The 144,179-nt window shown below is 37.5% G+C and overlaps 5 protein-coding genes and 4 pseudogenes across 8 annotated transcripts; 4 read left to right on the forward strand and 5 right to left on the reverse strand.

Annotated features, from left to right (window-relative positions):
- Window positions 1–9,287: 9,287 nt before the first annotated feature.
- On the reverse strand, window positions 9,288–15,263 carry LOC149002748 (beta-glucosidase 18-like). The gene is made up of 12 exons (XM_089136770.1): window positions 15,026–15,263; window positions 14,499–14,565; window positions 14,335–14,393; window positions 14,044–14,119; window positions 13,869–13,943; window positions 13,652–13,739; window positions 13,310–13,562; window positions 11,759–11,874; window positions 11,378–11,627; window positions 11,189–11,291; window positions 10,943–11,051; window positions 9,288–9,671 (listed from the first exon to the last, which is right to left on the reverse strand). Exons 1-12 carry the CDS (start codon window positions 15,197–15,199, stop codon window positions 9,452–9,454), a joined length of 1,590 nt encoding a protein of 529 aa, XP_088992896.1. The 5' UTR covers window positions 15,200–15,263; the 3' UTR covers window positions 9,288–9,451.
- Window positions 15,264–19,282: 4,019 nt separating this feature from the next.
- On the reverse strand, window positions 19,283–20,991 carry LOC149002749 (protein terminal ear1-like; annotated as a pseudogene).
- Window positions 20,992–28,995: 8,004 nt separating this feature from the next.
- Window positions 28,996–30,391, forward strand: LOC149002750 (putative F-box protein At4g22030 pseudogene; annotated as a pseudogene).
- Window positions 30,392–34,415: 4,024 nt separating this feature from the next.
- LOC149002751 (oligomeric golgi complex subunit) lies at window positions 34,416–65,175 on the forward strand. Its single transcript, XM_089136337.1, has 11 exons — window positions 34,416–34,722; window positions 34,835–34,887; window positions 35,280–35,427; window positions 40,442–40,549; window positions 54,957–55,024; window positions 60,459–60,582; window positions 60,674–60,820; window positions 60,902–61,165; window positions 61,263–61,547; window positions 63,895–64,047; window positions 64,403–65,175. Exons 1-11 carry the CDS (start codon window positions 34,501–34,503, stop codon window positions 64,910–64,912), a joined length of 2,082 nt encoding a protein of 693 aa, XP_088992463.1. The 5' UTR covers window positions 34,416–34,500; the 3' UTR covers window positions 64,913–65,175.
- Window positions 65,176–68,263: 3,088 nt separating this feature from the next.
- On the forward strand, window positions 68,264–73,994 carry LOC149002752 (uncharacterized). The gene is made up of 2 exons (XM_089137676.1): window positions 68,264–68,788; window positions 72,997–73,994. The coding sequence occupies exons 1-2, from the start codon at window positions 68,506–68,508 to the stop codon at window positions 73,365–73,367; spliced, it is 654 nt and encodes a 217-aa protein (XP_088993802.1). The 5' UTR covers window positions 68,264–68,505; the 3' UTR covers window positions 73,368–73,994.
- Window positions 73,995–78,413: 4,419 nt separating this feature from the next.
- LOC149002753 (mitogen-activated protein kinase kinase kinase 18 pseudogene) lies at window positions 78,414–79,787 on the reverse strand (annotated as a pseudogene).
- An 8,076-nt stretch (window positions 79,788–87,863) lies between these two features.
- Window positions 87,864–94,536, reverse strand: LOC149002754 (phytepsin-like). Its single transcript, XM_089136789.1, has 14 exons — window positions 94,395–94,536; window positions 93,637–94,014; window positions 93,476–93,536; window positions 92,969–93,063; window positions 92,761–92,873; window positions 92,320–92,488; window positions 92,190–92,229; window positions 91,735–91,799; window positions 90,733–90,846; window positions 90,508–90,572; window positions 90,029–90,185; window positions 89,814–89,933; window positions 88,546–88,634; window positions 87,864–88,331 (listed from the first exon to the last, which is right to left on the reverse strand). Exons 2-14 carry the CDS (start codon window positions 94,006–94,008, stop codon window positions 88,247–88,249), a joined length of 1,545 nt encoding a protein of 514 aa, XP_088992915.1. The 5' UTR covers window positions 94,009–94,014; window positions 94,395–94,536; the 3' UTR covers window positions 87,864–88,246.
- A 12,922-nt stretch (window positions 94,537–107,458) lies between these two features.
- Window positions 107,459–133,498, forward strand: LOC149002755 (uncharacterized). Of its 4 annotated transcripts, none has more exons than XM_089138964.1 (7): window positions 107,459–107,743; window positions 108,242–108,316; window positions 112,450–112,722; window positions 112,851–112,989; window positions 113,233–113,318; window positions 113,437–113,579; window positions 132,922–133,498. In XM_089138964.1, exons 2-6 carry the CDS (start codon window positions 108,263–108,265, stop codon window positions 113,563–113,565), a joined length of 681 nt encoding a protein of 226 aa, XP_088995090.1. In that variant the 5' UTR covers window positions 107,459–107,743; window positions 108,242–108,262; the 3' UTR covers window positions 113,566–113,579; window positions 132,922–133,498. The 4 variants fall into 4 exon arrangements, with proteins under 4 accessions (XP_088995090.1, XP_088995092.1, XP_088995093.1 ...); XM_089138966.1 differs by having other exon boundaries at window positions 112,456–112,722; XM_089138965.1 differs by lacking the exon at window positions 107,459–107,743 and adding an exon at window positions 108,064–108,102.
- Window positions 133,499–138,116: 4,618 nt separating this feature from the next.
- Window positions 138,117–139,431, reverse strand: LOC149002756 (UPF0481 protein At3g47200-like; annotated as a pseudogene).
- Between the last annotated feature and the right edge of the window lie 4,748 nt (window positions 139,432–144,179).

The raw sequence follows: 144,179 nt of genomic DNA on the forward strand, positions 1-144,179 counted from the left end.
GGACCAACCCAAGTCAAACACGTGACACCATTGGATCTTGACCTACCTCGGATCAAAATCTTAAGTTTCAATCCTATTTGGACTTAGAGCTGACCAAGACCATATGGCCAAACTTGCGCCCTTACCCATAAAATTACAAAATGGACATCCAAGGAGCCGTTTGATACCTCCACCAAGTATTTTTGCTTTAAGAAACATAAAATATAATTCTCAATGTTTCTAAAAGCAAAATCACTTTTATAGGTGTTTGATACTTGTTTCTCGAACTAAAAACAATATCAACACACGTTTTATCACAATAACCATAGATAGAGATTGTGAAAAGCATAGACCATTTTTCACAAAAACGGACTAGATTTTAAATACTATAGATTAAGGAATTTTCTCTTCAACTAATTACAATTCAAATAGGTAGAGATAATCACTGTGCCATTTTTTAGGCCTACTTTTGATGTCATCAATTAATCAGGATGTCGACCTATATACCCTTCAACATTGAGAAGGTGGAAACCCTAAAAGCATGACATAGGGGACTGGAACAAGGTTATCCTCTACCATTGAGGGCAGAAAAACCAGACTCATACATCACATAGATATTTCTTTTGAGACTAAAGGTACAAGGGTGCAACTTTTCCGTGGCAGTCTCACTAGTGGCTTCATACCTATGACCTTATCTTTGTCCAATGCCCTCACCATTGGTGGGACATTCATCATATTAGGAGGAATAAGGTTGTTAGCATGCACTTTCTTATTTAATGATTGCAGGAGTAACATCAAGCAACCATTGGATATATCCAATTAATTTCAGCATTTTTTTGGTTCCAGAGAGCACTGTATTTGATGATGCACATAAGCAATCAATCATGTTCGAGCCTAGGTCAAGGCCCATCTTGTATTAAACATGCTTGATCCATGAGCTCTCATCGATCTTAATCAATTTCCTACTAATCCACTTGAACTCAATGGATCTCACATGTATATATACTAAGAAACCTGGAATAGGTTTCGACCTATTTTACAAACCACACCTGTGATAACACTTGGTAATCAAATGAAGGCATTGAATACCTAAATTGCCTTTGTATGTCTCTCTATCTGTGGGTTTGTGTTCTAGTGCAACTTAAAGATTGTTTCTCTCTCTCTTTCTCTTGTTGCTCATAAACTTTATGACTCCAGTCCCTTTCAAATTTCTCCTTTCAGAATGGTCATTCTGCTATCAGGATTCTCTCTCTCTCTCTCTTTCTCTTGTTGCTCATAAACTTTATGACTCTAGTCCCTTTCAAATTTGTCCTTCCATAATGGTCACTCTGCTATCAGGATTGCTCTCTCTCTCTCTCTCTCTCTCTCTCTCTCTCTCTCTCTCTCTCTCTCTCTCTCTCTCTCTCTCTCTCTCTCTCTCTCTCTCTCTCTCTCTCTCTCTCTCTTGTTGCTCATAAACTTTATGGCTCCAGTCCCTTTCAAATTTGTTCCTTCCAGAATGGTCATTCTGCTATCAGGATTGCCATATAAGGAAGGTGAGCACAAGAAAAATAAAGAATTATAATCAATATATACTAATAGTCAAAGACATGCACAATATAAAACTAAGGATGTAGTCTAGGTCCAAATAGTTTTTGAGGAAAAGAAAAATGAACAAAACCCAAAAAGATTACTTGATCAATACTGCCTCTTGTTCTATTTATGTCATATTTATCATCTATCAACTCCGGCTATGCGTTGGCAAGATGGTGGATCTGAACATTGAGATCCACATCTTCAATATTATAAAGCTTGAAGACACAATGGTCACCCACTTCTAGTTTATTGTCATATGCAAAATCAACCCAACCCACAATAAACATTCTCTTATATTGACGAGCCTTGTATGTAACCTCCCACACATGACCATCTAAAAATTGATAGTTTCTTCTTCTGACATCCTGCATTCAGGTAGTTGTCAAAAAACATATTAGGAACCCACTGTATACATAAAAAGTAAAAGAAGATTTTCATAATCTGTAATTGAATTTTCAACAGACTGTTAAATGTGAGAACACATTGTAATAATTCACCAATATAAAAGGGCATTTCAAAAAAACTATTGAATCTAAGAACATATTCTAATAACTTACCAATATGAAAGAGCTTGAGACAGCATCTTCAATCATGTTTACCACAAAGCAAGCTTTTTTTAATCTAAAACAATTGCCTAACAACTTGTCTGAAGGCTATGCTACTTCAGCAATAGGGAAGATATGAACATTGAAATGCAAATTGGCAACATCAGATAGCTCGAAGACACAGAGGTCATCCACTTGTAGTCCATTCTCACAAGAAAATATAATCCAACCCCCACTTAATATTGCCTAATTTTCATACACAATGCAATTAACATCTCACTCTGTGCCATCTGAAATTGATAATTTAATCTTTTGACTTCCCCTTTTCATGGGCTATTGGACAAAATCTTTTAGTATACTCTGTTAAAAAAAATAATTAAAAAATTAAAAAAGAAGAAGAGAGAGAGAGAAGAAATTCATGACTAAATTTTCAAATAGTACAAAAGTTTCTTGTTTCAACTAAAATCATAACCCAAAAAATCTTTATGAATGTTTCTCAGAGCACATCCCAGTAACTTACCAATATATAAGGCCTCCCAACAGTCCTTTCATTCGTCGTTACCTCAAAGGAAGGTTATGCATAAATTGACTGACATAGCTCATTGCATATGCAATGTTAGGTCTGGTAACCTGTGAAATAATTTCATTAATGCTTTTACCTTCTTCGTATTACAATGCTTATAATCTTCCCTACCTAACTCACAATTTCCTCACCCTACCTATCAAAATTCACAATCCCAACCGATAATACACCTGATTCCCCTACACATAATCCTCCAAATTGATCGGCTTCCTCCTCTCACGGTGTATTCTTCCTGCAATTGGATCGGCATAGCTGGTGTGGTCCTTCCTTGTGGTCCCCAGTTGTGCTGTGTCAGATGCCACCTCATCCCTTTGTGTGGCTGGCTACCACATCAGTTGTGAAAAAGTCAACCGTAACACTCTAATCCCTAGTTTTGTGAATGTTCCTAGTGTTGTGCTTGTTACTCTGCTGAACGAAGGTTAGTGTAGATGATTGGAATTTGTTCATATTGTTTGCTGTTTTGCTTCACTTGTTACTCTGTTGTGAAGTTGATTGGAATCTATTCATGTGTGTTGCTCTATTTTTCTGAATAAAGGTTAGTGAAACTGATTAGATTATGTTTATATTGTTGCTTTTTTGGCTGAATAATAGTGTGTTTAAGCATTAAGAGTATGGAGTAAGGGTACTGCTGATCATTGTTAAACTAGATTTATATTGGAGCCAAAAGTGTGAAGTGAGGGTACTACTGATCATTGTTAAGCCAAAGTTATACAAGAGCTTAACAAATTGGATTCTGGGATCCAAATGTTTCAAGGTGAAGCATAGTTTCTTATTACATCTGATAATAATTTGGTGTTATTATAGGAGATACCAGAAGAATTCACAAGGAAATTTTGCCGATGAAATACCTAAATTACATGCAATTCTCAAGAATCCATTTGGTATAGAATGGCCAATAGGGGTTAAGAAAGTAGATAGTTCAGTTAGGTTCGAAAATGGTTTGCCAAAGTTCTTGGATTGTCACTCCATTTCAACTAGCAACCTTCTAGTTTCCAGAAGCGATGGGAATTTGACTTTCTCGGTGTTTATGTTTGACCAAACTGCATGTGAGATTGATTATCCAATTGACCATGGTAATTTATCATCAACAATCTGCTCGATTCTTGTAAAGAAAGAATCAGAGGAAGAAGGCCTTGTGGAAGTTGAATCATTGGATATTCACACACTTTTCCTTCTTCCATGCTAAAACTATCAAATAGACTTTCTCATTTAACTGTTGATTTGTCCATGGATGCAAAGGAACACCTCCACCATTCCTTCAACAAAAAGTCCTTCTTTCGAGGTAATGATGAATGAAAGGGTTTTTGGGAGGCCTTATATATTGATAAATTATTGGGATGTGCTCTAAGAAATGTTCATAAAGATTTTTTTGGGTTATGATTTTAGTTGAAACAAGAAACTTTTGCACTATTTGAAAATTTAGTCATGAATTTCGTTTTTTTTTTTTTTTTTTATTAATTTTTTAAACAGAGTATACCAAAAGATTTTGCTCAAGAGCACATGAAAAGAGGAAGTCAAAAGATTAAACTATTAATTTCAAATGGTACAGAGTGAGATGTTAATTGCATTGTGTATGAAAATTAGGCAATATTAAGTGGGGTTTGGATTATATTTTTATGTGAAAATAGACTACAAGTGGGTGACCTCTATGTTTTCGAGCAATCTGATGCTGCTAATCTGCATTTCAATGTTCATATCTTCCTTGTTGTTGAAGTATCAAAGCCTGCAAACAAGTTGTTAAGCAAGTGTTTTAGATAAAAAAATAATAAAAAAATAAAAAATAAAGCTTCCTTTGATCTCTTTCACATTGGTAAGTTATTAGAATATGTTCTCGGATTCAATAGTCTTTCTGAAATGCCCTCTTATAATGGTAAGTTATTACAATGTGTTCTCACATTTAATAGTCTGTTGAAAATTCAGTTATAGATTATGAAAAATCTTCTTTTATTTTTTATTTATACAGTGGGTTTCAAAATATATTTTCGACAACTACCTAAATGGAAGATGCCAGAAGATGAAACTATCAATTTCTAATGGCCAAGTGTGGGAGGTTACATACAAGACTCATCAAGATAAGAGAATGTTTATTGTGGGTTGGATTGATTTTTCCTATGACAATAAACTATAAGTGGGTGACCGGTGTGTCTTCAAGCTTTCTAATATTGAAAATGTGGATCTCAATGTTCAGATTCATCGTCTTGCCGACACATAGCCGGAGTTGATAGATGATAAATAGGACAGAAATAGAACAGAGGCAGTATTGATCAGGTAATCATTACGGGTTTTGTTCATTTTTATTTTCCTAAAAAACTATCTGGATCGAGACTACATCCTTAGTTTTATATTGTGCATGTCTTTGACTATCAATATATATTGATTGTAACTCTTTATTTTTCTTGTGCTCACCTTTCTTATATGGTAATCCTGAAAGTATTATAACCATTTTAGAAGGACAAACTTAAAAGGCACTAGAGTACTACGAATACCATTACAAGTATCTTCGATCAATCCGTCAAAGCATTTCCTTTCTCTTAGCACATATCATCTTCTTCCGACGAAGGTCCACTGAATCTTTCTCTGATACCATGTTAAATTTATCATAGATTAACGTGGTTCGACATTATTGTGAAGCATACATCCACGACAATAAAACCCCAATCAACTTGCTTATGGGGTGAGGTTTCACTATATTTAAATAGAAAAGAGTAAGTCAAAAGTTAAATTCTAATATGAGGTTTCACTATATTTAAATAAAAAAGAGTAAGTCAAAAGTTAAATTCTAATATGACTCCCCATCTCGGCTAGTCTCCTTATACAATTTGGCAAACCACGTGATCTAAACTGGGATCACTCTACAAATACATTCACGAGTATCTTCACTCAATTCGTCAAAGCCTTCTTTGTTCTCTTGGCACATCATCTCCTTCAAGCGAAAATCATCCAACCTTGTTCTGATACCATGTTAAAATTATCAAAAATATTCACCCACAAGAATCCAAGAATTAATGTGATTCTACGTTCATTATGAAACCTACATCTACATTAAAAAAACCCCAATTAACGCACTTCTGGGGTGAGATTTATTATCTTTAAATAGAAAATAGTAAGAATTCTACAAGAAGTTAAATTATAATATGACTCTCCCTTTGTTAATCCCCTTATATAGTTTGGCAGCACTCCTTATACAAATACCTTCACGAGAACCTTTGATCAATCCGTCGAAGCCTTCCCTATTCTCCTTGCACATATCCTCTCCTTCCGGTGAAGGTCCACCGACTTGCTCTGATACCAGGTTCCCTATTCTCCTTGCACATATCCTCTCCTTCCGATGAAGGTCCACCGACTTGCTCTGATACCATGTTAAATTTATCATAAATATTCACACACAAGAATCTAAGAATTAACGTAATTCGGTATTCATTGTGAAGCCTACGTCGACCACAAGAAAACCCCAATCAACTTATTCTGGGGTGAGGTTTCATTATCTTTAAATAGAAAATAGTAAGAGTTTCACATGGTTCCCCCGAATTTTTAAATTTTTTTATTATTTGTGTGATCGTGTAATCGAAAACCTCATGCCCTAATTACTTGTGGACCAAACATACAAGGGTATTTCAAGACAATAGAGAAGACAAGAACATGATAACGGAGTTCGGCATAGCCTACTCTTCGGGATTCAGGTATGAATCCAATCCACTATATAGTATGGGAGATTAGAGACCTAGAAGAAGAAAGAAAGGGATACGAAACACCTGATATAGTAATCTCTGATCTCCAAAAGACCATCGAGTGTTCGCCTCACTCTTGCGATCAGAAGCCCTCTATTATCTTCACCAAGAACCAACTAAAACCAGAGATACAGGTGACCGAAGACGACTGCCATGGAAGTTCCTTCAAGCAGCTTCAAGAACCGTAGCAGAGGAATAACCCAAAATGAAGAAAAAATGATTTGCATACTAGTGCGAGCCAACCCCAAAACCCTAATATAATTAGGTATGAACCATAAGAACCAAACCGGTTCGGTTCATAATTAAAACATGTACAAATTACCAGATTAACCCCAACAATTTGCTTAGATTTTTCATTTTTTATATTAATTTCCTTCATTTTTTCTAGCTTTTTTCTCTCCTCACATGTGAAATTTCACTATTTGCACCCCCCCCCAAATTTGAAAACAAATTTTAAAGGTAAAATAATGGGTATAAATGTCATCCCTATTTAAAAAATAAATCCTCAATCCCTATTTATTCTCCCCTCTCTTCTCTCTCACATCTTTTCTTTCTATTTATTCTCCTTCTATAAACGTGGGTTAAGGGAAATTTTTGAAAAAAATTTATTATTAAATATTCAAAATGCCATTTCTAATGGAAACTAACTCCTCAATTCCGATTAATTCAAATATTAAAAATGTCATTTTTCTTTTTTTTTTTTGGTAAACCAAAATGTCATTTCTAATGTAAATTAGCTCCTCAATCCCTATTTATTCTCTCATTCTCCTCTTTTCTTCCTTTCTTTCTTTTAATTTATTCTATAAGTGCGGATTAAGGAAAACTTGGGAAAAAAATCTTTTGCACAATTAAGTTCTCTTTCTTTATTATTTGATTTTATATTCTTTGTTTTTGTATTTCTTTTGTAATTTTTATTATTTGATTTTATATTGTAAATAAAATGTTATAATTGTAATGTAACTAATTACCATTGGTTTGCATCTTTTACTTAAATTTTATTTTATTTTTTTTGTTTGCAAATTTTTTAAGGTTAAAGTCACGTGTATTTTTTTTTTTTTAACTGATGCTTTAATTTACCTATATCTTGTTTAAAAAAATACCATTATTAATAATTTATCTACTTTTGTCAAATATATGTGGGCCCCACGAAATATATGTAGGCGTGCTTCCCCAATCTGAACTTTTATTATTCGGCCCCCCATTATTGAATCCTGGTTCCGCGCCTAGTTTCACAAGAAGTTAAATTCTAACATGACTCCCCCTCTCTGCTAGTCTCCTTATAGAGTTGGGAGACTACAAGTTACATTCATAACAATAAACATGGAGTGGGGGAGAGAGACTCTTCATTATCAAGACCAACATTGTTTAGTAAGACAACGGATTGAAGAATAGATAAAAATGAGAAACTCACTCATAGTCTCCCCCTCTCTGCTAGTCTCCTTATAGAGTTGGGAGACTACAAGTTACATTCATAACAATAAACATGGAGTGGGGGAGAGAGACTCTTCATTATCATGACCAACATTGTTTAGTAAGACAACGGATTGAAGAACAGATAAAAATGAGAAACTCACTCACAGTCTACTGGTATTGCCAAGATTTTCATCATAAAACAAAAATATGAAATCAATGTAAAACCGTGGAGAGGCAGAGAGACTCACAATAATGCTTCCTCTGCTACTCCGCCTAACTCGAAGATGCAGGAGTGGTTTCTTGAATTCTCCGGCATCGATCCATTTTCTTTTAGCGTCGATGAGGGATTGAAAAGGTGACGAAGATTGTCAGTAAGAAAACAATAAAGAAACAAACGGAGAGGAAAAGAAGCAGAGCTAAATAATGGTAAAAACGGAGAGCAAAAGAAGCGGAGTAAGTAGTGAAAGAAAGAAATCAGCATGAGCAACATATCTTCTCCTGCTACTCAGGCCACGGTGGATATCTCCCACCAGCTGACGAGACAATAGTGCGTGAGGTGGTAGAAGCTTCTAGAGTAAGAAATGTACATTTATTTTCTTTTTCTTTGTAGAAGATGCCAATAGCATAGATGATGACTACCTCTCAATTTAGTTACCAGTTTAGAGTCCCTCTTCAATTTAACCTGTTTTTCCTTTATAATTCCCTTCGGAACATAACAAAAATCTTTTTTTTAGTAGAGTTCCTCTATAATTCCCTTCCGAACATAATAAAAATCTTTTTTTTAGTAGAGTAGTTAGTTTGATGATTATCGATATTAATTGACACTTCTGATAAACACACGGGGCAACACATTTCTGATATTAGTTAATTCTCTTTCCATAATAATGTTCCTAATTACAAGATGGCCTAGCTGACATGTTTTACCATGTGTTAAATGATAGAAGCGAGTTTAGAGTCCAAACTCATTAGTGAATGGGTCCCACTTGCGAGCTCTGCTTAGGTATCAACGTAACCAAAATTTGGCACAACGTATTGGATTTTTGTCCAACCTTGTAGATGTGTGAGTCTGTGAGATGCATCCTCACATCACATTAAAAGGTTGATGTTAAATTTACAAAATTTACAAAAATTAAATAAATTTATTTATTTTATTTTAATCACAACTTTTTGATGTGATTTGTGAATATTGTCACACATTTACAAATACAAAAGGAAAAGGAATTTTATTAGACCATCCATGCCATGCAAAATGAACAAATAAACATGAATGTGTATGTTTGCAATGCAGTGATCAATATATAAATGAAGTGTGGGTCTATTGACAAGTCATATGATGTTTTCAATGTAATACACTATACTAATAGGTTGATCTACAAATTTGAAAAAATTTACATCAACTTTGTACAGTCAACCAAATAACTCAATGAAATTAATTTTACTTAACTTCATTTGCAACCACACGACTTAAAAGGATAAACGAATTCCTTTCACTTTCATAATTTACTAGTGCAAATTAGTAACCTTATATTTTTACTTAAAATGGTAGGTTTTCTATTTAAATGTACTCACTTTCATAATTTACTAGTGCAAATTAGTAACAAAATAATTTAAATAGCACATGCATGTGGCTATGAAGGTAGATACATCGGCTTCTTGAGACTTGCTTTCCGTTTTAATATTTTCCCTCCATCAAGAAATTGTTGGTACCACATTGCAGATAATTTTGGTGTTCTCTCTAATGTATTATAATCAACATAGTGAATCCCAAACCGCAAAGTATATCCATATAGCCATTCAAAGTTATCCAAAAGAGACCATATGAAATAACCTCTCACATCAGCGCCATGCCTACAAATACACACAAACACCCATATATAGATGGATCAGATCTTCCTCAAGCTATGGTGAATGTGAATCCATTTGTTGCAAGGCTTTAGATGAATGCAAGAGGGTATTTTAAGAAGCATACCAAAACCCTATAGGAGTTTGTGAATCCTAGAAGGATGCAATGAACCTCTACTGCATTATGAAGGGGTCAAAATTGGAGGAGCCGAATAATGGAAGTCCAAATTGGGGAAGCACCAATGTTTTTGTGCCACACATTATGTGGGCCCTTATAATACCCATTGGGGTCCCACCTATGAATTATTTTTTTATATTAAATAATAACCATTTATATTTTGTGGGGCCTACATATATTTGACAAAAATAGGTAAATTATTAATAATGATATTTTTTCTAACAATATATAGGTAAATTAAAACATAAGTTAAAAAAAAAAACACATGACTTCAACTCTAAAAAGTCAATTACAAATCAAAATTATTTTTTTTAAGTAAGAGATGCAAACCAATGGTAGTTAATTACTTTACTAACTATAGACATTTTATTTACAGTATAAAATTAAATAACAAAAATTGGAAAAGAAATAAAGCAACAAAGAGTATAAAATCAAATAAAGAATAACAAAAAATATGAGAAAAAAAAAAAGAAACAATAAATAAATTGAGAATGAGAAAGAGAGTCTAATTGCAGAGAAGATTTTTTCTTCTAAATTTTCTTTAACCCATGCTTATAAAAAGGGAAGAATATATAGGAAAAATAAACTGAAGAGAATAAATAGGAAGAAAATAGGAGAGAGAAGATATGAAATAATAAATATGGATTGAGAAGTTAGTTTCTAATTAAAAATGACATTGTGAATATTTAATAAGATATTTTTTTCAAAAGTTTCCTTTAACCCGTGTTTATAGAAAGAGAACAAATAAGAAGAAAAAATATGAGAGAGAAGAGAAGGGAGAATAAATAGAGATTAAGGAATTACTTTTTAACTAGGGATGACATTTATACCCATTATTTTACTTTTAAAACTTTGTTTTCAATATTGAGCAAGGGCCCAAATAGTGATATTTCACATGTGAGAAGAGAAAAAACTAGAAAATTAATATAAAAAATGAAAAAAAAATAAAAAATTAAGAAAATTATTAAAAAAAAAAAATTTAAATCGGGCCCAGCCCCTTAGTGGGTCCGCCCCTGTTTGGCTGGCAAAGTGACTCATCTCAAGGAAAATCAAGAAAAGGGTTGTAATGTGTATGGCACAGGTCTTCGTAAAATTATACCTCATTGCTGTATTAAGAGAAGCTAGGTAGCAACTCAAGTACTCTACCCTTGCTGTGTCATTGAGAAAATCTTTCATGGGAACATCTTCACTGCTCGCTTGTGAATATCCTGCATTTCATGTAATACTTCTACATCACCAAATACATATAGAAAAGAAGAAAGAAAGAAAGAAAGGAAGAAAGAAAGAAAGAAGTAAGAAAGAAAGAAGAAGAACAGAAAGAAGTATCAATGTATGAAGCTAATACCATTTTCTGTGATAAACATTGGAGTGTTGTTATATCTTTCTTTCAAGTACATAACGATCTTTTCCATGCCATAAGGAACAAAGTAGAAACCTGACGCTCCAGTCTGGAAGCAGGAAAAAGTAAACAGATTCATGTCAATATAATAACAATAATAAGATCAAAATTTTCACACTTTAATTATATCCTTACCAGGTTTCCAATAAGAATGCCATCTCTCACCCCTGTGGTTTGCACAAAGGAATCTCCTTGAGAAGCACTGAAGTTGCATTCGGAAAAGAAGCAGTCTTGTGCATAAAAGGTTGTATAATGGTTAATTCCAATGAAATCCAATTTGTTTTTTAATTTTTCCTTATCATCTTCTGAGAATATTGGCAACCTTGAACCCAATATTTGACGCATTTCAGGTGGATAATCACCATAGATGATCGGATCCAAGAACCTAATTAACACAGAAATGGTATCTATTTTAATGAGAGAGGAAAAAAGAAAATTACAGTAGCTTCAAATAACAATCTCAGCTCATCAGGATAGAAGTTCTGGATTAGAAACTAGAGTCTCAACCTTCCTTACCATGCATTTTCAAAAGCAAGAGCCCGTTGCACTGCTGAACGGTCTGCTGGAATATTTCTGAATGGTACATACCAAGAAGAGCTCATCACTATTCCAATCATACCACTTTGATTAACCTTGCAATTTTAAGGAAGAAACATTGCAGATCATTATTTTCTTAGTTTAATTTAGGGGAAAAGAAGTCTTTTGAGACTCAGTTTCTGAAGTGAGATTCTCCTTACCATGGGGATCTAAGTAAACCCTTTGATTAGCATGAGAATGTCTTAGGGCCTGTTTGGGTTACATGAATCCAGAGATTTCAAATCTCTAGATTCATGAATCTGAGAGTTATACCTGTTTGGTTGTAAAAATCTCTAGATTAATGAATTCTATAGATTCACCTTTTTATACTAAAAACGTGAATCTGTAGATTTATGGGTAAATGGTGAAATCCAGAGATTTCAAAAAAGCTATACATTTGTACATTCACAAAAATCACATCGATCAAATAGTTTTTTAGGGTGAATCCACAGATTTCATTCCACAACCAAACACTTAATTTTATAAATTATGACTCCATAGATTTGAAGTCTATAGATTTGAAATCTCTAGATATTTGAAATCTCCAAACTCATGTAACCAAATAGGCCCTTAGATCATGTATAATAAGAGGTTTCGGTTAATGATGACACATGGGCCAAGTCACCTGTGGTCTTTGGGGAAAGGGTTATCTCTTCCCTATAGATATTGTAAACCTATCCCAATATAATAAATTTGGAGCCCGAATTCACTACCATGAGGGTAGAGGTCTGTATACTCCGCACACTTTTTTATCACACATTAGGAAGGCAAGACCCATGGAAAGCCCACTTAGGGTCCCATTTCTGATTCATTTTATCAAATCTTAAATGTTGATCTTAGTCAATGCAGAGCTATTCTAGTGGTGAAACCAACACCTCTTAGTGAAGAGGTCGTGGATTCGACTCTTGTTGAGGCATATTAATATCCCAATCCCCAGGCTTATTAAAACCACTTTAAACCAAAAAAAAAAAAAAAAAAAAAAAAAAAGTTGATCTTAAAACCAGCCTGTTGTTTGGTCTTATTCTTCCCTCTGTGCCAAGAGAAATTGAAAGGATGAATCTTGAGATACCCAGTAACGGTTGGCTTTGAAGCCATTAGAGCTGCAAGCCTAAAATGCAAAATGGAGCAAGGTCTAGGAAATACAGGGCCTTGTGAGTAGTAGACCATAAAAGCCCAAGCCCTTGTAAATATTGGGGTTGAAAGGAATTCGAAGGGAATCAAACACATTGGTTGTGCATATCAAATACTTTTTTTTTTTTGCACGACTGTTGGAGGAGTGGGCTCCCCACGTCTTATACTCGTAATTAGTTTTCTTATAAACTAATATAAAACGGAGTAAACTCAATTTCAAAAGAAGAAACTTTACGAGATGGTTGGCTTTTTTATCCCTGCGTGAAATCATCTTACGATGTCCAGAACACCCTCCTAATATATAGTTGAGAGATGCGAGGTAAGCACAAACCTCTACCTTAAGGGGTCATAAACTTATACCTGATAACTTTTCCTATAGATGTTGACTGCAGTAGCATGAGATAATATTATATTGTGTGCTGCAAGGTATGGCTCAATAGCCGAGTCCCCAGATATGCAACCATCCACTGGGGATGAGCAGTGGTTGGGTGGATAAGTTCCAGTAATATAACCGGTATTGACCACAACATTTGGCTCATTGAACGTGGTCCAATATTTCACTCTATCTCCAAAAGCTTTGAAACACACTTCTGCGAAATACCCAAAATCTTGCCTGCAATAAAACAATTTTCCTGAGAATAATTCAAAACCTGCTTGTTCATGTCTTGATCAAGCTAGAAATCAATTATCAGGAAGACCTACTGTATTTGTGAGTTCAACCATGACCCATATCGATCTTCAAGTTCTTGAGGAATATCATAATGGTTCAGTGTAACAAATGGTTCTATTCCTGGTTCAATAATGCAAGATACGTAGAAGTTCATGTTAATCGAATTAACTAAGGAATAAAGATTTGGGGTAGAAAAAAACAAGGATTAGAAGTGTAGCTAGATACGATCAAATTTAAGAATTAATTAACCTCTCAGCAAGAGTGCATCTATCAGTTTGTTGTAAAAATCAATTCCGGCAGGATCAACTTCTCCAAATCTTCCCCCTGAGATTGAGATGTATATGATTTTCAAGTCTATATATAGCTTCATACAGAAGTCTTCCTTTAAAGACAAGAACAAAAAAGAACTACTGTAATAACTTACTGGGAAGGATTCTAGACCATGAAATGGAGAATCTATAAGAATTTACTCCCAAGGAAGTCATCAACTCCACATCTTCCTGTAAATAATTTATGGTCAAACCCAAGTGTGAGCTTCTTCTTTTTCACCTAACTTATCTGAGATGGGTAGGATAGAATGAAAAACTATTTCCAGTGACAATCTTCCTGTGAATAATTTTTGGTCAAAACGAAGTGAAAGCCTTTTTCTTCCCAAACTTATCTGAGATGGGTAGGGATAGAATGAAAATTTATTTCCAGAAAGTATCTTACTTACCATGTACCGGTAGTAGTGATCATCTGCAACATCTCCAGTGCTTCCATCCTTTATTTTCCCTTGAAAATGGAAAAGATTAACAGTTCTGTATCAGTTAATATCTTCTCTACTTTACCTTCTAGAGTAACTATCCAGTTATAAAATAATGAAAAGCAGAAAACCACCTTGCTGGTGAGTGAATACATCCCAGTTGCTAAGGCTTTTGTTACCTGCCAAGTAGGCACCCTCTATCTGGGAAACAAGAATGGAAATAAATGAGATCAAGAAAAGTCACTCTTATCACTGTTCCGGAAAAAGACAGCAACCATAGTTTTTGGTCGGTTTGTTCACTGGACAAGATATTTTAAATCACAAACAGTAAATACCCAGATGAAATTCCACTGTCACTGTTCCTGAAAATTGGCTGGATGTTGCAATCACCAGATTTGATTTGATTTGATCATCGTAAAGTTTGGAACACCATTTTGCTACCCAGTTGTAGGCTTACACCTATGTAGCTTTTGCAACCAGCTCTTCAGTTCTAAAGTCTTGAGTTTAACCTTTCTAGCAAGTGATACTAGAGACAGGATCTTCATTTGAAGTTTTTGAACTGACATCAATTCTTACCCAACAAAAAAAAAAAGAACACTCGAGAAATTAAGATGAACAAAATTAAAGTAAGAATTGAAGAAACCATGAATTTATTTATCACCTGATAAGAAGATGTCGCAGTTCCAAAAAGAAAAGAAGGAGGGAATTGGTCACGCTTTAATGCACAGCTAATAGCAAACGAGATCAGTTGAAGAAACCCAATGGACACAAGCAAGAACAGTATCTGCTTCATCTTTGCAATGCTTCTATATACATGTGTATGGAAAACTTTCATTACATAGATGCTTTATATAGATAGACAGAGAAAGTTGCTTATTTTCTAAGCGTCGCCCACCTGACACTCAAGATGGACCAAGAGGCATGGACGAAGAGAATCCAAATCCCTAAGAATTGTTTTGGGTAAGAAAATAAACATATTTAGTGTGAGATTTTTGTTTTGAAGTGGAAAATAATGGCGTAGCCGGAAGAATTGGTCGGGCCCACAAAAATATATAACAGTATTTGTGGGCCTATATAATAGCCCATTGGTTGTTGGGCCGTCAGCATCACAAAGATATTATATGCTGGGCCGCCCATAAAATGAGGAAACCCAACCGTCGAGATACTTTTATATCATTTTGTTACTAATCATATTTTTATAAATAGAATCTGGGAAGTAGGAAACGAAAACCTCTGCTTGACTGGTAGTTATTTTGGCAGTTGCGTTGTCGTTGCCGTTGTCGTTGCCGACAACATTAGAGAGATTATCAAACCGGCCGGTTGAACCGGTAATTGGCTAAGAGCGTGTAATTTTGATATTTGAAGGCGCTGTTTGTCTACAAAAATTAAAGAAGAGACGGCGTTGAATGAAGGTGTCTTTGTCCTTGACTACTTGTCCACGAATAAAGGATGACTTCGTTATTCCCATTTTCTCACCTAATTACCCAAACCTTAATATTTGAACTTTTAAGTTTGATTAACAAAACAATGAAAAGATTTTTTTTTGGTGGGGCCTATTAGTGAGATGTGGATCTATGTTAGGTTCCTGAGTGCGATAAATTATGTATGAGTTCAATGCAACAATACTGATTAAGAGGTATATGTTAAATTTGTTTAAGAAATAACCAAAACATCCATGCCCCCAACACCCCCTGCACGTCCACACCCAATCACCCTGCCAAAAATCACCGCTACTGCTACCCAACTCGTCGAAAATCACCCACTACCAACTCCATCTTGCCGGAAATCAACCACCTCAAAAATTAGAAGAAACAAAAAATGACTACCACTACCCCAAATCAGGCTCTGTTCATCGGTTTTTAAAACAATACCGTCGACTTTGAACTACTTAGCTTTCATGAACATAGAAAGGTTTTGAAAAGTGGGGTGTGGGATTGGAATAGGAACACCACTCTACCCATTTTATTTATTTATTTTTTTTTTGGTTACAAAACGGGGTCAAAAGACCCAAAAAAACAAAACCAAATCAAACAAAAGCACAACTCTTGAGAAAATCCTCTCTGAGGATATCTGTCAAGAAATTGCGGGGATCATTGAAAAAGACTAGACCCTCTCTTTCAATTAGCCGCCTCTTAGACAACCAATCAACAGCCATGTTATTTTGACGCCTCACATGACCAAATCTAACATGGTCTCGAGAAGCATATAGGCTTTGAATTTCAGCAACTAATCTTCCCATCGATCTTTGCTAGTTAACTTATGGGTCCAATAACCTTATGGCCTTCAGCGAGTCTAATCCTATTTGGAGAGACCATGCTCCCATATCCAACGCTACTTTTACCCCTTCTTTGATTGCCTCTACTACATGGTATAGAGGAATCTTGATAGCAAATCCTCCTCTGAACAGGCCTTCTTGATTGCGGATCTCCCCAGCTAATTGACGTAGCATTCCTTCACCTTCACAGCAGCATCCTTGTTACACTTAAACCATCCTCTTCTAGGGCATGGCCACCCATTTTATGGTAGCGGTTATGGTAGGGGAGCAAGTTTGGCCCAGACAACCCTAACCTTCCCTAAGCCCGCCCTGAGCCCGAATAGAACTAAGGATGATCTGTTTTCTTTTTAGTTTTCCTTTGCTGGAAGATAAAAATAAAATTTGTTTTTCTTTTGAAAAATGTTGTGTAAAAATAGATTTTTTGTAGAATAATTTACTTCATAACCGTTTAGGATGGTGATCTAATTTCTCAACAAAAATATCAGGATGCGATGAAAGAGTTACTTGGTTAACAATGACCAGTATCTCTTGGGGTGCGTTTGTTTACAAAGGTGGGGTGGGAAAAAAGAAGTGTAGAAAAAAAAACATGTAGGTCTCATGTGTAGTGGGGTGAGGGAGAAGGAAAGAAAAGAAAAGAGTTTTGTGAAAAAGTGACAGTGGTGGGTTCAACTTTTTACTTTTTTAAACTTTTCTATAAAATCTCATCAAATTTGTGGGATTTTAAAATGGTTTGGGGTGAGAAAGTTGGGTTGCCACATTACCAGACAAGTTTCGTTGATTCAAGAAAACTTGTCTCTCACTTTACCACCCTAAGCAATCAAACAATCTACAATTTTGGGATTCAAAGAAAAAGTAAAAAATCTACATTTTTTTCAAGAATTTTCTCACCCCTTTTGTCCCACCCCACCTTTATTCCAGCAAACAAACGCAGCCCAAGGCTGCAAATAGATAGTATGCCTTCGATAAAATTGTCTACTCCAAGAAAAAAACCGTTTCCCCATGTAAAAAACAACACAAGCAACTGGCTAGTATGAACTAGTTCCACTATAGAGATCCATGCATGATACAATATACCACTATCTACTTCCCCTTGGGTGCTGTAGATCTTACTACCTTGTTAGGTTTAGAATTGAACCCCATGGAGGTGTGTTTTTTTTTTTTTTTGGGGGGGGGGGGGGGGGGGGGGGATGATTAAATCTGTGCCCAACTATTCACTAGGAAATCCTTCCGCATTGTACCCCACCAAGCCGTCCAGCAAAATATTCTAGACAGCCATCAAATGTTGGTTGAGATTTCAATATTGACAGTTAATTTCTTGGCGGTTGAGATCGAAATCTCAGTTCTAATAATTTAAAATTTTACAAGACAATAGACCAAAGCTTTTTCAGGCCAAGCATAACAAGTTGTACCCTAATATTCATGCACTTGTTGACAATCTAGATTTTGGTGAACAAGAGAACCAACATATTAGGTTGAGATCTCTCTCTTTTTTTTTTTTTTTGGGATAAAATGAGACTTTATATTAATAGAAATAAATAGAATACAAACAATAATACAAGATTAGGTTCTAAAGAACCTACGACCCTGTCGCTCTTCTACAACATATTGAGAGAGCTGAGCAGGCAAAGAGAGAGGATCCAACAAAATTTCTTGGTCCGACGTTGCCAATCCGGCTAAAAAATCCGCGCACCTATTAGTCTCCCTAACACCATGCATAACACCATGCACCAAAATATACTCCTGAAACAAAGATCTCAAGTGAAGAATATCCTCAACAATGTGTAATATCCCCCAATGAGGGCGGTAAGTACCCAGTAAAGTCCTAATTGTCACTTCGGAGTCTGAATGCACCAAAACCTTATTATAACCGTATTGCTGCGCAAATTGCAATCCACACCGAATTGCAAGCATCTCAGCATGAAAAGCACGCACATTAGCACAGCCACCAGAACAAGCAAAAATAACATCACCTCTGCAATTTTGAGCTATAACACCATACTCTCCAATATGTCCCCGGAGAGAACCATCACAGTTGATTAGGATCCAACCCCATGGTGGTGGTAACCAATAATGAACAGTTGAGATCTTGAAATATAAGACCTGGATTGATTAATTTAAACCCCATTCACCACCAAAAGGCATAGATCCCGTGCTCTTGTGACAAAATGGTCCCACCTCAGTCTCCTGTTGAAAGTCAAACAGTACCAGCGATTCACTCTTCCCAAATATCATATCCATATGTACTTCAATTTTTTTCTATATCTTTTCCATTTTGCATTCGCAAAAAAAATAATAAATAAAATAAAAGAAAATATTTCCCTTTTCTGGGTTATAAAGTCAGAACTGGAGGGTTGAGAGAGTGACAGAAAAAAGAAGAGAAATAACTCAAATAGGGAGAAATGTTAATTTACCGAACATCACCATCAAACCTCAAGTCGTCCTGTCCTCATCACCACCTTCACTTCGAAACTTCTACCATCATTATCATTCCATCCCATTACAGCATTGAGAAGAGTTTGAACTCCAACCTTTGTTCGTCACCACGTCCTCCATTACCATCTTTTTCATCAGCTCTCACCATCTCATTCACGGCCTTGAAGGTGCAGTGACCTGCTTACCATCTCAAGGTGGTATAAATACCGCCTACGAGTACTCTTCCATCAAGCTAGCAAACGGTGCGTTCTTGAAGTTTTCCCTCGACTCTTCCAAACCCTAAAATACACCCCCATCAATTTATTTAATCACAACCAGATGACAAAGAAAGAATCGTGAGTTCGTGACAACATTACCTGTCGCCGAGCGTAAGCAATTTCACAAATTTTCTTGGAGTTGAAAACCTCCCATGGCTTCATGTGATAGGCTTTGTAGAATTTCAGAACTGCTTGGGGAGAAGTGAAGTTCACAAATCCAAATCTCATATTGCACTTGTTCCTATTGTGGATATAGAAAATTGAAAATTAACCTAGGTTTTACCATAACTATTAAGATTAAAATCAGTGCAAAAAAAACCAAAACAAAATCAGAGAAGACTTGTACCCGTAATCGATTGGTAGATAGACAAAGTCGTAAGAAGACAAAGGCTGCCCATTGCCTTCGGCAATCTGCTCGTTGCAGTGCTTACAGTGGTTGTCCAGCATGTCCAAGAGCAGCTTCTTACTGCACCAGAGAACCCAGAAAACTATGTAATGTTGTTATTGATAAACAATATAATATGGAAAATGACTAGCGAAGAAAAATAAAAGCACCTGTACTTGTTGGGTATATTCTTGATCATTACGGTGGTCCTAATATCTCTGATACTTGATTCTATTAATGCCTCTTCTTTTATCAGGAAAAGATCATAGTTGGAACTCTCAGGTCTACCTCTCCGAAATTTACTCGTGGACTGCATTGTAGTTGCTGAATGGTTATTGCAATGGCCATTACCATTCCCCTCTCTGCTACTGCTGCTACCAATTTCCCAACTAACGAACTTCCGTTCCTCACAAAAGGGTTGAGAGTTTAACCCACCCAACAACCTTGGAGGAAGTAATGGCGGAGTTCTTGGATGTATGAGTCTACTGTAAAGAAATTAGGAGAAGATGTCAAAGATGAGTGGCATTAACATTAGTTAAAATTAAGAAAAGATGTCAAAGACGAGTTAAAAGTACTTTCTATCATGGGTGACCGGGCGACTGAACTCAATTGCTACTTTGTTGCCATGAATTTCTTTGCCATTCATAACTGAAAGCGCATGGTCTGCATCTTTGATATCAAAGGACTCCACCAAGTGGGGGTTCCGCTTTGCTGTCTCTCTCACTTCCATATAACATGGCCGGTGAGAACTCCAGAAACTCGTGGAGGCAAAGGTGGGGCGACATTGTCAAACCCTAGCGACAAATTCATTCGATGATTTTGTAGAGCAATGTAGTATTGTCTCAACCTGCCTTGTTGCTGCATGTGTAGATGTTGTATCTCCACCAACGCCGCTCAGGCATATCTCAAATCGTAAAAGTGAACAGTGACGATTCCCTCTTGTAATCTCTCCATCTGTACTGATCTTACTTCTCCAAAAACTCCTAATTGATAACGAATCATAGTTTCAATTACTTGCTTGGCACCAAAGTCAGAAGCAAAGCTCTAGTAGGCATTGGTAAAGGTCGGAGAACCGTAGGCGGTGGTGAAGCTGGTGGCACCCACATTGGCCTATTGTAAGAAGACATTATTGGAATCTCAGGAATCCCAATAACTGTGGGTGGATAGAAACTAGAAGAAGGAGGAGGGTAGCCGTTGTATGTCGACTGTGGTAGAAGTTGGGTCGCCGGGTTGAATTCCGGTGCCCTAGGATCTAAATTTCCGAGGGTTTCTTCCATGGAGATAGAAGAACTAGAATTTCTCACAAATATATGCTTTCCAAGAAAGATTGCAATTTACAGGGAAAACTACTAAACCTCCCAATTTTCTTCAAAGCCGATTCTCACCTCCTCACAGCCTTTCCTATCTAGAATTCTGGGAACGTATTGGGTTGAAAACAATCGTTTTCGGGACTTCACACAAAAACCTAGAGAGGATTCTACGTCAACGACTGGTACATCAAATTGAAAGTTTACCCATATATATATAGAGGAAGAACTAAGTTCTGGATTTATAGTTGAACTCTATTTTCTATTTTTTATTTTTTTCGTTTTCTTCATAAGGTGAATTTCTAGTCGAACTCTACTTTGAAGGATATTTATTATTATTTTTTTTTGAGGAATTTTTTAAAAAAAATAATTTTCTGGTAAAAGAAAGAGTTTTACAATGCGAAGACTTCTCCTAATTGCTATGAAATTGTGAGGGATGGAAAAACCAACTAGCGTAGAGCAAAAAAACACACCTCGCTCTGGGAAGAAACAAGGATACAAGTGATGTGTTTGTAAAGCTTCAAGTACTTTGTAATTTGAAGAGGACCTGAGTGCTAGAAAATGGCCACTCATCCTCACACCCCACTTCGCCCCACTAACTCTCGTGCTACCCTTTCTTCTCTTTCTTTTTCTTTTTCTGAGTCAGAGTAGTAACCCCTCCTGGGGGGGAATAGTTGACGTGATCACCATCTCCTGTCGGCAATGAGCGAGGGATTTTGGATCGTTTTCAAACAAGGGACATCTGTATAGCCACGTTGCTTTTCCTGCTTCAGGTACGTTTCACCCCATCCCCAAATCATCTTTATGGTACCCACCTACTGCTCAACATCTGAGCAGCATCCCATTTACTCAAACTCATCATGTCATTTCTTTCTTTAATCCACATTAAAAGCCATACTGTAAAGTCGCCACCCAACCCAGTTTTCACCCAACTATCTACGAGTACTCTGTACCTTTTAATACTTTTTCTCTTTCGGGAATGTTTTTACTGATAAGTAAAGGCTGAAAGTTTCCACTTTCGTCTTTGCTGTGTCATTTTCTATACTATTCTCGTGTTTCTTTCTTCTTTTTGTCTACATCCTCGTCGGTTGAGACCTGCTACCTTCACTTTTTCCTTAAGCTAACATGCAAGGTCGTAGTTGTTCTTCCCCTCGAACTTCATCAAACAGACATCCACAGCTAGGCCCTACAACCCTTGTCTGGTACGGTGTAGGTAGCTACTCAAAATCTGGAGGGCAAGTGTCATCGTCTTCCTGGAGGCCTTCTCAAGGCCAAGCTAAACCTAGAAAGAGAGAACCATATGCTGATACTCCCATAGACAGAATTGTTTACGGTTATGCTCTGGGTTTCCCACCTCTTGCTGGTGCGGCACTTGGTGGAAGCATTTCGAAACTGTGGAGAGATTTAGGAGTGGTGGTTGTCATCCCGGCTAGAAGAGACTACTTTAAAATTATCTTTTCTTCATCTGAAGCACGTAGCAGGACCATCAACCTCTTGCCATGGTGGATTGGAGACCACCTGCTCCACCTATCCATTATCCCTTTTCCTGATAATCGGAAGAAAGCAAAACTCCCTCCAATTGCCGTCTGGACCCAACTTAGGGACATCAGGCCAAACTGCATGTATAGCAATCAGCTTTTTTGTGCGGCATCTAAGCTTGGAGGAGTGCTCGATGCTCAAATCAACTTCAACGAAATCAGGCTCCCACCCAACTCTGCTCGGCTGAAAATCCACTTGGATATAAACTCCCATGTCAGACTAACAGTGCCTATCAAAAATCTGAATGGAGATTCGTTTTCTCTCAAGGTTCTGTATGAGGTCCTCTTCATCCGCACAAATTGTGGGAAAATTTCTCATGAAGCTGACTTTCGCACCATTCATGAACCCAATCCCACACCCCTGAATCAAAATCAACTAGTTAATACCCCACCTGAAGCTTATCTCCAAGCACTTACCAACCCCATCAGAGGCTTCATGTCCAATCCCAAACCTTTCTATCCTGGTCCGTTGAACATTGGTCCTGAAGGAGGACCCACTTTGCCTTTGGAAGATGACTTCTTAAAATCGTTACTTAATAGTCCCTCAAAAAGTTTTGAATCCATCCAGTATGAGGTTCGAATAGGTAGCCATGTGGTAGATATCTCACAAGCTGTGGCCTCACTCAACCCACTAAACCCAACTCCTCATAACCCAAATCTTTCTAACCAAAGGAAAAAATCACAAACCAATCCTGTGCAACCCAACACCGACCTTCTGCAAACAAACCCATCTTCCAACAAATTTGACTCCCCGTTGCCGATAAATTCGCCCCGCTACGGTGTGCAAAGTCAAATGGAGAAAAGCTCAACCCAAGGAATGGCTGCTGCATTGGAACAACATGCAGCTACTAGTGCGGGAGTGCACTCGACCCATGATGTCGTTACCAAGACTCTGTTTGGTGAAACTAGTAAAGAAAACAAAATCTGTGATTCTGATCCTCTAGCTGAAATTGTGCTTGCTGAGGAAAAAGGAACCAACTCTCCCCCTTTGACTCCTCTTGTTGACGGTGGGGTGCCCACTTCTGCTGCATCTGAAAATAAAGGCATCGAGATCAATGAACATGAGGCTTCAGCACCCGTTTTGGTGTAGAAGAAAAATCTGGATAAAGGAAAGTCAGTTGTGGAAGCTGACGATTATCTGATGGAAATCAGCAAGAAGGATCAAGCACTGAAATTAATTTCAAGCGATCCAAGTTTGAGCAGGAACCAGGTTGGGGAGACCCAAAATGACTATGTGCCTCTGAGTTCTAATTTGGATCTTCTAAACCTCCTCAATGATCTTGGCATCATATCGTGTTGAAACCGGCTTAAAGGAAAAGCTCGGACACTCTGCAAGGACAGCAAGTCTTCAACATCCAAAATTATAAAAAAAAAAATAATAATAATAATAATAAATAAATAAATAATTTAAGCGTTTGGTTGTAGGATATAATTTTTCTCTGATAGTAGAATAATTTTCACATTTTAACCTCAAAAGATTGCTTAGCTGGCAAAAGACCAACCCCTCCAAGTAGAAGGTTAAGAGATTGAGTCCCCTCTAGGTCAGGGATGAAACCCCACCTTATTTTTAAATTGTATGTAACAATACACCTCGTGAGGATGTAGTCAAACACAAGTAAGCTAGCCCAGACAAACCTCAACCCACATAAATATAATTATAAAAAGGGATAATTACTGTTGCCCCCCTGTACTTTGATTTTATTACTAATAAAACCCTGTTCTTTACGAAATTACTGTTGCCCCCCTTCCTTATAACGGTGTTAAGTAGCCGTTAAGTTTGAATATGTAATGTCTACTTTGTCCTTCATTAAAATTAAGAAATCAAAAGACAATACTACCCCATTTATAAAAACCAAATTAAATGTCAATTTTACCCTAACTTCATTTATTTTGAATTAAAAAAATGTTGGTTTCCCACCTTCACTAAACTTATTTATTTTGAATTCAAATTCAAATTCGATTTGGTTTCCCACCTTCACTACAGGTGGATTACGCAAGAAGAAACGTTGAAATCAAATGAGGTTAAATCACTTCGTCATCCTTCGAACTTCAAAAGTATCATGAAATAATAACCAACGGAGGGGGTTTTTAAGAAATAAGGTACATTGAAAAAGGAAAGAAAATAAAAGACAAAGGTATTTAACTAGGGAAAAGAAAATACAGAAGAAGGTTAGTGAAGATTCTACCCACTTCAGGGTAGAGAAATTAATTTCAGAGACTAATTAAGTTTCAAATGGTAAGGGACGTTACACTTATTACAGAGCTTTATGAACTAAAATATCTTCAATAAAACTCACCTCTACCACCATTGTTGCAGTATATAACTAGTAAAGAATAAAGAACAGGGGAGGAGAGAAGATTGAGTTAGCTTATCGACATGAATGAGTTAAAACTTTGAGGTCTGATTTCCAACACAATCCTTCCCAAAACAAGATTCTCCTCTGTTTTTTTCTCCTAAAGTAATTCAGCATAAAATGTTAATATTTCATTTGCAGAAATCTTGGCTTCACTAAACTTAGATACTGCAGTAAATTTTCACGTCTGATGTTGCTTTGCTCCTCTTAGAGTTGTAGGTTGTTGCAATCCTGCAAGAGATGGAATTGCGAGAGAAGGAATTAACGAAGTAGGTGATATTTAGTTTCCAAATTTGAGTTGAATTCTATCTTCCCCCCTCTTCGGTTTCTATTTCAATTTTATTCAATCATTATTTCTTTATTTTGATGATTTTTTTTTAGAGTAAAACAGATTATGATTATTTTTTTCTCTACAATTAATTAAGGGTACTACTGTAACTTGACAAAAGGGTAAATAAGTAAAGAGATAAGTAAAAGGGTATTTTGGGATTTTTAAAAAATATAGAGATGCCACATCATCAGTAAACTAACGGAACTTAACAAGTAGGGGGCATTAGTAATTGTAGACAAAGTTAAAGGTTGAATTAGTAATTTTGAAAAATACAGGGGATACATTAGTAATAAAATCAAAGTACAGGGGGGCAATAGTAATTATCCCTTATAAAAAATATAAAAAAGTAAAAAAGTAAGTTTGTATTAGTTATAAAAAAAATAATTAACAACCCAGGAAATATCTTCAATAAAATAAGTTGATCTATAAATTTTAAAAATTTTACATAACGTCAATTTTTGAGCCAACCAAATGAGTTGGTAAAATTAATTTTACTTTACTCCATTTGCAACCAAACAACTTTAAAAAAATAATAATAATAATAATAATAAAAAAGAATTTCCATCATTTCACTTCACTTCCTTTCCCATTCTCCTTGCAACTGAATATACACACAACGATGAAATATAAGAACATCTGAAACAGCAAGCAGGGCATAGAGACCATATTAGAACACATAAGCAAGACAAATTCATCATCTTAATTATCCTATTTTAAAAGTATTGATTACTTCAAAATTCTACTACCCAAACAAAATTATTTGATAACACTCATTGTATGTAGACATGTTCGCTTGGTCTCACTCACAATCAAATAGCTTCTTCGAGAAAATGAAATTTTTTCCTTTTAGGTTTTAAAAGAAAATTCCTATTTTACTGAAACTTAAATTGAACGGGCCAAACAGATACACATGAGTGCGTGACAGTGTCCTCTGGTTGCCTGGTTTAGTTCTTAACCAGTTGTTATGATATGGAGAGTTTATGATCAGACCGGGTTCATACCTGGTCCGACCCTCGACCCCGGTCGAGACGGAGAAAACCGAATCGCTCCCGAGCGAACCGGATCCGGAAGATGGCTTGCTGAAGAAGAAAGCTTATTCGGCTGCAAGCGTGCCCTAATCTTACTTATGGATTAGGGTGATCACCCTGATGACAGCAAACTCAAACTGACGACTGCGGATAATCATCATCAAAGGGATAACTATCGCATAACCTAACGGTTATCTTAGGAGTCCTCTACTAGCCCAAACTAGTAGAAGTCTATCGCTCAACGGATCTCATTGATAAAATCCAACGACTACCCGAAGAAGGCTCGAGTGCATCCAACGAAGGAGATTCGAAGGTACACTCTATATAAACCTCACTACCATACAAGGTGAGGGACGGATCAATCGATCAAAAAGAATACTATCTGAGACTCAGGTTCAGATACATACTGATAGACCTAAACTATCAGCGTTCTGCTATCTAGATCACCTTTCCCGTTTCTTCATTCATTAGCTCTGTGCTTCTAGCAAAGCCGTTTGTGATTAAGTTCATCAACTGACTTAGCCTTCGGAGGTGGACTCCCGACCCCAGCGGTCGGGCCACATCTGACGCTTTCGTTTTGCAGGACATCACGTGGAGATCCAAGGGCTGAGCAGATTTTGGACGCATCATGTTATATTACCATTGATAACGTAGTCCGTAGAGTATAAGTTGGTACTGTATTCTTCATGTTCATCTTAACTTCGGCTTTATGTACATCTTGAGTTGATCTTTGCCTTGACTTTGACTTGAGCATCCAGTGTTAAGTTGGATTTGATCCATTTGCTCTTATCTTGAAATAGGCACACACAACTCAAAATAGACGTTACGACTTTGTGTTTGTTATCATCAAAGTTAATGGTGGCTGATGTAGCATTGATATAAAATGCCGACATGGCATTTCACCAACGGTAACCATTTGTTATATCAAGTTATACCAAGTTAGTTTCTTTTAATGATGGCTATATCCAAGGTATGTGGGAGGGTTGAATTTCTTTTTTCTTTTTTTTCCCCTCTTCACTCTTTGCCATTCTTCTTATAATACATGACTTTTAAGCGTACCCACAAGTGGTGTCAACTCAATACAGATTTCATTTGGTTGCAAGGGAAATACTAATATTTTGATGTAAAGTGAAACTTATTTCCTAGGATAAATAATTTTAGGTCTTTGATTGTTAGGATACTATTTTTATCGGGTAGTAGAATAATTTTCACATTTCAACCTCAAAAGGGTTGCTCAGTTGGTGAAAGATCAGCACCTTCAAGTAGGAGGTCAAAAGTTTGAATTCCCTCTGGGTCAGGGGTGAAGCCTCACTTTATATTTAAATTATATGTAACAATTACCTCCCTGAGGATGTAGTCGAAGTGTGAGTAAGCTAGCATGAGCGAACCTCAATCCCCCCAAAAAAATGAAAAAAATATTTACATTTCAAATGAAAATGTAGTTTTGATTTACTTATCAAAAACGCAAGTAAATTAGTAACCCAAGGAATCTCAATTCTCGATTCTCGACTCTACATCTTCAGTGAGAGCATTGGAAGCCAAAAGCAAACCAATTGGTGCCTCCACCTTTCACGTCGCAAACTTGAAATTACAAACGTCAAGAGACGAGACTATCCATGAATTCATGGGGAGTGAACAAATAGACATGAACATGTCTGTTTGTAATGCAATCAATAAATACATTAAGTGTGGTTCTCTTGACACGGCATGCAATGTTTTCAATGCAATACTACGTGTTAGGAGTCTTGTGTCATGGAATAAGATAATCATGGCGCTTACAATAAAATAGGTTGATCTATAAATTTTAAAAAATTTACATTGAGCCAACCAAATAACTTGGTTTGGTAGCCAAACAACGTGAAATGAAAAATAATTCCTATTACTTCACTTCCCTTTTCCATTCTCTTTTCCATTCTCTTTTCCATTCTCTTTGCAACTGAGCATACAATGACCAAATATGACCATAGCCAGGGTTGGTTGGTAAGACCAACACCTCTTGAACAGGTTATGGGTTTGATTATGCCTGATGATGTATTATATAATACCCCCATCTTCAATATATAGAAATTGTTTGTCCCAAAAATAAAATATATAAAAGAATCAACAAGCGTTAGGGAGGCATAAAGACCATACTAGAACACATAAGCATGATAAATTTATCATCTTATCCTATTGTAAAAGCAATACTTCAAAATAGTACTTAAAAAAGAAAAATAAAAAAAAAAAAAAAAAAACGAAGACGAAGAAGAAGAAAGAAAGACATGGCCACTTGGTCTCACTCATATTAAATAACTTCTTGTGTGTGAGAGAAAATGAAATGTTTTTCTATTAGGTTTAAAGAAAAATCCTATATTTAATCTTTATTTATTTATTTTTATTTTTTTGGGGTCCTGTAAATAGCATTGAATTGTTCAAAAGCTTGGAAATATAACGAAGGAGAACAGGCCAAACAGCCACACATGAATGCATGACGGAGTCATCTTATTCTTGTTGTGTGGTTCAGTTCTTAACCGGTCATTTTATTACCGTTGGAAACGTAGTCCGTAGAGTGCAAGTTGATAATTATCAAGGGTCTAAGCCAGGTCCTAGCCTTCATTCCCATCTCGTCAACACGTTCAAAGAGCTTAAACCAGGTCAATTCAATCTTCCATCCTCCTGTGCTTCCCTCTATAAATACTACGATAACAGGTATCTAATATCATCAATCACCCCAGAACCTGTGTTTTAGTGCCAAAGTATTTGAAACCCAAATCCAGAAACAACAAGAAGTAGCTAGCGAGAAAAATTAGATCATTCATTTCAGTTAACATGGCTGCAATTTGTCAAGCTTCTAGTTTCACATCTTCTTCTTCTTCTTCTTTTTCATGTCGTCGAAGCAGACGGATTGAAGCAACGCTTCAGACTCCTAAACTCCGGCCAAGTAAACTCACACTCCCAAGGTTCCCAAAAAGAGACTTGGTGGAGGAATTGAACTTGAGAAGTGGATACAACAGCGGAACCACCACCACAACCACTACAGAATCAAACCCAAGTCGCAACACAAATGATATTCAGCTAAATTCCAATTCCAAGGTGGTTGCAGAGCTTTACGCTATTATGGAAGCAGTTGCTGATAGAGTAGAGATGCACAACAACATCGGAGAGCAGAGGAATAACTGGAACCACCTCCTTCTTACGTCCATTAATGCCATCACCCTAACTGCCGCAACTATGGTTGGCTTGGCGGCCACCACCTATGGCATAGGAGCACCTCTTCTAGCTCTCAAGCTCTCTTCTACTCTCTTATATTCAGCAGCCACGGGGATGTTGGTGGTGATGAACAAGATCCAGCCTTCCCAACTAGCTGAAGAGCAGCGAAATGCTGCCAGACTGTTCAAGCAGCTCCAAAGGGAAATCCAAACAACACTTGCAATTGGGTCTCCCACTGCAAAGGATGTGAAAGATGCCATGGACAAGGTCTTGGCTCTTGATAGGGCCTACCCTCTTCCCCTGCTTGGAGCAATGCTTGAAAAGTTCCCTGAGAAAGTAGAGCCTGCAGTGTGGTGGCCACAACAACCGCATCAGAGTGGCTACAGGGAAAGGAAGGGAAGCAACGGATGGAATGCAAAACTGGAAAAGGAAATGAGACAAATAGTTGGTGTGCTGAAGGGAAAGGACACTGAGGAGTATTTGAGGCTGAGCAAGTTGGCGTTGAAAGTTAATAAGACCCTAGCCATTTCTGGGCCTCTACTTACAGGCATTGCTGCAGTGGGATCTGCTTTAGTAGGATCAGCGTCCCAGCATCATGGGTCATGGGCAGTGTTTTTGGGAGTCACTGCAGGAGCTCTTGCAGCCATAGCGAACACAATGGAGCATGGTGGGCAAGTAGGGATGGTGTTTGAGATGTACAGGAGTAATGCTGGTTTCTTTCGGCTGATGGAAGAGTCTATCATATCCACCTTGAAGGAAAAGGAAGTAGACAAGAGAGAGAATGGGGAGTTGTTTGAAATGAAGGTGGCTCTTCAACTGGGAAGGAGCTTGTCTGAGCTCAGGGATCTCGCGTCTTCTTCTTCTTCTTCTTCTTCTTCTTCTATAAGACATGAAGAATCCATTGAAGAATTTGCCAGCAAGCTTTTCTAGTTTAACGATAGATAATCAACCATCATCTCCATTAATCTTGTGAAATGCAGTCTTGTACAGACTTTGGGTAACATATATGTATATATAGAGAAGGCCTTGATTAACTCATTGTGAACTTGAGACAACCTAACAGAAAAATTATTTATTCTTACATACATGTCTCTCTTGCTTCTAAGTTCGCGACAAGTGAGCAGGAAAATCAATTAACAAAAACAGAATCTCTGATAAAGATGTTCTTCCTATTCGTATGCATGGCCTAAGACCTTCCTTGCCTCCTTGGTCCACAACTGTTGTCATCTCAGTGATTGAAGATGGAAAAATCACTAATTAATTTCAAACCGTTTATAGAATATTGTCTATATCTAAATACACAGCAGATTACAAGCACATAAAAATTCCATGAGACCTCCACAAACCATATTTTCATGCATTGATTTCCTCCGAACTCCATCATTATATGCTCAACCTGTATCATGAAGAAGAATAATCAACATGACTGGCCAATGTGTTAAAGAACCAAGGAATTCCAAAACAGCCTAGGTCTCTTTGACCATGTAGAAGAGTCTTCATCATTGTGTTTGTCCCTAACTATGTAGAAGAGTTTTGCGTTTGTCCCTTATTTCCTTATCCAGACATCCATTTTTTTCAACTCATTTGTTTTTTCATAGACTAAACAAAAAAAAATTATTACCTCCTTTTAAATCTGAAAACTAGAATAACAACATTGTTGATTGTCTGTTTTAATTTCCAAATGTAATCTTAATAAGGACATGAACTGATGCAGGGTTCAGATCTTCCATCCCGATGAATGGAGGATTGTGCATTTCTTATACTTTTCTATTATATATTTAAGAGGAGACCCATTTCTAACTATATAGTCAATTTTATTAATAATTATAAGAGAGTCTCATCTTATATGTATGATAATTAAAAAATATGCAAGGAGCATAATCCTCCATCTTGTGAGTAAAGGAACGTAACTTCTACATTGAAGTTTATGGTGTAAACCTAAGGATGGCAAGAAAACCCAAAAATTGAAGATTGTGTTTGCCAATATCTTTTCTCAAAACTCGAAGACCAATTGACTTTTGAAAAGAAAAAAATATATATCAATTGACTATTGACCTTGAAGAGTTCCAAGGTGCAAGAAAGATGACTCGGTCCAGCATTTGCCTATATTCAAATTCTTTAACCGGTTACTTAATTATAACCGTTGTCAACAAGTCAAAGACGAATGCTATGTTGTTAATCAGAATCAACAAATTTGGCCAAAAAAAAATCAGAATCAACAAACGAAAGTGTCTATTAACAAGTCAAAGACAAATACTATGTTGTTAATCGGAATCAACAAACCAAAGTGCCTATCTTACCCCAAAAAAAAATGAAAACAACAAACGAAAGAGTCCAAGTTGTAAAAGCTTAGGTAAAGCTTAGGTCAAAGCCTTGAGCTCATTTCGTTAACATGTCCATAAGATTTGGTTTTTCTACGGGTTGATAACCCATTAAGGCACATCCCTTGCTTTTTTATTCTTTTCTGAGTTTTTTTACTGGTTGCAAACTTTAGTGGAGCTTAAACTCTAGGTACCACACTTTAGTGCCCTAAATTACATATTGCACACTTCTAAAATTACCAATTGAATACTCCTAAAATTTTATCTAAGATTTTGTTAAGTCATGAGTTTGACCATATTACCCTAATTATAGTATAAGGACCATATTACCTTGATTATATTATGAGGACCATATTACCGTCAACATAAATTTGGATGTTCAATTACTTAAATACCCTCTTGATGATAAATTACATAATACCCCCATACACCTTATTTTAAATTTACAGGTTCAATTACTCAAATACCCTCTTAAAGGTAAATTACCAAAGTACCCCCATACGCCTATTCACTCATTGTCTTCACTCAACCCTCTTTTTCATTCATGCTAGTCTATCTCCCCACCAACTACAACTACCATGTCTGGCAACGACCATTGCAACTCACCACCGCGAGCTAGGGCTTAGCTCCTCACCTTCTCATCTACTCTGACGATGACCAATGCAACTCTATCATTACTTGCATCCCTCTGCAACTCCGACGGCTTGCATGCCTCTGCAACTCACTACTGCAACTCCAATAGCTTGCATCGCTCTACAACTCACAAGCATAATTTTTGCAACTCGTCGTCACCACTGCAACACTCACCGCAATTAGATCGAAGTATAAGGTATGATTAGGGTTTTTGATTCACACCAAATCACAAAAAAGAGACACATATGCATTAATTATGCATTAGACAACATATGCATTAATTATGCAAACATAAACTCAACATATGCATTAGAGAACATTGTCCACTACTACACATTAGACCCTAAACCCTAAACTATGTTTCTTATTATGACATTAAACAAAATTTGTCCACTATTAAATAAAACAACACTAATACAACAAAACAATTTACAAATGTCTCACCTGAAAAATAGACACACAAGAAATAATACGAGTATGAATACAACCTTACAGTTCACTAAGGTGGGTTTGGGGGTGATGGGGGCAGCATGGTTGCATTGGGTGTGGGGGTGATGGGCCAGCACGGGTGCATTGGTTGGGGGGGCAATGGGCCAGCGTGAGTGTGGGAGCAATAGGCATTGGGGGAGGGGGCGATGGGCCAACATGGGGGTGCACAATGTGGGGCTCTGGGCATGCATGGTCATATCATGGTGCTTACAAAGGCAAATGGTCGAACACCTTGTGTGCACCATGTGGGCGTCGGGGCGCCCTAAGTTGCCTGCTAATGGTTGAATGTGGGCAACCATAATGTCACCCAAGGCTTGTGAAAAAATGTGTGTGATTTGGTGTGAATCAAAAACCCTAATCATACCTTATACTTTGATCTAGTGGTGGTGATTGTTTAAGACTTGATAGGTTGTAGAAACGATGCTAGCGAGTTGCAAAGGGATGCAAGACGAGGAGTTGCATACAAATGCAAGATGCCGGAGTTGCTGAGGGATGCAAGTAATGATAGAGTTGCAGTGGTTGTAATCGGAGTAGATGAGGTAGTGAGGAGCTAAACCCTAGCTTGTTGTGGTGAGTTGCAGTGGTCGTTGATGGATATGGTAGTTGCAGTGAGTGGAGATAGAGAGGGAGCAAGAGAGCGTGTACATGGATGAAGAAGAGGGTCAAGTGAAGACGATAACTGAATAAACGATGGACGTATTTAGGTAATTTATCCTCCAAATGGTATTTTAGTAATTGAACTTGTAAATTTAAAATGAGGTGTATGGAGGTAGTTTGATAATTTACTCTCAAGAGGGTATTTGAGTAATTGAACATTTAAATTTAAAATAAGATGTATGAGGGGTATTTATGTAATTTATCGTCAATAAAGTATTTGAGTAATTGAATATTAAAATTAAAATAGAGGGTAATATGGTCATTATACCATAATAACGGTAATTTGATCATTTTACTCATGACTTGGGCGGTACGAGCAGAGACAAAACTCAAACAAACAAGACAACAGGAGCAGGTCAAAAAAACGGGAGCCAAAGCTTGGAATGAAACAAGACACAAAAAACAAGAGCATGGTCAAATGTTTAATGTTTTTATAGTAGAAGTGAAACTCGGGTTCACCCTCCCATAAATCCGATCCGTTTTGGTAAAAGGCTCTGATTTCATGTCGGTTCACCACCAAACGGGTAAATTCCATTTGTGTCCGAGTTTGAAATCTCCGGTTCTGTACAAGGCCCTAATAGAATTTTGGATGTAATATTAAGAGTATGCAACTTGTTTAATCTATAATTTAGGACACTAAAGTGTGGTATTAGGGTGGAACCCATAAAAAACTCAATTCTTTTTGCCAATGCAAGATTGGTTGAGCGGTAAAGATCCATACTTTTCAGTGGAGAGGTCATAGATTTAACTCTTGTGGCGGCATTTCATTTTCGGTACCCACAGGAAAAAAAAAACTCAATACTGGTGATTTATATTCTGGGTTTTTAAATGGAACCGGTTGGGTTGGGGCCATAACCGCTTTGATATGTCGGTGTCTGAATCGGCCTCCGATACAAGAAGCGGCTGTTGAAGACCAGAGCAGATTCAGAGAGAGGGAGGATGGGAGGAGAAGTGGCGCTTGCACCAGGATTGTCGAGGAAGCTCAAGAAGGTGTTGGAGTCAAGGACAGACTCGCCTGATCTGTTGGCATCACTTGATACACTCTCCACTTTCTACAATGACAACACTCCTCAGGCTCGCAGGAACCTCAGATCCACCATCGAGAAGCGATCCCTCGCCATCAACCATGAATTCCTCTTCTCATCCAAAGCTGCCCAAGAGGTAAAGTTCCTCCCTCTATCGTTTCTTCTCTCTCAGCCTCTCTCTCGCGCGCACACACTCACTTGTGAATTCTGACCCCAATGTTTGATTTTTAGTTTCTTTTGGTGGTTAGGCCTTGGATCGAGTGGAAGAAGAAGTTAATGCATTGGCCGATTCCTGCGACAAGTTAGTTATCCTCACCTGTTCCTCTTTCTTTGGGTTCATTTTTAGTGATCGATCATTTTTCGTCTCTTCTTCCAAAATCTATCGGTGGGAATACGGGGTTTTCTCTTAATGGATTAAGTTGGATACGGTATATTTAATTTCAGTTGCACAACTGGGTCTTTAATTTTGAATCGAATTGCTAAATCTTAGCTCAAGATATCTCAATTCTTGGTTTTAGATCAATAATTTGCATTGATCGCCGTACTTTCACTTGAAAGTGACAGCGAACTTCTTCTGATAGATATAAGCATTTGGTTAGGCTACTCTTGCTTTGCTGATAGCTCGTTTTGTGCGACTGCTAAACACCCACAAATTTCAGTTTAAGGTGTCACTTGACATTTGCGTTTTCTCAGAATTGCCAAGGCACTGAGCAGTTGTAATGCCAGCACGGGAGATATCATTAGTACAACAGAGAGGCTCAAACAAGAACTTGAGATCACTACTCAAAGGCAAGAGATTGTGTCTTGCTTCCTTCGGGATTACCAACTTTCTAATGATGAGGTATGTGACTACAACTTGAAGGCAGAGACCATGAACTAGGATATTACTGGACACTTTCTTTTGGTTTCTGATGTGGTTGTCTCTCTCTATTACCTTTGTTAACTTTGTCATATATTATAAAAAAAGAGAGTTAATAATAATATAAAATTATATTTTGATATCTATTTGTGTTGTCTGAGGGGAACTTTGATGGAGTGAGTGCACCAATGGCTAGGAATGTGAGGGGACTATAATCACGCATTAGATGGGCCAGTGTTCAACAGTTGGGCTTTTGATCTTGTTCAGCCCATCTCTATCCTGAAGCGTAGAGTCTTGAGTTGGATGCTGTCAAAGATTATTCTAGCGGGTTGTCACCCACTGGTCATGTGGGAGCCCATAGTTTTCTGAATTGGAGGAAGCTGATCCAATGAGTTCACTCCATGCCCAGAAATGGGTGGGGGTTGAGTTCCGCATCAGTCATTAGTGTATGGAATTTTTGTTTATGACCCTAGGAAAGGTCTCTCCAATCTGAAACTGGGATTTTTGGGTTAGATGCTACCAAATTTGGTTTGCACCATCAAATTGGTTCTTCATGTGCTTGGTTTACTCCTGGGAGGAAACCTTGCCGGAGTTTGGGAGGACACAAAGACTTGAGGGTGTGAGCTGGACTCCCCTTGGAGGGTAAGCTGGGCAAAGTTTGGGATCACATAGATTATAGACTCTGTAGGAATGACTTTCCACATTCCTGTGATTTTCCTTGGGGGAAACCCCATGTCCGAACTTTGGGATCCCCTTTTGGAAAGAGTGGGGGAATTGTTAGATGGAAAGTGACTATCAGCCTGAGGTAAATTGACTTTGGTATATTCGGTATTTTAAGTGAACCCCAGTGAATTGGGATTGCATTTGTCGAGGTGGTCTGAATTCTTTTTATTTTATTTTATGTTTTTATCTTTTTAGGGTTTCAATCAAATTTTGTTGCAGTTGGAGAATTTAATATAGGCTTTCTATTGGGAAATGGGGATTCAAGGAGGGATAATTAGTTTATTGGGAAACTGCATCTGAGCTTATCAAAGAAAAAGGATGTGGAGTGGGTGATGTGAAGGAGATAAACTTGGCATCAATGACGACATGATTAGGGGATTACTCATCGTGTCTTGAAGCCTTTATGCTAGTTGATTTATTCAAACTATGGGGTGAATGGTAATGGGTAGGGTATGCGGCTTGATAAGGTGTGATACATGTTGATGTGATTTGGTACGTTTTAAAAATGTAATTGAAGATTTGAAATCTGGGCTGTATTTTATTGTATTAATGCAACATGTATCACTTAGTGTTGGCCGTGACTATACATTTTGCATCGGTATGATACTAATTAAATAATTTTTAAACTAAATAATGGGCATATTGAGCATATTGCTTATATTGTATCGTATTGGCGGATACATTGTGATTGGGGGGGGGGGGAGGGGGAATATGGAATTTATTTTTTCCCAAGAGACATTACACCGTGTTGTTTTGCTGCCTTGTAAACTGATAATAATGAAGGACGGAATAATGGAGAAAGAAGTATAAAGAAGATGGGGGAAGAAGGGAAAAACTGAAAAGCATCAATACTTGAAGAAGGGGAAAAAGAAGGAGAGAGGAGAGAGGGCGCTTGGGGGGGGGGCTGCAAATGTAAAAGGCTAAAGCTTTAATTCATGTTTTGACTTTTATTATTTTTCCTGTTCCTTTTCAATTGGATGATTATATCTTTTGGGTAAACAAACTTTCATTTAGGAGCATGGGAAGAACATGTGTTGATCTCTTGACAAAGATTGATCACGGAGTGTAAAAGGCTAAAGCTTTAATTCATGTTTTGACTTTTATTATTTTTCCTGTTCCTTTTCAATTGGATGATTACTCTTTTGGGTAAACAAACTTTCATTTAGGAGCATGGGAAGAACATGTGTTGACCTCTTGACAAAGATCGATCATGGAGTGGAACCCGACCAACAAGTCCTACCCGGAATGGATGTGGCTCTCCTAACCAGGTGGTCAGCAACCCTGTTACCATCCCCGGGAATAAAGTTACATAGGATGCTTACAAGCGTTCAAATAATAAAAGTGGCATACTCCAATAAGAAAACAACCATTCTAGGACTCTTAGCAATTTAAAACTATCTAAAACTAATCTTAAGTATCCTACCTGGATTGAAAAACGGCTTACATGGTTATCCCATAAAATTAACCAAGGAAAAACACCATAAAAACATTATCCATGTCACATTTGTCACTGTGGCATGAACAGTAACTGAGAGTCTTGTTATTGCAAAACAACTTTAGTCTTGATCAAAATAGCTGGCTGTGGGCTCGCATGAGCAGCAAACAATTAGCAGATAATTCTGGGAAATATTTTCCCTTCAAATCAGTTTTCTCTTGGCAATTAAGATCCTCAAAAAAGTAGACCAAAAGTTCATGCGCTTGGAACTCCATCTCGAATTGTGCTGCATCAGATAAGTGTCGCCTAATACGTCAATAACAGTACAATATGGTGTGATACTTTAAACTTGTTCATGATAGGTGTTAACCAGTTATGTCCAGTTGCATTAGTCTACCTAGGAGCCACCTTATATTAGGCCCATAGGTGATTAGTTGAGCTTGGGCCCTTGATCACTGCATCCTAGGATCATCTAGATATTAGAAGATGATAATAAACAACTTGGATACATTCAAGCATATATAAAATATATCAAACTTTGGCTCATGTTGTTTTGAATCGTCATAGATGGCTTGACTGGCTTTTTCAACTTTAGCTCTACTAATCCATGGAACAATTTCTTGAGCAGCTTGAAATCTTCAAGTTGAATGCCTGGGCTCAAGGACACGTTTTTCAATACTTGGAACTTGTAAACTCATAAAGAACTTGGAAGAGCATTACATAATTTTCTTTACAGAATGTATTTACCAAAATATAAAATTCATTAATATCCAAGATTCTATTCATGTTATCCTTTGCCTCATCAGTCAATGATAAGTTTGGATTGGTAATGAGCTGAAAGGGTCTGCTTTCAGCTAAACCTTTGAAATTTTTTTTATTCTAGCTGTGACCTGTATACTCATAAAGGGACTAGGAAGAGGATATTGATTTTCATGCGTTGTCATGCACAAATAGTATGTAGCCCTCAAAGCACGAAAACTATTAATATCCAAGATTCTGTTCATGTTATCCTTTTCCTCAACAATTGACCCTAGATTTGGGTCCTTGATGACAATGTTTTGCTTTCAACTAGATCTTCCCAAAGTTATTGCACTAGCTAATTTTTGTGTAAATAATAGAGAACATAATGTTAAAGGTTACCAGCAGAAAGCGTGATCAGCTTTCAAATGCATGCAATACTGGATATTACTACATTTTTGTTACTTCGCCCCATGCTATAACATCATCCTAAGTATAATACTGTCAACTTAAAGCTTTCCCTACGTGAAATTTGAAGGCTGAGCTGAGGTTGCTTACTTCAGATATTGAAAAAGGTAGACAAGTGTGATATGCTAGTGTGCCTGCTTTATGACATATTTGTCTTCAAATGTGCGAATTATGTCATGTCAGTGGGAGATGAAACTTGCATTCATCCATTGTGAGTTTGTAAGACAGACATAGGTTAATTTTGTAAGGTCTTAGGGGCTTTCTGGATTATATTCGTGTGATTGTCATTGTTAAAGCAGCCATTTGGGTTGTATAGTGATACTCTTTCCGGGGTTCTCCTTCAATGTGGTGATAATGTGAACAAGGTTCATAACCGTGGTATAAAATTTCATAAAGTTTTGGTGAAATTTCAGTCATCTTGAGTCTTTTGAAAATAAACATACCTGCGAAAGGAAATTGCTAGTTGACTATAAATTCTTCAAAATTTCTGTCGAAATGTTGGAAATTTCAGTTGAAATCTTGGGATTATCCATGAGGATTTAACAGTAAGCCCAATCAAGGGTGAATACAAACACCTATTTAGATGACTATTTTTTGCAACATGATCATTTAAATGTGCTACATAGATTTAGAGTTTCCGTGTATGTGAATTTATATTTCAAGAATGTTGAGATGTATGAAAATACATCCAGATTTGACTACATAGATACAACCAAGTGTGCAAATCCAAATGACCATTGTGGATTGTTTTCTAACAAAACTAGCCATGGAGTTGTGTAAAGTAGGTTGTCCAGAAAGAACCAGACCCATAAAATGCATAAAAGTCGTGGACACATAGCACTGAAACCTGACAGAATTTGTACCAGGTTTTGGCGATATTTTGCCGACATCCTGAGATTTCAGTTGTCTCTGGGCATAAACCTTGAGACAAAACGAAATCTTGAACCTTGTTTCATAACTAGATTAGCTTAATTGTTCATGTGGCTGGTTCACAAATCACTTCCTCCATCATGTGCTGGTTCTCAAATCATTTCCTTCATCCCCTATGGCTGTCTTGCACAATTTTGATGGGATCATCTTGGCAATCATAGTCCTAGTCTTTCCAGGTGTTGTTGTTTTTGCTGACTCAGTAAGTGGAGCTAATGGATTGATTATGTGTCAAAAGACTCAAAACTATCCTCATCCAAAGAGGCTAATTAGTAAATATTGGAAATTTAATCTACCATAATTGGATGAATATATCTTCTCAGGTTCAGGGATTTGGAGAATATATAAGAGAAGAGGTCCAACACTATTGTACTCACAGGAATATTTCATTCTATTGGTGCCTGTTTTCAGCAAAAATCATACTGGATCTATATGTTGGCCTTGTCAAAGAATGTGGCTGAGTGGGGAAATTGATGTGGATGTGTCTTGTTCATATTTTTGGCTGATTGGTTTTCTGCTTCTCTATTCTGCTTCTGAATTCCTAGAGTGTATCAGTTTCAGATCCTTTAATTCTTTTTGCATTTGCAACCACTCTTTTAGAAGGGCAAACATTATTTTTCATTTAATAGAAAGTTTGCTTAATTGACAGGTGTGGTACAAAATTGTTCTCATGTTATTTTTGTGCAAATGGCTTTACATTTACAGATTAACGCTTTAAGGGAAGAAGATCTGGATGAAAGATTCTTTAAGGCACTTTCTCACGTTAAAGAAATCCATGCCAACTGCAAAATACTGCTCAGAACACATCACCAGGTATTTGCGCTCTTTGTTCCCCCTCCTTAGGTTGGTTAGTTTGCCCTATGATTGTATGCACGAGTGCTCAAAATCTCGTCTTGTCTCGTCTCATCTCAGTTCTCTCAAATTTGCACCATGCACACTGCACAAAGAGACATGGATTTCATGCTTTGTTTGCGGTGTGCTTTCTCTATGTCAGTGGTGCTACGCTAGTGAAGAGATAATGTCTAATTCTGTTTCTTGCTTTGAAGATCACTTTCAAGCTTCCCGATATTTGGCCTAATCTTAAATGCAAAGAGTTATACTCCCAGGAGAAAAATTCCTTTGATTCAAATGGAAAAGATGGAACAATTGTCACATATTATGCAGCGAGAGAATAGTCATTCTGTTGTTTCTTTCAGATTTTTGAACCAGTCTTAGTAAGAAGATCTAAAAAATGAGGGTTAAATGTAGTCTTTAACATATAGCTGTATTCCAATTAACGGTCAAACTCTCTCTGATGTAACCTGTGTGGCATAAACAATATAGAGGATTTGTGAGAAATTACCAAACCACCAGTAAAAAGAGAACGATAGATAAAAGATTTGATGGGTCAAAAAGATGGGACAACAAAAAGTGGTGCCCTCCATGCAGAAGGGGGTAGTCACTGAGTCACTATATTATGAGGTTTACATACCACAGCCAAATCCTCCTTTACTTCTCACAAACTGGGTGACGCTGCAAACATTATGACCCTCCGTAGATTCCATGGTGGCATGAACCTTGTGCACTGGGTATGCCTATTTTTGCAAGGTTGATCTTTCTGGTATTAGGTGATGGCTACTGCTTTGAAACAATTAAAAACAACAACAAAGTATGGATTTGTATTTGTCATTTCCATGTTTAATATCTGCAGCATTTGCCTTGGACAACATGGATTGGACTGGAATTGAGGAAATGGATCACCTTTAATGTTTTCATGGACCGAGCATCATTCTTTTTTTCTTGAGCATGTAACGAGTAATAATGAAAGAGAAAAAGAGAAGTGGCTATGGGAGTCTCGACTCACGACCTTTTGACGGAATATCATGACTGACTAATACAGGACCACGATAGGAAATAACCAGAAAAAGCTGAAGGACAAAACAGCCCCTAGGGGCAAATTGTGACTTCCAACAAATGTTTTAAGTTTTGTGAAATCTCGGCGAAACTTGGTGTTTTGGTACACGGCGAAACGAAATATGGGTCGAAATGGAGAAGTTTGAAATTTCAGTCAAAGTTTCTACAATCGCACCGAAATTTTGCAGCAGTCTTTACCCTTGTCACACTTTCTTTAAGATGGGTTGGTCGTTTTATGAGGATGCTATCTATAAAGGGTCGTGTTTTACTGTATGGAGCACCATATGGGTCAATGACATGGCTGAGTGTGTCCAATGATCTTAGAGGCAGGCCTACGGGGTTGACATGAGCCACCATGGCACAACAACTATTATTAGGTTATTCATAGGTCTGATGGGTATTGTAAATTTTTAATTTGTAATTCATTCATATACTATTATGGTATATGCTTATGCTGTTTTATTTGTGTGCTACTGACTTCTACGCTCGACGGAAAGAAACCCAAATTTGACGGGGGGAAGAGCACCCCACCGAGGCCCAAAAAGGGAGGGGGCAAAGGGGCTGCTGGGCCGGGCCCGGATGTATCTTTCAACTCGTCCTTTTCCTGGTTTTCCACCTTGTTAAGGAGCCCCATTCGGGACCCCAAAGTGGGCGCCCCCGACTTCTACGCTTATACTTGACTACTTGTATATTGAATTTTAGTTGTTGTCCTTTTCTTTTTTTTTCTTTATTTTTTCCCCTTCATTTTAATGAAGATCTTAGTGTTCTCTTGCATCATATCTATATTTACGTTATTTAAAATTCATGTTCCAGACTTTTAATTTCTCCCGCATATGGCAAGGCATGTGCCAATCAAGAACACCACCTTGAGTTAGGTTTTAGGCAAAAATAACACTCCTAGTAGTCACAATATCCCTCCCTAAAACCCACCAAGATGAAGGGTTGAAATTGAAAAAAAGATTCTGAAATTTCGGCAAAATTTCCCATTTCCCTGACTGAGTTGACTGAAATTTCAAACCTTGCTTACAACAATCAGTCGTCACAATATCCCTCCTGATTCTGTTATTTCTAACATTCCCTCTTTAAGCTGAATCATCTACGTTAACCATGCACAACCTGCCACAAATTTTGTCAACTTTGTTGCTAGTATGTGACTTGGTAAGAATATCTGCAAGTTGTTTTCCTTTGTGAACATGGCTTGTAGAAATAATTCCTAGTTTAGTAGTTTTAGCTTTTCTCTAACAAAGTTATAGTGGACTTCAATATATTGTGCTCCCTTATGGAACATTGGATTTGAGGCGATGAGTAGCTGCTTAGTTATCACTTGACAACTGCGTTAGAGACTCTCAATTCCCAGTTCAGTCAACAATGGCGTTACCCACATCAACTCATGGGTATCATGTGTCAAGGCTCAGTTGTCAGCATCGACTAGATCTGGCCACAATAATCTATTTCTTGCTCTTTGAAGACACAAAATGTTGTCCAAAAAAAAATGCAATAACCGTTAGTTGATAGCATAGAAAAGAAATTCGAGAGAAACTCAAGTTTTGACTAGGTGAAAATGGGAAACCTAGGTGGGAAATTGGGAAATTTCGAGGAAACTAAGAACTTTTTTGTGCAAGTTCCGATAGGTTTTAAGGAGTATTTTAGGGTGGGACTTTGCATTTAAGCTAGTTAGAGTATAAAAAACACATTGGTTGTATTTTGCTAAAAAAAATCAATGTAGATATATCATTTAATGTACATAACATCAATGTAGAGTTGTTCAAGAAGTACACTATAAACTTATCTACTTAAGTACATAACATTCAATATATAATTTCTAACTTCAAAACATCAAATACAAAGTAACTAACAATAAAAGGAAAGTACAACTCAGTGCCAAGAGGAGGCCTCGGTGGATCCATCCGTGAGCCGAGTAATACCATGCCTGTAACATTCTCTCCTCCAACCAACGATCATAGACATCCCATGACATTTTATGCCTATGGTTGTCAAGGTAATCGACAACTATAACTTTAGAAGTTTGGCCATCAACATGCCTAAGATAACCAGTCTGAGGAAATACGCAATTTGGACAGGGAAATTCTAATGGAAAGGTATTTGGGGAAACATGAAAGAAACAAAAAAATAAAAAATATGGGAAAGCTACGAAACTTGTAGGAAAAAGTCCTAGGTTTCCACCAAAATTTTCAAGTTTCCACAAAATTTCCCAGGTTTCCATGAAAATTTTCAAGTTTCCATGAAATTTCTCATGTTTCCCACGAAATTTGAGAATTTTTTTTCTCACATGAACCAGCTGGTCTAGCTGGTTTGAACCAGGTTTCGAGGTTTTGACAGATTTCGATGGTTTTGATCGAAACTTGGGATTTTTTTTCGGTCCCCTAGTTTTTTGTTTCAAGGTTCCCAAAATGGGAAATTTTGGTGGAAATTTTGCAAGTTTCGAGGGAATTTTGTTCTATGGTTGTAGTACATGAACTTGCTGATTGCTTCCCTAGCCTGTTCCTCCCTATTGCCTTAACGAAACATGTGAGGGATGGTTCGTTGGTAGGTGTCCTGCTGCTTGAAGGTGGTGGGTTCTTGCTTAAGTGTAGGATCCACCCTACTGTAAGCGTGCTTCTCCTTGTGTCTAGTCTTCCTCCTCTCACCTCTTTGCTGAACACTAGATGGAGCTATTGACCCTGACCTAGATCCACCTACTCCTCTAGCCTGCCCATATTGCCTCACAGTATCAAAATGGAAGGACTGCTTGCAAGCTTCAAATGCAGCCTTCATCTGTCTGCATTCAGCTACTGACTCCAACCCATACTCCTCCTTGTGGCCTCCTCATTAGCGGACTCCTCATTGACATCCATGAAGGGCCTTTGTAAGATTTCCTCCTTAAACTCCCATTGCTGTCTTACCCTCTCTGCCTTTTCTGTTTCCCTCCTTTCAGATTTGCTGCAAGGGTTTGCTGTAATTCATTAGACACCTCAGAACACTTGACAACATCTTTGTATCCTCCTACCAAGTGTTGCTTCAATTTAATTGCACCACTAGAATTCAACACCTTCAGGCAATACTTGCATTTTGATTTCTTTTTATGTGCAGCTAGTGCCTCACCGTGTTGCCAAAGCAATGTTTGATGCCGCATTTTCTGTGCCACTCCCACTACTTGTCATTTAAACTGATACACATTGCACCACAAAAATACACACTCCCACATCAGTAGAATAGTTTATTGAAAGTTAAACACATATAAAAATAGTTTATAAAACAAAAAACCCACACTTGATTCTAAGAACACATGTACGGCATGCTCATACAAACATGGTTATATTTTTAAATAAACAACATCATAAGCATCATTTAAAAAAGAAAAAAAATATTTTTTCATAGAAGATTTTTCGTGAGTATTTTAATTGATTTTTTAAATATGAAGAAAAAAATAGCAACAAGCATGAAATTTTTTTTTGACTCCATGAGGTTGTAGCCCTTCCAATGGAGTCTTAACATATATTAGAATGAGTTTCATAACCCATGTATTTTTCTAAATTTTTGGATTTCAAAAGTAAATAAGTTTCATAATCTATGTATTTTTCAACATTTTTTTATTTCAATTTTTTAGAAAATTTACTTTTGAAATCCAAAAAATTAGAAATAAATCAATACTAGAGAATTAAAATCTTTTCCATGAAAGTGTAGATTAGAGCAAGATGTTGAACATATGTTTAATCTCCACTCAAAGACCTACTCTAGAACATAATATTTGAAAAAAAATTAAAATTTGAGGTAAAATGTCACCTTGGTTGAAGATCTCTTTGAAATGAGTTTGTTTGATCTTCCTTTGTTGTTGTAGATGTGCTAAAACTTGTTGTAGGTGGAGATCTGGAGTCGGTCCAGCAAAAAATGGGGCAAAACATGGGCTTTAGGATGATCTCAGTGAGTTGGGAGGCGAGAGACTGAGAGAGAGAGCAAGACAGGTCAAGATCTCAAGAGATGGGATATAAGGAAACTAGGTGGACCAAAATCTTAGTCGAACCGAGATCTTGGTCGAGTTTTGGGATTTTGTGGAGCTTGCATGAGTTCTTGTCTTGAGACCTCGCCAAAGTGAGATCTTGGCGAGATCTAGCGAGATGTCATACCATGAGAACTACTTTAGTGAAGACCAAACCATGGTTGCGGAAACTATTTCAGACCACATATAGTTTCCTTAAACGTCCACACAATACCAGTCTCCTCTTGAGCTATAAAAACCTAAAGGTTGCTCTATACGAAAAGTAGTAAGCCCTGGCTGTTCTTGACGCCTCCTCTCAAATAGGCCCCAATTGAAGTTGTGATAAGTGGCTAAGATATTGTTGGCAGCCAAGGCAGACCTTGCTCTTGATAGAGATTTCAAGTCTTGCAAAGTTGATGGAGAAGTCTTGACTCGGTATGCTCCATAAATGAAAGCTGCTTGGCTGCAATATAGGCTAAAGAAATTAGTTTTTTCTAACTATTTTGTGCAGTAGGTATGCTTCTTCCAATGGATCACCATTGTGGGAAGCATTGTGGACACCAAGTTGGTACGAGGGCAAATTATGGCTGGTAGCAAGGGAAAGAAACAGAGGCATGTTTGGCCACAGGAGAAAAATATCGTGGTGGTCAGTACCAGAAACCTAAGCATAGCCTTTAGCAATCAAGTAGGTCTTCTAGCAAGCAAGTGAGCCATCTAGGTTAACCTTGACACCATAAATCCAGTGGGAATTCTAGCAGACTTCCCTTTTAAGTAAGAAAACAAGATCCCAGGTCTGAAATCCTTCCAAGTACCACATTTTTCCCCCATGGCTGTCCTGCAGCCATGATTAGATAGTGCTTCTGCAACTGACTTGGGAACAGGATGTCAAGAAGCAGTAGATAGGCAAGAACGAAAAGTTTGGAACTAACAGAATAAGACAATTAGAAATGCGTGTTTTATGTAGCTCCAAACAGTCTTTTTGGTGGGCAATAAGTAGATCGAGTTCAGAAATGGTAATGTCTCATGATCTGCTGATGAAGCAGATAAGGTGGGTGGTGGAGGAGAAGGGGTGTTGGGCTGTCCCAAGGGTGACAAGAATGAAACTGTCGAACCGTTGGTGGAGAAGGTGGTGGCAGCGAGGAAGAAATTTCGACTGAAACTGTACACTTTTTTCTCCACACTTGTAACCTCAATTTCGAGCCGCATATGGGCTAAAATTGATTTGGATTCTTGCATACTACCTATTTCAAGCATAATAAACACTATAGAACTACTAGTTTACTAAAAAAACCACTGAAAGTGTAACATCCAACTTTCCAAGTATATAGTACGTAAGAGAAGAAGCGAGAATGTTACAACTTACAAGTCTATTCTATTCAATGTCTCCCTCTTTCGTCTGCACCCCATACAAATGACAATACAAGTCCCATGATGTTCGTCCCATATAGTTTTGGACGTAGTCAACAACTGCATCTCTGTACGTGGCCTCATCCATATGTATAAGATTTCCTAACGGTGGGAAGTTGTGAATCTCCAAACAAGGAACTGGTGGTGGTGGGCCTTGTGGCTGTGGAATAGAGTGGAAAATCTACTCAACAAATGAAAGAGCACCTTGGCTATAAGGAGAAGGAGAAGGTCCATACTGATAAGGTCCCAATGGCTGATTCCGATAGGTGACAGTGGGAGGGACACCATAAGCTCCATAGGCTGCTCCATAACCATAAGGCTTCACTAGTGGTTGATTGGCCTGACCTTGAATTTGATAGCCAGGAGGGACAGTGACACCATATGGTCCATAACCATAAGTCGATTCGGTAGAACCAATACTCTCCACAGCAGTATCATATGAGGACTCTGCAGGCCTATGCCATCCGGATCCTCTGAAGGTGGAGGAGTCTATAGCATCATCAATGCTCATCGATCTCATAGATCCCATCAAGCTCGCGGCATCGGGTGAACGGTAGGACCCATATGATGGTGTGTCCTTTGTGCTACAGCCGTGCTGTCTCCCCTTCCCCTTCCTCGAATATGTAGAGGAAACATTTTGGCCTCGAGATGCAGTTCCAGTATGGTCTAAATCCTATTTCGCGTGGGTGAACTGATTCACGTCTATGAATCTCGGTGGTCGTCCTCCCCACCCTTGACTCTCACGTGGTGGTGGTGGTCTGTCCCTAGGATTAGCTGAATCATGATCACGAGGTCCAACACCCACCCTTCTTATCCCCTCCATCATCACCGCCATCGTCATCATCACCACCATCGTCGTCATTGCCGGAGGCCTGAGTCACCTCATCCTTAGTGGCGGACCAGACAATCAAATCCTCACTTTAGGTGGATGCACTAGGGTGTGGCACGAAAGGACGGGCGGGCTCTGCATGTGCCCTTCCCTCCTAGGCCATGAAGTCCTCCACATCAGCCCCCATCTCCTCTGCAATCTGTCTACTGGGACGACCTCCCTCCTCATCCAGCAATGCTCTCCACTGTTCCTAATCCAATCAACTACTGGGTTATTATCATCATCCATCTCAAATATGTTGGTCAACTCGATATTGGTACTCTCTCTGTTCATCCCCTGTCTAATATGATCCTCTCTCAGTCTCATATTATAGTGTATGTAGACAAGGTCCTCTAGACACTTCACACCCAATCGGTTGTGCCTCTTCGAGTGAATGAGGCTGAAGGTGCTCCAGTTTCGCTCACAACCAATGGCAGAACATGTCCGGGGAGAGCACTTTGCTTGCAATCACACTCAAGTGGTGTGAGTCACGTCCAAATTGCAACCACCACTCAGCTGCAACAAACATAGACTCCAAGTCATTTTAATACTTAAATAACTAAATTAAAGATAGAATATAATAATTACATATATAATGAAATAAATGAATGAACTTACCCGCAAGGGCGGATTCCCGTCCCGATACGGCCACAGAGCACAACCGAAGCTCCCAGTGGCATCCCTAAAAGCTTTTATCTAGTATATAAAGAGAAAAAACAATAACTAGTAACTAAGTTAATGACTTAATATAAAACTATGAATTGTGAATATCAAATGATTCAAATCACTATCTCACCTCCATAAGGATGACTGCTTGTTTAGATGAATCCGGTTCAAACTTCTCCACTACAGTTTGGATGGCATCCATCAAATCTTGCCTCATCCCAAGATTGTCGTTGTAATGGTACTTGGGATTTAAATTGTATGCTGTCTAAGAAAAAGTATGCCATAAAAGGGAATAGTTAATGCTTAATAGTGTGATAACATAATGAAAATTAAATTAAATACTAGACTTAACAACTCACCAGCCTTATGCAGTGGATGTTGCAACATAGATTGCCATCTAAGTTCGATGATTTGGAGGACTCTCTTGTTGCCGTGTGGGTGGACCTGAGCAACTTGTTGCTTCATCCTCTCTACTGCAGCAAATATATGTGGTAGAGTAGGTTTTCTCTGTTGATCTACCATCCTCAACATATGCACCACAGGCTCAAGCATCTTCACCATTATCCTCACATTATGCCAGAAAGTCTCATCGAGTATGGTCAACTGTGCTCTCCTTCCTCCCACTGATGAAGAACCCGCCTAGTTAAACCACTCATCTGATGCAAACATGCTCCTAAGGCCAGTCTTCCTACTCTCAAAGCTCTGTAGTGCTATCTAATTATTAGCAAATCTGGTTATGCCTGACCTCACTAACTCACCCTGACACTTGTCCCTCATCATCCTTAATGCTTAGGTGTGGTTATAGATGAAGGTGCTAACTTGTTGGGCTTGCTCCACGGTCTTCTTCACAAGCTTGACCTTTCTGATGTCCTTCAACATTAAGTCAATGCAGTGAGCAGCACATGGAGTCCTAAAGACCTTATATTTGTCCATCCATCAAGGCATCAATACAAAGTTATATGTAATGTAAATATATGTAATTAGTTTTTTGCAAATGAAAACTAATACTATATGTTTAGATACCTGGAGTTCTCTTGCATCTTCAACCCAGCTTTCTTGTAGTTGGAGCCATTATTAGTCATAATTTGAATCACATTTTCCACTCCAACCTCCTTCACCACTTACTTCAATAATTTGTAAATGTATTTGCATCCTTCTTCTCATCGGATGCATCTATTGACTTGAGGAACACTATCCTCCCATCACAATTCAACGTGAAATTGATGATGGACTGTCTAGTGGGACCAGTCCAACCATCAGTCATCATCACAGTCACTCCATAATGACCCACATGGGCTTTAATCCCTTAATATACTCATTTAAGTCCTCTTTATGCTTAGGCTAATAGATATTATATATCTCATATGGAGTGGGGCCCGGTACACCACTCCCAGCCCTTGCCTATCTCCTCAATCATATCTCTATAGTAGGGCCCCTGGGCTGTATGTGCTAGAATACTATGGTAATAAGCCCATTTGGAGAAAGCCATCCCCACTTTTTCCTTCACACTCCCACATAAGTGCTTCAACTTTCTTTGTTTATGTTTAGGCCTCAGGGCTGGATCATTGTGAAGAATCTCAAGATCCAGATCTGTAGGATGTGCTGACGAAGCTCGACCCCTTGTAGGGGCCCGTGGGATAGGAGCCTCCTGCTCTCTAGAGGACCCACAACTTATACCCTTCTGTTGCTTCCTTATGTCATCAACCCTCTATTGCTCCCTACTCATCATCATTGCCCTCCTCATTTGATCGGCCTCTGGATTAGGGTCACACTCTCTTGGCTCATCCATACCATAATCCTCAGGACCTGGAAGGTCATCTAAGCATGCATCCTCGAACTCATTCCTCTATTCTCTTCTCTTTCCTCTTTTGCTTTCCACCACTAATATATGAGGCCATTGCCCTCTTGACCTCTATGGGCACCTTTGGGCACTCTACTACATCCCTCTTTCCACCAACTAGATGCACCTTCAGTCTAGTGGCCCCACCTCCTCGTATTTGTTTCTTACAATAATTAAACTCGCTCTTCTTTCTATCAGCTGTTAGTGGCTTCCTGTGTTGCCAAGCTATGTCTGACATCTTTGAAACTTGAAGGAGAGTGCCTGATACACTAAGTATCTTGAAAAGCTCCACAATATGCTCCAAAAATGACATACATGCTTCTTATAATAACCTCCTATTTTTAAATATAAATATATATATATATATATATATATATATATTTAATATATAAATAATTTAAAAATATATAAAATACACACTAACTATCTTAAAAATATCCACAACATGCTCCAAAAATTGCATACATACTTCCACTAATACTTTGCTATTTTTAAATTTAAAACAGAAATTAATTATTTCTTTTTATAATTATTTAAATATATATTAAATACAGTAAAATAACATAATTAACAGAAAAAAAAATCAATTCAACACCATCACGGCAATATGGTATCTCAACTCTCACATACATTAATTTGAAGCTCATACATGTACTATTCATATACATTTGTAGCAATATACATAATTTACTAAATAATTTTTAATAACAGAAAAAATAAAAATAAAATAGTATGAAGAATCATAAATTAATTTTGACATTACAAATTCATTGATCAACACTCTAAAGTAAACATACATAAATTTGGAAGCAATCTAAGATGATTTAAGACACAACAACAACAACAACAACAATAAGCCTTGTCCCAACTAAATGGGGTCGGCTACATGGATTCTTGCCATCCAATCAGTTCTGTTCAAGACCATGCTAGATACAAGGCCTAAGCTATACATATCCTTTCTCACCACTTCTCCTAAGGTTATCTTAGGTCTACCCCTAGCTCTTCTAGTTCCTTCAATATGGATTATATCACTTCTCCTAACGGGAGCATTTATAGGTCTCCGTTGAATGTGGCCGTGCCACCTCAAACGACTTTCTCTAAGCTTATCACTTATGGGAGCAACTCCCAAACCAACTCTAATATGATCGTTTCTTATCTTATCCATCCTAGTTTTGCCACTCATCCATCTTAGCATTCTCATTTTTGCTACATTGAGTTTATCTATATGATTCTTTTTAATAGCCCAACACTCTGCACCGTACATCATAGCTGGTTGAACAACGGTCCTATAAAATTTTCCTTTAAGCTTTAATGGAATACGCCGATCACATAAGACCCCGGACGCACCTCTCCACTTCATCCACCCTATTTTAATTCTTTGGGAAACCTCATCCTCTAACTCACCTCTTTTACTTATGATTGAATCTAGGTACCTAAAACAATCACTCTGAGGAATCTCTTTATCGTCAATTATCACCACCTCATCATCTGCCCGATCATGACTAAAGTTACAAACTAGATATTCTATTTTCGATCTACTAAGTTTAAAGCATTTTGATTCCAAAGCTACTCTCCATGATTCTAATTTGGTATTAATCCCCACTTGGGTCTCATCAATCAACACAATATCATCCGCAAAAAGCATACACCAGGGGACCTCATCTTGAATGTCTTTGGTTAGTTCATCCATTACCAGTGCAAATATATATGGGCTTAAAGTTGACCCTTGATGTAGCCCAACTGTTATCGGGAATTCATTACTTTGTCCCCCCACTGTTCTAACACTAGTCACCGAACCATCATACATATCCTTAACTATATCTACATATTTACTTGCAACATTTCTTTTCTCTAGTACTTGCCAAATTAATGCTCTAAGGACTCTATCATAAGCTTTTTCTAGGTCAATAAATACCATATGAAGGTCTTTCCTACATTCTCTATACCTTTCTATAAGTTTCCTAATTAAGTAAATAGCCTCCGTTGTAGATCTACCCGGCATAAACCCAAATTGGTTCTCCGTAACTGTAGTTAAGTGTCTCAAACGGGTTTCAATTATTCTCTCCCATAATTTCATCGTATGGCTCATCAATTTAATGCCTCTATAGTTATTACAACTTTGAATATCTCCTTTATTAAAGACACAAACGAAACAAAAATAAAAAAATGAGGAAGTTGGTTATTCACCTTGCAAGATTTGAGAAAATGCACAAATGGAGGAGCAAATCTAGTGTTTGAAGAAAATGGAGTTCTAGAAATTAGGTGAAAAGAGGGATGAAAGGAAGAGAAATTAAAAATAATAAAAAAAAAACTCAAAAAGGGCTCGAAATCTCCCTAGCAATATCGCTTGAAACAGTCGAAAACACCAAAAGCTCGAAAATGAGCTCAAAACAAGTTATTTTATAACCTGCACAAGTGTCATTTCATATTGGGCCAAAATTTCGACTCGTATCCATCGATATATCGGTCGATACGATACGATACGATACATGACACATTTCGTGCCTGTACCTGTATTTTGTTTCGATTTGAAATTTTGTAGGCATTTCGGTCGAAATTTCAACCATTTTGATCGAATTTTTTTCCATGGGTGGTGGTGCAGAAGTGCAACTAGCAAAGGAGGTAACGGGACCTGTGAAACGGAACATAGCACAACATAGAGACACAGTACATCATTCAGACTTAGGGCAAAGCAGTTAGGTCTATGTGATGTTTCTATTTAGTTGTTTAGTTCATTTAGAGTTTTTGTTTGGTTGCTTAGCTTCTTATTTAGAAGTTCCAACTTTTCGAAGTGTTGGCCAAACTATAAATAGGCCCCATCAGTTGTACTTGAAAGAAGACTTGTTTATTGGAATATTTGTTGCTTACTTGCAAGGGTTTGTTCTGAGAGATTTGTTTCCACAACTGAGATAGCTTGGGTAAGAGTCCCAAGGCTAAGGCTAGGATAGCCCTATCCCTATCCCCCCATCTTAACCTTTTCTTTGTACTTATTTACCATGTAAACAGAAGAAAAGGGTTTTTTTTTTTTTTTTTGGGGGGGGGGGGGTTCAATTTCTGTTATACTTAGTTCATTCATCCTTATTGTCTTGATCCTGGATTGATTGATTTAGTTCATTCATCCTTGATCCTGGCTGCAATCAATCTCCCATTGCTTTCCTGGTTTGAGATCAACTTTTGCTGACCCATTGACTGAACAGATAAGGAGAACATTGACGTAGTCAGTATGCAGTCTCTCATAAACGGACCACCTTACAGGGTTAGAAGTCAGGATTAAAATCCTACACTTGAATAAGTCGAATTTCGTTTGGGCTTATGAAATGAGCCAAACACGATTGGACCCAAAGACTGAAGAGCCATTACGCAATAGGAAACAACCAGAAAAGTAAACAAAATGACAATACAGCCACCAAGAGGAATCATTGGTTGCACCTAGCACCAGTATGATTTCCCTCCCATATTCTATTATTTCTAACATAAGGCATTTGTCATTTTCATATTTTTTGATACTCAAACGTTATTGGTGGAAAACGCCTTTTCAAGCCTTGTGCTGTTGTTTTGTAAATTAACTGGGTCCTTTTTGAAGTTGGATTCTTTGGTAGCTGTTTTGTCCCTTTCTTTTTCTGATATTGCACTTTCAGGTTTCAACCTCCATCTTAGTTTACCTTCCCAAAAAAGCGAGATATCTTGCAAAATTTCAAACTATGCTTTGGAGAAGAGAACAATTGAACTACCAGTAGGAACCTTCTTTGTTTTCATACGACTAGAACTTACATCAATTTTCTACCATAAAATAAAGTGAGATATCTTGCAAATTCTCAAACTATGGTTTAGACAAGAGAACAAATAAACTACCAATAGGAACCTTAATTTTTTCATACGACTAGAACTTTTAAAATTTTTCTACTGTAAAATAAATTGACAATCTTGGTGTAAATTTGGATGGCAGCATTCTATTTTTGTTTTAGCCTTATTTTGTCAAGTGAATCCCAACCGTGTGCTTGGACTGTTGGGCTTTGAAGCACATTATGAATCCCTGAAGTGTTTTACCAATCATAGTCATATGTATTGATTTAATGGGGTTATCCCCTTGGGAGCAGCCATTGTCACTTAAAAATCTCAATATATATCAGGAAGCCAGTAGTTTGATACGAGTTTGAAGGTTCTCAGAGAAATAAGGTTTTCTGCGGTAGCAAAATTAAGTAGTGTTCATTTTTACCTAATTAGCTAGATTAGATTCTTTGGCATTGTTGGCTTCCTATTATCTGGATGGAGACCACAGGTGGTGATTAATAATGCGGAAAATGAGTCTTCTGCTGTCTGTTTCTCCAGATATTGATCTTTGTTTCTTTAGTTATAAACTTATAATTGTACAATCATAGGGAACATAATTCTATTGTTAAAAGCTTGGAATCTGAATTTAAAAGAATTATAGTTCAGTAGTTCACTTAAGATTTTGGATTGCTCCTTCAACATATGTAACTATTGTTTTTTCTTTTTCTAATTTTCTTAGAAGTACAAACCAATTTACAATGACCAATTATTATTTTTCTTGCCTGGGAGTATTCCACAGCGTGCAGGTTTGGAACTGATGGATATGATGGCTGTATACCAAGAAGGAGCCTATGAGCGTCTTTGTAGGTAATGTTTACCAGCATGTAAATCTGTTCTGGCCCAGTTTCTGGTATCTTATCCTGTTGTTAATCTAACTGCATGACTCGGGATGTCTTTACAATGAACACATCAGATGTGTCCAGATGCTGAGATCTATATGCACTGTTGTCTGTCGAGAAAGACTATTTCTTCATTATTGATGATCTGTAGATATCATTATTCAACTATCGTTCTTAAGTTAATCTCATTACTTGTTATTGTTGCTCTGATGCTTCTCTCATAAATGTGTATACCAACAATCCATGTGACAGGATGTGAATTATTCTCATCATGTAATAGTCAATTTGCTCATCATATCTTGTCTGTCAACCTGTCCCTTCAGGCATTGTTGGTTTGATCAGATTGTTCCCGAAATGGGATTGGTGGTGTACTCAGGTCCCATGGTGTGGGTTGTTCCATCAGAGCAAAGGTTCTATGTCTTAGTAAGGGGCTACAGTTTGCATTGACAAGTTCTTCAACATCATTGTGGCGGGTGACACCACCATGATTGTTCTTTGGACATGGATCAATTTAGACTTTCCTGGCCCATTGTTTGACATTATAGTTGAAATACAAGATTTCAACATGTAACAAACCAGAATCACCTACTGAAGTGCAGGTGCAGGGTAGAAAAGAAAACAGAAAATCAAAGAAGAAGAATAAAGGAGAAGAAAGAGATGAAGAAGCAACAACAATGGGCTGCATTTCTAGCGTACTCCTAGAATCACAGCCTCTCTGTTTGTAGACTTCTTGGTCCAAAAATACTTGAGAAGCAAGCCTTCTTGCCATCTAAAAGAGGAAATAATTAGTACATGAAATTAGAAAGAACTTGAAAATAGAAACTATGTTGAAAATGTACTCCAAAACTTGTAAAACCAATTCACCATCTTAATTCATCCAAAAAATAAAATAAAATTCACCATCTCTAAAATTAGAAACTTAATAACTTGAGCATCAAGGCTTTAACCACTCTCAACACTCCCCCTCAAATTGGAGTATACACAAAGAAAACTCCAGCTGGGACAATAATAATAAACTTTAAAGGCAGCAGCAGTCTTGAACCGTGTAGCAATAGCAGATGCCAATAAACACTATAAGTACTTCACATAAGAGATAATCAACTTTAAAAAGAACTTTTAACTCTTCATGTAGAACGAACCATCCAATACTGAGAAAAATCAACGATATTAAAGATGAACAAAATCCTCAAATATAGCAGCATCAAAGACACTTTCCAAATAATGCCAGTAGTAGGAAGGAATCTCCACACTAAGAGATAAAAATATCGTAGCTACAATGTCCACACATAACCTCTTGCAAGGAGGCAAAGTAGTAGGCAATGGTGTGGGTAGGTAAAGAAACAATATTGGTAATTGTGGACCAAGGAGGTAAGTAAAGGATAGTATAGGTTATTACGGACCAAGTAGGTAAAAGGTGGCATAGGTTCCTACAGACCACAAGTAGGTAAAAGGTACTATAGGATACTACGGACCACAAGTATGTAAAAAGTAATATAGGTTACTATAGACCACAAGTATATAAAAGGTAGTATAGGTTACTGTAGAATACTATCTTAGGAGGATAACGTTCTTAACCACAAAATATTCTTCAACACATTTTGAGTAGATATAGAAAGAGTCTCCAATCTCCCCCCACGTGTAGCATTATACATGAACAATTAATGACAACCAATATCTAGTATAGGGAATTCCCAAACAGACGAGAATGACAGATACAGGAAAGGAATGGAAAATCTGCAACTTCAACGGCCCTTGTCTTCTTCCTCTTTTCTTCAACCCTTTTTTTTCAATCAAATGTCACAACACTCACGGGAGAACTCAAAGTTAGATTGCAGCAAACTTAAGAACGCATATCAGTTGTAGAGAACTAGAACTTTCAAGAAACTTTCAATTGAAGCAGAACCTCAAAACTTCCAATCGAAGGTCAGAAAACTAAAAACGAAAATATACATTATATATATAGTGTGTGTGTGTGTGTGTGTGTTACATGGGAATCCTAGTTCAATGAATAGTTTGTCATCTTCATTGGACTAAGATTCGGTTCTTCAAACCGGAAACTTGAACGACTCTCAATCCGGCGATTGAAAAGGAGCAACCCAAGAATCAAATTAATGCTCTGATACCATGTAACAAACCAGAATCATCTACTGAAGTGCAGTTTCAGGTCGGAAAAGAAAATAGAAAATCAAAAAATTAAAGAAGAAGAAAGAGATAAAGAAGCAACAACAATGGGCTGCGATTCTAGCATACTCCCATGGATTTACAACCTCTCTATTTATAGATTTCATGATCCAAAAATACAACTTTAGAAGCAAGCCATCTTGCTCTCTAAAAAAGGAAATAATATGTACATGAAATTATAAAGAACTTGAAAATAGAAACTATGCTGAAAATAGAAACTATACTTTCTAATTCTCCTAAACCTTGATCCCCAATGAACCTTTCCCAAGAAAGGAAAGTGTGTAACTCAAATTTTCCAAAACTTGTGAACCAAGTCACCATCTCTAAAATTAGAAACTCAATAACTTGAGCATCAAGTCAACAACCACTCTCAACAATATCAAAATGAAGCAAGTGTTACACTCTAGGATTACAAAATTCTTAGGCATCGTTTGTTTGTTGAATTTGAAGTGGGTTGGAAAAAGGAGGTGGGAAAAAGTAAACTTTTCCATGAAACCCCAAAGCATGGTTTGTTTGGTTTAATGGGGTGCGAAAGTGCGCAGACAAACTTCCTTAAATTAAGGAAGCATTTCTGTTTATATGGCATGTTACTTTTCCCACCTCACCTCCTTTTTAAGTCCTATAGATTTAGTGGGACTTTGTGGGGAATTGAGGGATATGATAAAAGTGGGACCCATAGTTATAACTTTTTTCACAAAATCCTTTTCTTTCCTTTTCTATAGTCCCCTCTCCCACTCCACTACATCTAGGTCCCATGTATTTATTTTTCCCACCCTTCCGTATCTAGCAAACAAACAATGCCTTCGAGAAATTTCAGTGGATTTTTCTTACTATGGTGATGTTATTTTGTGTTCCAGTGGAAACATTACTTATGTTTATATAAAGCACTATTCCAATTGCCAAAGAAAAAAAATGAAACATTATTGCGTGAAATGAGGTGGGAATTCTAAACCTCCTATTCACCAAACGCCTCAGGTGACCGCAAGAAAACTGGATTTCTCCCCAAAAACCCTCCAATCTCGTGGTGGATCATAAAATTATGGATTACTTTGGAGCATCCAAAACTGGTTCACCCCTTCCCCCTTCCCCCGCCCACACACGTCAACATACACAAAAAAGTTTAAAAAGAAAAAGAAAAAGAAAAACCTCCAATCTTTATTGGTTGGATTTCTCTTTTTCCTTTTATGTTAGATCATCAGTTGATTTGCTAGTTTGGCAGTTCACAAGTTAGATCCAGTTTCCTAGTTTAAAATAATAACTTATAATGTCTGGGTTTAAAAAAGTAAATTCTTGTCGCTAGGTTATGAAAAATTGAAAATGAGTCCAATGGAGGCCTTATGCCAATATATGACTTAACAGTGTCGCTAGGTTATGAACTGGTTGGTCTTCAATTCTTTTATTTGATGGAGGCCTTATGCCAATATATGACTTAACAGTGTCAAAATTTATTTTCAATCCGAAAATCATTTAAAAAAAAAAAATTCCAAAGCAGTGGGAGGAGTTGGCCATCTGGAGTTTTGACTACCTGCACCAAAGGAAATTTCGGTGGAAATTTTGCAAGTTTTGACGGAATTTTGTTCTGTGTATAGTAACACACTTACACATTGTTCAAGTATTAGAGGAAATAAATAATGAGCAATTTATACAAATAATGAAGTAATTAAATATGAGTTTCAAGGGCATTATCACATCAATACCTTCCTAAACTTCAAAATACAATCGTCTGGTAATCAATAAATATTAATAACTTCTATGCCGAAACCTCGAAACCTGTCGAAATTGGTTCAACCGAGCCAGACCAGCTGGTTCATGAGGAAAAAAATTCCAAAATTTCGTGGGAAACATGGAAAATTTTGTGAAAACTTGGGAAATTTTGTGGAAACCTAGGACTTTTTCCTCCAAGTTTCGTAGCTTTCCCATATTTTCAATTTTTTTGTTTCTTTCATATTTCACCAAATACCCCCTCCATTAGGACTTCCCTAATCCAAATTGCGTATTCCCTCAAACTGGTTATCTTAGGCATGTTGATGACCAAACTTATAAAATTATAGTTGTCAATTACCTTGATCAACCATAGGCATAAAATGTCATGGGATGTCTATGTTCATTGGTTGGAGGAGAGGATGTTACATGCATATTGCATAGTACTACTCAGCTCATAGGATGGGTCCACCGAGGCATTCCTCTTGGCATTGAGTTGTACCTTCCTTTTATTGTAAGTTATTTTGTATTTGATGTTTTGAAGCTAGAAATTTTATATTGAATGTTCTGTACTTAAGTAGTTAAGTTTATAGTGTACTTCTTGGACAACTCTACATTGATGTTATGTATATTAAATGACATATCTACTTTGACTTTTTTAGCAAAATACAGCCAATATGTTCTTATACTCTAATTAGCTTAAATGCAAAATCCCACCCTAAAATACTCCTTAAAACCTGTCAAAACTTACACAGAAAAATCCTAAGTTTCCTCAAAATTTCCCACCTAGGTTTCTCATTTTCACCTAGTTGAAACTTGAGTTTCCCTCGAATTTTTTTCCTATGATTATACATCAAAATTTGACCATATATTGTCAAAAAAGTGTGTGAATATAAAGCACCAATTTGGGTAACCATTTCAGTACTATCATTATTGAATGAATAGCCTCAAATAGAGTTTCCATGAAGTTTCAGGCCTTAATTTGGCCTGAAAACTGGCAGAAAGGAGTACCATATTTCACTGAAACTACAGGGTTATTGATATTTTGATCTTACCGAAACACTGAAACAAAATGAGATTTTAAAACCCTGACAGATTTACTTGCTGTTGGATGTATTGAATCTGAAATCTGATCATTTAAACGACTTGTCGATTGGCTGATTTTGAATTTTCCTAGTTCTATAAGGACTTACTGAAATAAAAAGATTCAACCAACTGGATCTGGCTGAGATCCTCAACAGCTATATTGAGCACAAATAGGAGTACTCAACCAGGATTCTTCATCTATCTGAATTGGATTTCGCTGGGTGATTTTTCTCCTCAATTTTGGAATTTATCTGTTCATGGTGCTAATCTGTTGATATTGATCTGCAAATATCGGAACCATATTAACTGGCTAGCCAGACATTCTGTAACTTTGTTATGTGTGTTTGATTTGAACATTCATTCCAGTAAACATGTTACTCTGGTTCAGATGGATCTTCCAACAATGCTTTTCCTTATCTGATTTCTTGTTCCAGATGGGTTCAGGCAGAGTGTAGGAGGTTGGGTGACACTGATAATCCTGAAGTTAGTGAGCTTTTGAAGACAGCCGTTAGGTGCCTCAAAGAGAGGCCTGTTCTTTTCAAGTATTCTGCAGAGGAGGTGATTCAGTCGATAACTAGAGTTACCTAGATCAGCTTTTGACCTTGCAATTTCACATGGTGGTTTATCATAAAAAAATTTCATGATGTAGGTGGCAAATATGAGGCATAATGCATTATTTAGAAGGTTCATAAGTGCCCTTACACGTGGAGGGCCAGGGGGGTTGCCTCGACCAATTGAGGTGCATGCTCACGACCCCTTGCGATATGTTGGTGATATGCTGGGTTGGCTGCATCAGGTGTGGACCAGTAATTCTTGTTTCTAGCCTACATTTTAACATTTTACTGATGCTGATGTTTCTGATTTGCTTTATTTTTAGGCCTTGGCATCAGAAAGGGAACTTGTCCTTGTATTACTTGACCCAGATGCAGCAATTAATACTGGTCCAACTGCACGACGATTCTCAAAGGGCACTGACAATAATGGTGCAACAACAGAATCTGACTTGACATTTGTTCTTGATAGAATATTTGAAGGTGTTTGCCGCCCTTTTAAAGTGAGAGTTGAACAAGTTTTGCAGTCTCAACCTAGCCTTATTGTTTCATACAAACTAATCAACACACTGGAATTCTACAGCTACACTGTGAGATGATATTGTCCCCTCTTAATTCTTTGCAGAATTAATTATGATTATTGTATGGGAAATCTGTTTCTCAACTCTAGTTTATATCCATGTGTAGGTTTCAGATTTGCTGGGAAGAGAAACAGCTCTATGTAATACCCTTTGGTCACTCAAAGATGTTGCTCAGAAAACTTTCTTGGACATCCTGAAGACTCGAGGAGACAAGCTTTTGCGGTATCCCCCTCTTGTTGCTGTTGATCTTTCACCTCCAGCAGCTGTTAGGGAAGGAGTCTCTTTGTTGTTGGAAATTATTGAGACCTACAACAGCGTGATGGTTCCTGCTTCAGGAAAGAAACCTGAATTTGAGCCGGTGCTCTCTGCTTTACTAGATCCTATTATACAGGTATTATTCTCTTCAGCTTTCTATGGTTATTGTGCATATTGTTTCATGGCAAAGGGTTTTGTGCGGCTATGCACTGTGAATGGTTGCACACATGATGTCAGATGGAAAAAATTTGTGTTGGAATGACAGATTAATGTAGCACAGCATTGGACCGACCAAAATCCATTTGGGAACTGAGATGTAGAACCAGGTCCAAATATGGATTTTTAGCTTGGTATATCGGAGACTATATTCCTTGTTTTATTGGGATAATTATATAAGCAGATTTTTATTTGTGTTGGATACATAGGCCAAGTTTTAGTTCGTTTTCAATTGTTAGCTGTCCTGATATAATTGTTATTTATTTATATTCATTCAATTCTATTTCTTTTGTTATTTATTGTTTATATGCTTGTAATCAACATATTGTGGAATAGAATGTATTTGACTGAAGCTTGTACATCACACAAGACCTTCCCCTATGCCCCCCCCTCCCACCAAAAAAGAAAAAAAAAAGGAAGAAGAAGAAGAAGAAAGAAAGAAAAGGAAAAACCCTCCCGTCTTATTCTGATTTCTTCTTTCTTTCCCGTGCAATATAGTTTCTTCTCAGGATTCCTTTCTTTCCCCCTTCATCTTCTCCATTCCTTCCTCTTCACTTTCTGACTCCCATTACTCCTCTTCTTTAGTATGGTATTATAGTTGCTATCCTTTGGTATTTAGTATGGTCTTATTGAAAACGAACTAAAACCTGGCCTACGTATCCAACACTATTGTTATGTGTGTGCAAATTCTTGTACCCGGCTTATGGAACTATCCTAATTATTGTCATGTTGTCTTGACTAGATCTAGATCTTTTTCTTTTATAACGTTGGTACAACTGAGATCTCGGCCGAGATTTTTTGTTCTCTTCATTTTGCATAGCATCTCGTCTCAGTATCTTGAAAAACCGAGATATCTCACAAGATCTCGCATCTTATGAGCTTTCGAACCATGCCCCTAGGCATCTCTTCTAACAGTTATCAATAGTCCTCTTAATTGCAATTTGCATTTGCTTGCCTTTGTAGTCTTGTCAATCTGTAAATCGTGAAATCTATAGTAGGTATTGCAATGAAGTTCTTGACGTTGAGGCTTAAGCCTGCTGCTCAAACATGGGTTTCTTGAGGTTTATGTGCTTGGACTGACAACTTATATTCTGCAACAGTCAGACTTTTCAATTCTCCAAAGGATAATGTTTTCCAACCCTCTCTTTGATTCCTAACTTTTTAAATTTTGCTTCTTCCATTTAATTTGGTCTAACCTTGGTTATCGACATAGTAAGGCAACCAAGGTGTTTTAAAAGCCTCCCTAAGTGCATTTTTGATATGGTGGTTTGGGAAAGGGTTGTCATCACATACAACACGATCTAGTTTTCTTAATATAACCATTTTACATTAACATATTAAAAATTATATAATTCTACTTATATGCTAAATAAATACTAAAAAAATCATACCAATGCAAAAGATTCATTTAAAAAAGGAATAATAATAAATTTATCATACTACCATAGCAATAATAGCACATAAACATGTTCATCTCTTAGAAATTTGAAGTGGCATGACCACTTTCAACAAAGGCCTATAAATACCCTTGTACGGAGAAGTGATTTAATCCAAATGGAAGGACTTAGAAGAACTAGGGGCAAACTGAAGATAACCTTAAGAGGAGTGGTGAGAGAGGATATGCATAGCTTAGGCCTTGTATCTAGTATTACCTCAAATAGAGTTGGTTGGAAGGTTATAGTCCATTTAGCCAATCCCATTTAGTTGGGACAAGGCTTGTTGTTGCTGTTTCCATGAGACATCCTTGTGTTAGAGCACAAACCAGCTTTCCAATGAATCCAAGATTTAATATCCAATTTTTGTTCTTAAACTGGGGGGTTGAGTTTTTTTTCTTTTTGGAATTTTATTTTTTAATTATTTTATTGGACTCAAATTAGGGGGCATTTTCTTGTTTGTATTTAATATCATTTAAGGCAGTATGTGTAAATAAGAGCGAACACAAGTTTCTAAGCCAATTAATACATGCAAGGCTCCTTGCAATAAAGTGACAGTTGCCTAGGCCTACAAATTATGTCTGGATAGTTAGGCGATGCTTGATAACTATGGGTGTACCAATCACTGTTAAATACACTGCTAATAGACTAGTTCCCCAGTGACCATCTTTCAACTTGATTTGGGTGAATTTCACTCATTCACTTAGATGTTTTCAAGACTGAAGTCGATCATGTGAAAGGGTGAAGCACTTGGTCTTCCTCCTTAAATATTGATAAGATAATGCTTTGCAGAATTGATTAACCTAAAATTTTCAATTATTCCCATCATTGCAGATGTGTGAACAAGCAGCTGAGACACACAAGTCAAAAGGAGTAAATCTGTTGTCAAAGAGAAGTAGAAAAAGTTCTGATTCAGGACATTTTAGCAAAGATCCTGCTTCCCCAGTTGATGCATTTCTGGCTGACAGCACATCTATCTCTTCTCAGGTTAGTCAAAATTGTTTCCAACTTTCCATTATGGCAACTGATTTTCTTCTCCAGGTTTTTTGGATATCTCAAAGTTTCTTGAGATAAATGCTGTGAAAGATGCAATACCTACCCTTATGGCAACTTTCCATTAGTGCAAGGACGTATGCAATGCATGTGCTATTATGCCTTAAGTAGACTACCCTTATGTCCTATGTTCTGGCAGATGAGTTCTATATATATTAAGTTACCCTCTTTATAAATTTTAACGGAATGTCTTTGCTAGGACTTAAAATCCAACATTAGCTAAGTTCTCCCATATCATATATTTTTCTTTCCCCACCTGATATGGTATTTTGTCTCCATGGATCTGCAGAGTCGAGAAACGCCCTCCAAAATCTTCCTGATCAACTGCTTATCTTCCATTCAGCAACCATTGCTAGGACATGATGTTGCTGCAGAGTATGTCAGGAACCTTCAAGCAATGATTGATAACCATGTCAATGTTCTTGTGGAAAAAGAGGTTGATGCCATTTTGAGAAGATGCGGCTTGTTGAACAAGATATCTCACATCCAGTTTCAGTCCAATGAGGGTACTGATGGCCCTCCACTAGCAGAAATGGAAGATCTATCACCAGCTTCACTTTCAGAGTCATTGAGAGCTTTCTTTGGACTTGTGTTAGGTAGTGAAGGTTCTCTTCCAGAATTTGAGCAGATGCAGGTCCCTCGTCTGCGTTCAGAGGCTTGCATTCGGGTTGTTAAGTCATTGGCTGATCTTTATGAACTCATTTACAAGGTGATCATGGATCCCAAGAACCATTACCCAGATCCCAAATCCTTGGCAAGGCATCCACCGGATCAGATAAGAACCATCTTAGGTATTTGATTGTACTAAAATACTCATTAAGAAGATTATTCGTTTGGCTACAAGAAAGTGCAGTTGTGTTTATTTAACCAACTATGATTATTTACATTTTTATAGTTAAAATTCATTCATGGAATAGAAGGGATTTTGCTTGTTCTTTGTTATAGTGGTATCAAAATTTCCTCGCCCCAGTTCACTTCAGTAGTCTTCATCTGCCTGCTAGTATCTACTTAACTCACCGTTCTGTGTTCTTCGTTTTACATTTCAAGAGCAGCAGTAGAGTTGTTCCAATGGTAGATTACCTTTTTGCAACTACTACAATTCATATATCAGAGAATTATAGAATAGATGGAACTGTAGAACTCTTCTAGATCTCTTGACGTGCATCTATTCTTTTTCTTCGTACCTTTGGGAAAATTTTCTCTCTGTGTCTCTTATCTATTCTTATTCCCCTCTCAAAGGTTTAAACTCTGATTCTCGTTAAAATGAACTATTATCTCCCTTTCTCCCCTGGCATTTTTGTTATGAATTGTTCTACTTTAACCTTCACGGACTGCATAAGCAGATTTTGCAACACTTGGGCAAAACCAGAAGACAATTGAGATTGATCTAGATTTTAACCCTCTCTTCCATCTCTGGTGACCAGTCCATCTTCTTCGTTAGTGGAACCCTTATAAGACGATTTAGCTTTCCTTGTCTCCATCTTAATCTGACGATCTCTTTCTTCCCACTGCCATGCTTCTTCAATATTCTTCAATCTTTTCACTTCTTTGTGTGTTTTAGCAGCTTTATAATCTTCTTCCAAGATCTGGACTTTCTACAATACGAGAAGTACCTAGTTAGTATTAAATGCACTCAGTTTCATTTTCTTGTTCTTCTATGATTTGATTGGTAATAGAATGGGTGCATTGAAGCTGACTTTCCTGACAAACTAAGAGCTTGCTGGTTTTGATATTCTGACAATATACAATAGGTTAAGATGGGGAGAATAGAGAGAAGGACTAAGACTAATAAGAGAGCTATAACCAAAATAATGAACTGAGTTGAAGAATGGATTCATTCAATCAAAATGAAAAGGATTATACTTTTTTTTTTGGGAAAATTGGTAACTTTTTATAATAGACTATTACATATACAATTGTGAGACTTAAAACTCATGACCCCTTCAATAAAAGATGTAGGTATTACCTCTTCAATAAAAGAAAGGGTAAATATTATCTACCTCCCATCTTAGTTGACAAAATGACACTTGGACCCCATCTTAGTTGGATAATATCATTTACCTCTCCTTTTAGTTGGAAAAATTATCAAACACCTACCTTTGGTTAATTTTTTCCTTGATAAATATATATTTTTTTGTTAAATATTTTTAATTCCCCAAATTACCCTGAGTTAAAAATATAATTTTAGTTTAATCTTAAATTACCCTCAATTACTATAGCAGTTAAAATCACATACTAACCTCAATTAATATTATTGTTAAAACCTAAAATACCTTCAATTACTTTAATAGTTAAAACCCTAAATTATTCCTCAATAATATTATTATTAAATCTCAAAATACACCTATGTTCTTTAATTATATGTTTTTTTTTTTGCCAACCCCGGTTTTATAAACCGGTGGTTCCACCCCCCCCCTGTGGGTGAGTCTCCAATGGAATTTTTGCATCCACAAGGTTTCGTCCTTGCTTGCGAACCAAGTTGCTTACCACTTGGACCAACCCCCGTTGGTTTTTTTTTTCTTCTTTAGAATAAGCAAAAAATTCAATCAAAAAATATAAATGACTTTCTTAATTAAGTTTCATTTTTTTCTTCTTCTTTTTTTTATTTTTTTATAATGAAAGAAAGATACCAAATTAAAAAGACAAAGTGGTATTTTAGTGTCTTGAAATATAATCAATTGAAGATAATTTAAGATTTTAACTATTGAAATAATTAGGGTACTTTTGGTTTTAACAATAATATTAAATGAGTGTAATTTAATATTTTAACTAATAGAATAATTGAAAATAATTTGAGATTTTAAACTAAAATAGCTTTTTAATTAAGGTCATTGGGTTTTAGAAAAATATTTAATAGTAAAGCTAGAAATTATGAGAAAAACTTAAAAGGAGGGAGATATTTGATAACATTAATAGATAAGAAGGAAGTGAAGTGATATTATCTAACTAACAAGGGTCTAAGTGTCATTCGGTTAACTAAAAGGGGGAGGTAAGTGATCTTTGCTATAAAGATTACGACACAGCCTTAAAATGTTTTTTTACCTAATTTCAACTGATAGATATTTGGATTGACATATTTCCCCATCTAGTATGTACGAGGATATCTGCGCAGACGGAACAAAAATCCATTGCCGACAGTAGCGTGTTAGTTTAGTAACTCATCCTGATTGGATCCCATCGCTTAATCTTCCTAATTAATGTTTACCGGAACCTTATAAATGCCAGGCGGTCCATGTCTATATAAGGATGCTGGAAAACGTAAAAAGGTTTGGTCATTTATTGGCAATGGATTCTATTAGTGGGTCCCACATTCTTTGAAGGTTCGGCATCTTTGACTCGTTGAACCGATCGGTTTATAAATATCAATATCCGGTTGGCTTCTGATCTTGATTTTCGGCGTTCTCATTTGGCCGATATCGGCCGACACGGATCCTGCTACCCATCCCAATTCCAACTCGGATTAAAATTCCCTGATTTTATCCTTCATCAAATGAACCGCATTGATGGTTGGCTACCTTATTTGTTTTTCATCTTTTTCACTCATAAAAGGGAAGGAAAATTAACATTGAAGGTTGTTCACTTGGCATGACGGTCTCTCTTAGTGAGGGGATCGAGCTTTAGTTCTACGCATTTAGATAATGTTGTAACCACTGGATGGTTGAAACTTGAAATGTGGTCCAAATTTAGATCTCGATTATTTAAACCAAGAAATGCAACAAGTTTCGACCATCCAGCGATTATTGGACAGTAAATGCATACGATCGAAACAAAATAACTCAGCAAAGAAGTCAAGGGTTCAACATTTTTCTGTGGTATATATAGTGGTCCTCACCTTCTAACATCTAAAGCTTTCAATTCTAAAAAAAAATGAACGGAAAGTGTCGGATCCCATTCCTGAGGATTTGATTGGTTGTCATTACCTAGTATGAACTGTATGATAACCTTCAATAATCTTTCTTTTTGGGACATAGTTTTACAATATTCTAATGAACGGTCAAGATGAAACCGACAATCTTTATCAAAAAGGACCCAATCGTGTACGCCTAATTAGACATATTTACACACACGGTCTGACTGTGTGTGGACCACTCGGTTCAAAACGTGTACGAACCGAAGAAGTTCGTTGTTTATTAAGACTTTCCAGATCAAAAAGCCGCAGTTGATCAGCTGAAACGGTGAGGAAAACAAATTGGAAAATTGAATCTTGTTGTTGCGTCAATTCATAATTGATCTGCGGTTCCATCCGTTCTTTGCTTCTTCCTTAATTAATTCCCAATCCGCTACTTTGTTAGTATCGGACCTCGTGTTCAGACCATATTAGTATCAGATCTCTGTGACTTTGTTCTTCGCTTCTTCTCCCGGATTTGGAAGTTGTAAATCAATTGAAACGAGATGATTCAACTCTTCTTTACGGTTATATTCGCAGAGATGGCTGTGATTATGGTCTTACTGTTTAAAACCCCTCTGAGGAAGCTTGTGATCTTGTGTTTGGATAGGGCGAAACGAGATCGTGGGCCTGTGGTGGTGAAAACCGTCGGAGGGACAATTTCTGTGGTTTTGTTGTCGAGTGTTTTCAGCATGATGAAAATTCAGAAGCGTTATTTTGATGACGGCGGCTCTAATCCGACTGACCAAGTTCTCATGTCTCAGCATCTTCTTGAAGCCTCGCTTATGGGTAATTTTCTTTCACTTCTCCATCGTGTCTTAATTTTGGTTTGGTTACACTCAACATCTCTCGCATCTTTGTTTTCTCGAGTGTACTCTGTAACTATTTATAATGGGGTGATCGTTGTTTGTCGGTAGAAGGTCCTTTTCAATTCCCTTCAGGTATGGGTTATAATTGGAATTTCTGATAGAGGGTTGAGTTAACAGAATTCCATGAAGAGCATATTCATTTTGGTATTCTTGATTCGATCAGAATATTCTCCATTTTGTTGATATTGTAACTGCAAACAATGCAGTTTTTATCTAACTTTGTTCGACCCTACAGATAGACCTTTTTTTCCCTCTCTCTTTTGGGGTATGGGTTGGGGTTGAGAAGTGGGATGTCATCCCTGTTTAGAATTTTTGTCAGTGCATTCAGAAAGACCTTTCCTCTATCAAAGACAAATATTAAAACCATATTGGTTATTTCAAATTGAACAATTCATATTGATAACTAAACATTTCCCAGCATATCCTCTCTATGGTTGAGAAACTAAGGGAATGAACCTGGTTCTTAGTTGATTGTATATCTATGACTATTAAAGGGATTATCAGGAGGGGGGAAAGAGAAGAAAACATGACATGTGAATTCAGGTTTGGTTATTCTATAAATGAAGGATTACATGTGAGCACAGGCATTGATTTGTGACTGATATTCGCCTTTAAAATAAATAAAAAATATTTTAGCGTGGTACGCAAATAGCTCAGTTTCTATTTAGATATTCGTTTAGGGATGTTCAACCCTTAAAACACATAACTACAAAGAATAAGACAGGAAATAGTTTCTATTTTGAAACATATGGTCCCCCCCCCCCCCCTCAAACCAATTTTTTCACCTTCCGGAGTCCCTCTTCCCTCAGCGGGGAAAATTTTCTGTGGACAGCAAGGATCTCTAGAAACATGAATGGGTTCTGGAGGACTTCAAATTGGATCACTTATAGCTAGGGAATTCCAAGATAGGCAGAGAGAGATTGGGTAAATATCTATCCAAAAATGGGGAGAAGATTCCTTGATTGAAGCATATTATAAAAGTATGATAGCTAGCTATTTATTTTGATATTCCTCTTCAGTCTTCATACCCCCCCCCCCGGGGTTTAAAAGGAAAATAGAAGCTAAGCATAACTTATCAAGGAAAAAGTCAACAAACTAATATAGATATTGTGTCCGGCAAAGCTTGAAAGTGATTTTGCTTGACATTTATATCTGAATGCTGAATTTGATTTTCTTTTGAGATTTTTGAATTTATATCTCGCAGTATGGCCAGATACAATTTTGATCATATGATGGTCTGTTTCTAGATGGTGTTCAGTTGTTTCTTGTTAATCCTTACTTTGTAATTATTTTGCAATTACCAGAAGTGCAAATATATTTGCACTGGGTAGAAATTCCCATTCTAGGTCCCTGATATTTGTATCGGCTTGCTTTTAAATATTCTCTTTAGTTCCTGCCATGTATTTTGTGTTTGGGTCAAAGACACTGCATTTTGTTGATCAAGTCAAAACCCAAAAAAGAAGAAGAAGAAGAAGAAACTACTCTTTTTTGGATGCCTTTAGACTTTTAGCTTGATTTGTTGATACTTACTTTGATTGATTGATTAGCACCAAATCATTGAATCATTATATCTAGCATAATCACAGTTGGGTTGCGTAAATTATTCAAAATCTTGGTGTCAGCAATTTTGGAAAATTTGAAGACTTGTTGTCATCCACTATTTTGGGATAGTTCATTGTGATGAAGCAAGCTAAGAGAGTGTTTCCGTTCCTTATTGCCAGACTTCTCATCATTTGGCACTTCAGCCAATAACTTGCGAGTATGCAGTGCAACTTTTAAATACCTCTCATAACATAAACTTTTATTCCTGGGACTAATTTTCTGACAAAACTGACTGAGATCTCTGAGTTATCTCAGTTCATGCATGGTGAAAATGAAATTCAAATTTTGACACTTGCAACTGAGAGAATCCCAGTGTTTAAACCTTGATTGTGAGCTGGGACATCTTGGTTTCATCTGAGATTTAGAACCTGGCTTGAATTTGTCTTCTGATTCTTTCAGATAGGCTTGAACTTGAGACTTTTTTTCCTATGAAAGTTTTCAGCTGTCAATCTGATACAAGTTTCAGGTTGAGCAATATTTGGATGATAATGCTTCTCTAGATCATGCATCCTGTGACTATACTGTATATGAATTGACTAAGGATCTTGTTATTTACCCCTGAAATCTTTTCCTTCCTAAATTTTTCTAGTGTGTTGCTAAAATATTTGATTAGTCTTTAAAATGTCAGTTACTGTGGTGACCATCGATGTGCTAATTGGCTAGGATACATCCTCGTGTTGATGAGTTGTTGTTCTGTTGCCTTGCTAGGTCTGTTATTACCCTCTCTTTCTTTCTTTCGTTCACTTCTTCTTCTTCTTCATTTTTTTTCCTTGGGCTGGGGGGTGGGGGGTTGGTTGTTGGGGTGAGGGGCAAAGGGTTTTTTTTTAGGGATTATCATCCATGTGTTCAATATCTAGGTGGTGTTATCAGGGGTTATACAACAACAACTACTACTCATCCATATCCCAACTGAATGGGGTCTTTTACATCAATGCCTACACATCTACTCACCACTATTTGGGGTTATACTTGATCCAATCGTAAGCTAAAAATTCTCTTCCTCACGACTTCACCCAGAGCTAAATTATTTGATCAACCTAGTGGCTAAGAGTTTAATGTAGCCTGCTGCAATTCTCTACCATATGTTTATGCATTCATCATTTGATATAAAGAATGGCGACATGACTTCCTTGAATTATCCAATTCCTTCTATTTGTGGTTACAATGCAAGTATGTGATACCTCACAAGTCTGATGACACACAATACACACTATTTCTTGCCAGTCTAGGCTTCCTTTCAACCCGTGTGCACAATACACTGCATGAAATCTGGCCTGGCATGCTGAATTCCCTGCCCAACAAGAAAAAACCATGGCCCTACATGAGGTTTACTAATAGGTGTGTACTAAGGATATTGAACTTAAAATTTCTTGTTAAGGATAAATAGCGCAACAAGAAATAGATGTGTACTAAGGATAGAACCTGTAATTCATTTATTATGTTAATGTTGTTTTCTACTTAGCATTAAAAACCATTTCCTCAGACCTAAGCATATTGATGGTCTGTACACAGAATAGGTTGGCCTCCCCATCTCTGAGGACCAGTGATTGTTATGGGGCCATGGTTCTGGTTCAACACCTGCATTTTTGTGTGAGGATCATGATTTCAACGTTATTCTTTTCAAAGATCTTCAATTTGGGACCCTTTTGAAAGGTTATTCATCTGAAGGGGTCTTTATTGGACTTGTCTCTATAATTATATGTTTTGCAGGAAGATTTGTGCTTTAGTACCTCTTACTCGCCTTTGAACATATAGGCAGGAGAAGTAATTCTTGTACTTGAAATTTTTTAAGATATCAGTTTATTCTTTTTGAGTTCATGGATTATGAAGCTGTAACTTCTGTCCAGTGAAAATAATCTCATTGCTTGCTAGTTTGTTCTCAGTGGCCTTTATGTCATTTATTTGTTTTTGTATCCCATTTTTATGTTACTATTTCGATTTTTTTTTTAGGTGAATACTGTATTGAAATTTTTATTCACTCTTGTGTCCGCTTCTGATAATGTTGTCATTTTTCTCAAATTCCATACACCAGTTCCTGTTGCTAGGCTGCCTTATGAACAGGTAGCTGCAAGAAGCTTCCCAGAGTAGTAGTATTGATATAAAGAAAAATTTACTACACTGATTAAATTTCATTGTGCTACAACTTTGTGCACAATCTCATTCTGTTTTCGGACATCCGATCAATTAAAAGGGATTATGGTGCTTAGACATAAGAACTTGTCCCGTCAAAATTCTTGTGTGTCCATGTATGGCCACCATGCAGAAAATCTTTGGTCTTTCTTTTATCTGTTTGTTGTTTGGTTGGTCACTTGACCTCTTCAGGTTGAGGTTTAGATATCTGTTTGTGGTCAATAAATTGGCACCAGGGACAGCCAGAACTGCGGATGTTCTCATTGTATCTGCAGCATTTATTGCTCCAATTATACAAGTTCAATTTCTTTGTTTCATGTTCCGGAACCCCAATTTGCTTAATTGCTCTTGCTTGAAATGTGTACATCTGATCTAGACTGGGTTACACAATTGCAGGATTCTCCCTTTTCCTTGGTTTGATGATAGACAGACTACACCATTATATTAGGGAACTGCGGTTGAGAAGGAAGGCCATGGAAGCTGAGAAGAAACAAAGCCGAAGTTTTGAAGATGATGGGAAGAATGGGGCTTTGGAGGAGGAAATGAAAGCCTTGAAGGAGGAAAAGAAAGCCTTGAAGGAAGAAAAGAAAGCCTTGGAGGAAAAGGTTAAACATCTCCAATCTGAATATGAGAGAAAGCAGGAAGAGGTCAAGGCTGCAGAAGCAAATACAATGGCTTTGAAGAAGCAGGCAGAAGGGTTCCTTCTTGAACGTGATCGCTTGCTTGAGGAAAACCAGAACATTCGGAAACAGTTGGAATCAATTTGAGCCAAGCTTTGCCACACACTCATGGGAAGAACAGTACATAAATATGACCTTGGATGTGATGGTGTGAAATTAGCATTATCCGGCTGGTTATTAAGAGATTTAAAACCTTGCAAATTATTGTATCATTTTTGTATCAGATGAATTTGGATACATAGTTGAGTGCACTGACATGTACTCCCAACAATACTACACTGTGCTTTCAAGCACTGCTGCAGGATGACCATAGTGATCACTGGTGAGTTTTATTCTTGAGAAGTGTTGTTCAGATGGTTTAGAAACCCTTTGGTCTGCACGGGTTTTGCTTCAGTCCTGCATAATTAATGTTTAGGACTGTATTCGGACTATTAATTTTTTTAAACCATTTAAGTGAAAAGAGATGCAACAAGTGATCGGTTTTACATGGCAACCATTCAATGGCTGCAAGACGGTCTTGCGCATTAATTATGCAAGGAGGAATAATTGAACAATCCTTATCATTAGGGTTGAAGAAGCAATGAATAAAGGAGTAAGTAGTGTTTTAAGGACAGAAATATTTTATAGACAATTGATAAAATTGGCTTGTATGAGTAGAAAGAATATTGCGGTGTATTTTGGTAATAATTGAAGGTAGCGAAAATGAACATGGATTCCTTTCACAAAGACACGGACTAAAGTTTCCCAAAAGATAGAGGAACTTCAATTACTAAAAATGATGAAGACGAAGAATTGAACAAATTATCATTAGGGTTGAAGAAGCAACGAATAAAGGAGTTCTATCACAGTATGATAGGGATTTAGCTAGATTTTTATGTTTAGGATGCCAAAATCCATAAATATCCTTTTATGAAAATTTTCAATTAAGCTCAATCATTGTCCAACTATTGCTTTGAAAAACAAAACAAAAAAAAATTAAAAAAATCGTTGTTGCATCAAAAGTGTTTCTGGAAGCAAATTTTTCATAAATTTCAATTTATGTCGAAAAGATCACCCGAAACAAAAATAAGTTTTATTAAATGATTTTCAAGTTTTTCTTTTCTTTTCTTTTCTTGAAGCAAGAAATACCAGAAACTGTTTTCCGACTGTTTATCAAACTGGTCCTAAGTCTCTTAATTGGACAATGGTTGATCAAGAATTGTTTGCTCAAAGCCAAGGTTTAAAATATTAGTATCCAGTATCATATGGTCAGTTGATTTTAGAGACGTATCATTTTGTATCGTATTGACCAATATATTTTAGTGCATTCTAATAAAGAGACAAAAGAACCGATAGATATACTTCGATGTAGGCATATCTTTCATCAAACTTTGCCTTCGACATTGAAGAAATGGTAGAGTGCACAAAGTTGTCCTCCCAAGCACTGCAAAGATCATCGTACAAACCATTGATGGTTAGTTTCAACTTCAAACCCAGGAATGTCTGGTTTTCGAACAAAATACTTGGAATTTCCACCAAATTCTTGACCCAAATGAAAAAAATTTCCACCAATTCATCTATGGACGGATAATTGAGTTCATCCCCAGCCTGGTCTTCGCAAGCATCCAGGTCAACAAAGTAGAATTAGGAGCCCATCTTGAAAATGAGGTTCTGTTCTTACCAGTTGTAAGGAATTGGGTGAGTTCCATTTTCATTAAAACACCATCAGAAGTGATGAGAGTACAACAAGCTTTACATACGCCATTGAACTTTAGAAGAAAACTGAAAATTACATAAAAAACAAAAGAGTACATTGAATCCAGTATGTGAATGATTGAAAATTACATACATAAAAACCATCGAGTAGAAGTTAACCATCAAATTTATCGAAATAATCGAAAATCTGCAGCACATCGTTTACCAGTTGCCACAATGCTCAAATTGATTTCTCCATTTGCCAGACTAAACCTAATTCTGCAAATCAATGTTGACCCAGTCCTTTTAATTTATGATTAATTGGGATCCAATTCATAATTAAATGGGTTCAAATCATTCTGAACTAACCCTCAAAAACATTTAAAGCTTTGACTGTTTGTTTCTTCTGTTCACACCAGAATCATTTCTGGTTTCTCATGGTTGACATGGAGAGTTGACCTCTCAATACTCATTTAAAACTTGCACTATAGAATCTCACCATTATCGAGAAATCCACCAAGGTTAACAAGCTTGCAAATCAAGACTCCTCCGGTCATGAAAACCATTTTTTCATCAAAGTGACCTAAAATGTTGTTGGAAATCAATTACCACATGAACAATCGTAAAGTATAATCATAGATATAAAATTTATCTTGTTTCAAATAGTATGAATGTTCGATCTCCTTGTTAGAAAAGTGGCTGAGTTGAAACGTGTCGATAATGACTGACACTTTCTTTAAGGTATCTAAATGCCGCGAACGAGTCTTGAATGCATTTTCACCTCCAAGATCAATCAACCCCTCCATTGCAGACGATGCATTCCGTAATTGACGGACTAAGGGATCCATGAAGCTACATTCAATAATCCGTTATCTATGACACAATTTAAAAAAAAAATGTTTCTCAAAAACACTTTTTTTTACGCAATAATAACAAGCATCTCCTACTTTTATATATGAGAGTAAGTGACACCATCAAAGACTGTCTCCCAAAAAACAAACATTTTCTCTTAAGGCGTGTTTGTTAGCAAAGATTTCTATTGGTCATTTTAGGTGCTTTTAAAAAAAGACTCAACCTTTAAAAAAATAAACTGTTTGAATTTTTTCAAATAACTTACAAAAATTACAACAAGTGCTCATTTATAGGAATTAGAGCATGAGTTGTTATTTTGTTCACATTGGAGTTTGTGATTTCACAAGGTGCATGGACATAGATTTGACTTCTCGAGTCTCATTTCATTTTTCTTTTTTGGTTGCTTCTGGTCTACTTTCTCCAAAAAAATTAATGTGTTTGACTATCCACAACATCTATATACTATCAAATGCTTCATATTTGATCGAATTTGAGCGTCGTGTCAAGTTTGATAGTAACACGTTTACTTTTATCATCTTCATTAACTTTATTGTGGAGAAAGTCTGAAAATGGAGTTGCATACAAGGCATCATGACCCACATTATTTTCCAAACTTTTTCGTGGCCATTAAGAGGTAGAAGGATATATATGTTACTATATATTAGTGACGATTATATGACGTTATTATGTCATCAATAAAGACTTGGATATGCCCATCTTTAAGGAATCTAGTCTCCAGGAATGCATTTCATGGTTAGACCGTGCTGCACCCATTTGAAAAGCAAAGGTGAAACAAGTGTAACAGGGCGCAAGTTTGTTGTTAGTTAGTCTTTAGTTCAAACAAGGTTTGGGTTTTGATACGGGAGTTTCCTACCCGATTGACTAAGATGCGAACGGGGGCTTAACATGTCATATAGTCGGGATAGTTACCGACCAGCTTGATCAAGGCATTACATACACTGGACTTATATGGCAATCACTCTCAATATGGAAGGTCAACTCGGCAGCCAATTAAGGGTGACCAACGACAAGGAGGCATAATCCCAGGGGAAACAACAGCCCTCGTTGGGTAAACTTACCAAATACAGAAAAGATAACACTTACGGTATAAAAGCAAGGACACGCCCATTAGATAAGCATCCAATACATTATGAACATATTCTTGTGTAGCTCTTGCACGAGATCTTAATCTGTTCACTGTCTGACTAAGCCATTGGAGGCGGTTGCCCGACACTCGAGCCAGCCCGCATCTAATATTTTTTGCAGGACTCATCGTCCCGAGAACGAGAGGAGGTTTAGTCGGACGCAACGATATACCTGTGATGCATAAAGTTCAAAATTTTGACCTTGAAGGCAAATAACAGTTACATTAGAATACTCTTGAATTAAGGTATACATTGAGTGTCTAATCTCAGCTAGCCTTCGTCGGTTTGGACCCAACCCTACTACCTTAAGTAAAATGTTTGCTAAACATAAGACAACAATTTATCATTTTGTGGATAGAGTTAGACTAGTATTTGACCTAGCCACGCAAGATAGAGATTTAGGGTTAGGCGCTAGAGTATTCATACTTAGGGTTAGGATCTGGATCGGGTTCTTAAATAACCAACCCAACTTGATTTTGTAGCAACCATCATATTGGATATTTCCGTCACACATCCCCCTAGACATTGACATTGTTGAGAATGCATCAAAACTTTAATCAATGCGAAGCATAGGATCCTAAAACATGACTCGTTGTCCCGATGAATGGATTAGAGTCTTGGTTATATCTTATCCTTTGTCTAGTGTTCACTATATACCAAATATGATTGACTATTTTGCTGATGCAATAATATTTTTTGACGAGAGACCATTAAATGGCTAGCTCAGTTGATAATAGCTAATATCTTTTACGATTAAATGATTAATTAATTTTATTAGCAATGATCGATACCTCTTAGTGAAAAGTTGAAAATTGATTCTCTCCGATGCTCTATAAAGCTACCTATTCTGGTTGAAGGTGAGAGGTATAAGTTCACCCTTGTAATATGGTTATTTTTGTCTTACTAAAAGTTTTCTTTTTCTCAACTACCAAACATCACCATGGGATGATTGCACACGTGGAACAACACTTCGTGGCATCGCCGGCGGCGTTGGAACCATTATCTAGAACTTCTACGGTCAACTCGGCCGAAGGTGGGTTCAAATTCCAACTAACCCAACCCAATAACGCAACCGCTTTGCTCCGCCTCGGGGCCGTCAACGACGTCAACGTACGGACGTTTAAAAATTCGGCGTTTGACTTTCACACTCAAGAAGTCTCTTCCATTCACATTAACTTTTCTGCTTTCACACTCTAGATTCGATGGTTGACTTACCAAAAGACATCCATTCACCGACGTTATAGGGAACTTATTCGGTTATTCCGAATAAAAGTCGTGGGCTCAAGGCTCATGCTTCAGAGCCAAGTCCACCACCACAGCCCACCTAAGGGCCCACAATATCGGAAGAACTTTCAGCTACCCCTGTCTTCTCCGGCAATCAACCGGTCCCGGCACCGGCCATGCTCATGGCTTATACAGTTATCCAACCAAATTTGAACAGTAAAGCATTTCAGCAGAAAAATTATTAAGATCGATCGAGAGAGATGAGAATATGGAGATGTATTTCTTTATAAAGGATTTAATATTGAAGAAAGTAGATTTTCCCTTTCCCGTACTAACTCATAATTGGGATTGGAAGGTACAGCAAAAGCACTACTAATATCTTTACAGGCTATGGAAAAGCTTCTCTGATTCCTACTGCAAGTAGTTATGTTGGAATGGGTGAGATGGACATCTCCATTAATGTCGGAGGAGCTTCTTCTAAGTAACACCAAATCTGTTTCTTCACTCATCATTACTGTATGCGCCGACCCACTAGTCTCGGTTGGTGTGTTTCTTCTAACTGTGACCCAATTTCTGTCGCATTCCCAATCTGGTAGATTTTTGGGCGGTGAGGAAGATGGGTGGTGTCTGATCAGCCGCCGGATTCTTTCTCCCGGAGAATTTGAAGAATCCAATAAGAATTGCTGGGGTAAGTGAGTTCGTATCTCTGTTTCTGATTCCTCCAACGAATCCCAAAAGCTTTGATCAAGTATGCTGGTGGGAGAAATTGAGGTTGTAGAACCTTGAATTTGCTTCGAATCTTCATCAAGAAATGGGTGTTTAAGGAGCTGATCTACTGTCCATCGCTCCTTCGGAAGTCGCCTGAGACATTTGCTAAGAAAATCCTTTCCTTCCTCCGACAGAACACTTGGAAATTCGGGCGTGTCAGAAGAAAATGCGATCCTGTGAAGAGCAGAAACTGGGTCTGAAACATCTGACCATGGAGGACGACCTGTAGCCATCTCAATTACAGTACAACCCAGAGCCCATACATCCGCCGGAAAACTCTGTTCATCACCTCGAGCCACTTCAGGTGCCATGAAAACAGGGGTTCCGGCAATGGCCACCGCCGCCGCCGCCTGCTCCTCCACCCATCTCGTGCAACCCAAGTCAGCAATTTTCGCACCATCAACGCCCATCAAAATATTCCTTCCCTTGATGTCACAATGCACGAGCCCATGAGAGTGAAGAAAATCCAAACCCTGTAAAATTTCTCGCGTGTGAGACCGGATTTCAGATTCCTGGAGACAACCACCACGGTTTCGAATAGCATCGGCGAGAGTTCCACCGGAGATATATTCCATGAAGAGATTGTAAACCTCCCGACCATTCTCATGAGTTACATCGCAACCAAGGTAACCAACAATGCGAGGAGAGTTGATCAGAGACAGAACACTCTGTTCTCTTTGCAGGAACTCAGACCTGGTGAGCTCCGCAGATTTCACGGCGAAAATCTCACCGGACAGCCGTGACAGCGCTAGAGAGACGGTGGCGGACGAGCCACGGCCGATGGTCCGGCCTCTGATCCATTCCATGGTAAAAAGAATTGAAATCGAAAACGAAAAACAAATGGGTTTTTAGTTAACGTTGGCTGTGTGAAGTGAAGGTGTTCATATTTATATACAAAGAACTGACGAAGACCATTTTAGAAGTGAAGGTGTTCATATTTACAACTTTACCCTTATTATATGTATAAAGTAGGAATGACAGCGTTAGACAATGGGCGGCCGTCATTAAGACTTGGTAATTATGAGACACGTGGAAATTTTGACGGCGGTTGCTTGGCTTCCAGATGAGATGTTCACATGGTGACATGTGAGCAAATGCGAAGACGCTGGAGCGGACCTTCTGAACGCATATTGGTATCCATGCACATTCATGCACTCAAAATCTTAGAATTCGCTAAACAACATGGGAAGGGAAGAGCATAAATATACAAATAATTGTTTGTGGTGAAAATTTTCTTAAGAGAGAGAGGGGGGCAAGATTAGCATTAGATTTGATGGTGATTAGAGATATTTTATTCTAATTAACCAAAAAAAAAAAGAAAGGAGGAAAAATCTCATCAGGAGACATAAAGATTAGCAAAGTTTGATACATGTCTTAAATTCCACCGAGTATTAGGTTAATATAGCATCTTTAATGCGTTGTTTGGTAACTTCTATTGACTTGCTCTCTGACTCTTCTTCTCTGATGAAAAAACAACGATAAGCCCTGAGGTTTATACAGAGGATTTCTTGTCATTTTTCTCTATTTGACAGATAAATCTTAGATGCTTCCACAAATCTTTATTTGATTTTAACGTATTTTAAATTGTGGTGAACATTTTTTAATAAGGGACCTAGTTAGTTATAGTGTCTCATCCACTCTTAACTATAAAAGATGGTGTCCACTTACTTAAAAGCGCCAAAATGACATTTCTAAAGAAGGAACAGCTTTATTTTCTTACAATCCAGCCACCCCACATCACAGTTGAGCTGAAATCTAGGACGAGATCTTGAGACACTACAGTATAATTAAGGCCTCAACACTAATCCTTAGTTTAAGAAAAAAATAGCATTCATATTTAATTTATGGGAGCTAACAGAAGCATGCACAAAGACTCCAATGGGAACAAGATATTTTGACTTTGATGGTGGCCAAATGGTCATTTATTTAATATTTGGGTGCATACTTCACATTGTCTTCTAGTGTCCTCTTTGTTTATTGTGTTGATAAAATGACTCATTCTCACCATGACTAACAACATATTGAAGAGGAAGAGTCGTTTAGCTAAAATAAATTAGAGTTTTCAACTACCAAAATTAGAACAAAAATTCATGACATTGTGAACAAGTTATGGGTTCTTTATTAGCCATCCGATCTCAACTAGAGATTTTAACTTGGAAGTTTTAATTGACTCTCTGAGGGAAAGGGTGTGTGCATCTGAGAAGATTTAAAAGATTAGAGAGATTGGGAAAGAGTGGAAGAGTGCTATAGATATTAAATAATAAAGAAGGGGGATGAACTTGGTAACTTAGACAAGGAGGGAGGGTTTATGGTTTGGAGAAGAAGTTAAGGGAAAGGGATCTAACAATCCATGATTTGAGAAAAAGGCAAAGCCAAAGCCAAAGACAAAGGAAAGGAAGAGGTGGAAGAGTGGGTTACCCACAAAGTGGGTTGCTGAGGGGTTGTGTGAGTCTTAGTTGTAACCAACACCTTTTCCAAATTCTAAATGATTTTCATATCAGATTGAGTAGAGATTAGAGAATGGCATTCAGAAAAAGTTAGTAACTTGGATTGGATAATTCCATGATTCTCTCAGTTTTTGAGTGGGTGAGAGAAAGAGAGAAGAGAAGAGAAGAGAAAAAACAGGTTGGGTTGATAGTTTAAAGGAAAGGTTCCCTGAAAAGGAAGATTGGAAGAAGAGGATTTCATCGATTCTTGTTGCTTTTCTTTTCAAGTTTCCCAATCTTATTACTACTAACTACTAACCTCTCTTCCTTGACTCTCATGTCATATCATATGTCATCTCTTTCTCTCTTTGTTGCTTTTCTTTTCTGGTTTTGGGTAATTAGGAGAGCCCACCAGTTCTTCTTCCAATCCAAAAGCGTGGCTTGTAAGCAACCCAATCATTTTGAATAAAACTTCTCTCTCAAGCAGCAAGAAGTGTGTGGTGGTGTGTTAGTTTAATAGTTAGCGATGAGTGGGAAGTGCTTTTCCAGTTTCCATGCGTTGGGTGGCCGTAGCAAACCAACATTTTCTTTCTCTTTCTCTTTCTTTATTTAACAAACTTCGCTTCACCTACTAATAACTAACTGTTAAAAAAAACTAACAAATATTGACTGATTTGTTGACATGTGGACAAATCAGCTGTTGCCATGTGACACTCTTGAGAACTTCTGATGGAGTCATCACAACTGTAGAGAGTGGAGGTTTATTAGAGCCTAAATCCTCTACCTCCAGTACTCCCGTACCTTCAAAATTTCCCTCTCACAGTCCACATAACATCAGCGTGTCCAGGCGATGATTTATGTCAAGTGGATTGTGAGAAGGGATTTTGGGGGTACGGAGGTACTGAGTAGAGGATCTAAATTAGGTTTATTAAGGTTGTTGTACCCTCTCGGCTCCCACCACTCTTTAGGTTATGTGCCGTAAAAATTTCTTAATTTTGCACGAAGGAAGATTTTATTAAGATGTCAAATAAAGAATAAACTAATATGTACAATAGACCCATAGTACATGGACAATAAAAATTGTTTAGAAGATGCTAGACTCAATTCTTCTCTATTACATTCCCATGCAAGTGAAGCATTTCTAACACAACAAGCTTATCTTGAAGCAAAGTGAAACAAGACCAAGGAAGTGCTTTAGTCGAAGTATCAGCTAGTTAATTAATGGAGGAGACATACTTGACATGAAGACACCCATGAGAGACAAACTCATGCACTTAATGAATATCGAGCTCAAGGTGCTTAGAGTGCACCAATGAAACACCGGATTCACAATCAACTATGGAGCACCCACATTATGACTATAAACAATGGGAGCATCCAATGAAAAGGCACCAAGATCACCCAAAAGGAAGTGAATCCAACCAATAAGCTCGGTAGAGACAGCGGCCATAGTCCTGTACTCAACCTCGGTTGTAAACCTAGAAACTGAGTGTTGTTTATGCATGACCAGGAGACCAAATTAGAGCAAAAAAATACACAATAATCGGTTGTTGACCTCCGATCGTCAGGATAGCCAACCAATCAACATTGAAGAAGGCCATAAGAGAAGTAGCAAAGTTGCGTGGAAAATAAAGCCCATAAGTAGATGTGCCACATAAGTATCTAAAGATCCTCTTAAATGTTGGCTAATGGATCTCATTTGGAGCATACATGTATTGTGCTGCTCTATAGCATACCCAAAATCTAGCCTTACAAAAACAAGACATTGCAAAGATTCAACAATGTTTCTATATTGTACATGTACCATTGGATAAGGGTGTTCCAGTAGTAGACAATGGGCTATTACAAGCTAGAGGCATGAAAACAAGCTTAGTTTTAGTCATATTAGTATGAGTTAGGAGATCCATGATATACTTGTCAAAAGTTCGTGAGAGCAGAAGGACTCTTTGATACCATGTAGGAACTTAGATTTCGTTAAGATATCAAATACAAAGTACATGTATATATAACTTGTATAATAAACCCACATTACATGGTCAATAAGAACTATCTAGAAGATACTAAACTCAAGTCTTTCCCTTTATAATTTTTTGGTTTTTCCCAAAGTAGAAAAATGTTTCTAATCATATTTTGGACAATTGTAAATTGAATTGCTCTTTTTGTTCACAAGAGTGAATCAATCCAAGAACTGATTTATATTTTAAGGAACATACATATTTTGTAAGAAAACTTACAAACTTTGATGGGCAAATTAATGCAAAGGGAGAAAAATAAGAGAAACCATCATCTGGATCTAGACCTGCTTAGCATAAACAGTCAAACTAAGGGAATGGTAGTCTCTCCTTTATACAAGTCCGGGGGAAATCCCTAGATGAGTTGCTCCTTGGTTAAATAAGATAATTATGGCAAAAATCATGGTTTAAATTTGGGTTTCTAAAAAACGGAAATGAAACCATGGATAAGTTTGATAAATTTTAGCAATATTCAAATTTTAAGATGGTGTTAACCAATAAATATTAATTATGAGTAAGTCAACTTTTATTCCAAAATTATTTTACTTCAATCCATCTTAGTCATATCTCAAAATAATTTGAAATGAATTTTAAACCCAAGGTCTCCTTGATGATGATGATATACTTAATTTTCCCTGGTTTAAGCATGACGTCTTATTATCAAACACGATTAGAAAAGAAAGAAAGAAAGAAAAAAAAAAGGATAATAACCTGACCATACTAATTAATATGTCTTAATGTAAAAATCATGTATGATCATATGGATGTCTCAAACTATCAGCCTAATCTCCTGAACTATAGGAAACATGCATGCAAAACACACAAGAGAAAAATAATAAGATATAAATATATAAAATTCAACAATCATTTATATCTTTTTAGGAAAAAAGAATTAGAATGAACTAAAGATCAAAAAGATCCAAAAACCAATGTAAATGAAAAATCTAACAGACCATAAAAGGCTAGCAAATTAAGCAAAGGCAAGAAAACAAAAAAAAAATATAAAAAAACACACCAGAGCAAACAACAAGAAAAACAAAACAAAACAAAAGAAAGAACTGGATGAGTTGCTCCTTGGTTAAATAAGATAATTATGGCAAAAATCATGGTTTAAATTTGGGTTTCTAAGAAACGAAGATGAAACTGTGGATAAGTTTTATAAGTTTTAACAATATTCAAATTTTAAGATGGTGTTAACCAATAAACATTAATTATGAGCAAGTCAACTTTTATCCCAAAATTATTTTACTTCAATCCATCTTAGTCATATCTCAAAATAATTTGAAATGAATCTTAAACCCAAGGTCTCCTTGATGATGATATACTTAATTTTCCCTTGGTAAGCATGACGTCTTATTATCAAACACGCTTAGAAAAGAAAAGAAAAAAAGAATAATAACCTGACCATACTAACTAATATGTCTTAATGTAAAAATCATGTATGATCATATGGATATCTCAAACTATCAGCCCAATCTCCTGAACTATAGGAAACATGCATGCAAAATGCTACACTTAAGAGATAATAATAATTAAGATATAAATTTTATGTAAAATTCAACAATCATTTATGTATTCTTTTTTAGGAAAAAAATTAGAATGAACTAAAGATCACAAAAGATCCAAAAACCATTCATGTAGAATTTAAAATCTAATTTTATCTATTTATGTGTTGACCATTAATAAAATCGTGTTCTAAGTTCTAACAAAATAGGTATAAGCTTCGCGTGTCTTTTTTTTTTTTAGGGGGGGTCTGGGTGGGGGCAAGAGGATATAAGTTCTAATAGTTTAAAACTGAAATTAAAATATAAAAAAATACATTCCATCAGAACAGTAATTGCGAATGGAAAACAACATTTAGGAAGACCATAAGAAGGATATTTTTCAATTTAAATAAATCATACAATTTATTGAGGGTGGCCATTCCATCAAATCACTATATATTAAGCAAAGATTTTAGCCAGGTTTAGATTTTAGTAAAAAGTTGCTCAAGACATTATACGCTAAGTATGGACTTCGAAATCCTCCATTAGTTGCTTTTTTTTTTTTGGTTGCCAACCCCGGTTTTCAAGGCTTTGCCCTAACTAATCTGGTGTTGCGACGAACACCTGGCTGTGATGGGTGAATCTCCCGAGGAATTTTTGCACTGACACGGAAGCGTTGCTTAAGCGGACCAAGCTACTTACCACTTGGACCAACCCCCATTGGTCTATTAGTTGCTTTTAGCTAGCATTGCCTGAGGTTTACAATTAATGAGTTATTTAGAAACCAACTACACTATTAGATCGTAACCATGGTAAAATATTTAAGTGAAATTTGCCGAAATATGGCAAATTTCCGCCTGGTTCGCCAACTAGCAACTTTTTCTTTGACCAAAATCAAAATTGACCAATTATCAAGAATATCTGGCAAAAAAATTGCCAAATCTACCGATATATCACCAATATCTCAATTTCATGCGATATCTCAATTTCATGCGATATTTTGGCAATTTCTCTTGATTTTTAGGTGACTTCTCTCGCGATTCTATAGCACAATCTTCAAAGTCAATAACAATCTTACCAATTCTATCTTATTGATTCAAGCTTCAAAAGACAACATGTCAAATGTGGTTAGGTAGGTGAATTTACATGGAACAATTTATGAAAATAATTTAAATTAAGAAGATATTTTGTAACAATACAAAATATCTTCAAAATCAATGGGCAATCTTATCAATTATATCTCAATAATTTAGGCCTCAAAATGCAACATGCAAAATGTAGTTAAAGAAAGGAATATGCATAGAAGAATTTATAGAAACAATTTAAACTACAAAAGAATTTTGTAGTAAAATTTTCAAGGTCAACGGACAGTCTTTTTGATTATATGTCCGAATGATTCAAGCCTAATAAAATTACATACGTGACTAGGGGAGGAGAATTTGCATGGAAAAACTTATAAGAAATAATTCAAATTTATCAAATCACATTTTGTTTATTGGCATTAAATTAAGATAGACACAAAACTTGGGCCCATAATGATCTAAGGGACCCTCAAAATGGGGGATCAAAATTTGGCCGAAATTTAGACCGAAATATCAGCAAAATTCACCGTTCGCTGGTTTTGTTAGGGGGCGAAGTGACGAATTTTGCTAAAACTTCGCACCTGATCGTAACTAAATTATGCAAATATTACAACGTAAATTGGGTATAAATCAAACGCAACAACTTTTTGTTGTTTTTACTGTAATTTCAACGACTTTAATTGAGAAACTGAGAAGTTTTGGGGTTACAAAAACTAAAAGGAAGAAATAAGAACACGAATCTTTTCATGCCAAGGCTGGACTGCTGCTGGTACACTTATAGGACTTCTTAGAACTTGGCTTTGGAAGACATTGATATAGGTCGTGCCAAGGCTGCAACAGGGTTGGATTATGGTGGGCTTTTCAAAACCTTGAACTTGTCACTAACTATCCTAAACTAGCCTAGCTAAGCTTAACCCTGACCCTAGCCTTACGAAGCTGGGCTATGTCAAGCTAAATTTGGTACTAAACCTGGATGGTCTTAATCATAAAATAATAGAACTACTATGCACAATTGCATATTGTGTTGCTGTCTTGCTGACCCACTTTTTCTCAAAAGTTAACTATAGGTGATAAGGTTGGACCGGCTTGGACCGTGCCAAGTCAAACACAAAATCCTAACCCCAACCCTAACCCACTCTTTGAGCTAAAATGTTGACCCCAAAACCTTATTCAAGCTCAGGATGGGTTCAGGCATCCAGGAAAAATTTGGACCCCTAACTTCTACATCGGAACTCTTAGAAATCTGATATGATTAGCCTTTGAAATCTGACATGATTAGTCCTCGTAGGGTGTCTATCCTTGGAGTCGCATCCCAAACTATAATATGATACTAGCAGATATGCATCCATATTAAATACAACTAATACAAAAAATATTGACACGTTTCTCTTATTCTCTAAAAGGACACCTATTGCAATCCAAAATGTATTGACAACACAAATACAACACTTTATATGAGATGATACGATACAATACCAAATATTTAGGACCATTTCCCATATTTTCTCTAGACATTGCCACCATTTTTGGCTCCTTGGCTCTCGTACTCCCACTCTTGGGTTTGTAAAAGCTCTACCTAGTTGTTGTAGGCTTCGAAGTTCCCTTTTAAGTTTTCTACTTCTGGAAGTAGCTGAAATCCCAATTTATATTGATCACTTCAGAAGGCTTCGAAGTTCCCTTAAAGTTTTCCCCTTCTGGAAGTTGTAGCTAAAATCCCAATTTCTATTGATCACTTCCGAAGGGGTTTAGGAGGTTTGTGAAGTACCTTTTTACGATTCCCCGATTATTGGATTATACATAGGTGGGAATTAGACTTCCATAATCACGCTAGTTTATTGCAACAACTTCTCATTCCAATATCCAGACATTGCCATTTGGGGATATCATCAGATCAAATCATTTGCTAATAGATAACTGATTCCCTTTTGTTTCTGAGTTGCTGAAATAAGTCATGGGATTTCAAAGGAAGAAGCCCTCAATAGGCAATGACAGGAGGAATCAAGACAAATTAATACTAAGCTCGTTACACATCCTTATGCAGGGACAAAGCTGGTTGGCCATGCCTAGAAAAGTTGCTTCGTAGGCAGAGATCAAGAGGACTCTAGAGAGAATAACAGAGCTTGTTGGAAGACATTAACATTACCCAACTCCAAACTGAAAACCATGTGTGCGCGCAAAATGCGTGTCAATAGTATCAGAAGGATGCAAAGGTCAGAGACACAGAAATATTTACATTCGGGTAAAAAGCTGTTCAGAACAGGTTGACGAAAACTAAAAAGCTACATCCCTAGCTCTCTGTTTATGCAGCTTCTGCAAAGCCAACTCTCAGTTTGCCATAGTCGAAGACTGTGTGGTAGTGGCCCATGAAGACATCTCCCAAGATCCTGAATAATTCAAAACCAACACCACCATCAGTGTTAATATAAATATAAAGAAAGGAAACACTGCTTATTGACACTGATAATTTAGCTCCCTGCAAACTTGTGTCAGTTCATCAAATGCTGTTACATACTTTAGAAGAAACCACCCACTACCATCACCATTGTGATCATGCATAGAACAACAGAACAAAGGATTAAATAGGTAAGATTCAAGTACCAGAGGGGACCACGAGGAGGTGGCACATCCAAAGCAGTGAATCCACTAATGCACTGAGCTGCAGCTCCGTCACCAACTTTAAGGATGTACTGAAAACAAGAAACAAGAAGATATGAGCAAAACTAGAATGATCTCTCTACACAGATCACAACATAATAGGAAGATTGTAGAGTCACAACAATAAAGCAGAACTTCTTTACTTCAAATGCATGTCATTGTGCAATGAAACGATAGTATACATTTTTATTTTATGAAACTACCTACCTAATCAATACAATATAATATAATAATAAGAAGCAGGAAATAACACACTAATTAATACACAAGGCATAAGAATGTAATCATTCAGCGGGTTGCCTCTTGAAACTTTTAGGGATGGGATCGCCTATTGCCAACCGCAATAGACCAATGGCCTTATTACCTGCTGCCCATGTTTTTGGAACTTCGTACTTTGTTTCCCCCGGGGTGTGGTGTTTTCTACAGACACTACTATTATGGACTAAATGTGTTGGACTATGTCTTTGACCTTTCCTGAATCCAAACCCTTGTACTTTTCTAGTTTTAAGTGTTTGTTCAGTGTCATTAAAAAATAATAATAATAACCATAATAATGTACAAAGCAGTCTGTTCAGGAAGCCTGGAATCAGTTCTCAACTAGTTTGCAAGGGCTTCACCATGCAATTTTTTGAACTTATTAAGTGATCTCTCAATCATTCATCTCAATGAATACCTGTTTAACTTGTATTACTTCGAACAACTAGTTTACAAGGGCTTCACTATACAATTTGTTGAATTTATTGGGCGATCTCTCATTCATTTTCACCTTATTGGATACTTCTTTAACTTGTTTTACTCCAAAAACCTAAAAGAAATGTAGAACAGGAAGTTTTATGGTATACACTAAGAAAAAAGTTGCTTCTGGTTTCAAAGGAAGGCCATTGCTCCTACCAGCAGGAATGGATGCCAAACCACTCCATCATGCATGGTGGAGTCAATCATCAAAGAAAGAAGCAAAAGTTGATTGATGTAATGTTTGAGATGCCAATTGAAACAAGATAGATAATGCTATCGGAATATGGTTGCAACAATTCCAATAAGTTGACATATAAATTTACTGCTTATAGATAAATATTAAGTTAGGAACGGCAAAACTCTTAATTTGATTGCCCAACTTAAAAGAATTTTAAAAAGAAAGATCAAATGATAATAAAAAAATAAGAACAAGGAGAAAAAAAAAAATTAAGAGCAAACTTGATATAAAGCCGTACCTGATCTGGAGACAGCTCAAACGTTTTGCCACCAATGGTAAAAGCAACAGGGGGCATTGAAGAAAGTTGAGTACAATCAACAGCAGATTCTCCCATTGGGCTAGGCAGCCGCTCACAAAGCTGCAATTACATACATATTAATACGTAATACTGAAACGGTAGGCTAGTGCCCAATCAAAGGAGAATTATGGTGTGATAATGCAAAAGTACTTCACCTCATTCACATAATTCATTATGCTATCTGCTGTATCGTTCTGCTTAATCCGACTCTGGATCCATACAACTGCCATTTCACAGGCAGAGCACATGGCATCGCCCAATTCACCAGATGACATGTCACCGTTGTCATCCACGACACTCTTAATGCCACCACTGTATGACAACATCCAGATATCAAACTAAAAAAAGTCATGTACAAGACTGACAGATTCTAGAAGACTTCCACCATAAATATTGGACTTCCAAGCCAAATAATGGTCAAAAACATGGTAAAATCAACCTAAATCTACATCTTCAACATTTAAATTAAAAACATCCTGATCTGTTGAAGAGTCTCAACCACTCCAAAAGTCAACACTATAGAAACCTGAATGGTAAAATCCCCAGCAGAAAGTGACAAGTTGTCAAAACATTAAATTAATACCAATGTTTTCTTTTATCTAATGAAGCACAAACTGACATAGGATAGCCTCACCTGACACTTCGAGTTCCATCAAAGGCACACAAACCAACCTGGGAGCATACCTTCTTCGGATCCGTCTGTCAAAACACATACGAGAAACGAAGATATGAGTTAAGTTCCCTCAAAAATTCTGCAGGATTGCTACAAATGTATCACAAAGCTGTAAGTCGCAGCAAACATTGACATCATTTCCATTATAATATAAAAGATGGATCAGTTTAGAAGACTTCTATGCACCTGTAATGACAACAACTGCAATATTCTTTCTCCATATTGAGCAACAACAGCCTTGCACTGCTGGCTAACGACCCCTGCGGCTCCAATTGCATGATTGATTTCAGTAATAATGGCCTGCCAAAGGTAACATAGAAAATAGCAATCAGGCCCACAACTATAGTGTAAAAGACGTCAACAATGAGAAGTGATTTGCACATGATTCATCACAATTTGCCATGGGTAACTGTATGCAAGAGCATGGAGGGCACCCATAATGTGCTGGTGTAAGTCCAATAAACTGATAACAACATTTGGATAGTTATATTATAGGTTGGGCCTATTATCTAGAGTTCATTTAACATGTCTGTTTTATCATAGTTAAGTTTGACTGGCATAAGTATATTATATTGCACCGATATTTTCACAAAATTGCATTGATATGGAAGTCTATCTTATCATAATTTGCGTGGCCAAGTCTCTGTGACAATTATAATCTACGAAGTTTAAACTAAAGTTATAATGAAGAACAAGAGATCTCCCAGAAATTCTGCACAGGTCCATTGCAGTTTTACATATCTCTGTTAGGAATGCCAATCTTTGGCTTTAAAATACTTATCCTAGTTAAGGCTCAGTACAAGTAATTCTCTTGCACATGAGATGGTAATAAGCAAATGCAGAGATACACTACAACGGGAATCACTTCTTTGTTAGGAAGGCCTTAGAAAAAGACCTTTTTTGAGGGGCATTTGTTTCTACAATGTGTGTAGATAGTTTTTAGTATGCTTTTGAAGCTCTTATATAATCTGAGATGACATGACTGTGTTCCTGATGAACAACAGATTCTTGGAAGATTCATTTTAGGTTAAGTTGTGACACCTCTAAGGACTGTAGTTTTCCCATGCAATGGTGACTAAACACACAAGAACCCATGGCAGAACCCATGGCATGTACGTTGGATATAAAACAAATTTGAAGGAAATAAAACTATGCTAACACAAAATAGACCAAAAGACTTGTACATACCGTTGGACCAGCCAACAAAGACGTTCCAGAATCAGCAATTGCCGCACAACCACCAGCACAGAATCCTGTAAACAAGTAATGCACCATCAAGATCACACGAAAGAAAATCTCATATCAGATCTCCTACTAGGAACATGGCCCAACTGGAATGAAATAGCCAGCACAGAGTAAACTGTAGATTACATCGATAAAGAATTCGGAATGTTCAGTGGCTTTCCAGTTTCTTAGGAATGTTCATTATGCCTTGATGTATTAAGCTTGTCAAACAGAGTGCACCACTTCTTTGACAATAAACTTGTCATTATCTCTGCACAAGCTCACAAAGTATCTGTTGATGTGTGTGTGGGTGCGGGTACATATGCGTGTTGGTTTTTTTTTTTTTTCCTGGGGGTGGGGGGTTGTGGATATGCCCATGTTCACCAAACATGAATACAATAGGAGTTTTTGTTAATTACCTGTCGATCTTCCATCAACAAGCACATCACCCATGTCAAACTGATGAGGAAAGTTATAAACAATTAGAGTAGAAAATTAAGAGAGAATATACACATAAGTTTTATTACTGGGAGCAAATGGACAATCTACCTGCCAATAACCTTTCTGAGTTACAGGTACGTAAGTGTGTTCACCCTTGAAATGCTTAGGATCAACGCCTCCAAACACAAGTTCACCCCCTTCTTTTTCTTGCGTGTTTCGGTTCATCCAAAATGAGAAGACAGGTTCCTTAATAAGCCCTTGATCAACCATGTTGTACCTAATCCATTTGTAAATCAAAATCAACATCACCAAAAGGAATTTACTTAATCAAAATTATCTGTCAACATAAATATATTCTTAAGATGACACTTGAGAAGGCAATAAACTCATGGACCAACAAGAAGGCAATAAACTCATGGACCAACGTTCTGCCGCAAACCAAACAAAAATGCATTCCATGTCTATGAGGTTAGTCAACAAATCCTGATCAGACGATGGACTCAACCGTCAAGCTTCAAACATTAGATAGCAAAAAGAACACCAGCATACCAGACAGGGACAGCATCACCAACTGATATCTCTTTAAATCCAAGTCCAAGTATGCCATCAAACTTGGCTACCATGAATGTGAGGCTCGGCTCTCTAGTTGCCTCGATAAACTCCTGGCAAGGAACCACATGTTAGAGAATACCAAAGCAGATGAACGCTTAAAAAAACTAGTAGCTTGTATAATGAATGAAGATCTCCTGGAACTCACCTGATCTTTGACCACAAGGTCCCCAACCTGGACACTGTCGTCGCTAAAGAAACCAGAAATAGCTCCAGTCCCATACTGAATTGCAGCCGGCTTCCCTGAGTGATGGATAAGAACACACTTTTCAACAATACATCCACTACAAGAGTAAACTTAAAGGATTATACGAGCAAACATAGATATATGAGATACGTGTGAGCATTTGAGGGAACAAATATTCCGATGGACACCCCCAAAACGAAAAGATCAATTTTTTGCAAGTGAAAATGGTACTCCAAGGTTGAGAAATTTACCGAGACAATTAATGTGAAGGGAGAGAACATTATTAAATAATATGGTATAACAAGCATCCAATGAGGTGCAACACCAAAAAAACCCAGAAAATGACCCAATATTCACAATTCATACTTTCCTAACAGTTCACATAACGACTGAGTCAAAGCTTCGCATGCCGGTAAAACCCATCAACGTGTATAGATGAATCGAGAGAGTCAAGGAGAAAGAACAAACCATTCTTCTTATAGGTACTTGACTGACTTGACTTGTACTTGGAATGGAAATAGCACGCAACCTATGCACAAACACATAATCATGAAAATTTCTTCAGCCCACCAAATCGAAGGTGACCTAACTTTCAGAAGCAAATAACAAGACAAAAAATGAAAGCTCACCGAGAAGTAGCACTTGGCAGAGGGCACCCACAAATTTGAACTTCCAGTGTCAAATATCACAGTAAACTTTTGAGGAGGAGACCCAATTCCAATCTCCCCAAAGTACTGAGCATCCATGTAGTTCTTTAATATAACTATGTCGGTGCTTTCGGAGTCTCCAAGGTTATTACAAAAGCGATATTTTCTGGCGGCAGTCCTCCAAGATTTACCCCGTCCATTCTCCATTCGAGCGGCAAGGCGATCATTTGGATCCAATGTCCTTTTCTTCAACCCGATCCTAATCAATCCATCTGACGAAGCAGAAAGGACCAGAGGAAACAAAACGAACGACAGGAGTAGCGAAACGACGATCGCTTTGCATTTGGTTCCCATCTTAACCTGTTTATCCACAATCATCAATAAGCCCTATTTTACCATACATGCAGAATCATCGATATTCAACAATTCCTCGATAATATGCCAAAATAGGTAAACAAAACTTCAGAGAAGAAAGTAACAGAAAGAAATTCGTGAGCAACAAATGAGTTCCATGTGCAAATCAACCAGCAGAAAAATTTAAAAAAAAAAAGATTAAAATAAAAGGCAGAAATCACGCTCTGCTACTCCAAAAAGATTAATTCACCTCTAGAAACAGAGTAGTTGGAGATTAATTGAAAAATTTTTGAAGAAAAAAAGAATAAAATCAAGAAATGGTGGAAGGGAAGATCATAGTCCATCAACAATTATCTATTAAAACCACTGGCTAAATCTTCACTTACCTATAGGAAGAAAAAACTTGCAGAGCGACTGAGGTAGCGGAGACAAAAAGGGAGAATTGCAAGAACTGAAGAATGTAGCGAGAGGGAATAAATGGGAGAAATTTGAGAAAGATTCCAGAAAATAACCTATTCTGAGACAAGTGCCTCTCACAGCGAAGCTTAACACCTAACAGTCTTAGTCTTAGTCAGCTATTTGGTCGCATACGCAATATTAGCCGTTAGATCCTCTGGTCAATCAATTTTACACCGTCGATCGTCAACCGTTACCTAGAAATTGAGTGATGTGACACGCCAACACCCTTAGCCAAACTCCTCGTTCACGAGGTTCTTAATTTAGCTTTTTCCTCGATTTTCTCTCCTTCAAAACTTAAAAGCTAAGGAATGGATCTTCGTGACCCATTGGGTCCGGGTCCCACAACCCCACCTGCCCGAAAATGACCAAAAAGAAACCGTAAAGAGCTCCGTATATCGCAAGCTATCGAAAATCGAGGGCTGTGGAAGTTCGATCTACAGTTTAGTATTGTTATCGCCGTTGAATTTTTCTTGAGTTATAGATCTGTATATAACACAGAAAGAGAATCTACACCTTAGTTACACTGAAGCATATGCCTTTAAGTAGAGACGTTATAACTGACCCACCACGTGTCGGGCAATGGTAAGACTTCTGTTAACCTTGCACGCCACACGTTCCTGTCCCCATCCACACTTCGTTTTCTTTTTAAACCTTTTCTTGTTTTTTAAGGATTTTTCAGTTTAAAGTTGACGAGAGTGAAAGGGCGGTGGCTTACACGTGGACAAAAGTTTACCTGATTTGGGTGAGGGTGAGAATACCAATTTTGGACCAACGATACGCCTGTCGATTTCTGCGTTTCGGTTCTGTTACAATTTACAGTTGAACGGGATAACTGGTAAGGGTGGTGTGTTTTGGTTCCGTTATGGTTTACCTTTTGAACCGGATGAGTACGTCGACCTGTGTTTTCCTGTCTGTTTTACGGTTTACATATTAAATGGGATTAAGGATAAGGTTGTCGATCTGTTCATTTCGGTTCTGTTTACGGTTTACGTTTTACCTTAATAGTTATGATCGGACAATTCAAAAGTGAAATCGGTGGTTCAGTAGTTATCGGGTTTTATTTGAAAATTATTTATTTCTAGATTCTTGAAATCTAGAGATTCATATTTTTATACTAAAAACGTGAATTTATAAATATATGGGTATTGAGTGAAAACCAGAGATTTCATTCCTATTATAAAAACGTAAACATTTGTGCATTCAAAAAAATTACAGATGAATCCACAGATTTTGTTCCACATGTTCGGTTAACCAAACAGTTAATTTTATAAATTATGACTCCTTAGATTTTTTTTTTGGTAAAAACTCCTTAGATTTGAAACTCTAAATATTTGAAATCTTCAATTAATTAGATTTTAAACTGGGACTTTATACATGGCCAAAAATCGACCAATTCGAAGGATAGAAAACACCAAAGCCATTGGACATAGACCAACTGAATTTGGTGTCAAGGGTTCAATTCTCCATGGTAGTATATGTAAAAGCTCCATCCTCAATAAACATATATACTAAAAAAGAAAATTTATAACATTTTTTTCAATTGAAATTCGTCTTGGGCACACCTTGACTACATCCTCAAAAGAGACAAATCGACCAAAAAAATTGTGATTTTTGTAAGCCTATTACCTAAAAAAGTAATATTGAACGTTATATTTTTATATGGAAAGTGGTTTTCTATTTTCCGAAAAATAGTTGTATATTTGTGAGCCTTTCTCTCTTCTCTCTAATTGCCAATAACACCTCTAGCATGTAGGTAAACTATTGCATGTATAGGGAAGGGTGGGTGGAGAAAGAGAAGATATATGTGAATGGAGGTTTGAATTTGAGACATCTTTGGTCTCAAGGCATAAGAGGTTACCACTATTATGCTAAAATCACGACCAAGAATAAAAAGCTACTTACGAGTAATCTGCCTCATTCAGATTACTATAGAAGCATTAGTTTTATTCTTAAACACATAAAAGTAACCATGCTTGGTTTACATTATTAGTTCAGTGTTACAGATGGAATGCCATTAACAACAAAAAGTAGATTCCCCACAACACCTGCTAGTAAGGCCTGAACAACATTGAGTACCACAATAGGTAACCTAAGATTCCCCGATGGCAAACACACTGTTGATGATAACTGAATGCGCAAGTAGCATGTATTAGGGTCAAACAGTAGGGCATCAACAATATTGAATAAGAAGGAGTAAGTTCCGGCCAAATCTGTTGTTACTGTTTGCAACAACGTATCTGTCGAATCATTTCCACATCGGAGCTCGACCGGAACTTGCGAGAGCAGAGTGTATGTTCCCCCATTAGCTAAACTAGTGTTGGGACAATATGCCACTCCACCTATTTGGGTGGTTGTAATGGGCTGACCATTGATTGTGAGCCCGAGAGCTGTAGGGCAAGTCGCAATAGCAAGAAGAAAGGTGGCAAGCAAGGTGAGTGTAGAAGGAAGAGCCATGAATAGAACCTGAAGATAGAGATGTAGTGGTGATGGGTTTGAGATGAAGAGCTTAGAAATAGAAAGGCAGGTTTTATAGGGAAGGGAAAGAGAAAAAGAATCCCATGCATGATGGCTTAAAGAAATGCGTGCTTCAAGATAACCTCAACATAGAAAATGTGAAAATATGTCTAATGCACTTCAACAATTCAGGGTTTTCATTTCTTGATGAAACTTATGACTCATCTTTGATTGTTTTTAACTAAAAGAGTGATACCCTTGTGGATTTGCATGGCTGGTTTGGAAAATGTGCTTTGATCACGAGATCTTTTGGAGGCTCAATAAAAATAAAAGTAAAAGCAAAAGATTAACCATTTTGGGAGGATACCCTTATGGGTTTGCATGGCTAGTTTTGGATGATGTGCTTCAACCACGAGATCTTTGCAGCTTTAGGCCTCCAAAAGTGGAAGTGTGGTGTTACACGGAATAGATGGACAATGATAAGGATAAATTCACGCAAGCAAATACAAATTCAAGGGTTTTCTCACTACCAAAAGATAAATAAATAAATAAAAATAAATAAAGATTAATGAATGTTTTAATATGGCTTTGAACAAGATCTAATCTATCATATTTGTTTTAGTCAATAGTTGATCAAAGTGATGGAGGTAGATCCATCTGAATCCAAGAAGATTCAATGGTTAGACATACTTGTGTAATCTACCCACTATTCATATCCATTCAGTGGTTTGATCTAGACTGTCAGATCATTCAATCAAATGATCCAATGGCTCATATTCGAATGTGGGTAATGGTGTCTTTACAAAGAGGTACATTTACAAACAGAGTCCTAACTCTTCTATGTATGTATCTCAAAGGTAGGTAAGAGTCTATCCAATGTACAATAGATTAGTAAGAAAAATTCTAGAATCACTCTCTATGTTCACATTTTTGCTTGTGCTTTGCAAAATATTTTTTTTGCCCAAAAACTAACAACCTTATATTAACATATTCCTGGTAATGAACCTGGAGTTAAAATCATTATACACAAAGAAACCGAGGTAGGACAAACTACCAAAATCTAGAGAGAGCAAAAAGATTTGTCCCACGAGCAATAATGTCTTTAGCGGAGTTTGAAGACCTGCTGATGAACCTAAATTTAGCATAGAAGAAATTAGCAACAAGTTGCTGAATTTCTTTAATAATACTCATACTTACCCAGTCAATGGGTTGATTACTACCTTTTAAAACAGAAATAAGTGACTAACAATTTGAAGATAAAATAATTCTATCAACATAAGAGTTTAAAGCTAAAAGAAGTCCATCCCTAATAGCTTCAGCCTCAATTGCAATGGTTAATGAGCTATGGCAAAACTTGGCTTGGCCAACTAGAAACATCCAATCAAATCCCATAAGAGAGCTCCACGTCCTCCTTGTTTTGAGGTATTGCTCCAAGCCCCATCTGTATATACATGATGTATATCATGAAAAGCCAATCCATTAGACTGATTGTTAGGCTGAAAATGGTGACGCCTCAGTGAAGAAGAGACAACATTTTGTTGAAATTCAAGAATTTCATTAACCTAAGAGGAAACCAATTCACAATATGTGGGATTGAGCTACCTTTACTATCAAAATAAATTTGTTCCTTGTATTCTAAATACACTAAGACAAAGTGGTCTATAGAACATCTATAGTATGCATCTCTTTGTAATTATGAAAATTTGTATGAATAAAATTGAGCCAATCCATCATAGAATTACCATGAAAATCATTAGTATCAATATTAAGGGGAGACAAACGCCAACATTCTTTTACATAAGGACATAAGAATAATGCATGACATATAGTTTCATTACAAGAAGCACATACAAGACAAAGTGGGGATGGGGAGCAACTTTTATGAAATAAATTATCATATATAGATAAGGCTTCATGAGATGCTTTCCAGATAAAATGTTTTATTTTTGGAATAGTAGAAATGTTCCATATGTGTTTCCAATGATATGCTATTGAGAATGATGATGCAATGCTACCATGATAATCAGCAAAGAGAGGCATAAAAAGTAAGCCAATTTAATACTAAATGTCTCATTTAAAGATTTACTCCATATCCACTTGTCAGGTGTGTTTGGGGAAAGAATAGGTAAAGTTTTATTTGTTCTACTTCATTGTTAGAAAATAAGGAAAGGAGAAGAAGAAGGTTCTATTTCAAGGATTTCCAGTCAATTAACTCATTGACTTTTGTTAGGCCATTTGCAGATGGGATGGAAGAGATTTTGTGAAAAGGGGAGTTTGGTAGCCATGGATCCTTTTAAATGAGTGTGCAAGAGCCATTGCCTACTTGCTTGAAAATGCCATGGATTAAAAGTTCCATACCTGGTAGAATGCTTCACCATCCTCATGAACAGTTTCTAGGGATATCAACTTCAAGGATGGATTTATGGCCAATGTATTTTATAGAGATTACTAGGGCCCACAAACATTGAGGATTAGTGAGTAATCTCCAGCTTTGTTTTGCTAGCAATGCTTTATTGAAGCACTGAACATCATGAAATCCCAAACCCCCTTCATGTTTCCTTTTGGATAGGTTTCTACCTAACCTAATGAATACCTTGACCTTTATTATTTTTCCACCAGAATGTTAGGATCATTTGCTCAATTTTTAGGCATCTCTCATTGGGAAGTTGAAAATAGGACATAACATAAATTGGAAGAGCATATGTCACTGCTTTGATGAGAACTTTTTTACTAGTAGAGGAGAGAAGTTTTTCACACTAGCCTGAAAGCTTTCTTCTTAACCTATCAATGATGAAGGCAAAGGTTTGTATATTTGATCTTCCGATTGAGGAGGGTAGGCCAAGATAGATGCCATGGGATGGAGTTTCACAGATATCAAGAGTGGAGATTATATTAGATAAAGATCCTGGGGGTTCTATGACTGAAAACTGCAACTAATTTTGAGGGTTAATGTGTAGTTTAGATACTAATTCATAATCTTGAAGAAGCACATTGATTAAGGAAGTATTTTTAATTGAGGCTGGGGAGAAAAACATGCTATCATTAGCAAAGAAGAGATGGTTGATCATTGGAGCCTGGGGAGCCAACTTAATACCAGAGACGTGGAATTCCTTGATTGGAGATTAACCTTTGGGTAAGAGTTTCCTAACATAGAAGGAAAATATATGGACTAAGGGGGATCCCTGACGAATTCCTCACTGGGGGGGGGGGGGTGATGTTTTGAGCCAATTCTCCATTTACTTTGATTTGATATTTCTCTATGGTTATGTATTGCGTTACCTATTGATTCCACTAGTCAACAAATCCAAATCTTTTAGGGTATGCTCAATAAATGATCATTCAAGCTTGTCATAGGCCTTACATAAATCCAATTTGATATCTATATATCCAAATCTTGATTGAGATTTCTTAATAAAGTGAAGGTATTCATGAACTAACTAGGTATATGTTGTCAAAAATTGTGCGACCTGATACAAAAACGCTTTGGGTTTGACTAATGATGGACCCTAGAATGGGTAATCATTTTGTATGGTATTGTGCATAAGTTGATAGGTTGAAGATGAGGACCTCTTGTGGATTTTCTTTTTGGAAATCAAATTAAGGATTGTTTTATTTAAAGCTTCAAAGCATGTATCCTCTAGAAAAGAAATGTTGGATGCCTCTGATTAAATCTTGACCCACTATATCTCAATTTTTTTGAAAAAAATCTGGCAAGTAATCCATCAAACCCAGGTGTCTTATCACCCTTTATTTGGAAAAGAACATGTTTAATCTCTTCAGAAGTAAAAGGGTGACATAAGGTGGTATTGTGGTTGCATTAATGAGAACATGAGTATTGGTTAGGAAATCTTAAGGAGGTGTGGGAGAAGAAGAGGAGAAAAGTGAGGTGAAATGAGATTGAATTTCATTTATAGTCTGATCATTTTTATGGAGCCAGATTCCACTACTATATTTAAGTTTGTGAATCAAGTTTTTCTGCCTCTTATGGGCAGTTGAAGGATGAAAAAAAATCTAGTGTTCTTATCCCCTTTTGATCCATTGGATTCGAGATCTTTGGTACCAATGGTTTTCCTCCACTATGAGTTGGTTCTCTAGATGTTTTCGGATATTTGCCTCTTTTTGAGTAGTTTCAGTGGTGGGAGGTTTTAGTTGGCATTGTTCAAGGAGGTAGGTTAGCATATTTATTTCTTTGGATGCATCTTGAATGGTTAGTTTACTCCAATGTTTGAGTGATTTGGTATAGTTTTGGATTTTTTGTTGAAGTTGATATGTAGGGGATCCAAATCTAGAAGTTTTCTAGCCTAATTGAATTTTTCCTTGTAGATCATGATGGTCTTCCCATTTTATTTCATAGTGGAATCAGATCGCTCTCTTTTTGGGAGGTTCCAAGGTTACCTCGATGGGGGTATGATCCGATCCAACCATGGTATATCTATGTCTATGAACATTGCGGAAAAGCTGAAAGAACTCCATGTTGATGAAGATTTGATGAGACACTCCTTTATTAGATCAGCTCCTTGCCTTTTGTTTTCCAGGAAAATTTTATTTCATGTACATTTAACCTCATGTAAATGGCAATTGTTCAAAGCTTCTCTAAATTTGTTAGTTTAACCTTGGGATTTGGGTCTACCACCTAATTTTTCATCATTACTGAAAATTTCATTAAAATCTCCTAAAACAATCCATGGTGTATTGTTATTGGAGCCTAATTGAAAGAATTCATTCTAAACCAAATGCCTATAATCGGCTTGGGGGTGGTCATAAAATAAAGTCATTCTAAAATCAATCACAGAAGCATTTACATGTGTCTATATATATAAAATATGTGTAGATGCAAAATGAAAAGAAATTTTAACATTACCATCATTTTAGAAAATTATTGCACCTCAAGATCTGCCAACAACATCAAGACAATAGTAATCCATAAAACCTAACTATCTTGCAAGAGACCTTATATCAACTTTCACTTGTTTAGTTTCCAATAAGAGTATCATTGTTGGCTTGTTTTTCTACATAATTTTTGTAGAATAGATTTTGTCATAGGTTGGCCACACCCTTGACAATTCTAACATAAGATGTTCATGGCTCTCGTGGGGGCTAAACCAGGGCACCTACCTCACCCTTTTAGTTGAAGAAATAACCATACCTCTTGGCATACCTCTAGCTCTCATGATTGATTTGAACATTTTGTGGGAGAATGCACCATTTTTTCTGGCAAGCGCATTTATGCCATTTCCCATTATTCGGTTATGAGCAGGGGGTTGGTTAGTGTTTGAGTTTTCATCATCTAGTTTCATTTTTTTTTTTTTTTTTTTTCCAGTTTCTTGGTTATCTAATAAGAAGATGAAGGTTTCATCATATTGGCTGAAATAATATGTAAGAGGGGGGGGGTATTTCCTTAATGATCACAGAAGAGATATTAGAAGAAGTAACAAATGGATCTACTGATAATAGGAGTTGATCTGGATAATGCTTGTAACTTGAGGACAAGAGGAAAATAATCCTCAAATGGGACTGGTTGAGTAAAAGAATTCTTGTGTGAAGTGGTTGCAGCAACACTAAGGTCTGAAACAAAAGTGGTGGAGAGTGGAGAGAGAGAGAGAGAGAGGACACCCTATGTCTCACCCGAATTCTTATAAATCCTAGTGTGTGATTTAGAAATATTGGTGTGATTAACATCATAACCCAAGGGCACTTGTAGGCCATTTAAAGTCATATTTAAATGATCCAAAATATATGGTGTTGGGGTCCTCAGTCTAGGATGGGTTTATGGATGAGTCCAAAGATGGTGGTGTGTGATTTGCTTAAGGGTAGATAAGTGGGTTGAGCTCCTCCCTTGGCCCATCACTGGTGTGTGTCACATGGGGAGAGAAGGTAATTGACATACCTAGTGCGCCCACAGATGATCCCTGTGTAGCTGGAGATAAATTCAGACGTGATACTAGGAGATATGGCATGACATTTGTGAAGTTTGCCACGTTAGAATTAGGGCTGCTTTATATTGTGAGATTGCGTGCAGCTGTTGCGTGTAGCTGTCGTGGCTCTGCTGATCGAAGGAGGAGTTATCAACAATGTCGGATCTTCTTGTGAAACCAGTTTCATAATAATGGTGAATAGAGTGGAAGGTAAGACTCTAGGAGCTGTTGTTGGCTCCAGAGGAAGTAGGAAATTATTTTCAATGAGCATGCATTTTGCTAGCAAAACTTGTAGGATGGAGAGAGGTGGGCGTTGGTATCCTGTTCCTGTGCGAAGCCAATCCCCAAAGCTTGCTTCACAAATAGCATCAACTACATGGTGTTGCCAATGGGCATGCGTTTGCCCTCCCAAGGGGAGGTCGAGTAGGCCATTGAGATCCCTGCTATTACATCTTCTTGTGTCATGCTTGAGTGTTCCACAGAAAAAACATATTGCCGGCAACTTGATCTATGACAGATTAATCCAAAGTGTTCATGTACCAGGACGATGTAATCGTAGACTAGGCTTGGAAGGAGTGAATAAATTTTTTGTGATTTTGATGGCCAATGGTTTGCCCCAATCTCTGAGACACATTGACACTTTGGCTTCCCTGAATGTACCCAGTTTGTTGCCTATGAGAGTAGCCATTTCTAGAGTTAGGAGGGAAGTTGGTATACAAGTTGCTTGTACCCATATGTCAAAATACTTGAATTCAACTTGATCCATAGACACATCCGAATCCTAGCAAATTATTTTTGATAATCCATGGACTAAATTTGAGAGCAGTAACAATTTCATTGAGAGACATCTGAATAAGAAATAATCGGTTACCAATTTGACATACCTCAAGTTATCTGTGCAAGTTCCATGCTAATGTGAGAGTATGTGCTACCGTTGGAGTAGTGAATTTTTTTGTAGTGAAAATCCTCCCCATTAACACCAGTGACCAATCAAGCTCTCTTCGTAGATTATGAAGCTCAAAGGTAGGAGCAGTTGCATAAATTATGATGTCAAGAGTGCTCGGATGTTCATGAAAGACCCGATGAGTTTGGGTCATCAAGTTTGCCCGTTAGTATGGTGGACGTAGAAGCCATTTTGGGAAGAACCTGTTGAACAAAACCCAAACCACAGAATAATATATAACAGTGGGGTAAGTAAATAAAACTAAGTATGATTTAAGAGGTAAAAGAATTCAAGATGGGGAGGGGGTAGCCAAGAAATAGAAGAGGTAATGTTAGCGAGAAATGTTATTTTATCAATCACACAGTCACACTAACTATTTGAGACTGAGATTGGTATTCCTAAAATTCAAAAACCATAAGAGAAAGTTGAGAAAAAAGATAAAACCAAAGGCAATGCTGAAAACAAAACTAGAGATAGAAAATTGGGGATAAGAGAAGAAAGAAAGAAAAAAACCCTCACAGGTGAGACTACCTAAGACTGAGATTGGTAATCCAAAAATTGAAAAACCAGAAGAGAAAGTTGAAAAAGGAGATAAAACCGTGAGTTTGAAGACAAAACCAGAGATAGAAATTTGGGGATGGGAGAATAAAGAAGAAAAAAAGAAAACTCTCATGGGAGGGAGTACCCTGAAATGATTGGGAAAACTAGACCATTACGGGGGGAAAAGCATGAGGAAACACTCAATTGTGTTAATTCATTGACCTCCGATACCATTGAGTGGAGAAGTTTCCGGTCTAGCTCGTTGGAAAAAACCCTAAATCCGGAGGGAGGAGAAGCAACCCTATTGTAGGGGAAAAAACTTTAATGCTCCATTAGATGACTAATACTATGCTTTGCAAAATCTAAAAAGCAACCAAGTTGGGCAACTTATAATCCTAGGAGATACTTCATTGCAACCCATATAGCACCTTATATGGGGGCAAATTATGTCTTTAAGGACATTGACTTCTGTAACGCACCTAGAAGTGCCATCTTTCTTACTATGCTATCTTATCTTGCTTCTTTTGTTCAACAGATTGGAGAATCAACGGATAAGCAAAGAGACACCTTTTCCATCTCCATTGACTTCATCATCCTCGTCAAATCCAAGAGGACAATTTTTTGGGAATAATTTTTGTTTTTGTTTGGTAGGGAGATTGAAAAGCGAGAGAGATTCAACCTCAACTATGACAGCTAGTCGGGAGGGGATTGGGTGCTTTGGGAGTTGAAAGAAACCGAATTTAGATGAGGAGGAAATAATCTCATTTGAGTTGTTCCTAGGGAGGATATGTGATAGGAGGAGATAGGCACGATGGAAGAGAGAGTGCCGGATGGAAGTGATGAGGTAGCCGGACGAGAGCATTAGCGGCATTGGAAGATGAGTGACGATTTGGTTCCTTTCATAGCATTGGTGGTGAAGCTGTCATGGTTCTGTATGAGTATGAGATAGTGCTGAAGCTAAGAAGGAAGACGGTGAAAAATTAGGGTTGTGACTTGTGAGAAAAGAAGATGAGTTAAATGAGAGAGAGAACACAAATATTATGATTAAAGGTTTGAAAATTATTGACCCTTCGATCAAAATAATGCACTTATCACTATTCTTGGGGTGAACAGGGGTGGAGCCAGGATTGAACATTGGGGAGCCGAATATATGTGGGCCAATGCGGGCCCACTCTTGGTCCCATATCATATTATTTTATTATATTTTGATGTGTGGTCCACAGTAAAAATTTAAGTAAATTAATAGGAGGACTAAAATATAAATAACACAATTATAAGTAAATTATAAAAATTATATTAAAATAAATTAGGGGCTAAAATTGTGGGAGAAAAACTTTAAAAAATCATGAAAGAAAAAGGTGAAAAAGAAATTGTGGGAGAAATTATAGGAAAGAATATAGATTTGAAGTCTATTAACTAAATATGGGATAAACACTCAATTTATCATAAATTAATTAAAAAAAATCAATGAATATGATTATATATAATAATACTAATGGCAAAAATTTAAACATGCAACTAATAAAACTTAAAATTTAAGTTAATATTAGTGGGAATCGAAACTTTATGAGAAAGTTTAAGGATTCAAAAATAAAATTAAGTGATTACGATTAGATATGATAAAATTGATGGCTAAAATTCTAAACAAGATTTAAATTTCCATTAATAGGTAATGAAATTTTAGGAGAAAGTTTAAGGATTAAAAAAAAAATAAAAATCAATGATTATGATTAGATTTGAATATCAGATAAATCAATGGCTTAATTCTAACAAGATTTTAATTGCTATTAGTAGAATCAAAATTTTAGGAAAAGAAAGAGTAATGAAATTAAAAAAAAAAAACTATGCTTTATGAAAAGAATACTAGAAAAATCGTGAGTGCGAGAGAGATAAATAATTTGAGAAAGAAAGAGTGAATACCTAATAACTGTGGAGAAGATTTAAGAAAATTCCAATGTAAAACTCTACTCCTCAATATGTTGTGAGACAGGAGAAAAAGGGTGTGGGGAAAGAGAGAAAAATAAGAATAAAAGAGGAGATTCATGAGAGAATAAATAGGAATGAAAATATGAGAGAATATATTGAGGAGAAATTCATGGATTGTGAGTTAGTTTTTAATTAGAATTTAACATTTTATTTCTTAAAACTAGGGGTTTAATGATAACCATTAGATAATGATTAAAAATAACATTTGTATTCATCATCTTTATTTAAAACTTTTATTTTTAATTTTTTGAGGGGATCAAATAGTGATTTACCCTTTAAAAAAAAGAGGGGATCAAATAGTGATATTTTACATGTAAAGTGAGAGAAATAAGGAAAAAATATAGGAATGCTTAAAATTTCAAAAAATGATCCCCTCGGCCCCAACATGGTTCCACCACTGGGGGTGAACATATCAAACTTGAGCATGTGAGAAAATGAGAAAAGAAATGTCAAAGCACTTGTTGATCCATGGGAGCAGGGGGGGGGGGGGCGCCCCGCCCTGTTCCCGTCGGCGGCGCCCCCCCCCCCCCCCGGGGCGGGGGGGGGGGGGGGCCCGGCGCGCCCCCCCCCCCCCCCCCCCCCCCCCCCCCCCCCCCCCCCCCCCCCCCCCCCCCCCCCCCCCCCCCCCCCCCCCCCCCCCCCCCCCCTCCCCCCCCCCCCCCCCCCCCCCCCCCCCCCCCCCCCCCCCCCCCCCCCCCCCCCCCCCCCCCCCCCCCCCCCCCCCCCCCCCCCTCCCCCCCCCTCCCCCCCCCCCCCCCCCCCCCCCCCCCCCCCCCCCCCCCCCCCCCCCCCCCCCCCCCCCCCCCCCCCCCCCTTTCCTCTCCTCTCCCCTTTCCCCCCCCTTCCCCCCCCCCCCCCCCCCCCCCCCCCCCCCCCCCCCCCCCCCCCCTGTGGTGGAAAAAAAAGATATAGTAAGACTATAGTGAAGAGGTTTTTGAAAAAAAAAAAAAAACAGATAAAACAAGACTATAGTGGAGAGGGAAGGGGGAATTGTTGATGACATATAAGATATCCCTATCTTCCATAACAACCTTAAAATAAAATAAAACAATTTTGAATGGATGCATCGGAAGGAAAATTTAATCCGGTCGCCACCCATTCCCAACCCGAATCGATGCAACTCGTTAGAAAACAGTCCGAACCGACTGTTTGACACCCCGGTCTACCCGGTCTTTAGCGGAAAACGATTCTTCATCTTCCTGTCCAGGGTGACGGATCATGAGACGAAACTCAAGCAGTTATACCGTTTCCTTAAATGTGCGTCGCAGTGGAATCAGAAGATACACTCGATTTAGCCGCGCAGATGCTGAGTATTGCTTCAGCTGTTCAATTCACCTGTAAATTGAGAGATCTCGTTGAAACTTGGAAATCCGATCTCGTTCAATTTTCATCCTAAATTTTGTTTCCCTTACTTATTCTCTCAAGCTTCTTGTTGAAGGTAAGCAGAGGTGAATGAGACATCAAGTGCTAAGTCTTTTTTGTATTTCTTTTCATATAAGCATTTAATTGAGTTCATAAAAGTCCCTTTCCTCCCAATTGATATGAACACCATTCCAGAGTTCTTGAAACTAAATTTGTGAGGGTTTGTTGATTATTCACTTTGCTTATATATGTGATATGAGTAGGTAAAAGGTTATATAATTCGACATTGGTTTACATGGACTATCTTACGTAGGAGAAAATTTAAAATCCAGGGAGAATGTGACATTTGTAGTTCCATGGACTAAAGATTGTTGATTTCCTTCTCACGTTATAGACCTGATGACATGGGACCAGCCACGTCTTGTATTGCTCTAAGTAAATCCTTTTCCGTGATGGTTGTTACCTTGCTGTGTTTCATAGTGCGATTTTTGTTGTGATCCTGTTTCATTAGTTCATTTTGTCAATTTTCTGCACTGGTGAGTTATTATTGTTATTCTTTTTTGATATTCTGTAGGGGGAAGAAGCAATTTGTAATATGGCTGCTGCTCAAAGCCCATTTTACGCCGTCAAGGAGGAGATTCAAGAATCTGTAAGTCTAGTATACTTTCCCTTTTTTCACACTGAACTGAAAAGAAGTGTCTTTACCTGGAGTATGATTAATTGGCTCCAAACATGGTATTTGGTTGAAAAGATTAAAACAATTGGTGGTTGATACTTGGTATTTTTTGAAGTGCAAAGTCTTAAAAACTTTCTTTTTTCATTCAGATTTGTTGAGACATCTAGACTGACATTACTTCTAACTTATTAGATTCTTACGGTTTTATTCACTGCTGGAGTTTGGTTAGTGACATAAAGTTACATTTGATTGAGGAAGAAGTGTTACCTTGGTTGATGATGGGTGCCTACCTATGCTTAGTAGTGATGCAATAGTTAGGCAAGCTACTGTAGCAGATAAGAAAGAAGGAAGGCTCCTAGTCACTTTTGGAATTCTATTGGTAGTCTGAATTTTAGCTCAGTTTAATTTAACTTGGGGTTCCTTTTCTTTTCTTGTTTTGACTGTTCATTTGGCCTTGTTCTGGTTGGATTAGGATTCTTCAAGTCCAGTCCCATTTTGATTAATTTTTTATTTTTATTTTTATGTGTCATGCTTTTGAATTATTAAGAATTTGAATCTATTGTACATTCCTACTGTATGTTCTGTTTTCAGAGTCCTAGTTTGTGTTGGAGTGTCAAATAGAAATCTGTTTTGACTATTCCAAGTTGTACTTTGCGTTCCAAGTTAATTTAGTGATGTTAGAGAGAGTCAGTTTAGGAATTCTATATATAAATTTTAGTGGCCTGTGGCTACTGACACAAACTTATGAGTTTATAAACTTCGATTTTCTTATATAGTTTCCAGGTGATTCAAAGCCTAAAAATTAGGTGGACTCCTAATCTGTTTCTTTCGATCCTCTTCTTTTATTTCTTCTGCATCAGGTTAGGATATCTGTGCTTTTCTATCATGCGATTTACTATTCTGCCATCTAATTCACTTTTGGGTTGCCATTGACTAGAACATCAGTTGGTGAATTGAATTTCAGTATTACTCCTACCTATTCTAATTTTAGTTCCACCATTGCTTTTAGTTAAGTTTCTGGTTTAAAAATTCCAAGGTCTAATTGAATTTCAACTTCTGTGAGTTGACTTACTGAAACTCAGTCAACGTTAGGGTTTCTTCAAAGTTAAAAATTAATGAAGTTTTGAATTGTTGATATTTTTTTGAAATTCTGTTATTCTGTGAGTTTTGAGATTCCCTACATCGGGAAAGCTTCTTCATAACTTGAAATCTAGTCATTAGAATTACATCAAAGTTTTTGCTCTTGTTTGACCTATTAATCTGCATCTATCATCATATTTAGGTTATTAAGAATTGATTTGATTTAGTTGTCAAATTTTCTCCAAATCTGGTTTATTAGTATTGCCTGCAGTCCTGTTGCAAGCTATAAATTTCATGCTGGGATTAGTTAAGCAAGTTTTCTTATTGATCTTGTAAATAGACTCAAAACCCTTGGAGCTGATGTGCCTTGAAAAATAGGTCTGTTTGATGGTGGGTCCTTCTTATATTCTTCGCTTACAAACCCTATTCCACATAGGAAACCAGGTTCTAATGGAAGATCCTAAATTCTATGGATGAAACAACAAAGTTGGTGTTGCAGAAACAATGTTTGATAACTCTCATGAAAGGTTATTGTAGGTTCATAAAATTAGACACAAAGTTTGCAATGGAGGGAAGAAGAAAAGGAGGGAAAAGGGATATGACCAAGGATGTCACCTATGCTTGGTTTGTTTCTCACCCTGTCATATACTTTGGTATCTAACCATTGGCATCTTATTGCAACTAATCACAAAGGAAAAAGTCAAATTGTGGGCTTGTAAAGAGTGTATTCTCTTTATTAATAGCTATCATTCAAAGTCTCACTTTTGCATGCCACTTACATGTTGCAAACCAGATAAATTAAAACTCTACTAATCTAGATTACGAACTGAAATTTGCAACTAAATTCTAAATAAAATCAAGCTAATAGTTTCTTAACATAAATAAAGTAGCAACAACTAACTAGAAACTAAATAAAATATCTCCTAAAATTTCTAAGTATGCTGGTTATCGGACCCATGGTGGGATATCTCGCGAGATATCTCGTTTTTCCACCTTGGCAAGACGAGATGGAGGTCGAGATCTGTGAGTCAAACAACAAAGTTGAGATGTCGCCATATCTAACAATGTTTGCCATAACTCATGAAAGGTTATCGCCATAGGGTTCATAAAATTAGAACCACAAATTTTGCCTTTTTTTTTTATGGATTTGGGAAGAATGAAACAGGAGGGAAAAGGGATACAACCAAGGAAGATCAATCATCCTACTTGTCTTGTGAATTTATGATTTGATGACTTATATAGACTTCTATGGTTGTCTAACCATTGTTATTCTTGAAAATTGCAGATTCTAATCACATGGATGGAATATAAGTCAAATTGTGGGCTTGTTGATGCATTTGATATTCTTCTTTTCATTAATAGCTTTCAATTCAAATGTTGTCTCACATTGCATTCGTAATCCTACTTACATTTTGTTTCACACTATGGATAAATTAAAAATCATACTAGGCTAGATTACACACTCAAATTTGCAACTAAATTCTAAATAAAATCAAGCTAATAGTTTCTTAACATAAATAAAGTAGCAACAACTAACTAGAAACTAAATAAAATATCTCCTAAAATTTCTAAGTATGCTGGTTATGGGACCCACTAAACTACAGAAGCCTTCTTCCAACTAAATGGGGTTGGCTACATGGATTCTTGCCTTCCAATCAGCTCTATTTGAGGCCATGCTAGATACAAGGCCTAAGCTATGCATATATTTTCTTATTACTTCTCTTAAAACTTAAGGTTATCTTAGGTCTGCCCCTAGCTCTTCTAATTCCTTCAATCTAGATTATATCACTTCTCTGTATAGGGGCATTAACAAGCCTCCATCGAACGTGGCCCTGCTACCTCAAACAATTTTCTCATAGCTTATCACTTATCAGAGCTACTCCTTGACCAACTTTAATATGATCATTCATTATCTTATGGGATCCACTAAACTGTCAACTGAAAACCAGAACTAGTGCTGGTTAATGGTACAAGGTAAGGATGTCAAGTGGTACTTACATGAAATGCTTACCCAAAACCAAAACTGAGGCAACATTACTACATATATCTACTTTTGCCCAGTTGTTTCCATCCCACTTTGTGGCATCAGACTGTCCTTTATATATTTATTTTCTTCTGGTTTATTTCTATACCCCTAAATGATATGTACGGTGCAGTTTTTGTAACATGCTGACAGTTTCAACCCAGAAACCATTTCCGTTCCGTACTGCACCCATTACCGTCTTCAAAAACCATATGAGATAATTTTTGAAATGGTTTGATATGGTACTGCTTCATGCGGGCGATTTCGGTTTCGTTTTCGGTTTGCGGCATACAGTCTTGAAATGTCATGAGCTTAAATCTTAGCGCACAATCAACCTTTACTTTCTAAATTTGGAAGACCAGCATAGTTTCTGTTTGAAGACTTGAAACTGGGTTTTCCTACTGGATTAATTTGGAGCTTGATGTTGTACTTGGGACTGTCACCCTTGGGTTTACAGTTTTGTGTAGCTGCATTTGTGCTATGAGATAAGTGGGGAATAGGAAGCTCTGTAGGTTGGACAGATTCTGATACAAACCTATTCTTGATAAATCAAAGGTGATATCCTCCCCTATCCTCTAGTTTGTTTTTATTTTTATTTTATAAATAATTGCAGTTATCATCTACTGTTGCAATGATAAATTGATTACTCTTATCCTCATCATCAACTCCAATTGCTGCAAGGTATAAATGTTACCAGGACAGCAATATGAGTTTCCCTATTTATAAAAACCGGTAATTTCCTTTGTTTCTACTGATATATCGGTTCCAAACATAGCCATGGATTACAAATCCTCTCATCTCAAAGTGCTAGGCTCATTGCCTCTTAGGTTGCTTGTTAGTTGAGGCCTCTTTCTTGCTTTGTTTGGGCTCTATTGCTTGTGCTCTTGTATCTATTTTTTTCTCTTTGGTAATGAATTATTTAATCATCCAAAAAAAAAAAAAAAAGATGCGGTTTTGTATTTTCTAGTTCTAATTTACTATTTTTTCCCCATTCTGTGGGAAGATGCAGAACAAGACAGATGGCAGTTTGAACTATAGTGGCCTTGTGGTTTCCAAAAACAAAACAATCCATGCTTACCTTCAGTCAGTTTTGGAAGATCCAAGTTTCTCTGATGAACTGCGACAGACAGCTTCGAATCTCTTGTTGAAGTCCTCAATTCCATACAAATCCCTCAGGGTTCTCTGGGTTGCATCTCCTGCTGCCACCAGGCCGAGGCTTCTCCATCTCTTCTCTGGCTCTGATTTTGTCTTTTCCAGCCCTAAACCTAGGGAGAAGGTAACATTAGATTTTGAAAACAGAATAAAAATCCTACGCTTTTTGATGTCTAATTCTTGTAGTTCTAAACTGGTAGTTTCCCCCCTTTTTCGGGAGTATACATGAGATTTTATTTTTAATAACCACAGAGTGTGGAGTTAAAAGCTAGACTGAAGAAACTTGAAGATTTGGCAGAACAAAAAGCGTATAAAGAACTTGTCAAAGATATAACACTGAGGAAGGAACTTGATGAACCTTTCTCATCTTACAAAGATCAGTTAGGGTTTGGTGAGGATCTTGCTTTCCTAATCTATGATGGTTTTCAATTGTTTATTATTTAGAGCTGAACCTTGTGTGCACAAATCTGTAATGTTGATATTATATTTTTTTTGGGTGGAGAAATGTTGCTGTTATCAATGGAAGAATTTTATTTTCCCTACAATTTTGTTGATCAAGTTGTGTTCTCTGTTTCTTGTGAAGAATAGATCCTTGATGCAATGAAAAATGATGGTAGGCCTTAAAATTTTGCAGGTTTACATGTTGCACTGACAATGTTTACTACGTATTTGGTTGGATATGCTGCATTCAGAGCTATGTTTAATCACAGCCCTGTGATGGTAACTTCAATGCATCTTGTTAATCTCTTAAAGACAAATCTCGTCTTCAACCATTTCCTCCATATGCAGGCAGAATTGATTATTGAATGAGGGTGGCGGTTTTGTCTTGAATTTGTAGAATGCTGCTGGAGGGATTCTTGGATTGGTCTTTGGGATGTTCATGGAAACAGTTCTTTTCATTATTAGAACATCTAGTCTTGACAATAAATCAGAATTTTTGACTTCAAAGTTGAAGAAGAATCAATAGCATTTTGGTTTGAGGTTAGTCTTTTCTTACATTCTTTTGAATGGCATTCGGAAATTTAATTATATGAAAAAATAATGTGAGCTTTTATTTATCCTGTGCATTTAGATTGTCCATTACCCTGTCGGCATGATCCAGTGCATCCTTTCCAAGCTTCCCAGCAGATTCATTTGGCTTTTTTATTTGTCTTTCTTGGTCATTGGGACCTGCGTTACTGCATGTGACATCAATTTGCATTCATTTTGATCACTAATTTGTAGTCTATACCTATTTGTATTATTAGGTTTGAACAGGATTTAGACTTGGTTTTTACTTTGTAGAGTATGAAAAGTTTTATGAAATGTAATCTATTTTTTTTGGTTCCAGTGAATTTATGTGATTAATTAGGTACTTTGGTTGTACTAGTGTTTTCGTGCTTCTAGAACCTCTATTCATAATTTTTTTTTCTTCAACTTTTACATCCTGAGCATAGTTTATTGGGTTTCCAGGCAGTTGGCAGCATTTGAATGGAAAAACAGAAATCAATATCAGATAACCATGGCAAAATTGACAAGGCAAGATTGGATAGGACAAGAGAGTATCAACTGATTAGAAGAAAAATAAAGAAGACCGACATGAATAGAAAATTCAGGACTGCGTATGATGTAACCCAATTCTAGGGTTAAGGAATCTTTGAAGTGATTCCCTAGAATTTAGGTTAGCCCAGGAAAATCTTCTTTGGACCAGCAAATAATACTATCAATGGGAAAAGAATGGGTATTTACAGAGGTTTCTTGAGAATGATTTGGGATAAATATTTTAAGTAATCTAAGGTACCTATGGGTGTAATTGAGATACCGAAATATCTATAGGAAAACTTAGTGTTTAATAGGTAGCTGGAATTGGATCCTGGATGGCAAAGGAAGGTATTGGGATGTTTCTGGATCTCTCAAGAATTTATGGGAGGGTCCTGGGGAGGATTAGGGTTTTAGCAAAATTATTTGGGCAGTGGTTGGGTGATCTGAATGTTCCTAAGATTAACTGGAAAGGGAAGGGAGGACTGCGGTTGGGTATTGGAAGGGTTTTGGAAAGATCTTGGGTAAGTTTGTGGAAAATCTTGAAGGATGGAATCTTGGATCTAGGGCAACCTTTCTTTCTTTCGTTTTATTTTCTTTTCTTTTCTTTTCTTCTTCTTTTCCTTTTCTTTTCTTCCCCCGTATTTCTGGATTGCCGCAAGTCAGAGAAGGGGGAAGGGGAGGCTGAGGGAGAGGAAAGGGGAGGGAGGGTGCTGCAAAAGAGGAGAAGGGCTGGGGAGGCTTTTCCTTGCTGCCGCAAGGGAGGAGGGAGGTGGGTGAGGGTTTCAGATGTGTCACAGGGGTCAGGGGAGGGTTTCCAGGTGTGCTGCAGGGTTGGGGAGGGGCTGCCAAGGCCTGTAATGGGCGGGGGATGAAGGGGGAGGCCTGTGGTAGAGAGAGGAGGTGGGGGAAGGGGATGGGGGGGGGGGGTTGCTGTATTTACTTGGGATTGGCTGTGGTTGCTGGTAGATGCTGGAGAATGGAAGAAGAGGGTTGAGGGGTTGCTAAATTTGAAGATCACTCTTGCTCAATCGTGGTCTTCTCAAAGGGCCACGATCCTTAGATTCAAATTCTCAATTCTTTATTTAATATTCAAACTTGCTTTGCAATGAAAGGAGTGGGCTATTTATGGCCTAACAATTAAAAGACTTGAAATCTAACTAGGAGTCCTTAATAAAATAGGATCTCTCTTACAATTAATCTCAGCTACATGATTAAAAGAACTCAACTTGAAATAAATATATAATTACTTATAAGAATTTTTACTTTAAAATAGATTGCCTATGACACTTGAACTCAAACAACTAACTCAAACCAGGACTTTAAAATAGAATTGGACTCAGAAATTTAAATCAAAATTTCTGAAAATAAAAACTCAACTAACAAAGAGGGGAAATTGACCAAAATACCCCTCTAGGGTTTTGGCCAGCCTATGGATTATGACAATTGGGCTTGGGCTTTGGGCCCACTTTGGAATTTTGGGCAGGGGAGGATCCTCGTCCATATCTATTCTCCCCCTTTTGAAGACATTCATCTCTAATGAATGGGATGGCTTTGCTAGATCCTTCTGAGTAATCTGTCTTCAGACTGCGCTTCTTAGGAGCTGGGCTGGACAGAGCCATCAAGAGTGGATTGCTTTGATTGGGGTCTCTCTCATTGGTTCTTAGAGTCTGTCTCTTCTTGGCATCTTCGACTATGTTCAACGTTAAGAGAACTATCTTCTGTCTCTTGTGCTCAAAAGTACACTTGTGCTCTCTACAAGTGATGGTCATGTTGTTGTCAAGGAGCCAAGTCTTCTAAGTATGATGTTTTCCATCTTTATTGATACTACATCACACCAAAACTCATCAGAATAAGAATGGAGAGTGATTGGAACTAGGCACCTGGTTGTGACATCGATCCTGGCATTATTTAGGAGGGAGACCTAATGGCTAGGGATGCTTCTCTGGCTTCAGCCCTGCTATTTGGACAAAGCTTTTTGACACTGCATTAACGCTGCTACCACTGTGCACGATGGTGTGAGCTAGTAGTCCTGCTCTTAATCTAGTATGGAAGATGGAGCTCCTCCTCCAATCTTCTCCTTCCGTTAGGGTCATCAAGATTCTAAACGTGACATTCAACTGGCCCTCTGGATCTATGCGATCTCATTGTATTCTTCCTTAAGATCAAAATTTAGTGGAGGACATTTGTGTGCCTCCTCTGGGTTAGACTGGGTGCTGTTTAGGACTGCAAGTCCTCTTCTCTTAAGACACTTACTAGCAAAGTGTCCTCTCTCGTGACAATAGAAACACTCCCCAGGGTTATTGCTGAAAATTGGGCCTCTATTTTCTACTTTGGTAGGGTTCAGTACTTTTGGAGAGATTATTGTAGTGGGAGCGTAAGGCTTTCTGCTAGGAGGATCTCTTCTGTAATCTTGGCTAGGCACCTTCTTCTGAGATAGGTGAGCTTTTGCAAGGAGATATTTGTCAAATAGTTACGATGTCTGTAACTGCTAGGGCTGCTGTATATCTTGTTTCAGACCAAGCTTGAATCGGATCATGGTTTGGAGTTTGCTTTCTCTGGTGCCTATCTTGGATGCAAGGGAATCGAATTGTTAGATGTAATCAGCTACAGACATGGTACCTTGTTTCAGTGTGTAAAACTGCTCTTGGAGTCTTACCTTATAGTGCACTGGTAGGTACCTCTGTCATTTCCTTGCTCATCTGGTTCCATGTGGTTGGTTCCCTACCTTCATAGTAGAGTTCTCTCTCCATGGTGTTCCACTAATCTCTAGCTGCACGTACCAACTTAGCTTTGGCTATCTCATATTCCTATCCTCAGATAGTTCATACCAATCGAAGTAGTCATCTAGGGCTGCTCTCCACTAGTAAAAAACCTGAGGGTCTAAGGAGGACCCATTGAACTCCTTAAGTTCGGGTTTTACCTTATGGTGGTCTGCATGCACCTCTTCTTTGTTCTTGCCCTCCAGTAAAGTAGGATTGCAGGTAATCCTCCAGTGATAGTTGTGCTCCTTGAGGCCTCCTTTGTTGCCTCTCATCTGCATTGTACTTGTCATTTACCGGGTTTTCATTCCTGTATTCTCTGGTATGCCTGTTTCTGTCTTTGGAACGTCTGGGAGGATAAGGTTCAGTATCACCTTCCTTTATGTACCTCTATGCTCCACTAGCTTCATCTCTGTGAGGTATGTACACCTGCAAATTCAGCCTTGTGATGTAAGCGAAGGAGGGTGGATCAATTTTACTTCAATGTTTGATCCACATTGAGGGATCCAAGGGTTGGGAAGATCGAAAGTAGATTTGGAATAATATGGGGGGTGAAGAATCTAACAAAATGGGTAGGGAATGTTGCAGTTGGGTATGGGTGTACAACTAATTAACTAGGAATTGTTTGGGTGTTGAAAGACTAATTTAGGATCTTTAACAAGTTGGGCATGGGATAGAAGGGATCTCAAAATTAGGTTTTAGGGAAATGGGTTTGGGGTGGGATGGAAAGGGATTTCAAAATTAGAGTTTAACAAAAGGGACTGGGATGGGGATTTGAAATAAAATTTGAAAAGGATGGATAAGGGAAGCTTGCGGTAAGGTAGGGGAGGGTTTCTTGCTCAATCTTCTCCCATTCTTTCCTTTCTTTCCTTTCTTTCATTTTCTTTTTTTTCTTTCTTGCTTTCTTTTTTTTCTTTTCTTCTTTTCTAGTTTCTTCTATTTAAGAGTTACTGCAAGGTCTGGGGAGGGATGTTTCTTGGATTCAATGGTGAGGGAGGGCAGATTGGGGGGTTTTGAAGGGTAGGGGAGGTCTGATTATAATGGGCGATGGCTTAGGGTAGGACTGGAGAAGGTTTTCTTGTGCTGAGGTTAGGTACAGTGGGGTTCTTGAGGAAATTGGTCTGAAACTTCAGATTACTATTGCCTCAAGGAAGGGAGGATTGGGAAGAAGAGGGGTGGGGACAGGGGTTGGGAGAGTGAAACTTTCTTGCTTGCTGATTCTTGAGGTAATAGGAGATGGTAGCTGCTTGCAGTGAAGAACAAGGGATCGATGGGGAGAACAGAAAAATCTCTTGGATAACCACAGAGTCCTCCTCAAAAGGACCTTGTCCGATGCCTCCTTGGCTGCAAATATATTCTTTATTCATCAACCACTGCCTTGTTACAATGGGGAGGCCTTTGTTTTTATAGCCTAACAAAATTGAAATAAGAGTATCAAAACAAGAACTCCAAGAAAAACTTCTAACAGAATTTTGTTTAAAAATTCTAATAAAACTAACTAGGACTCTACTAACCCAATCATTAGCTACTAGGGGAGAATGGATCATAATGCCCCTAAGTGGGGCGCAAGACCTATCATTGATAGGCTTTCTTGTGGCCTCCATTGGGGCTGACTTGGTGCTTACATCAGCTTGGGGCTGTGTTGGATTCTATTAGGAGTCTAATAAGAGTTTGTATAGGAGTTAAATTAGAGTTTGCATTCATGTAAACTTCTATTCCTTGTAATAGTCTACTCTCCACTTAATTATAAATAGAGGGCTTGAGATCATGGATCAATAAGCCATTCTACTACAATCGTTTATTTCAACATGGTATTAGAGCCTAAGTTCGATTGATATTTTTCAATTTTTTTTCAGTAAAACCCATCGCAGGAATTTTCTGCAACTGTAATACCGTCGTAGAGTTCTTTCTTCTGCAACAATTGCAGAATTTTTTCTACAACCATCGCAGGTTTTTTTCTACAACTATTGCAAAAACTCAAATTCATAAATTTTCTGCACTTATCGATCTCCAAAACCAAAAGGAGGGAAAGGAAAGAAGAAGAGAAGAGGAACCCTGCTGATACCACCGCTGCTATCATCAAGAACCTTGCTGCTACTGGTGCTGCTCTCATCGCTGCTTCCGCCATCGACCAAAGAAAAAAAAGGAAAAAGAAAAAGAAAGGAAGATAAAGAATCGATTTGCTTCTAGCTTCTAGGGACTGTGAGTTGTTTTCCATAATTTGCTTTCACCATCGCCTCTGTCTCTCTTTGATTTGCGATCTGTTTTAAGTCCCTCTCTTTGATTTGCGATCTGTTTTAAGCCAGGGACGATGATGAAATCCCTTTAAGCCCATCGCTTCAATAAACCAGACCAGTCCTTTGACCGAACCAGATTTTTCTCTTTTTCAAATTCCCAAATCAAATTTAGACCATATTTTGGTTCTCTTTGACTGAACCATATTATTATTTTTTTCTTTCTCTTCTTCTTCTAATCAGTTTTTTTTTCTTTTCCTTTTCTACTGTTCTGAATATTATTATAAAAAAAAAAAAGGAGAAAAAGGTAGATCTGTTTGGGTTGTTTGGCTATTGCATTCTGTTACTTCGAAAGGGTGAAGACTGAAGAACTACAGATAATTTTGTCAACATGACAACTATTGATGGTATAGCCTTGACCACTGCTTCCTTTACTACCCATACCAACACCTACCTTGCTACTTCAGGTAAAACCTTTACAAGCTTTCAAGCTTCTTCAGTTTCTACTCCTTGGATCATTGATACAGGAGCTACATATCATATGACAGGTTTATCCTCCTCTTTCTTACAATATTCTCCAACTTCTAGAAATGATAAAGTTCGAATTGCTGATGGCTCCTATTCTTCCATTACTGGAAAAGGGATTATTCAGCATTCTCCATCATTTTCTTTGTCTAAAGTTTTACATGTTCCCTCTTTCTCTACTAACTTGCTCTCTATCAGTAGTCTTACACATGACTTGAATTGTAAAGTGACTTTTTTCCCATCTTACTGTGTCTTCCAGGATCTGATCACGGGGAAGGAGATTGGACGTGGTAAACTAGACAATGGACTTTATTTGCTCGAGCCGATTGGAGAATCTACGTCTGCTTTGACTACATCTTCTAATCTGGTCCATTCGGTAATATCAGACCTTCATCAGTGGCACCATAGGCTAGGTCACCCCCCTCTAGGAACTCTTAAGAAAATATTTCCTGATTTGGTTTCTTCTTATAATGAAAATAAAATTTTTTTTGAAGCCTGCATTTTTTCAGAATAGACTCGTTCTACTTATTTACCTTCTCTTCATAATAGAAAACCTATTCCTTTTATGCTAATTCATACTGATGTGTGGGGTCCCTGTTGATGTGTGTGTATTACTGGGCATAGGTACTTTGTTACTTTTATTGATTGTCACTCTCGTTCTACATGCATTTATCTTTTAAAACAAAAAAAAGAGGTTTTCCGATGTTTTCGTGACTTTCATAATATGATTAAAACTCAGTTCAATGCCACTATGAAGATCCTTCGCAGTGACAATGGCACAGAGTATATTGATGGTGAATTTTAAAGATCTCTCTGATTCTGGCATAATACATCAGACCAGTTGCGTTGATACAGCTGCCCAAAATGGGGTTGCCGAAAGGAAGAATCGGCATCTCTTAGAGATAGCCTGTTCCATTATGATTTCTATGAATGTCCCTGACCAATACTGGAGTGATGCTATTCTCACTGCTACTTACCTTATGAATAGGATGCCAGTAGGATACTTGGTTTTAAATGTCCTAATGAGATTCTTCAGGGAGCCTCTTCTTTTGTTATTCCCCCAAAGGGTTTTAGATGTGTGTGTTATGCCAGAATCATAGCCCACCAGAGTAAGCTGGCTCCCCGCGGCCTACGCTGTATATTTTTGGGGTATTCTGCTACTTAGAAAGGGTACAAATGTTATCATCCTCCTTCCAGGAAATCATTGTATCCATGGATGTAATTTTTTATGAGTTTTGCCCTTACTATACACCTCTCCAGGGGGAGAGTCCTAGAGGAGAGGTGTTCTTTCCGACTCTAGATCTTCCTATCACACACCAACACAACTTAAGAGTCCCAGAAAGAGTTTCCTGACCAGGGAGAGACTTTGGCCAGTATACCTGAGGACTCGAATCCTCCCCCTTCGATTTCTGAACCATGTGAAGAACCTAGCCAAGGGGAGACCACTCCTGTGAGACACACTGTTGGGGTCTTTCAAAACCAGATTGACTAGAATAAGGATGTGTAGACTTATCAAGAGGAAAAATACAACCGGCTAAAGCAGGTGGAGAAAGGTGATACGTTACCACTTCAGTCTCCTGCTCCAGAATCAGATTCTACTGAGGTATCTTCTTCCGATCTTCCTATTGCTGTTAGAAAAGGGGTCAGATCTTGTACTCAACATCCCATAGATAAATTTGTTTCTTATAACTCTTTGTCTGACTCCTATCGTGCTTTTATATCCTCTCTGTCATCTGTATCTGTTCCTAAAAGTTGGCAGGAAGCCTATCTTGATAAGAGATGGAAGGAAGCTATGGTAGAGGAAATGCAGGCAATGAAGAAAAATGACACTTGGGAGCTGATTACACTTCCTTCAGGAAAAAAACCAGTGGGCTGCAAATGGGTATTTGTGGTTAAACAAAATATGGATGGATCAGTCAACAAGTTGAAAGCTAGACTAGTTGTAAAGGGGTTTACTCAGACCTATGGGATTGATTATCAGGAGACCTTTGCCCCTGTTGCGAAACTAAATACTGTCAGAATTCTGTTGTCAGTAGCTGTGAACAAACACTGGAACTTGCACCAACTAGACGTAAATAATGCCTTCTTACATGGGGAGTTAGCAGAAGAGGTCTATATGGAAATCCCACATGGTTTTTCCGATGACAATACTGCAGGGAAAGTCTGTCGGTTGAAGAGGTCAATATATGGGTTAAAACAGTCTCCTAGATGTTGGTTTGGACGCCTTCTGAAGGCAATGACTTCTATTGGGTACAAGCAAAGCAATGTTGATCATACACTATTTGTCAGGAAGTCAGGTACTAACATCACACTTCTCATTGTTTATGTAGACGATATTGTCATCACAGGGAATGATGGTGAAGAAATTCAAAAGTTGAAAGACTTTCTTGGCAGAGAGTTTGAAATTAAAGATCTAGGGAAGTTACAGTATTTCTTAGGGATTGAGGTGGCTCGATCAAATAAAGGTATATTCCTATCCCAAAGAAAGTATGTCCTAGATCTATTATCAGAAGTGGGAATGTTGGGGTGTAAGCCAGTTGATACCCCTATTGAAGCTGGAGCTAAACTTAAAGAAAAAAGAGGAGAACCAGTGGACAAAGGAAGATACCAAAGGCTGGTAGGGAAGCTAATTTACTTGTCCCACACCAAGCCAGACATCGCTTATGCTGTAGGGATAGTGAACCAATTCATGCATGATCCATATTTAGCTCATATAAAGGCTGTTACCAGAATACTACAGTATTTGAAAGGAACTCCTGGAAAAGGAATACTTCTATCACCCACCGATAATCTAAAAGTAGAAGCATACACTGATGCAGACTGGGCTGGATCTCCAGACAGAAGTCAATTTCAGGTTACTGTACCTTTGTTGGAGGTAATCTAGTTACTTGGAGAAGTAAGAAACAGAATGTGGTAGCTTTATCTAGTACTGAAGCTGAATATAGAGCTATGGTTCATGGAGTTTGTGAGCTACTATGGTTGAAAGGCTTGCTGCAAGATATTGGAGTTTAAGTTCCAAACCCTATGATGTTATATTGTGACAACAAGTCTGCTATTAGTATTGCTAATAATCCAGTGCAACATGATCAAACTAAGCACATTGAAATTGACAGGTTTTTTGTCAAAGGAAAGTTGGAACAAGGGCTTATCTGCATGCCTTTTGTAAGATCTGGAGACCAAGTAGCCGATGTTTTCATGAAGGGTTTGAAAGAAAGAGATTTCCTTCCTATTGTAGGCAAGTTGGGCATGACTAATATCTATGCCTCAACTTGAGGGGGAGTGTTGGATTCTATTAGGAGTCTAATAAGAGTTTGTATATGAGTTAAATTAGAGTTTGCATTCATGTAAACTTCTATTCCTTGTAATCGTCTACTGTCCACTTAATTATAAATAGAGGGCTTGAGATCATGGATCAATAAGCCATTCTACTACAATCGTTTATTTCAACAGGCTGCTTGTGGTGGTGGTGGAGGGTGAACGATGACTAATGGTGGTGGTGGAGGGTGAACAATGACTGGTGGTGGCGATGGTGGAGTGTGACTGGTATCACCATTCCTGCCTGCTCTAGATGAGTATCCTCATGTCTAGATTTGCAACTTGGGTGGTCAACCCTTGTAGTTGTTGGAGCATCTCAGTCTAAGTCTTCAAGATTTGTTCCAATTGTCTAGAGATCACTAGTTTGTCCATGGCAATGTAATGCTGGTTTTTCTTGCTCTGTTACCAAATTGATGTAACTCAATTCTTGGGTTAGGGAATCTTTGAAGTGGTTCCCTATAATTTAGGGTTAGCCCAGGAAAAATCTTCATTGAACCAGAAAATAATACTATCAATGGGAAAATAATGGGGATTTAGGGAGCTTTTGTTGGGAATGATTTGAGATAAATGTTTGAGTAATCTAAGGTTCCTGTGGGTGTAATTGAGATACCCAAATATCTAAGGGTAAACTTAGTGCTTGAATGGGTAGCTGGAATTGGATCCTGGATGGAAAAGGAAGGGATTGGGATGTTTCTGGATGTCTAAAAAATTCATGGGAGGGTCTTAGGAAGGATTAGGGTTTTAGCAAAGTTATTTGAGAAGTGGTGGGGTGATTTGAATTTTCCTAAGATTAACTGGAAAGGGAAGGGAAGATCATGGGTTGTGATGTAACCCAATTATAAGGCTAATGATTCAGAACTGATACCCCAGAATTTAGGGTTAGCCCAGGATGATTTAAATAACTTGACAAAATCTAATGGGAGTTTTTGTGGTAGCTTGGGAACCTAAGGGAAGAGTAATGGGATGATTTTTGGATCTCTTGGAGTATGGGAGAACCCTAGAGACAAAGTTTGGATGGATATGGGTTGGTATTGGGATGATTAGGGTGTTATCAAATCCCTATGAATTGGTTTTTGAGATAGTTATGGTTCTAGGGAAGGACTAGGAGATAAAATTGGATCCAAATGGGTGGGTAGGGGAAGCCTAAATTTTCCCAAAATACCCAAGGAAGCTTGTAGTTAAGTATGAGAATGGTTGGAGATCGTTTTGATTAACTATGGGCTGAATCTCTAATGGCAGGTAAGGGTTTGTTCTTGAAAAGATCTTGGACAGTCTTGATCTCTCTTTCTTTCTATTTTGTTTCTTTTCTTTTCTTTCTTCTTCTTTCTTCTTTCTTTCTTTTCCTTTCTGTCTCACTTCTGCCGCAAGTCAGAATTGGGGGTTTTCGGGTTCCCCCCCTCTTCTTTGGGTTTTTTTTTTTGGGGGGGGGGGTTGATAGGGAAAAGAGTGGGGAAGAGGGAGTCGCAAGGTTGGCGAGGGGTGGGGGAGAGGCTGGGAAATGTCACAAGGGGCAGGGGAGGGGTTCTACGGTGTCTCGGGCTGGGGGAGGCTGCTGTCTAGGGTGAGCAAGGGGAAGGGGAATTCGGGGGGGTTCTTGCGATTGGTTTGGGAGGTGGGGGGGGGGGGGGGGGGGGGGGGGGGGGGGGGGGGGGGGGGGGGGGGGGGGGGGGGAGGGGGGGGGGGGGGGGGGCGCGGGGGGGGGGGGGGGGGGGGGGGGGGGGGGGGGGGGGGGGGGGGGGGGGGGGGGGGGGGGGGGGGGGGGGGGGGGGGGTGGGGGGTGGGGGGGGGGGGGGGGGGGGGGGGTGGGGGAGGGGAGGGGCAGGGGGCGGGAGGATATGTGATGGGGGGGGGGCTGGGGGGGGGGGCCGAATCCACCCGCAAAGATATTATTAATTTTTTTTTTGTAGATTATTAATTTAAAAAGTGGGGGGGGGGGTTATTGTGGGTTTTATAAAACTAATTTAGGGGTTGAAGCACAACCAGAACCATAAATTACTGTTCACGCTACTGTAGCGTGAACAGTAACCTAGATGATCTTTTTCATATTTGGTGGGCCCCAAGTTTAGCTTGCATGGAAATAGATTCAAATTTGGTGGGCCCAAACTCCAGCTTGCAAGGAGATAAAATAGGATCTGTTTTCGTGGGAGTTCTAGAGATAATTTAGAATTTTATTATTTATTATTGGGATAATCATGTAATCAAAGTTTTTTTTATTTGGGTAGGATATCTAGGATAAGTTTTAGTTAGTTTTAAATTCCTAAGAGTCCTTGTAGGATCAGTCTTTTGTTAGTTTTAAATTACCAAGAGTCCTATTAGAGTCTGTTTTCGTATCAAGTATGTTTGTTTTGTTATTTAAACACTTGTAATCAGCTTATTGAGTATGGAATAGAAAAAAATGAATTGAAGCTTTAGCTTTGTGCGTTTGCAGCCCCCCCCCTTCTCTCCTCTTTTCTTCTTCTTCTTCTTTTCTTCTTATGAGTGTTCTTCTCTCTCTTTCTCTTCTTCAAGACTAATTCTTCTAAGATTTCCCTTCTTCCCCCTATCTTCTTTATATCCTTCTTTCTTCTATATTCTGTCCCCCATTATTTGGTATCAGAGCCCAAACCTGGATAGATCTCTTCTTTATCTCATTGTTTGTTCAACCTTCTTTTCTCTCTTCCTTGTTTTCTTCTCCTCCTTGAGATCTTTCTACTCTTCATCCTTTCTTTATTGCCCCTAATTTCTTTTCTCAGTAATTGTGAACAATGCTACAACAACCTATCAAATCTTTTTTTTGTGGTGCCAATCGTGAGACAGATTTCTTCTATGAAACTCGAGGACGAGTTTTTTTTAAGAGAGGGAGAAATTGATGCAGCACAACCAGAACCAGAAATTACTGTTCACGCTACTGTAGCGTGAACAATAACCTAGATGATCTTTTTCATATTTGGTGGGCCCCAAGTCTAGCTTGCATGGAAATAGATTCAAATTTGGTGGGCCCAAACTCCAGCTTGCAAGGAGATAAAATAGGATCTGTTTTCGTGGGAGTTCTAGAGATAATTTAGAATTTTATTATTTATTATTGGGATAATCATGTAATCAAAGTTTTTTTATTTGGGTAGGATATCTAGGATAAGTTTTAGTTAGTTTTAAATTCCTAAGAGTCCTTGTAGGATCAGTCTTTTGTTAGTTTTAAATTACCAAGAGTCCTATTAGAGTCTGTTTTCGTATCAAGTATGTTTGTTTTGTTATTTAAACACTTGTAATCAGCTTATTGAGTATGGAATAGAAAAAAATGAATTGAAGCTTTAGCTTTGTGCGTTTGCAGCCCCCCCCCCCCCTCCTTCTTCTCCTCTTCTCTTCTTCTTCTTATGAGTTTTCTTCTCCCTCTTCCCCTTCTTCAAGAATAATTCTTCTAAGCTTTCCCTTCTTCCCCCTATCTTCTTTATCCTTCTTTCTTCTCTATTCTGTCCCCCATTACCTATAATCTATAATCTAAGGGGGGGCCTTTTTAAAAGGGGACCCCATAAAAAAAAAAATTCCCCCCTTAAAAAAAAAAACATATTAAAAAAAAAAACGCCCCCCAAAAAGGGGGAATTTTTGAAAAAAAAAAAATAAATATTAAAAAGAGGTTGTTTAAGGAGGGGGGACCCTTAAGACTCAAGACTCAACTACTAAATCAAACTAAGACTTTTAACTAAAATTGGACTCTGAACTTTAAACCATACAATCTGAAATTAAAATATTTAACCTAGAGGGGAACATGACCAAAATACCCTCTAGGGTTCAGCCAGCTTATGGAGGCCTCCAACTGGTCTTGGGCTTTGAGCCCACTTTCAGGTTTTGGCCAGGGGGTGGGCCTGCTTTTACATCAGGTTGGGTATGGGAAGGGTTTTGGAAAATCCTGGGTAAGTTTGTGGAAAATCTTGAAGGATGGAATCTTGGATCTTGGGCAACCTTTCTTTCCTTTCTTTGGTTGGGTATGGGAAGGGTTTTGGAAAGATCTTGTGCAAGTTTGCGGAAAATCTTGAAGGATGGAATCTTGTATCGTGGGCAACCTTTCTTTTCTTTTGTTCTTTCTGTTTTTCTGGATTGCTGCAAGTCAGAGAAGGGGGAAGGGGAAGCCAAGAGGGAGAGAAAAGGGGAGGCAGGGAGCTGCAAAAGAGGAGAAGAGCTGGTGAGGGTTTCAGTTTCTGCCACAAGGGAGGAAGGAGGTGGGGGAGGGATTCAGATGTGTCACAGGGATTGGGGGAGGGTTTTCAGGTGTGTCGCAGGGTTGGGAAGGGTCTGCCAAGGCCTGCAATGAGTGGGGGATGAAGGGGGAGGGCTGTGGTAGAGAGAGGAGGTGGGGGAAGGGGATGGGGGCCTGCCATACTTGGGAGCTGTTCTGGTTGCTGGTAGATTCTGGAATGGAAGAAGAGGGTTGCGAGGTTGCTGAAATTGAAGAAGAAGATCACTCTTGCTCAACTGTGCCTTCCTTAAAGGGCCTCGATCCTTGGGACTCAAATTCTCAATTCTTTGTTCAATATTGAGACTTACTTTACAACGAGAGGAGTGGCTATTTATAGCCTAACACCTAAAAGACTTGGAATCTAATTGGGAGTCCTTTATAAAGTAGGACAATTAATCTCAGCCACATGATTAAAAGAACTCAACTTGAAATAAAGATCTAATTACCTATAAGGAATATTACTTTAAAATAGATTGTCTATGACTGTAGAACTCAAACAAGGACTTCAAAATAGATTTGATTTCAGAAAATTAATTCCAAACTTCTGAAAATAAAATACTCAACTAGCAAAGAGGGGAAATTGACCAAAATACCCCTCTAGGGTTTTGGCCAGCCTATAGGTTATGCCAATTGGGCTTAGGCTTTGGGTTTGGAATTTTGGCTAGGGGGAGCATCCTTGTTCACATAAGGTAGGATTGAAATCAATGGCAAATTACTAGAGAAAGAAGGAAATAAGCAACCAAGAGAGGATATTATGCAGCTAACAGAAAAGCAATTTAAACTTCTTAATGTACCCCCGGGTCTGGGTTAACCTTCCAGCACCCTCTTTAATTAGAACCAGCACAAATTTGGACCTATAATAGGGTTATGGTTATCTGTTGGATGACCTGGGGTATACATTGGGATGGCTGGATATTAATGGATAACCTATGGGATGGTTTGGGTATACCTCGAGATGGCTGAACATTAATGGATAACCTATGTGAATATTCTGGATAGAGATTGTGAGGTTAACAAAGTACTGGATGGGCTAAAGAGTTACATATGGGGCTAGGGAGAGTTCTATGGTTTTAACACAATTATGATGGGAGCGTGGATTTTGGTGGAGTTGGTCTTGGGTTATCCAGAGGTATCCTAGGTAGGATGGGATAAGGAAATTAAGTGTTCAAGTGGGGCGGGATACTGAAAGATTATTATGGGATGAATTAGGGTTGGTAGGACAAGGAAATAAATGGAGTAGGGTTAATATGGGTAGGAATTGAGATACCTAAAATTACCTGGAAGGGAAAGGACTTGTGGTTCGGGAAAGAGGGGGAGTGGTAGTGGCTTAGGGAGGGAGGGTACTTGGTGGATTCTTGCAATGTTCTTGAAAGGATCTTGAAGTTCTTTCAAGAATTCTTGATTCTTTCTTCTTATTTCTACTTAGTTTCCCTTTTTTTCTTTCCTCTCTCTCTCTCCCTCCTTTTCTTCTTTCATTCTATTTTAGTTTTGCCACAAGAATCAAGAAAGGTGATAAGAATCCACGAATCGAATGCAAAACTGATATTATTTAATTGATAGAATAACGATGAACAATGATAAACTGGTTACAATGGTGCCAGTCACCCCCACAACACATTGCTGCCCCTCAGCCTACGGCTGCCCAAACACTCACATAAATAATCCTTGACTACTACTCACATCTTACCCCTATTTATAACCCCTAATCAACCTTAATCTCCCCAAATCTCTCTTATTCAGTAGTGAATATTCTGCAATATTCTGCCTGTCCCCAAATCTCTCTTATTCAGTAGTAAATATTCTACAATATTCTGCAAATCATTCACAATATTCTGCCTATCCCCAAATCCCTCTTAGTCAGTAGTAAATATTCTGCAATATTCTGCAATCATTCTTTATTCAACAACCTCCTTCTTAGGACCAGATCTGATTACTTTCCCTAACTGTTGTTCGCTAGATATTCAACAAATCATTCCTCTCCCAATATAGCATAATATTGTGATCCCAGGGCTCTATCACTACCGGCCCCTCGAAAATCACCTTGTCCTCAAGGTGATGGAAAATTGGAAGCTTGGTCTTTACATGTTTGCCACACAACCATGCTAGTTCGACATTCTGCACAACATACCTCCTTGAGAACCAATAATCACATAACTCCAAGCAACCCAAATGAAGAAAAACCTTGGAAATTTCAACTGAATTAAAGAGTACACTAGGAATAGCCATTGGAACTGACTTCAGCTGAACAACAATAACATATGGACCCATATAAAGCACAACTCCTGCTGCCTTGAGTTTCGTGTCAATATATGAATTAAGGACTTGGAGCGGATTAGCAGCATTGGTTGACATACCGTCATTTGCAGCAATTTCCCCTTTGGCCTCTTTTTCACATTCTTTTAAAATCTCTACCAATGCTTAATCGCCATGGTTACTATTTGCAATACCGTCACCCCTTGTCTGGATGGCTTCGAAATTTTTCAGAGCATTCTCTGTGATTTCAACCTTTGCTGCTTTTATTTGATCCTTTATTGATGCTTCATACACTGTGATGCCATTAACTTGCTCAAACCTGGTATTTTCTGCTTCTCCTGCTCCATCAGTTGCTTGCTCAACATTGAAATCCAATTTCAGGGCTTCCTTGAAGGTTAACCAATTGAAGTTCGACCAGTTTTTCTGGTAAAACCATGCTAACGCCTCTCCTTCTAAATGTTGCAGTGCCACTCCCAATCTATGTTCATCATCGATCTGGTGTTCCCAACAAAATAACAAAACTTCAAGAAGCCATTCTTGCACATCCCCTTCCCCGAAAAATATGGATAATCCGGTTTCCATTGCTTCCCGTGGATTAAAACGCGCTCTGATACCAATTTGATAAGAACCCACGAATCGAATGCAAAACTGATATTATTTAATTGATAGAATAACGATGAATAATGATAAACTGGTTACAATGGTGCCAGTCACGCCCACAACACATTGCTGCCCCTCAGCCTACGGTTGCCCAAACACTCACATAAATAATCCTTGACTACTACTCACATTTTACCCCTATTTATAACCCCTAATCAACCTTAATCTCCCCAAATCTCTCTTATTCAGTAGTGAATATTCTGCAATATTCTGCCTGTCCCCAAATCTCTCTTATTCAGTAGTAAATATTCTACAATATTCTGCAAATCATTCACAATATTCTGCCTATCCCCAAATCCCTCTTATTCAGTAGTAAATATTCTGCAAATCATTCTTTATTCAGCAACCTCCTTAGGACCAGATCTGATTTCTTTCCATAACTGTTGTTCGCTAGATATTCAGCAAATCATTCCTCTCCCAATATAGTATAATATTGTGATCCCAGGGCTCTATCAAAAGGGGAAAAAATAAAAAGAAGGGAAGGAGATGGTGCTGCAAGGAAGAGAAGGAGTGAGGGTGGGGATGCTGCTGCAAGGACTAGAAGGGGAAGGAGGGCTGGGGAGGGGCTGCGATGGCATGTGAAGGGGCTGGGGAGGGTCTTACGATGGAAGGGGAAGGGGAATTGGGGTTGGGTAGGGGGTTTTTGGGGTGTACTTGGCTGGGAATGAAAGAGTTCTTGATGGTGCTGGTATTTGATTGCTCCTAGGCTGTGATGAGATTGGAAGAAGATGGCTGCTGGAAATTGCTGAAATTACTCAAGGAATCACTTTTCCCTCAACAACCCACAGTCGCCCCGCGGGGGGGGGTGGTGTGTTGACCCAAGTCTAAATTCTGATTTAATCAAAACAAACCTTATCTAGAAGGAACCTTGTAACCAGATTCCAATTAGGACTCCCTTACAAGTAGGAGACTCAATTAACTACACTTTGACTCAACTAACCAAGGAAAAGAAAGTAGATCTAGAATCTTCACGAGTCAAGGAATCTAAATAGATCAAAGACGCCCCAAAGGAAGGCATGTAAAATGACCAAAATATCCCTAGGGGCATTCAGCCAGCCCTTGCTGCCCCATGCTCAAGAGAGCTGTTTGGGCTTGATTCAAAGGCTTCCTTGGGCCTTCTTTTGGGGGTTCTTGGGGGTGGGGGGAGGGGGCTGGGCCTGATTTCATCACTTCTATTTCTCCCAAACTTGAATCATTTTTTTTTCAGGTGTGGGGGTAGGGGAGAGGAAGGGTTGCTTGTATAGATCCTATTATGGACTGAAAAATCTAAACATTATTTGAACCAGGACTCCCTGCATTTACTAAGTGTCCAAATACAAATTTCTAACATTTTACTAGTCTAACCAACCACTATAAGATTTTAGTATCTTAGATACCATAAATTACTAATTGCCTCGTTATACAATTAAGCAAGAAAAAACCTAATATCTACCAACATAGGCCTCAAATAGAACCAAATCCTTGGTCTTTGTGAAGGTGTAGGGAGTCATTATCTCAGGCTTCCATGACCTGTCATGCTTGTCAGACCACAGCTACAACCATAGGTACACCGTCATCAGCTATATATTGAATACAAGGGTAGATTACACTCCTTCAAAGATTCTATTTACGGAACCCCTTCCAGAAAAAACACTGTTCAGTGATGATATCAGCCTTAACGTATTTGGTTAATCCCAACATTACCCTTATATAGAAGAATTTTTATTCTCAAATGTTTCATTTGCTCGTCTTATTACTTCTTCTTCTTTAATTTCTTCGTTGTCATAATTGTAATGTTCTAAAAGAATCAGGAAAAGCAACAGAAAAGATGAAATAAAACACCTGAAGGAGATGACCTCGGCTTCATTTCCAGTTGCAGTTGTTCTCCTGAACTGTTGAAACTCTCTGCCTTCTTCCTCAAATAGTAAAACTTCCTTTCATCGGAGACTTCTTCTTCATCTTCACCTTGTCTCTCCTCTTTCAACTTCAATATTTAATACCCAATGAAGATACACAGAAGATGAGGTGCTTTTTACAAGTTCAGCAAATAGTCAACTTGTGAGCTTCTAAAATAGTTCTTCACCCGCCCCCCCCCCCAAAAAAAAAAAAAAAAAAAAACCTTCTTCCCGTTTTCAGTCTGTGATAGCAGCAGAAGAAATTTATTCCAAGAAAAGCAAAAAGGGCATGAATTCAAACAGAATATAAGGAGAACAATCAACAATAATAAACGGCAATTAAATATCAAACTTTTTTTTGATCACGAAGGGAAATGCCTGATAATAAGTGAATGTCGAAGTGTCGAACCTAGAATTAAGAACCCCAAGGATTTTAGCTCAGCTGGCAAAGAGACCAACACCTCATAATATCCTCCCCCCCCCCCCTTCCAACAACAACAAAGAAAACCTTAAGGGTCATGGCTTAGAAAATCAAAATTAAGACAAAATTAGGGAAGAGCGGTATCTATCCAAGATCAAGTAAGCCATTTGGAGACTACGTTATCTCCAGCGAATATAAATCTGGTGGTGCCAAGAACACCTTTTTTCCTCCTTTTAAGCTTGAATACCAAGATATTCCTTGCGGAGATATCAAGAGTATTTTAAGCAGATTTTCTTTTTCGCGCTGCCCCAATCCACAGGATTAAAAAAAAAAAAGAATTCTCCAAGTTTGATTAGTCTCAGAAGCAAATTCATCTCTGAGGTTTCCTTTTCTGTTGGTATGAAAGTTGACTGTTGGCTTATTAATCTAAGGAGTGTGGTGATTTGGTCTCTAATTTGTCAGAGTGCTCTTCAATGCTGACTAACTAATAAGGGATTTGCAGCTGAGAGAAGTCAATTGACGAAGATGATGCTTTGGTCTGGTTCATGCAGGTTGATGGTAGTAGTAAAGCTCAAGATGAAGATGGAGCAGAAATTGTATCGGGTGAGGAAGCCAAACGAGATTATTACTACAATGACGAAGAAGAAGAAGAAGAAATAGGAGCTGAACGATGAACTATGTGATGAGAAGAGTCCTTTTATATAACGGTTTTTTGAGGGTGTAAATGGATATATTAAGATAACTTTAAGAGAAGTGGTCAGAAAGGATATACGTGGCTTAGGCCTTGTATTAAGCATAAGCTTAAACAGAGCTGATTGGAATGCAAGACTCCATTTAGCTGTGACAAGACTTCTTGTTGTAAATGGATATATTAAGGCTGAAGCCATCACTTAAAAGTGTTTCTTCATGGACTGGTTATGGTTGATACTTGATAGAATATTTAGGTATTAGTAGAGGGGAGTGTAATTTTCTCTACATTGAAATGTTTAATAAAATTGAACCACTGTCAGTGTTGGAGCCACAGTTCAGTCTTTATTATGTGCTTGGGTGGTGTATTTACATGTTAACCCTAAATTATGGTGTAGGCCAGCCATTATTGAACCAACCTGAATTTCATTTTAAACCAGTGTTCACAAAACTGAGTATATTGTTTCTGTAAATTGTTGAGTATTTTTTACACAAAAGAAGGATGAAATGTTGAAATTCAGCTAGTTGATTGAGTCAATGTTTCATCTATGTTTGTCTATCTACCATCTCTGCATCACGTTCTCTCTTGTTTTATTGCTGAACCTTTGGTAGCGTTTCACATCCTTTTGTTGAAACCTCGTTACAAGGCTTTCTTTCAGATCTCCCCCCTAAATTACCTGGGCCTAGAGCAATGTCAAGTTTTTCCTGCGCTTTCCTGCGCTTTCAACAGTCGCCACACTTTTCGAGTCTGGATCTGCAACCCGACGGCTTAACCACCACAAAAATGTGTGGGGCCCACAGGGATTTTTGTAAAACACAAAAAATAAAAAACATCACCAATCCCTGTGGGGCCCACACATTTTTGTGGTGGTTAAGCTGTCGGGGAGTGCTCCCCGACAGAGTGCTTCCACGATGGGTTGCAGATCCGGACTCACACTTTTGTATCAAACTATCCTTGTCTTTTTTGATTTTCTTTCTTAATAATTTTTTCTTTTCTTTTCTTTTTTTTTCGTTCTTGGGGAGGGGGGGGGTGTGTTGGTTAGAAAGAGTTAACCTTACCCATTTTTGTTTGATTTGCAGAGCTCCTTTCAATGAATTGATTGTCTTACGGATAAGATGATAGGGGAGACGACCTGTGAACTCTCTGCATGACCCGGGAGCTTCTGATACTCGACAGAAGTGCCCAATTTCCATAAAATGGATTTGGTATGAGTTCCGTTTCCTACTTGATCAGAAGAACCCATACAGAATCAACACCTATCCGACGCCTCGCCTTCTACCTTGCCTTGCACATGCTTGATGATTTTTAGTGGGTCTCGAGTCCAGATCACCTCATCTTGAGGGAATTTTGTACTCTCACGATATTTTTTCATCACATAATAAGGGTGAAATCACCTCATGAGTATTGACAAAATGAATCAGAGGTGAGATTTCTATTGGATTTTACATAAGTGCTTATTGTATGGTGGAAAAGCGCAAGAAGAGCACATAGCTCTCTCTGACAGGAAGTGATTCACATTCTTGGGTCTCACCCCCAACGTTAGATATGGCCGATGGACTGCATGAGTCCAGTTCTTCTATCTTTGAAGATAGGGAATAAGTTATCTTTTAGGTCCCATCAACATATATTTAGGAAGATTTGCTGTATTAGTGTTCATGTATGATCTCCCTCTTGAATGGGTGATATATTCTTTTGCCCTGGACAATAATCGGTAAACTGATAGTAATGTCATGTAATTAAAATCACTGAACCCTATCGGTGAAGATTCAGGAATGGGTGTGAGGGAACGATCCATTCCTCAGGGCCACCAGGTGCTTTTGCATGTTTTATACTTAGTAGATTACCCATTCTGACCATCTTGCACCAGAAAAATCGACTGAGTGAAGGGTAATTTTGGAATGATGTTTACTTAAGTAGTAAAAAGCAAGATAAATAATAAATAAGTTGATACTGATTTTTTTATTTACTTATTTTATGGTTGGAAGTAGATACTGATTTTTTAGCATGCATAAATAAGCCTATTTCAAGGAAACTAATTCAACATAAATGAAAACTATTTCAAGGAAACTAATTCAACATAAATGAAAACCACAAGGATCTGAAACTCTCTTGTAAAATCCTAAAACACCTCTTGTTTCAGTAACTTCTTTAAGAGAGAATGAAAACCTTTGGTTCCTGTCTATAAAAGCCCAGAATGAAATTATTGGGAATGTCTATGTCATTTGATCAGACAAACCTGCATAATATACATGTAGCATTCTTGAGCATTCGTGAGTTATGCATGCATGGGGTTAAGGAAAGTCTTCTTTCTTTGTTCTTTACCCTTTTTCTGAAGTTAAGAAAGAAAATCAGACTTGAAATTAAACAAGGAAATAAGTCCAAGTCACGAGAATCTTGTAATCTACAAATAAAAGATTGAAAAAAAGGGGGAAAAGTTGAAAAAGACTTAACGGGTTTTGCTTGATGAATCAGATTTTGAGGCGCTTCTTACATTTGAAGTGAATGACTCATTGCACCAGATTAAATTCTTTATTAAAAAAGATTCGATCATATTTATTAGGGAAAATTTTCCTAAAAAAGATTTACTTTTTAAAATTAAAATTTTTTTTTTTTTACTTAAATGAATCTTATTTTTGAAAATAATTGTTAAATCCTAACTTTTGTGATAATTGTTAAACGTCTTTCTCTATCTCTCTCTTCTTCTCTCTTTCTCTATTCAACTATCCTTCTCTAGTAAATGGCAAAAGTACAAATGTTGTAGTTCACTGTGCTTGGCTTCTTTAAAAGGATCAGGTATCAACGTAAATATAGGAGTGATGCCTACAAGTGTGAGAGGGTTTTACTGGAAAATGATCAGATAATTTCAGTCTATTCACAATGAATTGAAATCCAAATAATTTTTTTTGGTTACCCTTAGAGTCCTTCAATTTTCTTTCACTGGCCCTTTGGTTGAAATGAAAGTCACATTGGCGCTGTTGACAATCAGTGAAGAACTGCAAGCCACAAGGAAGATTAAAATCATGGATCTTCATGTAGATGAAGCAAAATTGTACCCATTTTGGTTGGCACTTAATTCAGAAAATGAAGCCATTTATGGACGGTTGCTGGTAAAATATGTTGATGATCCAAAGAATTTCTTCTTTGTTTCTTCAGATTTTTGCCACTAGGGATCTCAGTATGCTTCACAACTAACTTACATTAAATTACAGTGTATGGTTAGCTTCCTCTGCAGTTTGCTTTTATGATAGTTTATATAAATTCATAATGACAATTAAATTCTGAACATAAAGTAGGTCATAGAAGTTTCTGCCTTGCTTTTACCCATTTTAAAATTCTTGCACTCTTTTATTCGTATCTGTATTCTGGGCATTGTTTTCTAAATGTTTGTAATTGAGATAAGCACTAATATCAATTGAATGGTATACATTATATATGTTTATTTGGTTAAAATGCTTGCATTTAGACTTGTTTTTGTCTCTTTGACTACGTTGAACATTCTAGTTTTTTATTTTCTTTGATGTTGTTTTGGATAATGCTGTGCAATTTGTCATACTATTTTTTTTTTTTGGAAAAAAGGAAACGTTATATTAATAGAAATAAATAAAATACAAACAATAATACAGGATTAGGTTCTAAAGAATTGAACCTACGACCCTGTTGCTCTTCTACAACATATTGAGAGAGCTGAGCAGGCAAAGAGAGAGGATCCAACAAATTTCTTGGTCCGACGTTGCCAATCTGGCTAAGCAATCCGCGCACCTATTAGTTCCCTAACACCATACACCAAAATGCACTCTTGAAACAAAGATCTCAAGTGAAGAATATCCTCAACAATGTGTAGTATCCCTAATGTGGGTGGTAAGTACCCAGTAAAGTCCTAATTACCACTTCGGAGTCTTACAGCTGTATTACCGCGCAAATTGCAAGCCACACCGAATTGCAAGTCATACTACTTTTTCTTGGTTTATTAGTAGTGCACTACAATGTGTGATGTTGAGGCATGTCTTTCATTCCAAAACACTGAAGAGAGCTTGCAAAATGTTTCAAAACGTTGGTCATTTTGATGAAGGTGAGAACAATGATTATGTTGATATTTAATTGGTTTTTAACTTTAGCATCTTGAAATATACTTATATTATGTTTCTTATTCTTCAGTGCAACTCGTAGTGATTATGAAATACAGTATCTGTCTATTTTTACTTTGCCCTTTCAAAGTTCATACACTAGTCACTATATGCTTTATACATATGACTTTGTTAAATAACTCCCCATCGACTCCGTCATAAGCATTTTCTGAGTTGATAAACTCAACACGTAGATCCTTCTTGCATTCCTTAGATTTTCACTAGTTGCCTATGCAAAGAAATAGTTTCCATGCTTTACCATCTTCATCTTTAAAAATTCTTAGAAATACTAATTTTCCATATATTTTTGAGACTTGTAGCCTTATTTTTTCGTAGGTGCAAGGATTCATGTTGGAATAGGTGCTCCATGTATTAATATATTAAGAGTGGTGCTCTTTAATCATTGTAGTGAACAAATTTTTAGTAAGAGAGCATTGAGTAAATACGAAGTCCTATTAGGACATTCATAGACAACTTGCCGAAACATGTATATTTGTGATTATTGAATGCTTGTTCCTTCTTATTTGTGAGATGTGTTATCTACACTTAGTAGAGCTTTTGAGTCTACTTGGGTTGTATTAGTGTATACATCCAATCAACATATTGCACAGATCTCAACTGAGAGCACCCAGGAAGCTTACAAGAACCTACAAGAGCAATTGATATAAAAACAAGCAACACAATCTTAGAAACAACCAGAACAACAAGAATAACCTGGTAAGAGGATCTGTCAGCACGGCCGGGAAAGTACAAACAAGGGGAAGAGGAATAGGTGGAGTAAACCACCTAACAAGCATGAGCAAAAGCAACAACTCGAAGCACACGACAAAAGCAGTTCAACTTCAAACTTAGGTTGCCTAGGAATGAAAAGAAATCACAAATCTTCAACTAGTAAAAGTGCCGGCCAATCCAGTGCATGAAACACTCGACCCGATCAGGGCTTATGCTTGAAACTAACACCGAAGACCGAAAAGGTGGTAAATATGGCACCCCAAAGGGTGAGAACAAGCAATAGACTTGCTGCAAACACTGAAATGACAGTCCATGGATTACTGCAGTAATCACGCCTAAACGTAGCTTTAGAATAGTTACAGGGCCAGTTATAGTGAGCATTCACCTTTTTATAAAGATCACAGTAGCAAGAGTTCTTGACCAGAATCTCACTGCCGAGATCGTTAAAAAAAGAAGCTACCTTGCTATCATCACCCAGGTGATTCACAATAATTCCTCGACCACGGAGATATGCAACATCAGCAGCAGAGTTTATAATGCTATCCATAAAGAGAGCATATGATGTTGCATTGCAGGGACCTTTACGTTGTTGCTCGTAAGCAATAAGGTTTTTCGCATAAACGTACCTGTATAGTCATTAACACGTACTGTGGGGATCTGAAGTACTCCTTTGTCATACTTTATGTCCATAAAGCATTTGCCTTCCTTGTGGATCTTGAACTTAATACCAGAACGCAGGAGATCCATCACAGATGGCAGATATTCTAGAGGTTCACTTGATATTGGCACCTTCTCAAGACAAGTATCAAGCGTTCTGCTTAACAGATCCAATAGATGGTGGGGGTTTTCAATGCTACCAGTATAAAACAAATCCTTCTGTACCATGGGTTCAAAGAAGTTGATAGCCAACCGGTAGAGTGACATGTCCTTGATGATGGGACTCTTAAATACGAAGAAGTTGGGCTTCTTACGTATATGGAGGAATAAGGTTTGAAGAACTGACATGGGTATTTGGTTTTCAAGCAACACTAGGTCTCGGACAACCCTATTTCTCCCTAAATTGAAATCGAGTATGAGATCATCATTCGCCTTCTCAGCATTTTTCCGGAATAACTCTATGATGAAAAGACCATCGAAGAACATCATTTCTATGAAGTCTTCTATTTTTTCTGGGTTATCTTCATTGAAGATGAGCTCTGAATAAGAAGTAATGGCTTCATCTTTTATCTTCTTCAGTTCTGTATAATACTCCTTTTGATTGGTTTTAGTTCGATCCATCAATCCCTGTACGTATACCCACTTTTGCTCTTCCATGGTTGCGAAGCTTTGGTTGTCACGGTGGTAAGGACGACGGAGATTGTATCTGGCGTGTAGTCATCTTCCTTCAATTCTCGAATCCTTTTATTGACTCTGTAAATATAAGCCGGAGGACGTCTCGAACTAAGCTTCCTGCTGACAGACATGCCATCGCCATTCATCTTCTCTTTATTTTTGGTAGTTAGCTCCACTATCTCCATGTCTGGCTGATCCAACATTCAAAAACCCATTATCTATGGAATAGAAAAGCATTATCTATGGAATAGCAAAAAAGAATGAAAAGTAAATGTAGATGAGTTTCTGATGAAGTAACAAATCATTGTGGTTCACGTACTTCTGGAAAACCTGAAGGTTTCCTGGTGAACACTGAGAAGCAGAAAAATCTTGTAGATGTTAATTCATGCCTCTCTTGTCTTGGAATATTGCCATTCATGGTGCTACCTACCAGTATTTGGATCCTATTTATTGTGGTGCTTGCCATAGAAAGCCAAAAAGGTATGACTACATCGTGTTGATAATAAAGTATCTTCTATAAAAGGAATCCTTGTACAGCTTAGATCTTGTCAGTGCTTCAAGGGCATCAAGGTAAGATGTTTGATTTAAGGGATAATTACTATTGGCCCCCTGTACTTTGATTTTATTACTACTGTATCCCCTGTACTTTTCAAAATTACTAATCCAACCTTCAACTTTGTCTATAATTACTATTGCCCCCCTACCGTTAAGTTTCATTTGTTAACGGATGATGTGGCATCTTTATATTTTCTTAAAAACCCCAAAATACCCTTATACTTATCTCTTTACTTATTTACCTTTTTGTCAAGTTACAGTAGTACCCTTAATCAATTGTGAAAAAAAAACTATAATCCATTTTATTCTAAATAAAAAAATAAAAAAAAAAAAAAAAAAAAAAAAACCACCACCAAATAAAGAAAGAATGATTGAATAAAATTCAAATAGAAACCAAAGAGGAAGGAAAATCGAATTCAACTCAAATTGGAAACTGAATATCACCTAAACTTTTTTTAAAATAAATGAAGTTTAGTGAGGATGAGAAACCAATTTGGATTTGGATTTGGATTTTGTTCATTTTTTTAATTCGAAATAAATGAAGTTTGGTGAAGGTGGGAAACCAAATCGTATTTGGATTTTGCTCATTTCTTTAATTCAAAATAGATGAAGTTTTGTGAAGGTGGGAAACCAAATCGGATTTGGATTTTGCCCATTCCATTAATTCAAAATAAATGAAGTTTAGGGTAAAATTGACATTTAATCTGGTTTTATAAATGGGGTAGCATCGTTTTTTGATTTCTTAATTTTAATGAAGGGCAAATTAGACATTACATATTCAAACTTAACGGCAACTTAACACCGTTATAAGGAAGGGGGGCAACAGTAATTTCGTAAAAAACAGGGTTTTATTAGTAATAAAAGCAAACTACAGGGGGGCAACAGTAATTATCCCTTGATTTAATTTTAATTTTCTATTCTCTTAGTCTACCCAATGAGTTATCCTCAGCTTAATCTTCCTTAGTTTTTGTTAAGGTACTCGAATTTGACATTGAGGGGTCAATAAATACTGATATATTTTGTTTTTCTATTATTTCTCTAAGTATTGATATTTAATTTATATGTGGAAAAAGGAGTAGAGGAAAAATGTCATAGAAAGAGAATGGAGAATTTCAAAAAATTGGGAAAAATGAAAGGGAGGGCAAGTTCTGATATTTTACATGTGAAAAGTGGTATAGAGAGTAAATTTCAAAAAATTAGAAAAGAAAGGAAAATTTCAAAATATCAAGAGACCATCAACCCTGACCCTGGAATAGCTTCTCCCCTGCTTGTTAAAGGTTGAAGTCTTAAAATCAATTTATGATAACAATAAAGTTATGTTCAATTGATCTTGCTAATCTATATTAAATAAGAACCTCGTGCACAAGTAGCTAGTTCTTTTTATGTTAATCAGCAAATTCACCTTATGATGACACTTGGTAGGACATCAGGTGTTATGTATGCATTTTGCTTCAGTCTTGTGTTAACCCACAAGATTGTTCAGCTTGAACAACTCGGTCGTCGGATTGAGATCCAAGTTGATATTACGATCTCAACCTCTTGTTTTTTAACAATTGATATCGAAATCTCAAACCGAAATCTTGATCCGACTATCAAGATTTTTGCTGAACATGTCATGTACATTTAATGCGCAGAGGTGAAGCTCAATCCGATTTATATAAAAAATTCTATTCCTACTTAACAAAACTTTGTCATGATTACACTTCATCATCCCATATGGTGGCCTACCAGACTTGCGGAGATTACAAGTTTGGTTAGGAAAAAATACAAGAAAGCTAACCTTTGACCAAGGGAAGGTTTCATTATTTCTTGTATGGTTTCCTAGAAAGTTTTCTTCAATCACAATGGCCTACCAAGGCTTGAGGAGATTGCGACTTTGGCTAGAAAGAAAAAACAAAAACCTTTGACGAAGGGAAGGTTCCATTATTTTTGTATTATTTTCAGAAAGTTTTCTTTCGATTAGAATGGCCTGCCAGGCTTGAGGAGATTGCGATTTGGCTATAAAGAAATAGCTAACCTTTGACCAAGGGAAGGTTTCATTATTTTTGTTCTGTTTCCTGGAAAGTTTTCTTTCAATCAGAATACTTAAACTCTTGAGTTAAGTAGGCGTGGCAGAATTACTAGCTGATCAAATACTTAACCCGTGGATCCTTTCCTTGCCCAAGACGTAATACTTGATCTTAATTAATGAAAAAGTTAAACAATAAACTTGTATTAATTTTAAAGAAACTCAAAGGGTCGTTTGAATAAGACTGAAATTTTTAAGATCTTCATAGAGTTGGTAAGGAGGATCAAAAACCTAAGAAAATCAAATATGTTGCAGCTAGCCGTATATAACGGTGAGATATTTGGAAACAACAAAGCCTTTTAAATTTGAAAGCTTGCCTCTACACATTTGTGCAATCATAAAAGCTAAATAGAATGGATCATTTTAATAAAATGTGTGGCGCTTATAAACACCAACTGCTTTTATACAAATGGCAAGACATTTGAGTCCAATAACTATATTTCAACAATCAATTCCTCGAACGGGAAGCCCTTTGTCCTAAAAGGCTCACCATTTCAGTAAAAATATGACTGCTATCTATCTGTTAAGATTCAAATCAAAGGAGATTTTAGACATTATGAATACCAAATCCCTTCAAATGAAGAACTCTACCAAGTGCTCATAACCTCCATTCTGCTAACTGATCAAAGCTCATATTCACATTCAATCCAAGTGTTCTAGCTCTTGTCCTTGTGTATACATTGAAATACTACTATTCCAAGGGTTAAGCCTTTCAAGTTGTTGATCAATGCTAAGGTGATGAAGGATGTTGGGACCTTAAGAAATCTCAATGTAGTGCATACATTATCCATACACATTTATTTTCATATCGCATTACTCTCTCTTAGGGTAAGGTGTCACACCCCTTGATATTATTTTTGTGATCTCATTTGATAATTGTAATTCTAGTTGTAGGTTGAATTAGAATTATGAAGGGTACCTAATCTTACACATTGAATAAAAATTGTAAAGGGTGCTCTTTCCATATTTGTAAAGGTCCTGATTTGATTCTCTACCCATCGAACTAAAAGAGAATAATTAATAAAATATTCTCATAAAGCCAAGTGAGGGTGTAAAGTCTCAAGTAAACCACTATAAAACCTTGCGTTATGGGTTTTTTGAATTTATATAAATTTATCCAATTAATTTTAAATTGCAATTGTACAAGAAATTAGATTAATCCATTAGTAGTAACCGATTAACCTTCCCCCAGGTTACAATTACACTTGACTTAGGTTGGGACAAATTGGCCCTAGCCATAGCATATCTAGTAAAGAATATGCGAACTATGACAATGAGAAACACAACTCGACAAGGAATGATAATCTTAACCAATATTAATTTGATATAAAATCAAAGGAAAAAAAATAAAACTGTCAAGTTATTATAATTATTCATAAAAGGGCAAGAAGCAATGTAATTGGAATTTTGAACCTAGAGATGCCCAAGCTTAAGAATGATGATCTATACCTTCTTCTACTTTGACCTAAAAATATAAACAAGTTTAATTGGAATTTTGATTTTAAAATGCCCTATAGTTTTGTGATTTCATTGACAACAATAATTAATAGTCTGACATAGCAAATAGTAAGCTAACAATTGTTTTATAATTTTTTTTTAAATGTTGGACGTAGCCAATGACTTAGTTTGTTTCTATATTACATATTAAAAATAAAAAAGATAATAAATCATTTATTTTTACTAAATAACAACAAAAAATAATATAAAAAAAAAGTAAAGTCTTGGGGTTTATTTATTTTTACCAAGTTTAATTGGAATTTTATGGCCAAAGAAGCAAGACCAGGCTAGAATGGTTTGGGCAGGGCAAGCACTAATTTCAGGTCCACTTTTGACCTTGATTTAGGCCAGAATAAATGTGAGTTTGAGTTCATTTCAATAAAACATTAAAACATAATTAAAGAATGGAATTGAATGAAAATAACTCTTCTATTTTGTGAAGTGTTAAAACCTTAGAGCACCAATGAACTTTCATGTGATAGAAGTGTATACAAAGATAGCTGCATACCTCGTGCCCTTGAATCATTAATCCTTTCTTTGTTTATCTTTCTTTTTTAACTGAGAAAACCCTTGAGTCTGTCCGGATTTAAGTTTAAAGTTATCCCCATACTCCGTGTAAAGCCTCACTCACACTTCCAGAGACACGAACCTGCAAAGATCCTGCACATCGTCAAAAAGCAGGCATTCATATTCCTTTCGTTAAAGATACTGAATGCCAAGTTGTTCCTTTTTCTTTTTTCTTTTCTTTTTTTTTTAAAATTTTTTTAATTTTTTTTAAATTTTTTTATAGGGGGGAATGAATTGAGTTCTTAT

This window comes from Hakea prostrata, chromosome 10 (assembly GCF_041222555.1).
Source record: "Hakea prostrata isolate BN-2017 chromosome 10, UWA_Hpros_2, whole genome shotgun sequence".
In the NCBI taxonomy this organism is placed as follows: Eukaryota; Viridiplantae; Streptophyta; class Magnoliopsida; order Proteales; family Proteaceae; genus Hakea; species Hakea prostrata.

What these genes read in the sequence shown, in the direction of transcription:
- LOC149002752 (XM_089137676.1), top strand. Translation starts at nt 68,506, where the DNA reads ATGATTCAACTCTTCTTTACGGTTATATTCGCAGAGATGGCTGTGATT. An exon ending in TCTTGAAGCCTCGCTTATGG is followed by an intron (nt 68,789 to 72,996) that starts GTAATTTTCTTT and finishes ACACAATTGCAG; the next exon opens with GATTCTCCCTTTTCCTTGGT.
- LOC149002754 (XM_089136789.1), bottom strand. Translation starts at nt 94,008, where the DNA reads ATGGGAACCAAATGCAAAGCGATCGTCGTTTCGCTACTCCTGTCGTTC. An exon ending in TTGAGCTGTCTCCAGATCAG is followed by an intron (nt 88,635 to 89,813) that starts GTACGGCTTTAT and finishes TCTTGTTTTCAG; the next exon opens with TACATCCTTAAAGTTGGTGA. An exon ending in CCTCCTCGTGGTCCCCTCTG is followed by an intron (nt 88,332 to 88,545) that starts GTACTTGAATCT and finishes TGAATTATTCAG; the next exon opens with GATCTTGGGAGATGTCTTCA.
- LOC149002751 (XM_089136337.1), top strand. Translation starts at nt 34,501, where the DNA reads ATGGGAGGAGAAGTGGCGCTTGCACCAGGATTGTCGAGGAAGCTCAAG. An exon ending in GCCTATGAGCGTCTTTGTAG is followed by an intron (nt 55,025 to 60,458) that starts GTAATGTTTACC and finishes TTCTTGTTCCAG; the next exon opens with ATGGGTTCAGGCAGAGTGTA. An exon ending in TGGAATTCTACAGCTACACT is followed by an intron (nt 61,166 to 61,262) that starts GTGAGATGATAT and finishes ATCCATGTGTAG; the next exon opens with GTTTCAGATTTGCTGGGAAG.
- LOC149002748 (XM_089136770.1), bottom strand. Translation starts at nt 15,199, where the DNA reads ATGAAAGTTTTCCATACACATGTATATAGAAGCATTGCAAAGATGAAG. An exon ending in ATGGTCTAGAATCCTTCCCA is followed by an intron (nt 13,944 to 14,043) that starts GTAAGTTATTAC and finishes TCTCAATCTCAG; the next exon opens with GGGGAAGATTTGGAGAAGTT. An exon ending in TCTCTTAATACAGCAATGAG is followed by an intron (nt 9,672 to 10,942) that starts GTATAATTTTAC and finishes GTGTATTTGTAG; the next exon opens with GCATGGCGCTGATGTGAGAG.
- LOC149002755 (XM_089138964.1), top strand. Translation starts at nt 108,263, where the DNA reads ATGGCTGCTGCTCAAAGCCCATTTTACGCCGTCAAGGAGGAGATTCAA. An exon ending in CAAAGATCAGTTAGGGTTTG is followed by an intron (nt 112,990 to 113,232) that starts GTGAGGATCTTG and finishes AAAATTTTGCAG; the next exon opens with GTTTACATGTTGCACTGACA. An exon ending in TTAATCACAGCCCTGTGATG is followed by an intron (nt 113,319 to 113,436) that starts GTAACTTCAATG and finishes TTGAATTTGTAG; the next exon opens with AATGCTGCTGGAGGGATTCT.